At 48.1% G+C, this 128,234-nt stretch overlaps 3 protein-coding genes across 6 annotated transcripts; 1 reads left to right on the plus strand and 2 right to left on the minus strand.

Moving 5' to 3' along the window:
- Positions 1–5,415: 5,415 nt before the first annotated feature.
- Positions 5,416–8,724, minus strand: PTRHD1 (peptidyl-tRNA hydrolase domain containing 1). The gene is made up of 2 exons (XM_068564045.1): positions 8,473–8,724; positions 5,416–6,075 (listed from the first exon to the last, which is right to left on the minus strand). The coding sequence occupies exons 1-2, from the start codon at positions 8,722–8,724 to the stop codon at positions 5,905–5,907; spliced, it is 423 nt and encodes a 140-aa protein (XP_068420146.1). The 3' UTR covers positions 5,416–5,904.
- On the plus strand, positions 8,490–21,462 carry CENPO (centromere protein O). 2 transcript variants are annotated; one of them, XM_068564043.1, is made up of 8 exons: positions 8,490–8,862; positions 9,185–9,293; positions 10,837–11,006; positions 16,853–16,970; positions 17,671–17,930; positions 18,873–19,044; positions 19,799–19,965; positions 21,376–21,462. In XM_068564043.1, the coding sequence occupies exons 2-7, from the start codon at positions 9,248–9,250 to the stop codon at positions 19,933–19,935; spliced, it is 903 nt and encodes a 300-aa protein (XP_068420144.1). In that variant the 5' UTR covers positions 8,490–8,862; positions 9,185–9,247; the 3' UTR covers positions 19,936–19,965; positions 21,376–21,462. The 2 variants fall into 2 exon arrangements, with proteins under 2 accessions (XP_068420144.1, XP_068420145.1); XM_068564044.1 differs by lacking the exon at positions 21,376–21,462 and having other exon boundaries at positions 19,799–19,967.
- A 418-nt stretch (positions 21,463–21,880) lies between these two features.
- ADCY3 (adenylate cyclase 3) lies at positions 21,881–110,906 on the minus strand. 3 transcript variants are annotated; one of them, XM_068564041.1, is made up of 22 exons: positions 109,998–110,906; positions 108,677–109,521; positions 69,746–69,895; positions 43,666–43,796; positions 43,163–43,274; positions 42,859–43,001; positions 41,393–41,551; positions 40,447–40,624; positions 36,379–36,507; positions 34,620–34,762; positions 34,299–34,460; positions 32,925–33,012; positions 31,967–32,083; positions 29,881–30,140; positions 29,521–29,586; positions 27,937–28,018; positions 26,789–26,947; positions 26,117–26,263; positions 25,421–25,540; positions 23,499–23,619; positions 22,735–22,859; positions 21,881–22,148 (listed from the first exon to the last, which is right to left on the minus strand). In XM_068564041.1, the coding sequence occupies exons 2-22, from the start codon at positions 109,349–109,351 to the stop codon at positions 21,966–21,968; spliced, it is 3,450 nt and encodes a 1,149-aa protein (XP_068420142.1). In that variant the 5' UTR covers positions 109,352–109,521; positions 109,998–110,906; the 3' UTR covers positions 21,881–21,965. The 3 variants fall into 3 exon arrangements, with proteins under 3 accessions (XP_068420142.1, XP_068420143.1, XP_068420141.1); XM_068564042.1 differs by having other exon boundaries at positions 42,859–42,986; positions 108,677–109,527; XM_068564040.1 differs by having other exon boundaries at positions 108,677–109,527.
- Between the last annotated feature and the right edge of the window lie 17,328 nt (positions 110,907–128,234).

Below are 128,234 nucleotides of genomic sequence, written 5' to 3' on the forward strand. Positions count from 1 at the left end.
GAGAACACTACTGGAGGAGAGTGGTTGCAGTTTAAAACAGGAAAGTCAGGTCTTCAGAGAAGGGGACATTTGAGTGAAAATATGGAGAAAGAGCTTTCTAGGTGGAGGTGCAAAAGTCTTGAGGCTGGAGCAGAGTGAATGCAGAGAATTGTAGGAGATGAAGTCAAAGAGGTAATGAGGGCCAGGATGGTGTAGGGCCCTGTAGACCAATGTAAGAACTTTGGCTTTTACTCTGAGATGGCGAGCCATTGGAGGATTTTAAGCAGGGGAGTGACCTGAGCTTACTTGGGTTTTGGAAGGATCACTCAGGATTTTTTTGTTGAAAATAGTTGTGGAGAAGGCAAATGCAGAAGCAGGTAGACCTGTAGGAGCCTATTGTAATAGTACAGCCGAGAGAAGATGAGTTGGACCAGAATTGTAGCAGTGGAAATTGTGAGAAGTGGTGAGGTTCTGGATGTATTTTGAAAGTAGATACAACAGTATTTGCCGACATATCAGATGTGGAGTGAGAGAAGAATCAAAAGCAACTCCAAGGTTTTTGGCCTGAGCAACTGGAAGGATGGAATTTCCATTAACAGAGATGGGGAAAAGAGGCAGGTTTAATTTATTTTCTGTCATGATAAGTTTGAGATTCCTATTAGACATCCAAGAGGAGGAGATGTCAAATCTATCGGATACAGAGGTGGCTGAAATTTGGGGCTAAAGACACAAATTTGGAAGTCATCAGTATATAAATTGGCTTTTAAAGCTATGAGACTGAAAGGTAACTGGAACCCAGGTCTCTTAACTAGGCCATCTCCCTCACATTAAATAATCATGCCAAAGTAGGGTTTATTCCAGGAACAAAGATGGTTCAGTATTTGAAGTCTTACACTGCAATTCACCACAGTAACAATGGAGAAAACCCATATGATCATCTCAGTAAATGCAAAAAAAAACATATTAATTTTTTAGATTTAGCAAACCAGTGGCAGAAGGGAGCTTCCTTAATCTGATACAAAGAATTTGCTGAAACTTTCAACAAATTAACATACCTAACAGTGAATATTTAAAAGCATTCCCATTGCAGTCAATAATAGCAAGTCAGGGATACCTATAAACACTGCTAGTATTGTACTACAGGTCCTAGCCAGTGCAAGGACCTGAATTGACATCTCCATAATGCAATAAAATGAGAAAAAACATTGAGTATAATGATTGCATTGAAAGAGACTAAATTGTCTGTGGTGGTGATTGATAGGTATATAGTGCTTTTGTAGGGTACTGTTTAAATTGATCCTTAAATTTGAATTGATTAATTCCTGTTAGGAATTATTCACAGATAAGGAAACTGAAACAAAATTGCTTAGCCATTAAGTAGCAGAGTTCAGCCTTAATCTCAAGTCTTCTGGGAATGTCACCTGCCTTGCTCTTTCTGTTTATACCACAAGGAAGTAACACCATATTTCTTACGGCTCAATTTTCATTTTGTAACCACATCATCAATCTTGTGCCTTGATTATTTCACACAGCTTCCTTACTGATGTCCCAACTTTCCTCCCCATTCCTAGCAAATACATCTTGTACCTGTTGCCAGAACAGTCTTCTTCTTGGATCATTAGTACTTCTTCAGAATTCCTTACATCCAATGCTGGGGAGGAGGTGGAATGCCTTAGCCCCACTTCTTCCTTTACAGAGTGAGTTTAATAAACATAATGCTCCTATGGAGTCTATTGTTCCACCCCTTGTTCTTCTTCATGCAGTTTGAATGAATAGCCTAGTTGGTGGCTGATTGCTTTTGGTCCATGTTTCTCATTTGGGTGGAACTAATCAAAGTTTGATAGATTGAATGTGGGGGATTTATTCTCTCTCTCTCTCTTCTCCATGTGACCAGTAGGAAGGAGCAACTTTCGTGAGTATCAGGACAGGAAATTAGCAAGCCCATTCAGGCTATCACATAAAGCTCTATCATCTAACCTATTGATAATAAAAGTGATATTTTGTTTCATCACCTGCTTTTTATCTTATTTCTCAAAAACCTAGGTTCAGAACTTGGGTGCCACTTTTTTGGCCCTTGCAAAGCCCCCAAAGCTAAAACTTAGGCCAGCTTTTAAGACCTACCATATCTAGATCTCAAAGTAGAGGAGAAGCTGGGGCTGTGCTAACTTGACCTCAGAGGACAGCTAAAACTTGTGAGGTCATGGTAGCCGAGGGCAGTGATTCGTGGTTCTCAGCCATTTTTCCACACTAACACCTTCTCGTCAGTAACAGTGGTTCACCACTGCCATTATTCTCAACCAGGAAGCAGTGCACACCCGTAGGATGGCATCTCAGAACCTGTGGGGAAGATATGTTGATGAAACAACAATAAAATGAAACTTTAACATGCCCCTCTAGGGGAGCCCTCTGCATTCTGCCAGCCCCATGAGAAGCAATGACCTAGGTGTTGATCCTCAGCTTTACAAGTTCAAAAGCTCAATTTTGTCAGCTCATCCACTTATAATTGGTCCCTACGGTATTGAGTCGCACAGCTCATAGTCACAGGAGACTGATTTATAATCCAGAATGTCAATTAACCAATTTAAAATGGAAGATACAGCTTCCCAGCGTTTGAACTACTCGTGACCCCTTTTCAAACCACTCTCTAACTAGTATCTAGATGGCTGAAAATCAGATGAGTAACCAGCTATGAGAGGTTAAGGGAAAATTGGACTGACAAAAGACCTGATTTTCAATCCCAGTCCTGCCACTGACTTTGATCTTGGGCAAGTCAAAGCCTTTCTGAATCAGTAACCTTGAGACAAGTCTGCCTGCATCACAAAACTGTCAGGATTGATTAACACATATGGAAGCACTTTGTTCATAATAAAATATTTTTTCACATGTAAGAAACTTACCAAAGCATAGGAGACTCCTTTTCAAGGATTTGTCACCTATTCTAGGTCTTGCAGCACAGACTTTGCTCCATTGGAGGATCCGTTTTTTTGTAAATTTGGTATACAAGGCCAGATATAGTGTACTTAGTGCCAGATTCTTACTCTCCATCTTGACTCCTTCCTGTAAGCACATCATACGCTATCCTAATGTGTTGATTCTAAATCACACACATTTATGGTACACTTCTTAGGTTGCCTGCCTCCTGGGACCAGGCTGCTTCTAGATAACACCAGAGTTTCCGATTCAGTAGGTCTGGGGTAGGGCCTGAGAATTTATATTTCTAACAAGTACGCAAGTGATGCTGATCTAGGGAACTATGCTTTGAGAACAGCTGATCTAGTTCAGATGATGATGAGCTTAGCTGATTCTAATAAGAAAATCTGCCACTTCCCTGCTACTGTCTTGTTCTCACTTGGGTCAGCACATGAGTGCCTGTCCTTTCCTCACTTGGGTAGAAATTTATGCTATTTGTGCTCCCTGCTTTAGGGATTTACCGGAGCTGTTATTTCCCAGCTGTGTAGACACTCATCTCTCTCTGGCTTTCTCACTGTCTTACTGCAGAATTTGAATTTTAAAAAATACATTTAAAAAAAATACAGTGTCATTTGGAAACGTTTTCCTAATTGTCTTGAATGGAAGTAGCAGGGAGTGGATGGCATCACTCCCTAGCACAAAAGGAATTAGACTGGCTTACGTGACTCATGGCTTTCCCTTAAGGAAAGCTCCTTAAGGGCCATATCTTATATTTTTATGCTCAGGTTCCAGCACCAAGTGCCCCGGCATTGTTCCAAGGGATTTGTACATACTGACACATCTAATCCACATAGCACTCCTGTAAATCCCTGTTGTACAGATGAAGGTCCTGGGGCTCAGGGAACTTGAGTGACTTGCCCAAGTTCACACAGCTGAAATATTCGAGAGTCAGGATTTGGGCTCAGGCAGTTTGCTACCAGAGTCTGAACTTTAACCACTATGTTATGCCATGTAATACAGTGGTCAGTAAGTTTGTTCAGTGTTATGAAAGGCTATGTGCTTCCCGCTTCGTAGAAGAAAATTAAGTCAACAGGTATTTCTTCCACTATAAACTTATGTATATTCATACCTTTTCCCCACTTCCTTTCCTCTCGTCTCAGAAAAGGTTTCTCTCTCTCTCTCTGTTCAAGGCCTGTCCTTCCTTATGCCCTTGACCCTACCTCTTCTCATTTTTTCCTGAACTTCTGTTATCAGTTATTCCATTTAGTAACTTCAATCTCTCTTCTCCTTCTCCTCCTTCTCACCTATTAACTTGCTCAAGCGTCTAAGAAAATTCCCCTTTGGGACCCAGCATTCACCTTTCCAGCCCCCATTGTCCTCTCTCCTCCCATTCAAGCTTCTTAAAATAGTCCCCACCTCTTACCTCCCCTCCCATCCATTCTTGTCGATAGGTTCCAATCTGATTCCCACCTCATATACTATTTAAACTGTTTTCACCAAGTTAATCAACATATTCCCGATTGCTAAATGTTTTCATTTCTTACTTAGTGAAATTCTGTGCTGCCCTTGATTGCTCTCTACCCCTTGAGACTCTATTCACTTGGGTTCCTGGGGTTGGTTCTGCCCTCAGCACTCTACCAATTCTCCCTGGGAGACCCTATCAACTCTCCTAGTTTCAAGTGACCATCTCTTATAAAGGAAAATCTTCCTATCTAGTAGCTTGGCAGTCTTGGTATCTAGAGGGTGGGGGGAAGTGTACCCATTTTACCTTGTGCATTTCTCTCTGTATTAATATCTATATATCTGTCTTCTCACTAGATTCTTAACTACCTGAGGGCAAAAACTTCTATTCATCTTTGCATCCTCAGCTCTTAGTACAGCCTGCCACAGTAGACATGCAACAGATATCTGTTGAACAAATGACCCTTTATAAACTTTGCTTCACAGATGTCCAAACAATTTCAGTAGATGTCTCCAAATGTCTATAGAAATGTTTTAAGCACTCAACAGTGTTATAATACATGTTCAGAGAAGGGAGCTATCATTTTTGGCTGCGTAAGACTTTGTGACAGTGATAGCACTTGAGCCACAAAGTTTCAGTCCAGAGGCAGGAAAGGGAGGGGGAGAGTACTAACATTCGACTCCCAGGCCAGAGACTGGAGGGCAGCGACTGGAGTCTTCATTTATACCTCAAGTTTGGATAAGGGAATAGAAGATTCACCTAAAAAGGTAGGTAGGAAATATAAACGTGGAGGGCCTGAGGGCTAAGCTAAGGAATCTTGACTTTATTCCTGGGCAAGTTGGAGCCTATACTGAAAAGGGTGCTCAGTGATCCTATCAATATACGAAGCTGGTGGCAGAACGTTTGCTGCCTTGTAACCAGGATAACGCTAGGTGAGCAGACCAGTGGGACACTCGTGAGCAAAATGAGAGCCTGATTCAGGGTGGTGGCACTGGAAACTATAAGAAAATAGATGTAGTACTTGACATATTTTATTAAATCAAATAAATAAATTTTAACATCTTTGAAATGAAATTACATGTCTCAACTTAATTAGCAGCATTTCTTCTTTCTTAACAACACGTAAAATAATGGTGTATCTTAAAGTTGATGGTGTCCAAGATTCAATGATTACAATACCTGGATGTGAGTAAGAAATAGGGAATTCAAAGGAAAAGTTTTAAACCTGGGTAATTGGAAGAACTCTATTATTCCTAACAAAAAAGTAAGGGTATTTCCTTGATCCCTACATAGGAGTCTAACCAAATCTTCTATTTGAGCAATGACTCATAGATGATGATAATGCTACTCTACTTTCCCCATCTGAACTTATAATTAAAAATACTTATTAATGACAACTTTAAGATGAACATGTTTTGACCCTCAAGAAACTGTCATAATTTAAAGGGAAGGGAATTGCCACTGAAAGGAGTACACGGTGCTTAGGGATGGACGGTGTGCAGTTTCTGGATCAAGCTGATATTCAAACATATCAAAGCAATTGATAACTTCAGTCATTTGAACAATCGGAACTTCTTCAAATACTGGTTCACTTCTTCCTTGGGGTAGGGACGGAGTGCAATGCAAGTGGGGATGTTCTCTGGCTGCTCCACCCACAGCTTGTGGTCAATGTTCTTCTGTTGCAGCGTCTCTGCCAGCAACTTTAAGGTGGTCTCATCTGGGGCCTACAAGGAGCAGAACACAGACTGAAAAGCCCATTTTGTAAGTGACAAAAGGCAACGGACAAAAAAAAAAGTATGGAGGGGGGCTCCTCTTAACTGAAACTGGAGGAACAGCTCTACCAAAGAAGGAACTGTAGAGCAAGTCTCTAGAAACAACAGCTTCATTGCTCCATTTGCCATTCACTCTCTGAAGGGGTGGGAGTGGGGGTGGGAATGCATTGTCAGTAATTATGCTCTACACATTTTCTAGTTCTGGTGCCTAAACAGCATCCCTAATCCCTCGGCCAGCTCTGACTTTAAGAGCTGACTACTGGAAGGATTTCTAAAATCACATCACCTCCACCTCCCTCCTACTTCCACCCTAGTCCACACAAACCTAGAAGGATTTTCTTTCCACCAGGATAGTTCCCAGTTTTTAACTCAAGGGTGGGCAAACTATTCTCTAGTGTCCTTCTGAAATTGTTTCTCATCATCTTTATCACCCGTGCTGAATCCCATTACAGGAAATAGTATAGCTATCACTCAGAAAATAAAGATACTTAGTGTGTTATGTTGCATAAGGTATATTTTTTTGCCTATGAAGGCAGAAGCCACTAAGATAACCAGAGGTTTGTCTTATCAAATTAGAGGATGCTGGGATTGCCACTCAATCTACTGAGTCCTTTGGGCATGCTGAAGAAGAATGCATTGACTTCCCCTCCCTCCTTCTTCAGCACCAGGAGCAGCACAGTACAAGTTAGAGTGAGTCCAAACCCTTGCTCTACCACTTACTGATTTGTGTGCTCTTTGATAAGTTATGTGACTTAGCTGAACCTTTGTGTCCCCGTTGTAAAATGGGATGATAATGCTTCCTAGTAGTAGTGAGATTCAGTGAAATCAGGCTCAGGTCTGTGCCTGACACACAGCATCCAGTAAATGGAGTTAATCTTGGCACTGTCTTATATTTTATTGGTCTTTATGGCTACAGCACCACCTTTATTTAATCAGTGGTGACTCCTACGTCCCTTTCTTGAGTCATAGCTAACAACAGAATCATGAGATGTCTTTTAAACTCAGAGGAGTCACTTAATCTCTGTGGGCTTCAGATGTCTCATCTGAGAAAAGGGGTAAATATTTTATCTGCCTGAAAGCAAGGGAGTGGGGGATGTCTGAACTACATGATTTCTTGAAGCCTTCCTATAAAGTCCTATAAAAAGAATCTAAAGGAAAAGCTATCTGTTTCTTTTCTGCCTACTTATAGATTCTCAAGACATTTTCCTACAGGTTACAGTTTAATGTTTCATTACCCAACAGCAATTTTTCTCTTGAAAAATGATCTGCTTTTGCCAGCTGGCCAAGAAGGAATTACCCAACCCCTCCACCCCAGGTTTATTTATTAAAATAAATAAATTTTATAATGAGAAGAAAATTGCTTTAAAATGAAAGCAATATTTTTTTCATTATAAAATGTGTGCTTAATGTAGGAAACTAAAAAAAAATAGAGAAGCATTACAAAATAACCAAAATTCCACTACCCACTCACTACTTAATATTTGGATATATTTTCTTAGTTCTTACTTTCAAAATCTGGATCACTTTGTATGTAGAATATATAGTTCAATTAGAATCGCATCATGAGCACTCTTCCATGTCAGGTAAATATGCTCCAAAAACATGATTTATGCTAGTTTTGTAATAATCCATTATAAGAGCATAAGTTTAGACAATTCATCGTACTGGAAATTTAGTGATTTCCACTTTTTTTACTATTATAAAATGCTCCTATCCTTGTACAACGCTCTTTGGGTGCATCTTGCTATTTTCTTAGGATACATTTCTAGAGGCAGAACTGACAGAAGGTAAGGGTAAGATCTGTTTGGCTATCTGTAAAAAGAACCTTACCTCTAATGCTAGGTTCAAATTATACTAGGGTTCACATTTATTTTCAAATAATTTGGCGTCAGAACCAGGTAAATGCTCCAGTTTGGCTTCACTTGCAATAAGGAACCCCGCGTCCTTACCCTTTAGTATCGGTTTTGCTAAAAGGGTTAAGGACAGTACTTTTCTGCGCAGCCATTAGAAGGCCGGCGCAGTGCACAGGTAGAAAGGCGGGTGTCGCTCCACCAGCCTCCGACCTCACAGGCATCTGTTTAAGAGGGACGCAGGTAAGACCGAAGTGGTGCGGGAAGCGTTTATAACGGGCCCGATGTCCACTTGTCACACCGTCAGGCCCCACCCAGTCAAAGTAAGGCTCCCTGGGCAATAGCTCAAGCCCCAGAACCCTTACCAAAACTTAGAAGTCAAACACCCCTCACCACTAATGCCACACCCACTCCATGAAGTTAGGCCCTCCGACTCAAGACCACACCCTCTTCCGGTCTCGATATCCTCAGGGCCCCTCTCCCTCCGCCCGGGCCTCACCTCGAGGACCACCTTGCGCATGCGCCCCAGCTCCCGGAGGTAAGCGGCCGTGTGCGGGTGGTCCTGGTGAATGTGCAAGGCCGCGGTGGCTGCGTGACAAGCCTGTGCTACCAGTGCGCCCGCGGGCCAGGAAAACGGCGCCTGTGATAGATCCTTTCGTAACACCAGGTACTGTACCAAGATCTGCGGCTCTGCGCCAGCGACCGCCATCTTCCCGCTCAACTGAAAGGCCAGGCCTATCCCCCGATGCATGCCGGGATCAGGGAGGGGCCCTGAGCGCTGCCATGTTTTTATACGGTGGGAGTGCAAAGCACGCTGGGACCGGTTGGCTTGGATTTGAAGGCAAGCGGGAACTCTCGGCCCTGGCCTGAGTGAGCCAGAGGAGAGGAGGTAAGGGAAAGTAAGACCCAGTGGCGGAAGGGACCGTGACAGCGTGGAAGGCTGAGCGGCATTTTTACAGCTCCTTCCGTGTGCAAGGAAGCCCGGAGGAACCAGAGGCGCCGCGCCTTGGGAGCGCGCAGGGGCGGGGAGGTAGACATGGACACCGCCGACTCGGACCCGGGCAGCGGACCGGGCGGGTCAGGGAAGGGGAGTCCTAGCGACGACACTTGGGGTGTCCGGGGCGCACGGGTGCGTACCTGCGTTGCGTGTGCCTGCCCTCTAGGTTTGTCTGAATGTGAACCGATTCTTGCCATTTCATTTTGTCCCCAAGGACAGCCCTATTACTGGTGCTTGGACAGCTTTCTAGCAAGTCTCTTGGAAATCTGAGGAGGAGATGGAGCTGGCGAATACTCTAAGTCAAGACGGCGAGTCCAGAAGAGGTATTCCAAGGGTCGCCTTTCCCCCCTTACTACTGCTGCCCAAACAACGCGCAGGTTGAAAGCCCTTTCCTCCTCTAACCGATGTGTGACCTGTCCTGTTTGGGAGCAGGATGGTGAAAGGAACTAACATTGAAGACTTAAAGGGACAGGCAGCTAAGATCATTGGAGCAGGAAAAATTACTTCACATATTCTAGGCTCTTATCCCTTTTTAGACCAATAGGTTGCATTCCCAGTATGCTAAGCGTTCATATTCAGAGCTACAGTTCTAGCCAATGAGCTTTCTTTACTCTTCCCAGGATTTGGGGGGAGCCATTTATGCATTACTCCCGTGGAAGAGGCAGTGACTGGTATTGGTCAGACCTGGGTTGGAGTACTGGCTCTGCCATTATAAATACTGTGGCCTTGGGCAAGTTATTTTACTTTTCTCTGCCTCAGTTTTTTCGTGTGGAAAATGGAGATGAATAATAGCATTGTGGTGGTGGCTGTGGAAATTAGATAAGTAATTCTTTTAATGCTTTTCAAGTGAAGCATTTAGCACATGCCTAATGCATAGGAAATATTAAATGCTTTAATTGTTTGCATGCTTTGCAAGTAAAGGATCTAGCACAAGTGTCTCTTTTTTTAATAAGTTTATTTTATTTATTTAGTTTTGGTTTTCGTTGCTGCACGCGGGCTTTCTCTAGTTGCGGTGAGCGGGCTTCTTATGCGGTGGCTTCTCTTGTTGTGGAGTGTGGGCTCAGTAGTTGTGGCGCACGGGCTTAGTTGCTCTGTGGCATGTGGGATCTTACCGGACCAGGGCTTGAACCCGTGTCCCCTGCATTGGCAGGCGGGTTCTTAACCACTGTGCCACCAAGGAAGCCCCACAAGTGTCTTAATATGTAGGAAATGTGCACAAATGTTTCATTGCTAGAGTTGATTAGCATTATGAAACTATGACCTTTACTATATTGGTCTTTAGTCAGTCTCTTAGGATCTGAGATTGCCTCTGAATTTCTATCTGTTGGTGAGCTTGTTTTCCTGTCTGATACCCAGTAATATTGGTGGACAGTTCCTTTCAGTGTGTGCCTTTATAGTCCTATGCTCCTAATACTTTTCAGAGCTTCAGAGTACTTATTCAAGCCTCTGTGGATGTCTAAATCCAGTTATGCGTTAGCACTTTGGGAAAACATGCGTAAAACCCCAAAAAACAATTCTGCATTAAAAAAAACAATTTCTGAGAGAGTCAGTGAATTTGGTGACCCTGTTTCCTCTGGGTCACTATTATCATAGATAACTGAGATTAGCCATATTCAGATGATGCCCTTTTTGAACAGTGTCTTGGTCAGGGACTGCTTGTAGGTCAGTGTTCGGCCTAAGAGGTTGCTGATCATTGACTTCTGTTGTCAGCTCCTCTTGTTTTATAAATTGTTGGCAGCGTCTCCAGTTTAGCTGACCACAGAGTTCTGGAAAAAGGGTCACCCTCTGTTCTTCCCTGAAGTGCTTCCTGTTCCTGGGGTTAGAAATCCTTAGCTTCTTGTGAAATTCCTTTTTTACTTCCCTCAGGTGTTTTAGCTCACTTGGAAAGACTAGAGACTCAAGTGAGCAGATGCCGTAAAAAACTGGAAGAGCCACAGAGCGCACAGGCAGTGGAAAGTGCTCTTGGAACCAGGATTCATGAATTGAGACGTCTGCGAGATAAGCTGAGGGCTGAAGTGAAACAACATCAAGCTAGAGTGAGTAGAAGGGTGGTTGACGTTGGCAGGCTTTCCTAGAGTGTAAAAAACAAACATGATCTGGGAATTAGCAAATTTGTGTAATATGTTTTACCTGTGGTCTTACTGGATGGCTTTCAGTCCTTGATCCCTCAAGTGATCAAACCTGTAGAGACGGCTAATGTCAATACCAGCTAACAGTTGGCAGACATTACTGATGTGCCAGGCGAATTCTTCCTAATAGTCTCTTAAACCTGCCCTCATAGACATGAGCCTGTTACCTTAATCTCAGCCAGACTTGAGTCATTGGTACTTTTGTCATTAGCACCATCTTTCTATAACCCAACCTGAAACCTCACAGTAAACTTTGACTTTTCCTTCTTTTCAGCTTTCTCTCTGGCCCAGGTTCAGTTAGTAAAACCTGTCAAATTCTTCTTTAGATTGTCTTTGTGCCCCTCCCCCACCCCCTGCTGTAGAGCACGTATTATCCACATGGGTCCTAAATATTTACCAGGTGATATAGATGGCGGGATTATTGCAGCAGTCTGCTAGTTCGTTTTCTTCTGGTATTTATACTTCTCTGATAAATTCCGCACAGCCAAGAAAATCTTCATAAAACACTACATTTTTCATTAAATTACAAGTTTCCTTGCTCAAAGTGTCAGTAATTATTCATTGCTCCTGGGTTAAGGTCAGCCTTCTTTTTCTTGTCTTCCCTCCCTCTCTTCCTTTTCCCCCTTTCCTCCATTTCTTCTCTTCCTCCCTCCCCCCTTCCTTTTTTATTAAAGAAAAAAATATATATATATATGTATACACATACCCATATATGTGTATATATGTTGTGCACAAATCTGAAGATCCTTTTACAGAACGAACACACCCTGGTAAGTACCACACAGATCAAAGTGTAGACTACTACCAGTACCCCAGAAGTCTCCCTTAAATCCTCCTAGTCATTTCCCTCAAGGTAACTGCTATTCTGGTTTCTGTTACTATACATTGGTTTTACTTGTTACTGAGCTTTATATAAATTTAAAAAGTATAAACTCTGTTATGTCGGGCTGCTTTTGCTGAATGTTATCTCTGTGAGGTTCATCCATATTGGTGCATGCTGTGGTCATTCTTTCATATTGCTATATAATTATTCCGTTTAAGAAATATCCCACAATTTATTTACTTATTGTACTTATTGGTGACATTTGGGTTATTTGGGTTGTTTCACTTTGGGGCTATTAAGAATAATGCTGCTGTGAACATTCTTGTTCCTGTCTTTTGATGTAAAAATATATACTTTTCTGTTGAATTGCTGGGTCACAGGGTATGCAGATTATCTTTAGTAAATACTATCAAACAGTATTTGAAAGTTATTGTACCAATTTTACATTCCCAGCAACAGTGTATAAGGTTTCCATTGTTCTGCGTCTTTACCGATACTTGGTGTTGTCAGTTTTAGAAATTTGTCATTCTAGAGTGTGAGAGTAAATCATTGTGGATTAATTCACGTTCACCTAATGACTGATGATTTTAAGTACCTGTTTGGACACTTGAAAATCTTCTCTTGTGAACTTATTAAGATTTTTGCAGAATTTTTATTGGGTTGTATATCTTTTATTGTAGAATTCTTTACACATTTTGGATATGAGTTCTTTGTTGTGTATCTGTATTCCAGATCTTCTTTTAAAGACCTGGCTTGCCTTTTCACTCTCTAATGATGTGGTGAGAAGAAAGTCTTCGTTTTAATGAAGTTTGATTTAGGAATCTAACTTTATGCTTACCGTTCTTGTTTCCTTTTACTCTTTGCCTAACTTTGAGAACATGAAGATATTCTGTGTTATTTTCTAAAAGCTTTATTTTACTTTTTATTTTTAGAATTACAGTCCCTCTGAAATTGATTTTTGTGTATGGTGTGAAATAGACGTCATACTTCTTTTGTTTTTTTCCATATGGATATCCAGTTCATCCAGTACTACTTCTTGAAGACCACTCTTTTCCCATTGTATTGCAGTGGATCTTTGGGTCCACTCTGGGCCCCTTTCTGGGTTCTGTTCTGTGCCATTGGTCTGTTTGTCTTTGTGCTAGTACCAGAGGTTTATTACTGAAAGTTTTGATACCTATAGCTTAGGTCTTCTTCAGAATTATCTTGGCTATTGTTGGCCCCTCGAATTTCGCATAAATTTGGGAATCGGCTATCAATTTCCAAAAAGAAACCTCCTGTAGCTTTGATTGGAATTGCACTGAATCTATATATTGATTTGGAGAGGATTGAAATCTTTATAGTACTGCGTCTTCCAGTCAGTGTACATGGCATATCTTCTAGCTTCTTGGGATGAACACTTATTGTTTTTTAAGTCTTTTTTTCTCCTGTATGTGTTTAAGTTTATAAATTTCCCTCTAAGCATAGAATCTTAGTCCATATGGGCCACAATAACAAAAATACCATAAACTGGATGACTTACAAGCAACAAATATTTATTTTTTACAGTTTTAGATGCTGGGAAGTCCAGGATCATGGCACCAGCAAATTCAGTGTCTGAGGACTTAACTACCTCTTTGATTGTGGTCTCACTGTAACCTCATATGGCGGAAGAGGCATGCTAGCTCTTTGGCATCTCTTTTATAAGGGCACTAATCCCATTCATGAGGGCTCCCGCATCATGACCTAGTCACCTCCTAAAGGCCCCACCTCCAAATACCATCACATTGGGCTTTAGGTTAGGTTTCAACATGAAGTTTGAGGGACACAAACATTCAGTTCATAGCACATGGCTTTAGCTATATCCCACAAGTTTTGGTATATCATGTTTTCATTATCATTTCAATTCAAAATATTTTTGATTTCCATTGTAATATCTTCTTTGTCCCATAGGTTTGTTTTAGAAATATATTGCTTAATTTCCAAAAATTGGGGGATTTGTTAGTAATTTTTTTAGTTACTGATTTATAGCTTAATTCCATTGTGATCAAAGAACATGATCCAGCATGTGGTCAATTTTGATAAATGTTCCATGTGCATTAAATGTGGGTTTTGCATTTTTGGGTACTGTATTCTCTCTATCAAATAGACCAAATATGTTCATCATGATGTTCAGATATTTTATATCCTCACTAATTTACTTGTCACCTTGTTTTATCAGTTACTGGGATAAATGTGTTGAAATCTCCTGCTGTAATTGTGGATTTGTACATTTTTTCCCCTTTCATTCCATTTTGCTGTATAGTAGGTACAAACAAATTTAGGATTGTTATATCTTCCTGGTTGACTTAACTTTTATCATTATGAAATGTTCCCTTTTCTTTTAGTTAAACTTCTTAAAGTCAACTTTGTCAAATATTAGTATCACTACAACAGCTCTTGTTCTTGTAAGTATCAATAGCATATAGTTAGACATTTTTAATCCAGCCTGGCAGTCTTTGTCTTTTAATGAAAGTATTTAGTCCATGAACTTTTAATATGATTACTAACATATCTGGATCTCAGTCTACCATGTTGTTATTTATTATCTTATTTGTTCTTTGTTTCTCTTTTGTCCCTTTCTTTCCACCTTTTGGATTGATCTTTTTTTATTATTCCACTTCTCTAATTATACATACTTTTAGCATTCTTTTAGTGGTTATCCTCCAGAAAACATGCTTTTTTGTCTTACTTTAGATTAGTACTTGTACCACTTTCTGGATAATTACAGAACCTTCTAACATCTTTTCTCTCCCACACATGCAACCTTTCATGTTATTATTGTCATATGTCAATTCTACATACACTTAAAACTGTATGAAACACTTTTGTTTGTATAGTCACTATGCCTTTAGAGTTACATATATATATTTACCTTTTTCAGTGCTCTTTATTACTTGCTGCATTTCCAAATTTTCATCTGGGATTATTTTCCTTCAGTGTAAGTAGTTCCTTTTGGTACTACTTTCAGTGTAAATTTGCTGGAAATAAATTCTCTATTTTTGTTTGTCTGAAAACACCGTATTTCACTATATTTTTCATGTTTAAAGGGGTATTTTTGCTCGGTATAGAATTATAGATTGAAATTTATTTTCTTTCATACTTTAAATACGTTTTTCCATTGTCTTCTAGTTCCATAGTTTCTGTCAGATGTTATTATTTATTATTTGCATGTAGTGTGTCTTTTGTTTGCATGTAGTGTGTATTTTTCCCTCTGGCTGCTTTATGGTTCTGTCTTTGGGTTTTAGCAGTTTTATGTCATAATGTGGCTAGGATTGGTTTTCTTTCTTCATCCAGCTTGGTGTTTGTAGCATTTCTTAATTACTTGCTGTTTTTCATTTATTTGGAAAATTTGGCCAGTATCTTTCAAATAATGCATCTGCCTCATTCTTTCCTTTATTTCTGGGGCTCCCATGTGTGGAGTTTTTGTTTTGTTTTTACTGTGACCTATGTCTTATATCTTTAATCTAGATAAGAAAATATACCTATTTTCTACTTTTTTTATGTGTCCAGTCAGCTTTTAAACCTGTTGAATTCCTGATTTTGGTTATTGTATTTTTTGGATTTAGGATTTTCATCTGACTCTTTTTAATAGATTCCAGCCCTTTGGTGTGAGTTCTCCATCTTTTAATCTATTTTAATGACTATGCCTGATAACTCAAATAGCTGAATCCCTTTGGATCTGCTTCTGTTGTCTTCTTTTTCCTCCTGGTTTTCAGCCATCTGTTCCTCTTCCCTGATACGCTTCATGATTTTTTTTTTTCAGTGATGGGTATTGTATGAAAAAATATAGGGATTCTGAACTATGTTCTCTTCCTCCAGAAAGAATTTCATTTTTTTTCTGACAGGCAGATAGCATATGGGCGTATCACCTTAATCCAGTTGAGGTAGTCTGTTTCTGGTTTGCGCTTACTCCTAGGGTGTAGTCCTTTGGTGGGGGGCAGGGGGACCTCACTTGAAAGCTTGGATGTGTTGGGAACAGATCTGTCAAGATCCCTCTTCTTTGGCAGGCCCTGATCTCCAAAATCTCTGCTTAGCTTTTTAACTTTCAGGAGCTTCTTTCTGTTTTGGTTTCTAAGTACCCAGTCACACGTAGGCAGTTTAGGATTTGGCAAATGCCTGGAGGGCAAGTTGTATGCAGAATGTTGGGTTCCCTTTTCTATAGTTTGACCCACAGCAAGGCTGCTCTGGTAACCTTGATCTCCAGTTTCTGTTTCCCTGGCATGGTGAGACTGCTACAGAATTTAGCCTGCAGCTTTCTATTTGGCCTGCATGCCTTGTGATAAAAATCAGCAAATGCTCTGAGGGGGAAAACCTCAGGAAATCCCAGCTAACTTCAGAGCATTTATCTTTAGTCTTCAATCTGGCTATTTTGGTGATTCTCCAGTGCCTTCGGGCCATTTTCTGTTTGTTTACTTGCATGATTGCTTATTCCTCTTTGGTATTTGATCCAGCTTGTGTAGTTGTCTCAGAGGGAGAGTTAGTCCAATACCTCCTACTGGGCCGTAGCTCACAGCGTGTGGCTTAGGGTCAGTATTTCTCATCCTGGCACTTGAAAACCTGCACAGTCTGACCCAAACCAACTTTCCCAGCCTTGCCTCTTCGCAGCTGTTTTTGCTTACCCTAGACTTTCCTCACATCCTTTTCTTTCTCCTCTCACAGTACTCTCCATGCCAACCAAATTCATTGTTGTCCAGGCCAGCACAATTTCTACTTCTGATTCCTAGCACTGTAACCCACAAGATTCTTCCTCTGCTATGAGTTCATAGCACCAGGTGGCTGGCCACTGTAGCATTTCTTGATTGATTATATAATAAAAAAATATTCTGCATTTAAATTTTTTCCAGGTAGGTGAGGGCATGGGCCTTCTATTATGCCCCTTTGTACCCAGTTTGATCTGCTACATATCTCGCAGGTTAAAGCATCTACTACCAATGTAGAACCGGACCAAACATTAGAGATTACTGAGCAAGAAATTTTGAAGAGAAAACGGGAAAACGTGAAAGCCATTCTGCAGGCATATCGTTTTACAGGTATAGTTTTTTTTCTGACCTGTTTCAGTCTGGGTCTCTTGTCTCTAGTGAGTTAGTTTGCAAGATGTGTTATAAGTCCTGGACTTACTTCATGAACATTGACTTTTGTCCCCTTCAATATACACACACAAAGCTGGCATGCTATTCATAGGCAACTTTACCTACAAGATTGGCCTCTTTGTGCAGCATAAGGTTGATTGGTGGCTAGCTTAGCCTGTTCATTTTTAGCAGTTTGACATGTGCTAGACGGTGTGCTAGAACTTCCTTTACTGCTGGCTTGCTTTTTGCCACTGGTCAAATAGTTTGAACCCCTCAAGTCTCTGTTTCACCATTAACATGAGGATTTATTTACCTATTATCTGTATCATAAGAGGATTGTGGGAAGACGTGGGGACTACCATAAATTATTTGACACTCAGGAAAAAAGGAGCATAGGTAAATTGAAAAGTTCAAAATCTCTTCCTCAGTAATTTAATATTTAGGATGCTTTTTCTTTCCCACCATTCTTCTGTGGTTTTATCAACTCAAACTCAAAGTGAGCCAGAGTCAGTGAGAAGAAAGAGTCTGTTGTCGTTCATTCAACGAGCATTTGAGCCCATGATGTGTGTAACTAGGCAGTGCTGAGGGGACCGGGATGCACAGATGAATAGGATACTGCCTTTGCCTGACATCTCTTAAGGTATCGTCTTATTTGTCTCAGGGATCAGTGGGAAACTGACCAGCCGAGGAGTCTGTGTCTGCATCGGCACTGCTTTTGAGGGGAATCTGCTGGATTCCTATTTTGTGGACCTTGTCATGCAGAAACCACCTCAGATACATCACCATTCGATTCCAGTCTTCATTCCCCTAGAGGAGATATCTGCAAAATACTTACAGACTAATATTCAGCACTTCCTGTTCACTCTCTGCGAGTACCTGAATGCTTACTCTGGGAGGAAGTACCAGGCAGATCGACTTCAGGTATCTGCGATCTTACAAAGCATTTTGTGAGCCCGGATAAGCTTAAAAGGAAAAAAAGGAACATGTTCTTTTGTACTTTCAAATGTTTCATAACTCTGAGCCGGAAGTTTGACCACTGTCCTTCTAATGCTTGTTTCTTATTAATATACAAGCTGTTTTCCACCTTGTCTTCTGTTGAAACTCTGGATGATGTGGAAGCATGCATACCAGTTAAGGGATTATTCACTCATGAATGGTGATTCTCAAGCTTTTGTACCTGACCCTTCCTTCGCCTCACAAAGTGGTAGGGTACAGTTGCTATACTTTTAATTCAACAGGAATTTATAGAGTACCTACTATGTGCCGGGTGTCTTGCTGAACCTTGGGTATAGGTGCAAAGCAGAATAATGGTTTCTTGAAATACCACAGAGGAATACTCTCCATCTTTGCCTAAGCTCTGGCTTACCTTCTATTTAGGGTTGCAGTTGAGCTTAGGTTTGAGGTAAAAAGGAAAAAAAAGGTAGACAGGTAATGAATGCAAAAAGGGAATAAGTGACTCTTAAAGTAAGTGACTCTTATAAGGCATTTCCCTCTTTATGCATTTGGAATGACGCTGAAGCTCCTGGTTGTCAGATAAACTTAAATTGGTACGTGAATGTAGACATGAAGCACCTCAGCCACATGGTTGTCAGTGCAGTTCTTGGCAGAAATAGTATCTCCTCTGTATCCCCAGCCCCTGGCCATTTACTTAGACTCTAGGCTGCTACCAGTTCTTAATTATCTTATAAATCTCTGTCATGTGTCCTTTTTTCAGGCCTTTCTCTGTCCTTCATTTATCTCTCTGAGATTTAATTAATAGGCCCTGTTTTTGGTAGACATGTTTGAAGCGTCATAACCACTCACTGCCTTTGGAGTTGTAATTGTCATATACTTTGTGTCTCTTTTGATCCTCACCCCCATTAGAGTGACTTTGCAGCCTTTCTGGCTGGGCCCTTGCAGAGAAACTCACTGTGCAACTTGCTGTCGTTTACTTACAAAGCAGAGCCGGAAGGCCAGTCCTTCCCATTTTGTGCTAGACTGCTGTATAAGGACCTCACGACAACTCTTCCAACTGATGTCACTGTTACTTATCAAGGTAAGAGGAAGGATACCTCCAGGAAGAAATTATAATATGCCTGGGTTACTTAGGTTGATTGAAACAGGGTGAAATAGCCTACATCAGTTGGGCCTCTTGAGACACTTTCTTCTGTTTATGTACTATGAACAGAAAAATATGAAGACAGATACCAAGAATATCTTCCTTGTTTCTACCAAATCTTCCTCTCCTCTTTGTAAGTAGTAAACATAATTATCCTAGTTTTCCTTTCTCCTTTGCTCCATCCAACTCCACCAGAGTTCTTTCAGCTTATGATTTGTTTTCATTGGAGACCCCTCTTAGAGAGACAGCTAATGAGGCTGTCATAGGGTCACTGTGGTGGAGAGAGCCAAGACTCGTTTCACTGTGAAACCAAGTAGACATGACAAGTCAGCATATACTTAGCTCTCCAGAGACTCTTCTCTAAATGAAAATTTTTCAGGGATGGCTGAGACATTTGCCGTGACTTTGTTTTCGTTAAATGTACCATAGTACATGGGTGATAATGAGAAAAAGGATAAAATGTTTTTAGGAGGCAGAGATTTTGAAGCTGCCACAGGTTTCACATCATAGGCTTTAGATTTCTCTGGGCAGAGTTTCTGGTCTCAAAATTTCATTGGACCAGTAAGGGGCAAGCCTCTCTCAGCTCCAGACCAAATTAAAAAAAAGTTACATGGGTCCAGAATATTAGTGATCCAAGTTCTGATTCCTACAGTTGCACTAAATGAGATTGATAGGTTCTATCTTTTTTTAGGGACGGATGCATTATCCACCACACGGGAAGAACAGCGAGCAGCCCATGAAAATCTGTTTTTCACAAAACCCCTACATCAAGTGTTTACTTCATTTGCAAGCAAAGGAGACAAGTTGGATATGAGCCTGGTCTCCTAGAATATTATTTTCATTGGGAACACATCAGAAGTGAGTAAACTAGTACTGACCACAGTTGCAAGCAAGGTCCTGGGAACTGAAAACTGTTGAAAGGCTCAGACTCCTTGCCTGGGGACCGTCCTTGCAATGAGAACAGACACCCACCTCATCAGCATGGTTAGGGACAAGTTTGAGTCTGTCTAGACCCTGGCATTTTCGGACAGTTCTCCATGATTGCCTGGTCATTTGTTACAGTGCTCAAGAGTATCTCTTGAGGTATTGATTTGATCATACATTTTAGCTGAAAATCAGAGTGGTCTGTGGGGTAATAGAGAGCATTTTGTGAAAAAGGGAGTATGTACCATTCAATTGAAGAGTATTTCTAGCTTTTATGATACCTTCAAGTAATTTTGCCTTACTTTCCTTATCTGTGACTTTTGAAAAGAAAGTTCTTAGAACACCCTAGGTTCATGATACGACGTGAATCATATAGTTAAGAAGGGAAGTGTGTTTAATCTTTGGTTTGGAACGGAATATTCTAGGTCACTGCTTTACAAAGAATATGGCATGAGAAGGTACTATGGATAAAACAGTCGGGGTTCCATGTATCTAATGTCGTTTCCTAGAACATGTTAGTAGAGCACAGAGTGTATTAAGCTCAGCGGTAAAAAAGCATGATCAGAAATCTCCTCATAACTTGATCACTGCAGAGGGAAGCGGACCCCCCCTCCTTTGTCTCTTCCCTCCCCTGCAAGCTCCAGGCCCTGGCTGCACATGTGTCTGTCTTCCTCATCTCCTAGTCCAGGTAGGGTACCACTTCTTGTAACCATGGCCTCTGCTCTGCTGGTGCTTTTTGTTCCTTGTCTTGAGAGTATACGCAGGGCTAGTGCTCGGATGTAAAAACCTGTCATCGTGCCGTTTTAATTCCTGTCCCGTTTCCCGCCCCGCCCCACCCCCCCAGTCACAAGTAGGAGTCATTACCACCTGTACTGCCCAAGGCCAAGACCTGATGGCCACGCAGCAACCTGCAGGTGTGGCAGCCCCAGCTAACTCTGGGAGGAGCGCAGGGGAATGGTCAAGCCAGCTTGGACCACCGTTTAGAAAGAAGCAGCTTAAGAAGAGAGCAAGGTCCTAGTTTAAGCTGTTGCCTTCCAGGCACATGGTGAGGAGGAGTGTGGGAAGGAGCAAAGCACTTCTCAGATGAGGGCTGTTGTTAACAGAATTTTCCCAGTGATCACATTCAAGTTGAATAAAGCTTTTAATAAAACAGTCTTGTTCTTTATCAATACCTGTAAATTCTCTTTTAAAGCAGTAGCAAACGCGACTGTAGCAAGAGCTCAAAAGGCAAGGCAATATCGGAAAGTGTTTTTTAACAGAAAGTTAAAAATATAAATGTAGAAGATCTGTTTATATATTTTTCTTTCAGAAATAAAGTCCCTTTCCCTCCCTCCCTCCCACCAGGTAAAAGGAAATATTGCACTTTCTGCTCTCATGACTAAGGTGACTGGGGTTCCAGAAGAACCTTTCAAGATTATCAGGACGAGGCCCATTTTTCACGTAACTCGGACCACAGAGGCAAGCAGGTCTTCAGAGTGAAAAGTGCTGCTTCCAAGTTCTAGCTGGGGAGCAGAGCAGCTGCCAGCCCTCATGGTAAGCAGAGCTGCGCCACCTGTGCTCCCCCGCCGGGCATGAAGGCAGCAGCCTTGTTCCTCCTCTGGTACATTCCTGCTCACAGCGGCCATGGCCTCTCTGGGGGAAGGAGGGCTGGTCGGAACTAGGGCTCTGGAAGGATTATTCCATACTATGCCTAAGAGCCCTACTCTCTGGGGAAGCTACAGGCACACCAAGGAAGAGTATGGCCCACCCTCAGAGCTCACACATCCATAAACAAATGAAGGCTTGAGATTTTTAAACCTGAAGTCTATGTGAGTGTGCACTTCAACAGCTTGGGAATGTTGGGACTTGGTCATTTGTCCTTTCCCAAGGCCTTTCTTTGATTCCAAAAAATAAACTCTCCCTCCCGTGTGGACTCTCGTGGGGCTCGAGGCCATTCAGGAGTTGTCTACTACCTGGTGGGGCAGTGTAACCGAGGAGCCATTAGGGAACGTGGCTGGCTTCTCTCGCCCCTTCAAGAAGAAGGTTAGCAGCTCCCCCTTCCCTTTCACAAAGATGGGCCCTCTCCTCACAAAGCGGAAGCCGTACTCTCGAAGGATGACTTGAGTTTCTTCCACCACCTGTAGAGGGAGAACCGAGAGCTTGGGCTTAGAGAGTGAACCTGGGCTGAGGGGCCCAGTGGTACCCACGCAGGGTCCCCGTCCACAGGCTTACAGCGCTCTTCCCCTGCCCCTTCCAGCCTGCGTACCGGTTGGGGCGGTGGGGTTTGCCTGGCCCGCCCCTCTCCCAAAGGTAACCTTCGTGCTCACTCTCCTAGGAGGTCAGCCACAGGTCACCATGTTTGGCAACTTGTATGCCTGCTTTTCTGTCCCCTTTGCCCTTCTTGTGGAGCTTTCCTGCCAGAGCCAGTGATACAGGTCAGGGTGGTTTTGGGGGGAGCTGTTGGAGGCCCAGGGTGTCAACTGGTTCACACCAAGAGGCGGGACATCCTTATCTAGAACTTAAACCTACATTTTGCAAATGGGGTTGAAGTATTTTCTCCGTTTTACTGAGGCATCTCTTCCCACCCTTGCCCTTGATCTCAGCATTGCCAACTTTAATGTTCTGGGCCAACAGAAAGGAGGCAGTAGTGCCCTGCAAAACATGCATTATCCCGATTCCACTCCCTGGATCTGAGCACACGGTCAGCTCTGTGGCTGGACGTACCTGAATGTTGCCCATGACCCCTGTGGACTCCATCCTGCTGGCTACGTTGACTGTATTGCCCCAGATGTCATAGTGTGGCTTCCGGGCTCCGATGACGCCAGCCAGTACCCCTCCTTTGTTCATGCCTGAGGTAGAGGCACAAAATTCAGCACAGCCCCATCTCAGAAGCCACCAACTCTTCTCACGGAATTTGCCACCTGGCTCCAACCACAAAGCTCCTAGTTATGTAACATCTCGTCAAGCCTAAGTTACCAGAGGACAGAAATCACGTGTCCTACTCACCCTCCTCACTCTGTGCTCGGTAAATGTCAGCCACCCCAATATACTAACTCATTTAGTACAGAAGTTGCCAGTTTCTCTCTTGACACACCTGGTACTTCAAGTCTCCTGTGACCCTGCCCAGGATCAAGACCCCTTTCCCAGTAGTGGGTGGCAGGTGACATGAATCCTAACAGGCTGGACTGAGGTGAACAAGCGCCTCAGGCACAGAAGAGTCCCTGGAAAGGTAGACAAACTCAAGTCCCAGGCGGATTCAGAAGGAAGGCCATCATCGCAAACAGCATGGGACAGGGATGGCTGACCACTTCATCACACTTTCGGTTTGATCATCAACCTAAAGACCCTTAAGGTCCCTTCCAGCTCAATGAGTATGACCCTCCCCAGCCAAAACGCCTAGGGTCTTTCTAAGCCCCGTCCTCCCTGATTTGCCGAGCCCCCTGCACCAGGGGGAGCACGGCAGGAGTGGGCGAGCCGAGAGGCCTTACCAATGCGCAACATGAAGTTGTTGAAGGACTGGTTGTTGATATTGGTGAGCGTGTCTTTCATGGCGAGCGCGAAGTCGGCCAGATCCGCCAGGTGCTGCCAGCGCTCCTTGTCTGACTTCTCCTGCACGAGAAAGCAACCATGAGCGCCAGGGCCAGCCGGGCACCTGCCTTCCCTTCACCTGCTAGTGACAGGCCTTGTTCTGCACTTCTTCCCACAGGGGAGCCAGGGACCTCTTTAGCTCTGACCTGTCACTGTGACAGCTCACTTGGGTCCCTCTGGGTCCAGCGCAAGGATGGGCAGAGGTGGTGGGGAAGGCAAATCCTTCCCAGCCCAGCTGCTGTCTGCCATGCACCTGGCAGGGTCGTGTCACCACCCTGTCTGAACCTGGCCTTTGAATTTTGTATCGTTGTCCTCATTTTGTTGCTTCAAGTAGACTGTAAGCACTTGAGGGTGATGACCATTCTAGATGTGTTTCTTTAACCTCATCCATAAAGTGGAGATGGCAGTAGGACTTAAACTGTACAGCACAGTTGTGAGATAAACTAGGGTAATGTTTTAAGAACAGCCCTTGGGACCAGGGTCCCCACAGTTCATTTCCTCTCCCTCTGGCGCGAAGCACAGCTGGCCTCACAGGGCTGAGCTAACAGGAGAATAATCTGTCAGCCAGTGAGCGCTGACGACTTCCCTCTCCTAACAAAACCATTTCCCCAGCCCGGGCATCTTCACTGTTACATAACTGTGTAGATAGTTTCTGCTCCCTGGTTCTTAGGAAAGTGTAGAGCATTAAGAGGGCATGGCCACAGGCACATGAAAAGATGCTCAACATTGCTAATTATTAAGAGAAATGCAAATCAAAACTACAATGAGGTATCACCTCACACCAGTCAGAATGGCCATCATTAAAAAGTCTACAAATAACATGCTGGAGAGGGTGTGGAGAAAAGGGAACCCTCCTACACTGTTGGTAGGAATGGAAATTGGTGCAGCCACTATGGAGGGTCCTCAAAAAACTAAAAATAGAGTTGCTATATGATCCTCCAGTCCTATTCCTAGGCAAATATCTGGAGAAAACTTCAATTTGAAAAGATACACGTACCCCAATGTTCACTGTAGCGCTATTCACAATAGCCAAGACATGGAAACTATCTAAATGTCCATCAACAGATGGATAAAGATGTGGTACATATATACAATGGAATATTAGCCATAAAAGAGCGAAATGATGCCATTTGCAGCAACATGAATGGACCTAGAGATTACCATGCTAAGTGAAGTAAGTCAGGAAGACAAATACCATATGATATCACTTATATGTGGAAGCTATATGATACAAATCAACTTATCTATGAAACAGAAACAGACTCATGGACGTAGAGAGCAGACTTGTGGTTGCCAAGGAGGGTGGGGGTGGGGGAGGGAGGGACTGGGAGTTTGGGATTAGCAGATACCAACGATTATATAGAGAATGGTTAAACAAGGTCCTACTGTAGAGCACAGAGAACTATATTCAATATCCTGTAATAAACCATAATGGAAAAGAATATGAAAAAGAATGTATGTATATGTGTGTAACAATCATTTTGCTGTATGGTAGAAATTAACATTGTAAATCAACTATACTTCAATAAAATAAATTAAAAAAAAAAAAGAGGGTATGGCCACAGTTACATAAACCATCTCATGCCCGGCCTAAGCTGTGGAACAGTGGGGGGCCATGTGTGTTCCCCCCTCTCTGCTTATTAAACTCGTAAACCTGGTTTTATATTTGCACCACGTGGTGCTAGTGGGTGTGTGTCTGTGACCCCTTTGCACAACAGTACTCAATGGCAGCTACTTTTATTATGACGTGGTTTCCCACGTGCTACGTGTAGGCTGCCTCTCTCTTGCCCCATCTCTTCTAGACATTGAGCTGGTTAGCTACCTTGTTGGAGCTGGTAAAGCCGTTGGTGTTGACATCTGGGGTGACTCCTGAAGCTGCCATGTAGGTGCTGCCAATGGTTTTGATCTTGGTGATGACCCGAAACTTGGGATTGTCCAGGAGCTGAGGCCAGTAGTAAGGAAGAGAGAACTGTCAGCAGTCAAGGGAGATGAATGAGCCACAACTAAATGACAGATTTGCCCGTTTACAACAAGCCCACGAGACATCTAAGATGTCTTCCTATAACAGCGTCATTCAGCCGACATCTGCCACATGATCCTGGGCCAACGTCCTGATATTCTGAGCCTCAGTTTCTACCACCTTAACACTGGGACTAAAGTGCCAGTCTCCTAGGGTGGGTGAGCATCTATATAAAAGCATTTCCCCTGGTATACAAGTTACCTGATAAATGTCTACTGAATCTGAATTTGAGGGTAGGAGGAATCAGAGGGGCCTCAGGATCCTGTTTTGGCCAGACCTTCTGCGAACTTGCAGGTGATTTCCCAGGCTCTCACCTGGGACCCAACATCTCCAGATGGCTGCAGAAGCCCCTCCGTTAGGCGGAGGGGCTTTTATGGGGAAACACAGCAGCCAGAGTAACTCTCTAACTTCTCTCTGACTTCTGCAGCCTTTCCTGGGCTGCAATCTGGAAGAGCTGGCTCTGTGGCAGGAGGAGGGGGGCGCAGGATGGTCACTCACAGAGTCAAAATCTGAGATGATCTCATTGAGGAAGCGCAGACACTCAATGCCACCGTTATTGATGCTCTCCTCTGTGTAGAAGTCAGCAAAGTTGGGCAGGGAGGCAAACATGACTCCAATCTCGTCATAAGACTGACTGTAGAGCTCCTAAAAAGAGGCGGGGCCAAAGTGCTCAAAAAAAGTCTAAGTGAATAATGTGCTATAGCAATGAATCTGTCTTCCATACCCATGACATGTGCACTCAGCTTTTTGGACACACACGTCTCCCAGACTATCCCAACTTTGAATTATTAGAAGGTAGCTCATCACAACATTTAATAACTAAAAAAGAGCTTCACTAGTCCCTGCAACAGCTCCAGCTCTGAGAAGAGGGTGGGGTGGAGCTGGGAAGTGAGGCATGAGAACCAGTCTGAGATGATCACAGTCGACAGAAAGGTGGGCTCCACCAAGGCCTTGGCTTCTGAAATGGGCCTCCCAGAGGTGTGTGGCCCATGGAAGCAATGTCTATGGCAGTGCCCTTTACCAAAAGCCTGTGAAATTCTTCTTTTGCTTCTAGTATTGTGGTGCTGGGTAGGTCCAGCCCTACCTGGGCCCCCAGGCCATGTCATAAGAAGACAGAAAGCCAGATGACGACACACAGGCTCGTGGCTCCAGCACAGGGCCACCCCTCACCTCGTCTCTCTTCTTGGACCCCAGAAAATGGCGTGCCACGTGCTCAGGCAACATGTTAGTGACCAAGGCCTCGTTCCAGCGTCTCATTTCATAGACACGTTCCTTCTGGTCGTGGACCTCAATCTTCCATAAGAACAGTGTCCGTGCCAGCTTCTCCACCTACGGACACAGACATAGGTAAGGTGTGAGCTCTAAGCTGGCCATCTGAGGGAATTCCCTCCTGGCCCAGTGGTTAGGTCTCGGTGCTTTCACTGCCGTGTCCCGGGTTCAATCCCTGGTTGGGGAACTAAGATCCCACAAGCTGTTCAGCACAGCCAAAAAAAAAAAAAGAAAGAAAAAGCTGGCCATTTGATGGGAAGATGAAAAATGGGAACTTGATAAGTTCCAACATGGAAAAACTGAAAGGAAAACGGCTAGATGGCAAGGGAAACGAGACCCAGAAAGATTCACCTCATCAAAAAGGCCACCCTACAGGTGCAGTGAGGATCCCAGCCCCTGTGGTTACAGGAGGATGTGAGAGGTATTCTGGATGTGTGGGGCGTCCTGGGACCTAATTTTAGCTACAGGTCTGCCCTGTGGGTGGTGGCAGCAGTGGGATCTCCTAGCCCAGGGAGGAGTCGTCCCCATTTCCAGCAGGCTCCATTTGGTCAAGAAGTGGCTGGGGATGGCTGTAGTTCCCCGACAAGCCACTGGGTGGCACCTGAGCTAACAGGGAAGTAAGTCCCTCATGAGGGTACTTCGTTCCCTCTCTTCCTCTTTTTCCTTTTAACCAAAAACTTCATCAGCTTCTTTCCCTTTATTTTCCGGCTCCGTAGTCAGCGTGTTAGTGACCCCCAGAGCCAGCGTGAGTGGAGATCCCTGAGCCCCTGGCCTAGGGAATAGAGATTTTATCCAGGCTTTTGTGCCCCTCCCCCAGGCTTCCTTCAGTTTCCCGCAGGAGGTCAGAAGGAAGAGGTGAGAACTGTTGCTCCTGTACTACTGAGGAAGAAACCAGAAACTGGCAGAGGTGGTGGCCTGACCAGGGTCACATGCCATGTGGGGTAAGGGAACCAGCATTCCCCAGGAGCTTGGGTTTCCTAGGTCCTGTGGCTGCTTCTCCAGAGGCCCCGACAGGTCCGCGCAGAAGAGGAGGGTGTGCAGGCACTCACGTGGCGGGAGAAGTAGTAAAAGCTCAGCATCATGACAAAGATCATCACCGTCATGGAGCATTTAGAAGGCACCAGGGGCAGCCTGTAGGGCCGAGAATAATTCAGCTGAAGGGCACCGTGCTGCCCTCTGACAAGGGAGTTTTATTCCCTCTAATCTGGCTGTGCTGTTTCCTGTCACCCAGAAACTTTTCTCAGCAGCTTAATCGCCTTCGCATCAAGTCCAGATGCCCACTGGGCAGTAAAGCTTTCTGAAATCATTGGGTAATTTTGTCTTAACAGCCAACCAACTCCTGGCTCCTCCCGGCTGCACTTGGAATCCACATCAGGCCTTCGAGGATGCTCCCCAGATGTTGAATAAACACTGCATCACCTGACTGATCACAGAGGTAGCTGCAACCATCTAGGAATCTGGAGACGGGAGAGACTAACATCTCAGTGATGGGATGAGGGCACAGTTCCACCATGCTTTTGTATAACTGTCAGCCATATTTTTGTGTGGAGCTGTACATCATTTCCATTACTGTACAGTATTCTATGAATATACCACGATTTATATATCTGTTCATTGTGGATGTCATTTGGGTCATTCTCATTTGTTTTGGATGTTTGTAGGTGTGTGTGGCTATTGTAAACAGTGCAACTGTGGACATTCTTGTACATGTATCCTGGGACATATATATACGCATTCGTTTCTCTAAGGTGTACACGTAGCTGTGGAATTGCTGGGTCATAGGTCTATTTTCAACTGTACTAAGTAACTCCAAATTGTTTTCTAAAATGGTTGTACCAGTTTATATTCCCACCAGGAATGTATGCAGTACCATTATTATACATGATGTGATCAGACTTCTTAATTTTCGCCAAACTGGTAGGGATGTGATGGTCTTTCACAGTGGTCTTAATTTGCATGACCTCGGTTACCTGAATGCCTTTCATTTATTAGTGCCCATTTAGATTTCTTCTTTTGTGAAACGTTCTTCAAGTCTTCTACCCACCTTCTGTTAGGTAATCTTTTTTTTTTTTTTAAACTTACTTAGAAGTCTAGTCAAGTCACTGAATCATACAATTCTAAAACTTTAGAGCTAGAAGGGACCTTGAAGAACTTCTAGTCTGATACCCTCTTCAAGAGATGAAAACTGAGACTCAGGAAAAGTGGCCTGCCTGAGGCCCCACAGAGAAGCACTGCGGCAGGGTTAGGAATCCAGGTCTCCTAGTTTGCATGCAACAGTGTTCCTTCCTCCTCCTGTTTCTGCTGTCTGTTCTGCCGGCCGGTAAGTGCAGCTATCTTCCATCTGGCTGCTCCTCTTTTCACCTCAGCCCAGCCGGCTCTTTATCCCACCCTCTAAACCATGCTGCTCGCCAGGCCTCGCTCTCTTTGACTCAGGAGAGGCCAGCATGGCCAGATTAGCACTAAAATCTGCTGCAGTCTCCTACAGAAACACACACTCACTTCTCCGGCTTGAATATCCCACGTCACGTGCCTCTGGAAGGATGAGACCATGGGGCTTTGGCCTGTTGTATTCCCTGCCTCTAGAAGAAAGGGGCCGAAAACACAGACCAGGACGGGAAAGTGGTCACCCTTACCTGTCAGTGCCATTGAGCCCAGGGCTGGAAAGTACCTGCATCTTCTCTAAGGCCACCATCGGAAAGCTGTTGGGACAGGTAATAGCACACTCAGGCCCCATCGGGTACAAGAGACTGGTGCCCAGCCAGACACTGAGGTGACCCAGGTCTTCAACTCCTCAAGAAGGGGAAGGATGTGTCCTGGGATCACAGCCAACCAGTGGCCCGTCTGTGAGAAACCACAAACCCTGATTCCCATACAAGCCGTGGATGAGCCCTAGAGACAGACGGCCAGCTCAGTGCAGACCCATGACCTTGAAACGGGGCCTGGGGGGTGGGAGGAAGGAGACTATGCAGATCCCCAAACAGGCTTCATCTTACTCGTGTTCCTGGAAGCGTCTGCGGTCGTATTCGTCAAAGATGGGGCGCCAGGCGTAGATGTTGATGACGGCCACAGCCCCTGCGATGAGCAGCATGAGTGTCAGCTTGACCATGTGGCTGACCTGCACCAGCATGATGGTGGCGATGAGGGACAGCACAGCGACATAGTTGTAATACTTGGGGTTCTCCACGCAGCCGTCCTCTATCTGCACCCCTGAGGTGCTGTTGGTAGGTCCCATGTAGTACTGGAGACAGCTAAGCTGGAGGCCAGGACCGTAGGGGAGAGCGCGGGGTGCAAGGGGACAGCAGACACTGGTCAGAGAAGGCGGGGCTGTGGCACCTGCCACTTCCCACGGCTCCCTCAGAAACACCGAGAAAGAAGAAAAATTTACCAGGGGACAGTAATACAGAAGTCAGTTAATTCCTGCTAAGAGCTTTACATCATCTCCTCTGAGGATCATGAAAATTCTCTTGAGTATTTTAGTGCTGCCACCATCATAGGGAAAATTCGGAGAGGCCGCCCTTGCCCAAAGTGGTGCAATTAGCAAGCAGCAAAGCCAGAACCAGGAGTCCGCGCGTTAGGTTTCAAACCCAATGTGCACTTGCCCACAGCACTCTGTTGCTTCCGGAGGGGCCGTGAGCCAGCCAGGCAGCCCCACATGGCTTCACTGCAATGGCAGCCAGACTCCACTCAGACCCTTCATTTCTGGAGTCTGGTCGCTGGTCCCACTACTGGGCAGATGTGGTCAATGGAAAGTGCATCCATAAACCGAATCAAACCTACTTTTCTTCATTTTCACCCACTGGCGCTTGTCTGGCTTTGGGGAGGCTCTCAGCATGTGAGTCTAGCACGTGGAAAGTTTCACACCTCCCTAGTTTTTCTCCCCTCCACAGGACTTCCAGATGTCCTGCCAGTGTCCATGACCCTGTCAAACAGTGGCCCCGAGACCTCGGCACCAGGCTCCAGGGGGGTGTCCTGACACGCAAGGGGCCCAAGCCTTTTCTTCCCTGCCCTGTGGCCACCAGCAACCCCTGGGCGTGTCAGGTTCTGGAGCTCCTAACTCCATTCCTGTTGGACTTTGGATCAATTGGCCCTAGGGCTTCTCAGGTATACTACTACCAGAGTAAGTCTCCATGTTGACTTTTCTCCCATGCTTCAATTGTTAAAGATAATAAAGCAAATAATATAACATTATATTTGCAAAAAGCAGGACTCTAAGAGAGTGTACCTAGTGCAGTACTACCAACATTGGAGGGAGCTGGGAGGCCTGACCAGAGAGCACCGGTGACAGCTCCAAGTGCCCAGTGCTCAGGAACTGGCTGGTGGCTTCCCTCTGCCATCCCTCCTCCCCAAGAAAGCCTCTGCTGCCCCCTCACGGGACCCGCATGAACTGAGGGCAGCAGAGCAGAGGATTTCGTCTACCGCTAGCCATCTGGGCGCAGTGAAACTGCCGTCCCAGTGACCCACCTCTGGAAGGTGCGGCCTTGTTCAAATGGATGAAGGCCAAACAGGAGCGCTCCTCTGGTGGAGCCGGTTTACCTCCCTCGTCCTGATGGACGCCTGATGCTAGCCCCACTGCAGGGAATACTTAAGATACACAGAAAGCCTAGGAGTACTGGGGCCCCTGAACAGTGAGACACGGAGAGAGAAAACACAGGACGGGGATTTAGAACTGCTTCAATTCTCCACTCTGTTACTTACTGGCGCTGTGTGACCTAAAACAAGTGATTTAACCTCTCTGAGCATCATATTTTCACATGAAACTACAGATGATACCAACCTCTCGGGATTGTTATAGAGATTAAATGAGACAACGTATGTAAACCACCCAGAAAGGAGCTGGTGGCTGGCGCTGGGCTCCTGGACCCGGGGAGAGTGAGGAACTGGGCAAGACAAGGCAGTCTCAGAGGCATCCTGGGGAGAAGACCCCGCCGTTTGGCCAGGATGATCGTTTAGGAACCTAAGTGCCACTCCAAACCTGTGTCTATTGGGGGTGGGGAAATGGGCTGGCAACTGCTCATGCAGGCTAATCCAGAAGCCTCCTCTGAGAGTGGGCGTCCCTTCAACAGGACAGCAGGGGCTCACCATGTCCACGACGTTCGCCATGACCAGAATGAAGATGGCCAGCATGGCCCAGGTGTTCCTGGCCCAGCGCGTCCGGTCGATCCAAGTCGAGAAGGCCACGATCTTCTTAGGAAAGGCCTAGAAGGATGGAATTTCCAGGGCCTCGTGTCTTGACAGCCTTCCCCCCTGTAAACATGAATGCTAACCACTCTGCTTGCCCCCATACTTCCCAGGAACCTGGAAGGTAGTGCCGCGTGTGTGCGTCAACCAAAGCCTGGCTGCGGCAGAACTGAGAAGGCGCGCGGATCCCGGCTCTGTCTGTCAGTCCTGCTCGATGTGCAGGTGACACACCATGGCTGCCGGATATCAGAGCCCTTCCCAGAGCTGCTCGGCGACCGGCCTGAGCCTGTGGTCAGCACCACCAGCAGAAGTCCACTCACTGTCTCTGGGCGGCAAAGCCACGTTAGGGGAGAATTTTCAGGGCCGGCCATCTTTGCCTGGCTACTCCTGCTTTCCCTGGGTCAGTGTACCTAAATCCCCCAAGTTACTCACAAGCCACCTGCCAGATTAATTTTCCTAAAATGCTGCTTTTCCCTTTTTTTTTTCTGATCAAAAACTCTGCCTGGCACCCAGTGCTTATAGGAGAAAGTCTCAATCCCTGTGTGTGCCTTTCAGGGTCCTTCACAACTGGAGCCATTCCACCTTCTAGCTGGGCCTCCACTGCTTTTCTACACAGGTTCCCATTTACGTAGACTCTGGCTCACTCACCCACGTGCGCCCCGCGGCCTGGCCCAAAGTGGGTGCAGGGCCGATGATGAAGAAGTGTGTAATGAATGCATGGATAAGTGCCTGAGCCACCCCAGCGGAAGTCCTCTACTTGTCAGGATCTGACAGGACACAACTCCATCAATACCCACTTTCACAGGGAGTGATGCTCACTTCCAGACGGCTCTGAGCCAAAAGGAAAAGTGCTTCTTACCCGAGGAAAGATGGCAGCCAGCGAGCAGACGGTCAGGAGCAGGAGCAGGACCTCGCCAACCACAAAGGTCACGTAGTTTGTCATCAGCCTGTAAGAGAGAGGAAACAACTCGGGAGAGGACCAGAGGGAGCAGTGGGCTGGGTCAGGGGCCGGAGAGGAAAGGAAGGGAGGCAGAGGGCAGGCCCCCTAAGCAAGGCACAAGCCTCTACCCGAAAAGTTCCACGTGATGCCAGGGAGGTGCTGCCGGCTGTGTGCAGGGCCTGGGGACGTGGGACCCCACCCCCAGCTGTAACTGTTCTTTGGGACATTTCTTAAAGAAGGACAGACTCACAGATGCCCTGGGCAGAGCCCAGTAAAACCTGGGAAGGGATTCTTAGGAACAAGCATTCTGCCGTGTCGCAGTGATGAAAGGGGAGAGCGCAGAACAGAGCCGCTTATTGCCGAGGGCTGCTGAGGGTTACAGCGTTCACCGCTGTATCCCTAGACCTTAGCCCCAGGCACAAAGTAGGCAGCAACTATTTGTGAAGTGAATGAATGAATTTGGGCCTCACAACAATTCTGAGTTAGTGAGGGCAGGTTTTATTATCTTCAGATCATCATCATCCTCATCTTTCACTTTACAGATGAGTAAACTGATGCTCCAGGAACCCTTGGTGACGTGCCCAAGGCCACAGAAGAAACAAGTGAGCAAGCCGAGTCCAGAACCTAGGACCTTGTGACCAGTCCAAGGCTCTTTAAGTTCCCCAAACTGTGATCAGAAGAGGGCTCCACACCCCCTCCTTTCTGGCGGGGAATCCCTGAGCTGGAGGGAGAGGCTGATCGGCCACGGGGAGAAACGGAGGGAGGGAGGGAGGGGGCAGCTGTCCTTCAGCTGGGCTTCAGCAGATGGGGCAAGGATTCCAGAACACCCTGCCTCGCCCCAGAGGACCTGCTGCTGCGAGAGAGACCAGTCTGCACCCAGAGCCTGAAATCTGTCTTTTATAACAAGAGCCAAGAAAGGGAGCCGACGGGCCGTGGTGACCGAGATTGAGGAGCGTCCCCATCCTGTCCCCTTGTCCCAGAGCCACTCAGACCCATCCAGCCAAGGTCTCCATCCCCCCGGACCCTTCCTCCCTCAGCTTTCTCAACCCTGGTGTGACCCCCACTTTGACGCTAGTGCTATTCTAGGACCCAGGAGCAGAGAGAAGGAAGGGGGTCCAGGACGCAGTCCCAGCATTCCCAGGGGCTGCTCTGGGGGATGGGGGGCAAGGAACAGAGCCTGCACCCCTGCGTCAGGCTCCAGCTGAGGCCCACACCCCGCAGGCCTCTGGCCTAGGAAGCGCGTCACCTTCCGCCCTCCCCTGGCTGTCAGGGCCTGCCCTGCCCCTCCCTCACCAGGGGTCGATGAGAATCTCAACCAGGGCCGTACAGAGCAGGACGACGCAGGAGCAGCTGAAGGCGGCCCCGCTCTGCTTCTCCTTCTCCACCGAGTAGCGCGTTTCCATCTCGCGGTCCATGAACCGCATGGACAGGAGGAAGGTGTTTCTCTTCTTCACTCTGCAGTGCAAACAAGCCCTATGAGACGCAAACGTCACATCTGTCTCTGCCTGCCAGGAAGGGGCCGTATTCAAGATGACTGACTTCCTGGACCCCCCGCTGGGGCCAGACAAGGCACGTGCCACGGGCAAGGGGCCAGCTGCCTGAGGGGCCACTTACACCTGGGCGGACTCCCGCTCCAGCAGGGCCTCGTTGAGCAGCTGGTTGAGCTCGTGCTCGTCCTCGGAGGCGTCCACCACGCGATCGGCCAGGTCCTGAAGCCGCAGCCTCCGGCGAGGGTTGGGGAATGAGGGGTTGTCAGCCTGCAAGGCAGTGTGGCAGAGTTGGGGGGCAGGTGGGATGGAGGGGGGAGAAGTTGGGGAAAGACAGGGTGGTGTTGGGGGAAGGGGAACTAAAGGGATCACACGAGCACCAGCCCCTTGACTCTCAAGATCATTTTTCGGGAAAAGTCTTCCCAGTGCTCTCGCGTGGCTCCGTCCCGCTTGGGTGTGGACCCAAAGCCACAGTCCTTCCTGGCTGCCCCGGGACTCCAGGTCCCAGGCCCTGTGGCCCCTAACAGAAGCTCTGCAGTGATCGCCCACTAATGGCAGCGTGGGGAGCAGCCACTGGGGGCCTGAGTGGGAGACCTGGAATTTGAGATTGCTGCTGGGTCAGCGCAGTCCTGGCACCTCCTGCTACAAGGATGGGGGTGTCACACAGCCATACCCTTCGGCATCCTTGGGGATGTAAAAGACCCCCAACCCTACACTTAAGGGCGCTCTTAAAGGAGCTCAGATCTGGCTCATTTGGGGGAGGAAGACCTGAGGGGGAAAGCTATGGAGAGAAAATAACATCCTTATTGCTAGTGGGGTGGTAGGACTGGGGTACCCCCTACCATTTTTATTCCTGGTCACAAAGGAAAAGCCTCCGCTCCAAACACATGAATCCAGACTATGATTACACAGCCATCAGCCCAATTGGGATGGGCTGATTAGAGCTGTCTGAATGGGTCTAAGAGTGTATCTGGAAGCCAGAATCAAGATACCCCAGGCTTAAGCTCAGGCGTGCTGCTGGTTGAGTCTGACCCCGTATAATCCATGTCCCCCCAGCCCCAGTTTTCTTCTCTGTAGCATGATGTGGATGTTCTGTTCCAGCACCAGAACCTCCGTCCCTGAAGCATATCGGGAGCAGTGCGACACTGGCTAATTGTGAGGACAGAAAGAAATCACAGGCTGCTAAGCCTCTGGTCCTTCTTGTTAGTGAGTTACACTGAGTCTGTATTAATACTTTCGATCAAGAAACTCACAATAGGGAAAAGTTACTGAGTGCTGTGGTGCTCAAGGAAAACCCAGTTTATCTTCAGCCCTCTCCCCTCTTGTCTTCCAGCACCTGATCTACAGGCACGGGGCGCCTCTGTCTCCCCTGCAGCGAGACTAGCGGTGTGGCCGACCAGCTCACGGCAGCCTCCGCGAGGCCGAGACCCGTCTCAGCACTGGCCTCTGTCGGTGGATATACTCAGGAAGCTCTTTAGTAATGGACGGATCCTGGACGCTCTCCCAAGGTGCACCCCATCCTCAGGGGGCCAGCCTGTTCATTCCTCTGGAAACCCCTCATCTGTGCACAGGACTTGTGGGGTTTGGACTTAGCCAGAGAGGTGAGCCCAGCCCTTTAGTGTCACTTCTGAAACAGCCCTGGATCCTAGAGAAATTTCCGTGGGTGTCCTCACTGCCCTCAGAGCTCTAGGATTCTGGGACATGGGAGCCAGACAAGGCCTCGGAGGTGAGCACCTCTTCTGACCTCAGCCACCTCCACCCCCCCATGTAACTGACGAGGAGACAGTGAGGCCAGGGGGCGGGGCGGTGACCAGCCCAAGTTACAGCCACCAAAGACAGAGGCCAGGCTAGGAGCCAGGCCACCCCGGGCCTCGCCCCGCACATACCTGGGCATCAGGCTCCTCGGGCCCCTCGGACGTGGAGCCGCTGGTGTGGATGCTCCCGTTGGTCTCCTTGGTCTCAACGAGCGCAGGGGAGCCGGGCTTCGAGGAAGGTGGCGCTCCGTTCGGCAGAGCCTGCAGCAGAAGGGAGTGGCCATCAGGAGCCCCCAGGCGCTGCCAGATGCCCACCCAGCGTGGGGTTGGTCTACTCTCAGTCTGGAATCTTCCACAGGAGTTCAGAGGCCTTGTGACCTTAGAAATCTCACTATTCAGTTCCTTCTCTAGACCATCAATTTTAAAACGCTGTTAATTTTCTAGTATCCATTTCTAGTATTAAAACTTTTCTAAGCAGAGAAAGACCCTATTGTTCCAACTCCTATTTTTAAAACAGTAACTCAGTGACACAGTGATTCACAGAGATCTTTTCTGGGGTCGAGCCCTGTCAAATGCCTTCCAAAAGTCTGAATAAATTCCATAAACCAATTTCCCCAATGGTTATTTAATTTACTCCATCAAGGAAAAATACTACTTTATCCAGGGAAACAGTTCATTCATTCATTTACCAAGCATTTACTGGGTACCTACTGTGTGACAGGAACTGTTTTAACTCCTGGGGACACAGAACGTCCTAACCTCAGAGCCCACCTTCTAGTGAGTACGGGCGGACATTAGCGAAGTAAAGAAGTAAATGATTACAGAAGGTCAGAGAGCAGTGCTCTGGAGGGGTGGAGTAGGCAAGGGACAGAGGCATTGCTGGGGAGTGTGACTGTAAGGGGGGCAGGGGAGGTGTCACCGTGAAGATGGCATTTCCGTGAAGACCTGGAGCATACCACGCGGCTCTCAGGCACGGGTTCCAGCAGGCGGAAGCCAGGGGCGGGCTGGAGGCCCGGGGTATCTGAGCAGCAGCCAGGAGGGCGGCGCTGCCCGCGCCCAGCGAGTGAAAGGGGTGGGGCGGTGAGGACCTGCTGGATGGGGTTCCTGACCTCAGGGGACTTTAGCTCTTCCTCTGAGTGAGATGGGGACCAAAGGAGGGTGTTGAGCGGGTGGGGCGGGGGGTGGGTGTGTGTGTGACATGATTTCACCTAACATCCCAGCAGGATCACTCTGGCTGCTGTGTGGAGACAGAGGGGGGCGGAGCAGGGCGACAGATTGGGAGACCACTGCGCTGACCCAGGCATGAGGTGGCTCGAACGGGACGGCGGCTGCCAGGGTGTGAGGAGAGCGGGGCTAGAGCTACAGCTTGCAGGAAGGGGCTCATGGATTGTAGAGGGGGGGGTCAGGATGTCTCCAAAGGTTTGGGGCTGAGTAGTTAAAAGAACAGAGTTGCCACTGATTGAGACGGGGAAGACTGAGGAAGAGTGGGCTTTAGGGTGGAGAGAAGATCAGGAGCTCAGCTTTGGACCTGTCATATACACAGATGGAGATGCACACGTGGCTGTAAGTTTAGTGCAGCGATGCCGGTTGGGGCTGAGATCTCAATTTGGGAGTTGTCGGAGATGGCATTTAAAACAACTGAATGAGACTAACGGCAAGGTTAGTATAGATGGGAGATGTCTTTTTAACACTTTGGAAAGGGTCCACTGTGACAATTCTCCTCACACTCTCCTCCTTATCACTTTGTTCAACTAAACCACGGGGAGAGGCTTCTGCAGATGGAATGGTATTTGCTCCTATGAGGCCCAGAGAAGCCACCGTCACCACTTTTCCTACTGCTTCCCATCATCACTCACACATCATTCACGCGTTATCTCTGTGCTTGACTACTTCTGACTGACTGCTGAGCAGGTTTGGTGATTTGCTGACATGGCCTTCTCGGCACACATCTTGAGTTGGAGACATCTTAAACAATTATTGAGCTAATCACATGGGCTCATGATAATGGTGTTAAGTTGTTCACTTAACGCACACTGGGGGCTGACAGTTGCTGCAGCGCCTTGTAGGGAAGACAACTGGTATAATCTACAGCAGCTCAACTTCTAAGTTCCCTGAGACAGATGTATCACAGTGCTGGGCACGAAGCGGATGCTTGATACGTAGCTGATGAGCAACGTATGACAGAAGGCTCAGCTCTCTAATAAACAAAAAGCGTCTACAAACCAGAGGTGGAAAAAGCCCTCAAAGGTTAGATATGAATATGCAATTCACAGAAGAAAATCACCAGGCTGACAACCATGTTAAAAGTGTCCAGGGGCTTCCCTGGTGGCACAGTGGTTGAGAATCTGCCTGCCAATGCAGGGGACACGGGTTCGAGCCCTGGTCTGGGAAGATCCCACATGCCGTGGAGCAACTAGGCCCGTTAACCACAACTACTGAGCCTGCGCGTCTGGGGCCTGTGCTCCGCAACAAGAGAGGCCGCGAGAGTGAGAGGCCCGTGCATCGCGATGAAGAGTGGCCCCCGTTTGCCGCAACTAGAGAAAACCCTCACACAGAAACGAAGACCCAACACAGCCAAAAATAAATAATAAATAAATAATAAAATTTTTTAAAAAAAGTGTCCAGTCTTACTAATAACTGAAGAAATGCGATTAAAACAATAAGATACCCTGGGTTCATCTTTCAAATGAACGAAGAAAAAAAGTGAGGAAAGAGCCAGCAAAGGCACGGGGAGGGCGGCAGGAGGTGAGTAGCAGGCACATTGGTTAAACTTTCAATGTACAGAACCTTTAATCCAGCTTTTCCACTTCGCAACATCTATGTTTTTTAGGTAGGGGCACTAAGAAACAGTTAAAAGTCAACTTTACAACACACTGAAAACCTGGATTGCCCCAAAACAAAAATTGGTTTTGAAGGGAACAGAGCCCATGTTTCCATGAGAAATGGGCCGCCTCATTTGTCTGATGGAGCATTTACGAAGAAGTCTATCTCCCGTTCACTGGAAGCTGTCGCCTGTGCTCCTGTCCTGTGTGGCAGCACCCAGGCCACGGGGCCCAACGGCCCACAGCCCGGACCCCACCGCTACACACCCAGAGCCTCTGTGCTAGTGTTTTAAGCTACATGTCCACGAACTCACTTTTCTCTAATTGGAAATCTGAATAATGACTCCTGCACACCAGCTTCATAAAGACACTGCTGCCAGGGCCCCGTCCGTAACCCTCCCAGGGGTGTCAGGTGCCAAGAACAACTCCTGAGTCAAATGACGCACCATGCAAGGGTTGATTAAATGAGAAAATGCAAGATTAGAACGAACAGGAATGAGTGTGGTTGTCACAAAGATACATTTGACTGCTGCCCTGTGACTTCAAGGTGGTCCCCAGTACAACCAAATTTGTGCGTAATTTTTTAAAGGAACAGCATTTTAAAATGTACTAAAAACGTTTTTTGCCAGAAATTGTAAATGTTCCGTCACTTCACAAAGGCAGCTGATTTCTCAAATTGTTGTCAATTACCATCTTGCAGAATAGCTTAGAAGATGCATTGTTCATTTGTTCCAGTGAATATATTGAAGTTGTGCATGTAGCACTCTTTTTTTAAAAAATAAACTTATTTATTTATTTTTGGCTGCGTTGGGTCTTCATTGCTGTGCATGGGCTTTCTCTAGTTGCAGTGAGCGGGGGCTACTCCTCGCTGTGCTGCATGGGCTTCTCTTGTTGCAGAGCACGGGCTCTAGGCGCACAGACTTCAGTAGTTGTGGCCCGCGGGCTCAGTAGTTGTGGCTCTCGGGCTTAGTTGCTCCGTGGCATGTGGGATCTTCCCGGACCAGGGCTCAAACCCATGTCCCCTGCACTGGCGGGCGGATTCTTAACCACTGCGCCACCAGGGAAGTCCCCTAGCACTCCTAAAATATGAAGACTCAATAATTTTGTGACAAGGTCAAGTCTCATTTCATGGGGCTCCACTTTCCACCGTGACATTTCCTAATTTTCTGCAGGACAGCTTCCTACTTTTCTGAGTTCTTTGGAGCATTTACTGTAGCTCAGCCTTCACACTAGGCACGAAATATTTACCTCGTACTACCCTTTGCTCTAACACTCAGCAGCTAGCGGGACCTCTCATAGTCCTGCCAACTCTTCTACAATCTCGCCTCTAATCCCTTCCTTTCCCTCCCCCACCCCAGGGGGTGGGTGGAGGACTCACCGAGCCACTGAGGCCATTTTGGGCGGCTGTCCTCTTCACCTCTGGCTTGGAAGCAATGATGAGGTAGGTTTCGATGCCCTTCTCATCCAGGTAATCACAGCGGCTGCCCCCGTCGCCTGGCTCCACGTCGAACTCACCTTTCAGGCAGTCCATGGTGCTCTGGGAGATGTGCACGCGCCTGCGTTCCGGCGAGAGGGGCCCTGAGCACAGGCCCTGAGGCAGCCCCCGCCCCACCCCCGGGGACAGAGGCAGAGACATGATGGGCAAGTCCTGGCACTAAGTGGCGGTGTAGGCAGCCCGGCACCTCCCCTTCTCTGAGCCTCAATCCATGAGACAGTTTGTCCTCACAGGCTGCTGAGGGTATCAAATGAGATAAGGAATTGAAGTCTGCTCTGAACACTAAGGTCAGAAGGCCTGGTTGTCATCCACCTGGTGTGATTCTCCGCTGCAACACCTGCTGTCAGGGGGTAATAACCCATTTCTGGGGAGTCACCACTAGGGAGAGAACTGCCACTGCCTCCAAGGGAAGCCCCCTGACCCAGGCGGGGAAGGTTTCACCGCATCCTTGGTCCACCCTGAGGGTGGAGCTTGCCCCACCTGGCTGGCCGAGTCTGTAGAGAACTCAGGAAAGACATGCAGGTGCCTTAGAGCCTGTTGGGAGACTCTCACTGCTAACACTGCCCTTCGGGGTGACCTGCGCACTGAAGGAGCTCCAGCCCTGACCTCAGAGCCCCGAGGCCCCGCAGTGGGTAAAGGGGGCAGGAGGACAGACTCCTGCAGAGCCCCAGGCAGGAAAGGCCCAGGAGGCAGGCCCTGGAAGAAGAACACTGCTCCTGGGTGGGAAGGGCTGCTTCTTCGAGGCCCCTTGTCCCTCGTTTGGGCCACAGCCCTGAGGGATGGATGGGCCGGTCCCCTCCCCTGGCCCCAGGAAGGAACGCGTGCTCACCCGGGGATGCCGCCGGCCTCCATCTTGTTGGCCACGGTGACATCGGTGGACCACACGTCATACTGCCAGCGCTTCTGGCCCAGGACACCCCCCAGCACGGTGCCCGTGTGCACCCCGACTCGCATGTCCACCCCAGTCTTCGTCTTCTCCCGTACATACCTGCCAGGTACACACAGAAAGGAGGAGGGGTCAGGCCTGCCCACAGCCAGGTGGTCAGCCCCCTCCCCAGCCCCCCAGCGGGAGGAATTCTGCACAGCCTCCCTCCCCTCCAGGCTGCAGGGCCTACAGAATGCCCCCATTGCTTTCTGCCCACATCTGAGTCACCCACAGCTGGGGCTACAGCAGGCAGTGGCCAAGGCGAGATTCAGCAACCAGAGGCCAGTGTGATTCTGGGTGGGGATGGAGGCGCAGGAAACAGCAGAGACCCTCTGCCCCTGAGGGACCTCCAACTGTTCTCTTCCAACCATCCGTTTACTCATTTGTGCAGCTGACCTTCACTGAGCGCCTACTATGTGCCAGGCCCTGCACTACGTGCTGTGTGTGCAGAGGGGAAGAGCTCCTTGCTTGAGATCTCCAGGAAGAGACAAACACGAATTTCAGCACTTTGCCCAACAATGATGGGAGTAGAGGTAAGAGTCTCTAAATCCTGAACTATGGCCCCTGGGGAAAGGCAGCATTTGCTTCTTTCCAGCCAATCCTAGAGGGGGCTTTAACCTGGAAGACAGTAAAAATGCAAAACCACCCCCTTGGAGATGGTGGCGAAGCACACGCCCAATTCCTGGACTCAGCAAGGGGCTTGGGGCAGCTGGTACCACCCAGGGCCCACCAGAGGCCTTGAGTCGATGGCAGGGAGCACCTCCCCGCCCCCCCCCCCCAGGGATCTCCAAGCCCACAGGCGCAGTGACAGCAGTGGGGAAGAGCCGGGGAGGCAGAGTTCACCACCCTAGAGGCTCACAGTGGTGCAGGCAGGAGCCTTGGCCGGAGCTCAGAAGCCAGGGTTCCAGTCCCATCTCTGTTGCCCAAACATCTCGTGACCTCAGCAGTCCCTTCACTGCTGTACTCGGGCTTCCTGATCCAGGAGATGGGCATGGAGATCTCTGAACCTATCTGTCCTGGGGGGTCATGATGAGAAAACACGGAGAGAAGAGATGGGGTGGGGGGGACACTTGGGAGGAAAAGAAAGCAAATGGAAAGTGGCAGAATTTCATGATGACTGCACCTTCCAGCAGAAAAAACTAGTGTGGACTAAAGCTAGAAAAGCATCCCTTGGAGGCTACAGTTTCCCTCAGCTGTGAGGAAGGTAAGCCTAGCCCGACTTCCCAGAGCCTGGGACTGACCATGCCGCACCCACCTTATCCCCTGACGAGCCCGGCTCGGGGGCCTCGGGATGCACAGGGCCCACCAAGACAGAGCAGCGCGGAAGGCGTGCTGGTGCCAGAGCCGGGAGCCACGCTCCCCCCACTTACGAGATGGCCTCCACCATGGCGAGCCCCATGAGGATGGAGCAGACGGCGTGGTCCTCCCGGTAGTCAGGCAGCCCACAGATGCAGTAGTAACAGTCGCCCAGAATCTTAATCCGCAGCTGGTGGTATTTCTGAAAGGGCACGTCCTGAGTCCCTCCTCGGCAAGGAGGGGAGAGGGGCAAAGAAAGCAGAGGACGGATGGGTGGGTGGAAGTCCTGGGAGCCGGAGGAGGAGGGGCAGGGCCAGGTCATGAGGATGGCGCCCCCCACCCCTCCCCGGAAAGCTGGGCAAGGGTCAGGGTACTTACGGCCGCCAGCTTGTCGAAGCGGGCAAAGAGCTCGTTGAGGAGCTTCACGAGCTCTTGGGCGCTGCAGGCTGAAGACAGCTGGGTGAAGCCCACGATGTCGGCAAAGAGAATGCTGCGGAGGGGGAGGCAGGCCCCGGTGGTGAGGACCCGGACGGCACGCCGGGCTCCTCGCTGCCCACCGCCAGCTCCCGCCCCAGCCCTCAGGCGGCCAGGTCCCTGCTCGAGCCCCGAAGCGGTGAGACCCTGGCACGTCCAGGGCACACTCAGGGCTCCGGCGTTTAGCTTATCTCGCGGGTGGCATCTGTACAATGACAGGCCTGGACCACGGGACCCATCTCGGCCCCAACATCTGGCAGCAAGGCAGCCCCCGCGGGGGCTGAGGCTCACACTGTGGGGTGGCCGTGTTTCCGGTGCCCAGGAAGACTCTCGAACCCCGCAGTGCTCAGCCGACCCCCCCAAAGCCTCCGTCCTGCGCTCGGAGCCCAGGCCTGCAGCCGGCGCACCTAACGTTCTCGTGGCGGTACATGTACATGGTGTTGAACTGCTGCTGGTCCTTCTGGCTCTCGTCCTTCTTCATGTCCTTCAGCATCTCATCTGCCACGTGCTTGGGCAGGATGGAAAGCATAAGGTTCTCCTGTGGGGGAGGAGAGAGTGAGTGGGGAGGGCAGGGGCAGGCGCGGACACTCTGGGAAGAAACGCCCTTATCCTGGTGACAGGTGTCAGCCAGGAGCCAGGTGACCCTCCGCAGAGACCGTGCAGTGCACGCCCCTCACTGCGAAGCAGCCGGAGGCCCAGGACCGGCCGCTTCCTGCCCTGAGCAGGCTCAGCATCGCGACCTGAGCACCTTCAGAGCACGGACAGAGCTCAGAAACCCGTGAAGAACCCCAGGCTTGGCTCTGTGCCTCCAAGGCATCCCCAGTACCACAGGAAGGGTGACAGCGCCTACGTGTGCCCTTGAGGGCAGGGCTTCTGTGTGACCCACCCCCACCTTGCACAGGGCTATCACTCAAGAATCCGGATTCAATGTGACGTGCCAGGTACCACCGCTAGGTGCCAGGCTACAAAGACGAGTGAGTCCCTCCCTCCGAGGGCTGCGGGTCTCGTGGGGGAGACGCTAACACACCCATCACAGGGCGGTGAGATCCGCGCTAGGATGAGCGACAGAGGGCAGAGCACTGAGAAAGAAGGAAGGAAGGATGTGGGGGGCCATCAAGGAGGCCTGCCTAGGAGCGAGGCTTGAGGACTGAGAACACCCTGTCAGAGCAGCCGCGGGGCCAGCAGGTGTGGGCGGAGGCGGAAACAGCACGTGGCGCGGCCGGAGAGCGCGGCTGGGTCAGGGCCAGCAGGCCGCCACCTGGGGCCTCACCCGGCTGCTGCCCGGTTCACAAATCAAGTCGTGCCGGCCCCCAGCCCCGCTCGCCCATTTACACATTGTCTGCGGCCGTCCTCTCGGCGGAACAGCAGAGTTGGGTGGTTGTGACAGAGACCGTATGGCCCACAAAGCCGAAAAAACGTACTACCTGGCCCTATTCAGAAAGCGCCTGCCGACCCCTGGCTCAGACGCCGAAGGGCCTCTCGAGCCGGGCCGGGCATCGGAAGTCCTTCCCGAGGGCTGGGGAAGCGACGGGCCCAGGCAGAGGGCGTGGGGCAGAGACGGAAGCAGGGAGGCCAGTTAGGAGCCCCCGCCGTTCTCCAGGCAGAGCCGGGCCCGAATGAGGGCGGCCGGCTGGGCAGGACGGGCGGCCTAAGACCCCGGGCCGGCAGGATCCGCGACTTGGTGCCGCCTGCACCTGGGGTGATGGGCCACGGCCTGGGCGTCCGGGCGGGAGGTGCCAGTCTCTGAAATACGGGCGAAAGGAGGAGGGAGAGGTGGGGAGGTAAGATGGGAGTCTGGTCTAGGAGGTGCCTTGGAGGCTCCCCGTGCAGGGACGCCCTGCAGGCAGATGCTCAGTGACTAGCAGGCTGAGCCTGCAGCTCAGAAGCCGCGGGTTAGACCGAGCGCAGGAACAGGAGAGAGGAGACACGTGGCAGCGGGGGTGCTGGAGGCTGGGTCAGAGGAGGGGGAAACGCAGGCAGCGGCAACTGGTCGGGAAGGAACCGCCCCGTGCCCCCGGGAGGGGAGGGAGGTGACGGTGGTGCCCGCTGGAGGACGGTGGGAGAGGCTGGAGGGAGAACCTCAGGTGCAGGTCTGCAGGATGGAAACGGTAAGGGAGCAAGAGAACTGCACTAATGGCGAGGAGGCGACTAAACTGAGGCCCGCGGGATGAGGCAGCGGGAAGTTGAGGTCAGCCTGGGAGAAGTGTGGGTGCAGAAGGAGGCAGAGAGGGCTGGGGGAACAAGAGACGTGGCTGGAGGGCGCAGCCTTTGACCCCGGGGTGGAGCAGTTCCGGGGGACCAGGCCAGTGCTGCAGGGTCAGCCGCTGAAAGGGGAGGAGGGGACGGGCGGGGCGCGCGGATCCGGGAGTGCTGTGTGCAGTTACCTGGGGCCAGGAGCTACCTGGGGCAGGAGGGGTGGCCAGAAAACCAAGACCCGTGTCCTCAGCACCTGGGGTCTGACCAGGGGTCAGGGGCCACAGTGAAACTCCGGCTGCAGGTCCCAGGCCTCGGCAGCGATGCCAGCCCCGCGGTACAGGAGAGGGGACACGCCTCCGCCACGGGCCTGGACGGGGGGGGCGGGCCCTGCCCGCTCCTGCTCTGTGCCGTGTTCAGTGGGCCCTGAGGCCAGAAAACCCCGCTCTACCTGCCTTTCAGACGCACCTGCTCTGGGGTAGGAGCCTGAGGTGTAGAGGTCGACTCCTCTCCTCCGGTGGGCGCAGCCAAGAGGCCCCCAAGAGTCTGGTGTCGTACCTGGGCCTCTGTCCCCACTGAGCCAGAGGGCTGGGGCCTCAGCTCCCCTGGAGAAGACGGCTCAGCTGTAGGGGCGGCCCCTCCCTCTCCTCCCAGGAAGGCCTGCAGGCCAGGAGCCCCCCACCTGCTCGCCATCACACAGGGAGGTAGGTCCCTGTGCCTTATCTCTGTTCTCACAGGGAGAATCAATCCTCCTTCTTGCGGTGAATACCACCGTAACAAGGTGAGCCCGCTCTGCTCAGCATGCCTGGCACTGGCTCTAGCCTGAAGCACGGACAGTGGTTATTCCTATTACCCTCCCATTTCCACAGCAATGTCTCTTCCACTGTTAAGAACCTCGCGAATGGCACCATTACAGCTCAGGAATGAGAAGCCAAGATAACCCCAGTGCACCCTGCCTGGCTCCACCTGAGCCCAGGAAGCAGCACCCGAGCCTCCCGGGGCCCAGCAGCCCAAGCAGAGCAGGTGGCAAAGCTGCTGCCATGGCAAAGCTCTCAGCTTGGGAAGAAGATGAGCCTGCAGGAGGATTTTCAAGAAAAGCCAGAGACACGAGGCCCTGCCTGCTCTCGAGGGTGGCCTGTGGAGAGAGCTGCTGGGGTCCTGAGTGGGAGAAGGAGTCGGGGCTGGGGGGCAGCAGTGAGGGCTGGGGCAGGAATCCCAGGGGTCCCAGCCCACCCCACGTGTGGCCCTGCCCGTGCCAGGCTGGCAGGGACAGGGTCCGACCGCCTGGCTCAGACCCGAGCCCTGCCACTCGCTGTGCGATGCCAAGCCACCAGTAAACTTCCCCGTGCCCTGGTGTCCTCGCCCGTAAAACAGGAGGGCTGAGCGACTCGTTGCCATAAAGCACTTAAAACGGTGTCTGCACATGGCAAGTGCTCCATATACTTTAGCTGTTCTTGTGTCACTTGGTGTGAAGTGTCACTGAGGCACTGAGACAGAAGGTGTCTCAGAAAGACAAGGTCTAAACTTCCCCTGGGGCTTCCAAGCTGGCCACAGATTTATCAATGAAGAGCTCCAGCGGGATGTCAGGGTCAGCAGGAAACCTTTTGGTCCCTCGGCCAGGCCCTGTGAGCTCTGTCTGGTCCAGGCAGGATGATAAGGGGACACCAAGAAGGATCCTGTCTTCCACGCGCATCTCAGCCTTTCTCCCCTCAACGTGCATGCGGGATACAGGCCAACGCAGGAAAGAGGCAGACATGTGAGGGGCGTGGGCAGGGCCTGCCAGGCTGGGAAGAGCAGAGGGGGACCACGGGACACCGAGGATCAGGAAGGTCACAGCGTGGTGCGGCCTGCCTCAGCAGCCACCCCCGACACAGGCAGGCCTTTCCCACGCCCCCCTCAGGCTCTCCCACAGAACTCTGTCCTCCCAGAAAAGCCACTCTGGGCTCCCTGGGAACCTTGGGGACATCAGAATGCAATCCAACCCTGTGAAGTGCCCGTGGCCCAATTTCCCTGGAAACAAGCCAGGCCTCCCCGGAGGCGACACGCACTGCCCTATCCTAGCACGACCTGGGCTCCAGTACTGTCAACCAGGGCAGGATAAAGGCAGCAGCGGAAGCACAAAGGAGGGCAGCCCTGACGCCCAAAACCCAGGTGCCTTGGAGGTCCACAGAGCGAGGAGGCTGTGAGCTTATCTCTGGGGGGTGCCACGTGGGGAATTTTCACTTTTTGCATCACATGATTCTGTAACTTTCTGCAAGAGAAGAGATGAGTTCTGGGACTTCCCTGGTGGTCCAGTGGTTAAGACTCTGCACTCCCAATGCAGGGGGCCCGAGTGATCCCTGGTCAGGGAACTAGAACCCGCATGCATGCCACAACTAAGGAGCCCGGGTGCCGCAACTAAGGAGCTGGCGAGCTGCAACTAAAAAGCCTGCGTGCCGCAACTAAGACCTGGCGCAGCCAAATAAATAAATAAATGCTTTTTTTAAAAAAAGAGAATAGACGAGTTCTGAAAGCAGATAACCCTTAAATGTCAAATTTTCAAATATCAAGAAAGCAGCTGTGGTTGTAAATGAAGGCTACCAATTGACCCGTGTGGTGTACGGCAACCCTATGGTCAACCTCAAAAGGTTAGCAGGCAGAGTCCACCTTAAGTCACTCTGATAAGACGAGTCTTAAATAAGAAGTAGGCGTACACAGAAAAAAGAACAAACAATTTGTCAGATGAGAAAAAATGCAACAGGCAGCTGCCACGGGACTGGACAGGAAAGAACATTCTAGTAGGTGGAGGGCAGGGGCAAGAAAGTGGCCGAGTGGGCAGAGAAGGAGGGGCCGGGCCCACGTCGCAACCCCAGGACTTCTGTGACAGCCAGGCTCTGCTCCCCTCCCCCTGCCACCCTCCACGTCTGAACTTCACACCCGTGGATGGCTCCCCACCCGCGTGCTTCTCCGCGGCACCGAGGCCTCCTCCCTGTGACACCCACCTGCCTTCCTGGCCCCAGCTCCCCCCTGATCTCCTCGGTGGCCCCTCCTGGGTAGACAAGCTGGACGATTTGCTTTTCTCTGCTCTGGCGTCACTCTCTCTGGAACGCCCCCTCCTCACCCACCTGCCACCTCTCCAGAGCCCCCGGGCCCCTGCCCAAGTGTGCTCATCCCCTTCCTTACCTACACCCACTTTATACCAGTGTCTCTACTGATGCTGACCTTGCTTGCCCTTACATTTCAGAGATTCTAAACCCATTCCTGGATCCTGGCCTCTTTTAAGAGTGTATGATGCTAATGATGGATCTTCTAGAAAAATCCTCACACACACATAGAGGATCCTTGACATCCATTCTCAGCATCCAGGCTGAAGACCCCAACACCTCCCTCATCCGTGTCCTTGGAGAAGGAAGGAGGCTGGGATCCAAGTGCACTTGCCTGGTGGGTCCCACAGAGGGCACAGGGGTGGACAGGACAGGAGCCACCCAGGGTGTCCTCGGGGCCCAGAGCTGGGGGATGTGTCTTGGTCTCCCCAGCAGAGAGGCAGAGCCTGCTCTCCCCAAAATAGCAGTTGCTATATGTTTGGGGAGTCATAAGAATGTTCTAAGCCTCTGACCCATTAATGGTGCTTCTGGGAATTTATCCAACAGAAATAATCCAAAAGAAGTAAGAAGATTTATGTGTAAGAACTTTAATGCCGCATCACTTACACTTGTGGAAAAAAACTATAAGCAGCCCAAATGCCCAGAAAATGGCTAATTAGATTGTGACACATCCTCTGGATGGAAGATTATGCAACCTTAAAAATGATATTGGTGAAAACTGTTACAAGAAAATGATGAGAGAGAAAAGCAAGACGTGAAATTGTGTTCTGTGAAGGTGACGCGGGATGCACATGCATCGAAATAATGGCAGAAGGATATATACAAGAGAGAAAAGGGTAACAGTGTGAGAGATGGAATTAAGAGAAAACTTTACATGTTTTTCAAAATTGCTGTATGGTTGTTATACTGCTGCTGCTTCTTTTTTAAAGTATGTTTTAAACTGGAAATAAACACAAAACTTCCTGTTGCCTCCAGCTGTGACCCTGACCCCAGCTTGTCTGTAACTACCAGTTTTCTTAGAAATGGACCGTCCCTGCAAGGCCACTGAGCTGCCTCCAGACTCCCACATCTGCTTGGTTATAACCTGAGAAAGGAGACTGACGGCCAGGTGCGAAGCAAGCAGGAGACCACGGCCCCCCAGTGAAACGGGAAGGAGGCAGTGGCCCTCTCTTAGGGAGCCGTGCGACAGAACCGGCGCCCTGGGCTGGCTTCTTTCTGCAGTTCTTAGAAGCACAGCAAGTCGCCAGGCAAATGGACACTAACGACCAGTATCAAGATCGTCCCTCTTCTTCCCTAAAACTTTCTCACCTACCCAATATTTTCACAAACACGTCATATTGCCTCCATCTTGCAGGTGCCCAAATCGAGGCGTGGAGGGGTTAGGTGGATTGTCCCGGTTCCTCAGCCGTAGTGGCAGACCCGGAACGTGGACCCAGGGCTCCCTGACCGATGGAACTGGTGGCTTTTACTCCACCAAAAGACGTACTTTTCACACTCTAACTCTCTCACCTGCACCGGACGTTGTTCTGCTATGAATGTGAAGAAAAATAAGTGCCCAAATCTTATCTAGTAAGGACCTGACAACACGGCTGCCCTGGGGATGAGCTCACCAGAACATTCTGTGGGCCCCGGTCCCTGTGCTGTTGTGTGGGAGGGTGGGTCCTCTGTGGGTGCCTCAGCATTCTGGCCCAGGCTCACCAGACCACATCGGGGCACCAGGGAGAGCGGGCCGGGCCAGGGCAGCTGCTAGGACTCTTCCTGACGGTCAGCAGAGAAGGAGGGGGAGGGTACTGCTGGGGCAGAAGCAGGGGAGGCCTGGGCTCAGTGCTGGGCAGGCCAGGAGACTGCCCTGAGCCCCACCCCCCACCCTTTCCCCACGGGCCGAGGGGAGGAGAAAGGGGCTGATGCTGAGAGCTCTGCCTCAGTGACTGACAGTGGGCTCTGGATGTGACCAACGGTGAGGGCCCTGAGATGCTGGGTCACCCCAAAGCTGCAAGAGAAGCCAACTGCGGCACCTCCAGAGGGGCTCACCTAGACGGGGGTGCCACCAGGTCTCCCCTATGGTCCAGTGAGCTGCCACTGGACTGACCGCAAAGGGCCCAGAGGTGCGTGGTTCCTGTGCGAAGCCTGGCATCACTTGACGCTGCTACTGGAGGAGCAGAAACTTCTGACGAGTCCCTGGACGTCTAGGCGCTGGGAGGTCCCCTGGTACAGCTGAGCCCATCCCACGGGACCAAGGCCTCATGACCCCAAGTCTGGCCTGCAGAGGGGAAGCCTCAGCATCACCTGGGGCTCACCCAGCAAGGCCCAAGGATCCTCAGGTCACTGGGGACCACACTGAAGTTTGGAAGCACCACTTTATGAACATTTGAGAAGGATTTGAAGGAAAGGAAACCAAGGGGAAAGGCACAGTCATGGTCCTGAAGTGGAGAGGAGCTGATCGGTACACCCAGAGAAAGATCCTGCTGCCAAGGTCACTGCTGGAGACCCCCGCCTCCAAGGCCATGTCCGAGCAGCAGGCAAAAACTTCAACCAGGACTTGTGGATTAGAAAGAAGCAGGACGGGGACTTCCCTGGTGGTCCAGTGGTAAAGAATCCTCCTTCCAATGCAGGGGATGCGGGTTCGATCCCTGGTCAGGGAACTAAGATCCCCCATGCTGCTGCGGGGGAACTAAACCCGCGTGCCACAACTACTGAGCTCACGCACCTCAATGAGAGAGCCTGCATGCCGCAAACTACAGAGCCCATGCGCTCTGGACCCCATGCACCACAACTAGAGAGAGAAAACCCACATGCCACAACTACAGAGAAACCCGTGCACCACAAAAGATCCCACATGCCTCACTGTAGACCCGACACAGCCAAAAAAAAAAAGAAAAAGAAAATAAATAAAATATAAAATAAATATTAAAAAGAAGGAAGATACTAAAAAAAAAAAAAAAGGAAAGAAAGAAGCAGAACACTTGAAACCCAGAGGATAGGACAGCAGTGTGATTCATGTCAAGGTGGAAATGGCAACACACCTCCAGAAACTTGGACTCATACGGTCAAAGATGCAGAGTTCCAACACTCACCCAGGCTCCCCCAGGAAAGCCAAAAACCACTGATGACCACAGTCCCAAAGAACTGGGAGTAAAGAGGAAGATGTGATCAAAGTTTATCAGGAACTAATAGAGTGGGCAGGGGGAGGATGTTCAATAATTTGGATAATCTTTTCATTTAGTTTTTCTTCTCCCTTAACCCTTTATTTTTTAAATTAGTTGTTTTGTAATATTTTCAAAACTGAATTGAAACTGTCACCCCCCCACCTCTTTAAAACTCCTGGTATTTTGAATTCTAACGCTCAGCATTCATTATCATGTGAATTCTTGTGATCAACTCCAGGCCCCTTCCTATCATCTCTCCTTTATAAAAATGACATGAGCACAGAGGCCACTGTTTTCAGGACTGTGCCTTTTCAGGCTTGTGGTGCCCTGAAGTTCTGGTATGTGCTTGCTTCACTCTTGGACCATGACTTTAAGTGACACAGTGGAAGTTTGCCAGAAAACTGGACTGTGGGAAAATGACATTTCCTTACCTTGAAGCTACTTTTAAAATCTGATGGTCTGGACCAAAAGAAGGAAAGGAAGTTGGAGGCTGAAGAGACAGATGTGAAGATAATAATGACTAACTCCAAAGCAGACTTTGCTGAAGAGACAAAGCATTTTAAAGATTTAAAAATCTTGTCAGAAGGAAGAGGAGTAGCTTTGGGGGGTAGAGCAAAAAATCACTGAGCTGGGGTCAGGCCGCTAAGGCCCCTGTGACCTGGGGCATACACTTTGCCCCTTCGGCCTTGGTTGCTCATGTGTAAAATGGGTTCTCTCTTAAGTATCTCTTTCTTTGTTCAAAGTGGAAATTTTTTCAGAAGGAACACTTGAGAAGATACAGACCATGTATCTATAAAATGTGTGGATAGCCTGTCACTAGGACAACTGGTTACTATGGACTTTACTCCAGAGCAATCTGGTAAAATGTAGACGATCAACTTCAGAAGGGGTAAATGTAATAACCTCTACCTGAGTCCCCAAAACCAACTGCAAGAGAATAGAATGGGGGCGGGACACAGTGTATCAACCCTGGGGGAAAAGTCTGGCCATTTGAGATGTTATTAGATTTTAAATGAATTCACAGCATAAAATGATGCCTACACAAGCCCCTTGGCCCTTAACAGAAGTTAAGGTCCAGAAAGAGGAGGTGGTGGTGCTTCTGGGTCCTCCCCCCAACAAAGAAACAGATCTCCTGGGCCTTGGTCAGCGAGTGACCCTGAGGTGAGGGAGCCGGAGTCCGGTCACCTGAGGGTGGGTGGGAATCAGCCCAGAGAAGAGGGGGATCTGCGGCCTCACGGAGAATTCAAGTCTGAGGAACGCTGTTGTGCGGAAAAGGAATGAGCTTGCTCTGAAGGCCCCACGAGGGAAGACTGCGGGGAACAGATTGCTGCTTCCCATGGAGGGAGAATTCTCTAAAAGTCAAAACAGTGCAAACAAAGAATGTGCTGCCCCAGAGGTGGCGACCTCCCATCCCCAGATACCGCGTGAGAAGGCGGCAGGAGGGGGCAGCCGCGGATGGAACCACCGGCAGAGGACAGGGACTCAGGGGCTCGGGGGCTGAGACCCGGCTCCACACGGAGAAAGAAGGAGGGTGAGGGGCCTCACGCAGCCTCTCCCCAGCCCTCAAGGCTCATCCTAAAAACACACGGCAATGGAAGGCAAGGCCCTGGCCCTCTAGGAAAAGAATCAGATGCGGTCCAGAAAGAGACAGGAAGTTTCTAGTAGGCTTCATGGGTAGAGCAGAAAACTGCCCAGATCCTGGGGAGAAGGACCCAGGCCCGCCCCAGGCAGGTAAGCAGACCGGGTGGGGCAGGGGGTCCTGGTCCCTGGGAGAAGAGACCACAGGGGCCCGGGGCAGGACGCTCGGCCTCCTGGGCTGGGGTCTCCTCATCTGTAAACGGTTACGTGCCGAGCTGCTCAGGTGAGCCGTGAGCCCGGCCAGGGCTCTGTCAGCATGGTCTCGGCCAGGCTCCGGGCAGGGACGGATCAAACACGCCAGGCCTCGCCTTCCTGCTACCCCAGGACTGAGACAGAGGAGGAGGCCAGCACCACTCCCAGGGGCCCCGAGTTGTTACGGCTGATACTCTGATGAGGCATATTCAGGAGTTAATTACAGCAGGGTGGCCGCCAGGGATTTGGATAAACGAGCTTGGCTGATGAGAAGCTAAGTTTCTACAACATCCTTGTGAAAGGGGCAGAGGGAGGAAGACAGATTTAAGTGGAGAGACCTACAGTGCCCAGGTGGCCGGTACGTGTGCATGTACGTCTGTGTGTGTGTACAGTGTCTGTACAAAGTAAGCCTGTTAAGTCTGCCTGTCTACTTAAAGAATGTGTGTGTCCTACTGGGTACACATACACACACACACACAAATACATGTCACTACAACAGGCTGTGAGCAGACCCACAGCTGTCTGCAAACCTGTCTGTTCTGGTCCTGATCTGTCCACATTCTTGGAGTTTCCAGGCCACTTAGAAGCCAAAAGGTCACTGGACCCCCCCCAGGTGCCCATCCTGGCCTGAGCACCTGTGCAGAGGAGGCAGCAGGAGGAAGGAAATGCAGGATAGGACCTGGCCTTTAGCCCAGGGAGGTCAGGGCCCAAACAACTCCTCTCTCCCTGATGAGAGGACACCGCATCATGTGAAATCTGGTCGCCCCAGTGCTGCCGCTTCTATGTGAGCAGACAGCCGCCCTGTAGACTAGGGGCCCACACGTGCTGCCCCATCTAAAAGACATGGTCATGACCTCGGTCACTTAAAGTCATCAAAGAACAATCACGGGTCATCTAGGCAAGTCCCCTAGCTACATGCTGTGAAGCTCAAAGGTAAACAGTACTCCCAAGAGCTTGGATGAGCAGGGCAGTCAAGTCACTTGCCGACTGGCTGGTCTCACAGGACAGGAGTGCTTTGCTGTCTTCAGCCAAAGGCCATGAGAGTTCAGAGGAGGGAGAGGCTGTGTAACTCAAAGACCAGCATATCTTTCAACAAGACTTTCCACTGCAAAACAGGCTCCAAGCCAGCAGCCCAGAGTCTCCCAGGTAGACGGGCTCCAAGACGGAAGCAGGACCACATTCAATCTCAGTGTTGGGAGAACAGCCCAGAAACCACACAGACCCAGGGTCAGCCCAGAACCCTTACCCTGCTAGAGTGGGAGAGGGGAGGCTGAGCAAGTGCAGCTGCTGGTCATCTGCCTGGCTCCTGCGCAGTCCCCAGAGATGGGCCACTGTGGGCCCACGTGACCACCATCTCAGGAGGCTGCCCTTTGGGCCCAAAGATAGCCCACACGTGTGGCATCTGGCGCCCTCACCAAGAGAGCCTGGCACAAAGAGGGTGCTCCTTAGAGGTCTGACGAGTTAATGAGCTGTCAACTAGGAGGCGTGGCCCAAGAGGCGAGCCATCACCCTCTAGAACAGCACTTTCTACAGTCATGGAAACGCTCTGTAATTTGTGCTCTCCAATACGGTAGCCACGAACCAGCCACACGGAGCTACTGAGCACATGAAATGTGGCCAGTGCAACGGAGGAACTGACTCTTTTTGGTTTTTGTTTTTTAGTATTTATTTACTTAGCTGCACCAGGTCTTTGTTTCAGCACGTAGGATCTTCAGTTGCGGCGTGCAGGATCTTTAGTTGTGGCATGCAGGATCTAGTTCCCTGTCCAGGGATCAAACCTGGGACCCCTACATTGGGAGCGTAGAGTCTTAACCACTGGACCACCAGGGAAGTCCTGAGGAACTGACTTTTAATTTTAAAATTTTAACTAATTTTAATTTAAATAGCCACAAATGGCTACGCAGCTCTAGAACACTACCGCAGCAATTAAGTCCAACTCGGAGGGACAGAGAGCAGCTGCCTGGAGCGCTGTGTTGAGAAGGAGGCCGAGGTCACGTCTGTGATCGGTGGAAAAGATTGCTACAATGTCTGCCATGGAAGCACACACCACCTGCTTCTGTCCTGGACCCAAAGCAGCAGCTCACCTGCAGGCTAAAACCCGTAGAGCCATCATTGACTTCCCACTCTCTCATCTCCCGTTCTACCAAGCAGTAAGTCCCGATGGCTCTGCCTTCAAAACATACCCAGAATCCTCTGTCCTCCTCATCATCTCCATCCTGGTCTGGGCCATTATCCTCTCTCACCAAAATTACTGCAATGCTTCTAACTGGTCTCCCTGTTTCCACCGCTATCTCTTCTCCACCATAAGCCAGACTGATCCATTTAAAACCTACAACCCTCCAATGTCTCCCATTTCCCTCAAGGGAAAAACCAAGGTCCTAACGAGGCCCTGTAGAATCTGGCCCCCATCATCTCTCTGCCTCACCTCCCACCTCTCATCCCCTCACTTCTGCTCCATCTGCACTGACCACCTTGACATCCTATGAACATACCACAGGGCCTTTGCACTTGCTGCTCATTTCTCTGATCACTGCATGGCTCACACCCTCACTGCCTTCAGGTCTCTGCTCCAATCTCATCTTATCGGAAAGCCTCCTCTGGCCACACGATATTAAACAGCAACCTCCCTTCAATTCTGGCAGGCTCTATGCTCCTTCCCCTGCTTTGTTTTTCTCCACTGCCTGTCCTACTTCCTAACACAGCATTTGTTTAATGACCGTCTCCCCCCACTAGAATCTGTTCTGTTCACAACTGTACCTCCAGTGTCTAGAAGCGTGCCTCAAATATTTGTGGGATGAATCCTCTCTTTTAGACAGTCTGACAATCCTATTCTGTTCCCATTTCACAGACAAAGAAATGGGGGCTCAAAGGACATAAGTAACTGGCTCAAGGTCATGGGGCAAGTAAGCGGCCTGGCTCGGATGTGAATGCAAGCTTCACTCTGCACCCTGTGTTGTCAGACATTTCCATTTCTCAAGGCAGTCAGAAATACAAGTTTTTATATAGAATGTCTAAATTTTTAAGTATTGGAAATTTTTGAAGCTCTGGGCAGGTCAAACAAAACAGAAACTGATAGCCCAGATGTAGTCTGGGGACTACTCACCTAATTCTCCTCATCAGTAGATCTCCCAAATAGAGGCCCTCACCGGGAGGGAGGGCCAACTCCCCTTCTGGGTTTTGTCGTGATGATTAAATGAGATAATTCAGTAAAAACTCAGCTCAAGACTGGGCAGAAGTAATTGTTAAAAAAAAACAAAACAAAAACTACTCTGATTACTAAACAAAACTTCATCTTTACAGCCAGATAAAGGTGGGGACGCACCACAACCCGGACCAGACTGGACCCCGACCGTAGACTCTACGACTGTGTGGAGAGAAGAACCCTGCTGGTGGACGTCTCTGGGCCCAGGACCCTCCAGAGCCCGGCAGGGCCCCAGCACGGAGGCCACAGCCCAGACACGGGGCCATGCGCTAGCAGCACCACCAGCGCCCAGGCCCCCCGACCCAGCAAATGTCCCCCCACCGGCAGCGGCCCTCCACAGCCTTCGAACAGCCTGTCCTCTGTGGACTCATCATGTGTATCACCTAACATGGCCTTGTTCTGCTAAATCCTGGAATGTCAGAATGAAGAACATTCTGTGAAATCCAAGAGGTGAGAGCTGGAACCAACAGAAGCACTAATGCCTACTTCATACCATGGGAAATTCACCTTCTGGCTTTTCTCAAACCAAGAGGCCTTCAAGGCTAAACTAAAAACTAAAAAATACTCATGAGTGGTTCTGTGAAGCAGTTAAGACAGCAAGTATCTTTGGAGGCTGCTGTCAGGGGGTTTCCTCCATGGTTCCTGTCAAGTAAACGATGGGTTTGCCCCGCCTCCATCAGCTGCGTCCTAGTGCAGTGACACAGGAGGCAGGTCCCCAGCCCCAACCCCACTGTTGCCAGGACAACAGCAGTGCTTTGAGGGCTGACACTAGAAACCCACCCCCAGGCTAGGCGGCAGTGGCTCCTCCTCACCTCTCTGTCTCTCTCTGTCACTCTAACTCCCCTCTCCCCACCAACTGAGGCTGAGGTCACTCTACACCTTATCCTCACAGCTAAAGGTCTTAAAGGGAACAGTGAGGCAGGCTTGGCCAGAGGTCAGAGACCTTCAGAAAGACCAGAAACTGAGCTTTTGAAATGGCAGCAGTCCCAGTCCCAAGCTTCTCTTACCAGAGAAGTCTGAGTCTCGCGATAAAGGGGTGACCTGCTCAAGGGCAGAAGGTCACCCACCCAGGGAAACACTCCTGCACAAAGAAGAAACACCACCCCTAGTCAAAGGTGCTCTGGGCTTTGGGTTGGAGTAGCAGGGGAGGCAGAAGCGACTGCTCTGTCTGCATCCCCCCAGAGGTGAGGGCCCCCAGCGCTCACCCACACCGAGTTCCCCAGGGCACCACGGAAGAAGGTGATCTGACCCCTGGCCCTAGGTGGGTACGGGTGGCAGTGGATGGTTTTCTGGCCTAGAACCCCGCACAGGCAGCCTTGGGCTCTCCCCTAGACGCCCGGCCGCAGCTTCCTCCCCCAGGCGGGTGGGGACCAAGGGCAGCTCTCCTCCCCAGGTGAGGACCAGGTTGGTTTCCTAACTGAACATGATCCGAAGGAAGTGCAAGCCTGCGGTGTCCCCATCATCCCTCCATCCTCCCCCACATCCTCCTCCACCCACCTCCCACTCTCTGGGAAGTAATTCCGAGTATGTGCTTCAGAAAGGCTCAGAAGTCTAGAGTTTGTACCTGGCGACGGGTGTGTACTGGGTGGATTTCCTGGGTGCCTGCAGTTGTCAGGTGGCAGTCGGGGCGCTTAGCAACCCTCAAGGTCCCCAACTAAACCCTCGAGTTATGGTCACATGGGAATAAAGAAAAACAACTCCAGCGCCTTCCTCTGGGCCTCCTGCTCGACCCTAACAGGCCCGTGGATCTGAGGAGAAGCTGGAGACAGGCCTGAAGTCCACCCAGAGCACCCTGTGGTTAATGCCACTGGACGACCTAAAGCTCCAGATACGCGCTCGGCAATGCAACGAGAGCCCTCGCTTGCCAGGGCCACACTCACGGAGCCTCAACTCCACGAGGTCCCACCCCTCCCGGCAGGGGAGACAAGCTGAGCACCTGCCAGGGACAAGGCCGGCGGCCCACCCACCAGGCGTCACCCGCCGTCAGCAGGAGGCTGGTCATCTTAGCAAAGGAGAGCCCAACCTCCCAGGTGACAGCAGCAAAGAGGACAGAACTAGAGGATCCGGGGTGGGCTCCTAATGCCAGAGAGGAGAGTGATGGCTGGAGGCCACACACGGTGCCTCCTCCCAAAGCAGTTTAGAAGACAAGATAAACACTCGCCGATAAAAGAAAAAGTGAGACACAGACCCTGAGAACTAAATTCTGAAAGGAGGTCTCCCCTGCAAATTGGGAACTTTTAAAAAAGGCATTTAAACAAATGTGAGTACATAGGTGGCCAAACCAACTTCTGTTTCCTCTCCCACTAGGACTTTCTGCAGCCCTTTCCAAAGCGTTTTCACATCTATTATCTCATTTTTATTCTCACGAGGGGCTTTCACAGGAGGAAAGTGAAATGGGAGTGTGCAACCTCTCCAGTGGCCTGCACTCAGCTCCAAAGACACATCAGCTGACATTCCTGGGATGTAAAATCAGCCCAGAGCCCACACCACTCGCCACATCAGCCCCGACGCCTGGGGAGGGAGCAAGCTCTGTCCCGAGTGGAGCCATGGACGAGGGTGCACCAGCCCCAGGCGGCTCCCATCCTGCCTCTTGGCTCCTCCTTAGCCAGCGTCCCCTGGGCTGGGGTCATTGTCATGTACTAAATTGTACAATATGGTTAATTTTATGTTAGATGTTGTTCACCTCAACAAAAAGGAAAAAAAAAAATCCAGCAAACCTGAAAGCCTTTTCTAGCCGAGAACCCAATTTAACACACTATTTTTTAAAAATTATTTTTAAATGTAACCCCTGGACTATGGGAGGTTTTATTCTACTTCTCTGTATCTTCAAAATGTATCCAACAACAATAATATGATGGTAGACAGTTCACTGCCTACTCTTCAGCACTGTGCTAAAAAACCCTTTACATTGAGCTTCCATAATAACCATATGAGACGGGCGTAAGACTTGAATATCTGGTTCTGAACTGCTACATCTGAGAATAAGATGTTACTTTTATAATCAGGGTTAACACTCTTTCAAACATAGAAGAAGGAAAAGCGACTTGAAGGAATATGCCTCTATCAGTATTTTTTCTTTATACTTGTCTATTTTGATCAAATATCATACAACGTACACTGAAAAAGAAAAGAAACTCTTCCAAACCTGTGTTTACCTCGCTGTGACTTGAGCCAAATAAGGAAACAGCAGGCAACAGCTCACAGGATGTTACCACTGCCTTGGGGCCTGTTCCCTGCAGCTGGGGTTTTCAAATAGGCATCCCTGGGGGGAGCTGCAGGGTTCCAAAAGCAAAGAAGTCTTTTCTAGATAAACAAGGAAAACTTAAGTGCCTAAGTCCACTCTCATTCATTCCTGGGAAGAGTGTAAATTGTTTGAACCTCTATGAGACAATTTGGTAATATTTATCAACATTAAAAATGCACATGCCTGGTTCCTCAAGAAGTTAAATACAGAACCGCCGTATGACCCAGCAATTCCACTTGGGTTTATACCCCAAAAACTTGGAAAGCTGGGACTCAAACAGATACTTGTACACCAACAGTGCATGGCAGCGTCATTCACAAGAGCTAAAAGGTGGAGCCCATCAACAAATGAATGGATAAACAAAACATGTTACATACACACAATGGCATATTATTCAACCTTAAAAAGGAATGAAATTCTGATACATACTACAACATGGATGAACCTTGAAGACATTATTCTAAGTGAAATAAACCAGTCACAAAAGGGCAAATATTGTAGGATTCTACTTACATGAGGTACCTAGAACAGTCAAATTCATAAAGACAAAGTAGAATAGTGGTTGTCAGGGGCTGGTGGAGAGGAGGATGAGGAGTTAATATTTAATGGGTATAGAGTTTCTGTTTGGGATGATGAAAAGGCTCTGAAAACCAACAGTGCTGATGGCGGCACAATGTTGTGGATGTACTTAATGTCACTGAACTTATACACTTCAAAATGATTAAAATGGTAAATTTTATCTTCTGTATATTTTACCACAGCAAATATGCATATATATATATATATATACACACACACACACACATATATGTATACACATACACACACATATATACACATATACATATATATGTATACTTTTTAAAATGCACATGCCCTTTGATCCAGCAATTCCACTTCTAGGTTTTGAGTTTTCAGATATATTTGTACACGTATAATATGGTGTCCCTATAAAGATGTCTATTACAGCAATGTTTGCAGTAGCAAAAAATTGGAAATAACCTAAATGTTTACCTACAGGAGCCCTTTTAAATAAATGATGGTACCTCTATACAATGGAATACAGCACCGTCACAAAAAGCATGAGGCAATTGCAATATGGACTTAGAACCTTCTCTAAGGGATTAGGTGAATAGATGGAGTGCAGAAGAGTGAACATACTACCATTTGTGTGTGAAAAGTCTGTACAGGCACACCTCAGAGATACTGCGGTTTCAGTTCCTGAATACTGCAATAAACCGAACATCGAAATAAAGCGAATACTGCAATAAAGCGAATATGTGAATTTTTTTGGTTTCCCAGTGCATATAAATGTTCGCACTATACTGTAGTCTATTAAGTGTGCAATAGCATATCAAAGAAAAAAGTACGTATCTTAATTTTAAAAAATACTTCATTGCTAAAAATCGTTAACAAACACCTAATCCTTCAGCGAGCCGTGATCTTTTTGCTGGTGGAGGGTCTTGCCTTGATGTTGATGCTGCTGACTGATCAGTGGTAGCTGCTGAAGGTGGCGGGAGCTGTGGCGATGTCTTAGAATTAGACGGCAATGAAGTCTGCAGCGTCAACGGACGCTTCCTTTCACGAATGGTTTCTCTGTAGCATGTAATGCTGTTTGATGGCATTTTACCAACAGTAAAACTTCTTTCAGAACTGGAGTCAATCCTCTCAAACCCTGCCGCTGTTTTATCACTAAATTTAGGTAATATTCTAAATTCTTTGATGTCATTTCAACAATCTTCACAGCATCTTTATCAGGAGTAGAATCTACCTCAAGAAACCATCTTCTTTGCTCATTCGTAAGAAGCAACACTTCATCCATTAGTTTCATCAGCAATTCAGTCACATCTTCAGCCTCCACTTCTTTTTTTTTTAAATAAATTGATTTATTTTATTTATTTATTGTTTGGCTGCGTTGGGTCTTTGTTGCTGCGCGCAGGCTTTCTCTAGTTGTGGCGAGCGGGGGCTGCTCTTTGTTGTGGTGCGCGGTCTTCTCATTGCGGTGGCTTCTCTTGTTGCGGAGCACGGGCTCTAGGTGCGTGGGCTTCAGTAGTTGTGGCACACGGGCTCAGTAGTGTAGTTGTGGCTCATGGGCTCTAGAACACAGGCTCAGTAGTTGTGGCGCAGAGGCTTAGTTGCTCCGCGGCATGTGGGATCTTCCCAGACCAGGGCTCTAAACTGTGTCCCCTGCATTGGCAGGTGGATTCTTAACCACTGCGCCACCAGGGAAGTCCCAGCCTCCACTTCTAATTCTAGTTCTCTTGCTATTTCCACCACGTCTGCAGTTACTTCCTCCACTGAAGTCTTGAACCCCTCAGTCATTCACAAAGGTTAAAATCAGCTTCTTCCAATCTCCTGTTAATGTTGATAGTTTGACCTCTTCACATGAATCACGAATGTTCTTAATGGCATCTAGAATAAAGAATCCTTTCCGGAAGGTTCTCTATTTACTTTGCCCAGATCTATCAGAGGAATCACTCTCTATGGCAGCTATAGCCTTACAAAATGTATTTCTTAAATAATGAAACCTGCAAGTTGAAATTATTCCTTGATCCATGGGCTGCAGAATGGATGTTATGTTGGCAGGCATGAAAACAACAGTAATCTCCTTAACCATCTCCATCAGAGTTCTTGGGTGACCAGGTGCACTGTCATTGAGCAGTGATATTTTGAAAGGAATCTTTTCTTCTGAGCATTAGGTCTCAACAGGTCTTAGCATAATTCTTAAGGGCCCTAGGATTTTCAGAACGGTAAACAAGCATTGGTTTCAATTTCAAGTCACCAGCTGCATTAGCCCCCAGTAAGAAAGTCAGCTCATTCTTTGAAGCTTTGGAGCCAGGCATTGACTTTTCCTCTCTAGCTATGAAAGTCCTAGATGACATCTTCTTCTAATAGAAGGCTGTTGCATCTACATTGAAAAACCACTGTTTAGTGTAGCCACCTTCATTAATGATCTTAGCTAGATCTTCTAGATAACTTGCTATAGCTTCTACATCAGCACTTGCTGCTTCATCTTGCATTTTCATGTTATGGAGATGGCTTCTTCCTTAGAACTCAGACCTCAGGAACCAACCTCTGCTGGCTTCAGTCTTTTCTTCTGCAGCTTCCTCACCTCTCTCAGCCTTCACAGAACCGAAGAGAGTTAGGGCCTTGCTCTGGATTAGGCTTTGGCTTAAGGGAACGTTGTGGCTGGTTTGTTCTTCTATCCAGACCATTAAAACTTTCTCCATATCAGCAATAAGACTCTTTTGCTTTCTCATCATTCTTGTGTTTACTGAAGTAGCACTTTTAATTTCCTTCAAGAACTTTTCCTTTGCGTTTACAACTTGGCTAACTGGTGCAAGAGGCCTAGCTTCTGGCCTATCTTGGCTTTTGACATGCCTTCCTCACTAAAGCTAATCATTTCTAGCTTTTGATTTAAAGTGAGAAATACGTGACTCTTCCTTTCACTTGAACACTTAGAGGTCACTGTAGGGTTATTAATTGGCCTGATTTCAATACTGTTGTATCTCAGAAAATAGGGCGCCCGAGGAGAGGGAGAGAGATGGGGGAAAGGCCGGTCAGCGGAGCAGTCAGAACACACATTTATTGTTTGCCGTATCATATGGGCGCAGTTCGTGGCCCCCCAAAACAATTACAAGAGTAATATCAAAGATCACTGATCACAGATCACCACAACAAATATAATAATAAAGAAAAAGTTTGAAATACTGTGAAAATTACCAAAATGTGACCCAGACACATGAAATGAGCAAATGCTGTTGGAAAAATATGGTGCTGATAGACTTGCTTGATTCAGGGTTGCCACAAACTTTCTTTTCCTTTTCTTTTTTTTTTTGGCCACGCCATGGCTTGTGGGATCTTAGTTCCTGAACCAGCGATTGAACCCGGGACCTCAGCAGTGAAAGCACAGAGTCCTAACCACTGGACTGCCAGGGAATTCCTGCCACAAACTTTCAACTTGTTAAAAAAAAAAAAAAAATTCAGTATCTGCACAGCACAATTAATAAAGTGAAGTGCAATAAAGCAAGGTGTGCCTATATACAAAGATTTGGAAATAGAATACCTCTGAAACACGACAGAGACGACAGTGGTTGTCTGAGGGATGGGGAAGTGGATGATATATAGAGGGAAACTTACTTTCCATGGTACAATTTTTTTCATACCTTTGTAATTTTATAATATGTACACTTTTAGCTACTTTGAAATAAACTTTAAAATATTTTAAATAACGTCCAACTCTTGCTTCTTATAGAGGAGTTTATATCAGACCAACCCTTTAGCCAAGAACAACTATAAAAGCTGGATAAAACACAAAAGAACAGCTATCTGAAGGCAACGGGAAACAACCAAGACAGCTAGGACTTCAGGGCACAAGCTCTCTGAAGGAAGAGAGACACGTTTAAGTGAGCCCAACACACTCTGCCATTTTTTCCCTTGAGACCAGGGTTGAGAATCTGAACAGAGAGCAATGGCTAGAGCTTCCGAGGGGTTGGAGAAACAAGAACTGGTGAACAAGGATTCCAACACAGAGTAGAGGGGTGAGATCCTGGACAGAAGAGAACCATAGAAAAGTAAGCCTGACTTTCTCTACAACTACTCCCCTTGAGGCATTTGCCAATCCCTAAGCTGTATGGGGCAAGAGACCGAAAATCCAAGCAGAAAGTGACAGACAGGAGGCTAAAAATCAAAGGATAGTTTTGGCAGTCTCTTAATGCTGAGGAATTCAGGGTCCCTCAAGAGGAGGACACCCTTTCAGTTAAGACCCCTGAAGGGATATTTCGTAAGAGTAGGCACAGAACAGAAACAGACCAGCTCTCAAGCTAAACCCAGCTTTAAATCTTCTCACCCCCACATGGGATCAATCTGAGCTAACCCTACCATAACCATCTGCTGCAAGAAAAGTAATCCCGTCTGGAGAGACACAACATCATTCAGAGCTGCTATTATTTTCCATACACAATATCCAGTGTTAATTAAAAGTCCAGGATGCCATAAGACAGGATCAAAAATCAAGAGAGAAAAGCAGACCCATCAGTATTCCAATACCATGGTTGTCAAAGACTTTAAAATAAATGTTTAATATGGTTCTAAAAATAGATGACAAAACGGAGAACTTAACCAGAGAACTCAAAACTATTTTTTAAAATCAAATGGAAATTCTTTTTAAATAAAATAAAATAAAATGGAAATTCTAGAACTGAAAAAAGTACAATACTGAAGTTAAGGATTCCAGAGATGAGCTCAACCATTGAGTTGACAAAGCAGAAGAGAGGATTAGTAAACTGAAAGTTAGGTCAGTAAAAATATTCAGTCTGAGGCACAGAAAGAAAGAAAGGAAGATCCAGAAATTTATGGAACATGGTAGAAATGCCTAATAAAGATATCTAGAGTCATAGAAGGAAAGGACAGAATGAGGGAGAAGCTACAAAAAGATACTGGCAAAAAATTTTCATCAAGCCATCAATGCAAGAAGCTCTTTGAGTACAAAACAGGGTAACTTCAAAAGAAAACTCCTAGGCAAAACTAAAACTGAAGACAAAAAGAAAACAGTAAAAGCAACCAGAGGAAGATAATATGCATTAGTTTAAAAGGAGCAACAGTATTATTGTACAACACGGGGAATACAGCCAATATTTTATAATAACTATAAATGGAGTATAATCTTTAAAAATTGTGAATCACTATATTGTACATCTGTAACTTATATAATATTATACAGCAACTATACTTCAAAAACTAAATAACAAAAGGAGCAACACTATGTCCTACAGCTGGAAGCCCGAGGATAATAGAAAGACACCTTCAAAGGGCAGAAAGTAAAAATCCAGAAACCTTAAATTCTATATCTGATAAAAAATGACTTTCAAAATTGAAATCAAAATAAACACACTTCTAGCAATTAGAAATGGAGAGAATTTAGTGCCAACAGACCGACTTGAAAAGCAATATTAAAAGGAATTCCTCAAGAAGATGGAAGCACAGCAATGAAGAAGAAATGGAGGGTAACTGAGAGGGTAAAATACGGGCAAACGTAGGTAATGAATATTAACTGTAGAAGACTATAATGTAACTTTATGAGACTGTTTTGTGGGGCTTAAAACATATGTTGAATTAAAATACATTACAATCGAATCACAATGTTGTACATGTGAAACTAACAAAATATTGTAAATCATCTATACCCCAATTTTTTAAAAACCTGAAACAAATAAATAATAAAATACAATATATTACAGTGGCCAGAAAGTATTGGGGAGGGGGAATTAAGTGTTGTGAGGTCTTTGCATTGTGACCAAAGAGGCAAAAAATACTTTGGGGTAGATGCAAATGAATCATAATTGACACTTATTGACCTTACTTCATTTTTGAAAGACATTTTGATACGTTTTGTAGAATATACATTATTCTTAAGTGCATCAAAACCAATCACACGCTAGGTCAAAAATCAAGTTTCAACAAATTTCAAAGGGCTAAAAGCATACAGAGCATAGTCTTTGACCGCAGTCAAACGAAGCTAAAAATCAGTACTAAAAAGATAACTTTTAAACATTCCCCAGATATTTGGAAATTAATGTACTCCTAAATAGCTCATGGATCAAAGGCATCTCAATGGATTTAGAAAATATAAATTTCAGAATTTAGAAAATGGAACTAAATGACAACAGGAATATGACATATCAAAACTTGCGGGATAGGGCTTCCCTGGTGGCGCAGTGGTTGAGAATCTGCCTGCCAACGCAGGGGACACGGGTTCGAGCCCTGGTCTGGGAAGATCCCACATGCCGTGGAGCAACTGGCCCCGTGAGCCACGATTGCTGAGCCTGCGCGTCTGGAGCCTGTGCTCCGCAACAAGAGAGGCCGCGATAGTGAGAGGCCCGCGCACCGCGATGAAGAGTGGCCCCCACTTGCCACAACTAGAGAAAGCCCTCGCACAGAAACGAAGACCCAACACAGCCATAAATAAATAAATAAAATTTAAAAAAAAAACCAAAAACTTGCGGGATAAAGCTAAAGCACTGTAATGAGGGAAATCTATAGCATAAGTACATGTTTTAGAAAAGAAATGTTGGAAATTAGCTATATCAGTTCCATTTCAAGAAGGTAAAAAAGAACACTAAATTAATCCCAAAGAAAGGAAATACAAAGTTAGAAGCATAAATTAATGAATTACAGAAATGCACAAAGAACCAAAAAGGTGTTTCACTGAAAAGGCTAAAACATTAATAAACCTTAGTAAGACAAATTAAGAAAAAATTTAAAAACAGAAGGCACAAATTACCAATATCAGTAATGAAAAAAGGAATACAAATCCCATACACAATGACACATAAAAAGAAAATATAATGAACATTATGTCAAAAATTTGAAAACTTAGATGAAATGGACAAGTTCTTGAAAAAACAAAAACTTTCCAAAACTCATGCAAAAAGAAATGTACAACGTTATATCTTTAGATGAAACAACCTTCTCATAAAGAAACCTCCAGACCCAATAGGGCTCCACTAGTGAATTCTTCTAAACATTAAAGGAATAACCTAAATCTTCCTTAAACTTTTCCAGGGATTAGAAAGAGGGAACATTTCTCCAATTAATAAGTCTGGCATAACCATGATACCCAAACCAGTCAAGGACACGGAAAGAAAGTTAAAATGGCAAGCAGCTCTCATGTCCATAGCCACAAAAGTCCTAAGGGAAATACAGCAAATTGAAACTCACAGGTGGCAGAATTCCAGCCCTCCTGATGGTGATAATGCTTTTCTCACTCACAAAGGAACTGACACAGATTCTCCCATGTTACCGCCAAATTTATTATCATCTACTATTTACATATAGGGAAACTGAGGCCCAAAGAGGGGAAGGAACTAGCCCAAGGTCACATTCAGGCTAGAGTCCACTTGATGGCCATTTACAGCCACCTGCTGTAGCCCAGCAAGGCCTGGGGATGAGGTCTGTGCCCCTCCTCCCCCTGCACCTCCCTTCTGCCTCCCTGGACCCCTCACTCCTGGGCTAGTGTCTGAGCAGGTAACGCACAGGAGCAGCAGCATGGCCTGGGCAGGCTGCCAGTGCCCCCTGGCCGCTCCATGGTGTCCAGGAGGCCTGGAGCACACAGGCGTGGTTCTCTCAGCCAGACCCCAGGCTCCCCGCACTGATCCTGCCCAAAAGGGCATTAGAAAGTGGGCCTTGTGGCCTAGGTACCTCAGCCTGACCATCACTGTTTCCAGCTTTACTGGTTACAAAGCACTTCTGTGTTTCCCATCTGACCCTCAGCAAGATGAGTATCAACATCTCTACTTTGGAGTATCAATACCCCCACTTTGCAGATGAGGGAAGTGAGGCTCTATGGGGTGGATAACTTGTCTAAATCATCCACCCAGAGACTAACAGATCCAGGGTGAGACTCAGGGCCTTCCTCACCACACCAGGAGGCCCCCACCAAGCACTACTGAACGTAACTGAAGATGTCCTGGATTATACATTATGAGACAGACAAGATGAACACAGATGGGTATACTGAAAACTGCACAGACTGCATAAAAAAGAACTCCCCAGTCTAGCTCAGTGGTGACACATGCATTTTTTTAAAATGTAGAGAACCCAGAGGGCTGCCTCCACATTATGAGAGATCAAATGCAAACAAGAACCAAGACAGCATAAAAAGCAGAAATTAAAGAATGCTTTTGAAGGAACTCAATAAAGCCAGTAAAGCTTTACTGACGATTCTTTAAATATGTTCAAGCCACAGCAGCTCCCCGGTAACCACAGGATACAGGGCCGAGGAGAAGGGGACGAATATGACGGGCCCTTTATCACAACGGAGGTAGGAAGGTTCCCCTTCTAAAGCCTGTCTTCTGAAAGAGATGAGTCCGAGGCCCAGCTCAGAAGCTTCTAGATCTCATTGGTAAACAGAGAGAGAAAGAACCTCCCAGGAGAGACAAAGCTAGGACACATCAGCTAAATGACTCACTGTGTGCCTTCAAATAGCACTGTCTAGAGAACATGAGGCCCACCAGTGGGGCCCCCCGAAACTAAGGCCTCACCCACCTGGGCGGCAGGGTCTATGAAAACAGCAATTTCAGTGAACTCACTGAACCCAGAGCAAACAGCACCACCTGAACACAAAATGACATGGTTCCCAGAGCAGAGAAATCATATGTTTTCAACCTATTGAGTTTGTTTGTTCAGGGCAAGTCAACCGATGGATAACAGGAAACTGGTGGATGTCATTTCTGAAATCCTTCAAAAAGCATGTGAGATGAATCCAGACCAAAAACTATTTAAAAGACTGAGTCACACGAGAGCGGGGAGTTTCTGCAGTGGATCAGGCTGGAGTCAAGCTAGTAAACAAAGAGAGGGGATAGCAGGCAGGCACTTCTCTTGATGGAAAAATGTAAACAGTGGGCTCCCCAGGGGTTGGGCTCAGTTTTAGGTCTTCACAAATGACTTAGTGGGAGAAGGCAGTGGGGAGATTGCCCTGAGCCTGTGGGAGGAGGGGTGAGGGGCTGATAGACTTCACACACAAGGGCCCCCGAGGCCAGGGGATGGGTCTCCCACTCCCACCCCACCGCAGGGAGAGGAGCCCTGAGAACAAAGCAGGTGAGCGATCTGCCCAGGGGGGTGTGGCAGAGGGAGCGGGGAGAGGAATAACACAGAGTGATGCCTCCAGAGAAAAAGAATTCACACGGAGCCCTGGGGTACCCACAGCAACTGGGTTCATGCCCTTCCGACAGGCCCCAAACCCAGGCTCCAGGCCGGCACCGCCCCAAGGCCACCCCCAGAGAGCCTCACCTGCTGCTGGCTCTGCTCCTCCAGGTTCATCTTCACCTCCAGCGACTGGCGGGCCTCCAGGAAGGCCTTGCGGTGCTTGCGGTCCGCCATGTAGTAGGACATGATGCCCACGACGATGGCGCACAGGTAGAGGAAGACATTGGCCAGAATCTGTATCCACAGGAGGAAGAGAGGAAAGGACAATGGTCAAGGCATGTCTTCAGGAGAAGGATGGAGGAGGTGGGCAGGTGGTGACCCAAATCCAACTGCAAGTTGCCCACTGTCCAGGGAGGTCCCCAGCAAAGCTTCTGACCTCGAGGGGATATTCAGATCCCTGAAGTAGACCCTGCCCCACCGCCATGGATGAGTGAGGGGACTGCTGTTCTCCCTTCCACCTTTTCATGGTAGGGAAGCTGGCCAATCCTGCCCACCTGTGACGCCTGAGCAGTCCTTCTGCTACTCATCCATTCACTCACTCACTTGTTCAACCACCACTTACTGCACCCTTACTTCGTAGGCGCATTTAGGTACTGTGCTGATTAGCGGGGGGGGGGGGCGGAAGTGAACCCAGATCTACTGGCCAGGGGTGTATAACCTAACAGCTGCAGATCATATGGAATGTCACAGGAGACCAGAAGAGGTCCTGGGCTGATTTAGTTGTCACGATGCCACCTAACACGTGTGCCGCAGGCTACAGGCTTCTGGGATTCACATGCATCCTCTGAGCCAACCCCACCTGCCAGCAGGTAAGAAGGTGGCCAGTACCAACATCCAGGTCTCATGAAGAACTGAAGCTACAGGAAGGGGAAGAGGGGGGTGGGATCTGACATCTGTCCGGTGAGCTCAGTGCATTGGCACCAAGGGCTTCTTTGGGCATCGAGAACCTGTTCCCCCACCCCTGGCACCCTGCAGGCTGGCCTAGGTGTCCTTGGTCCCCAGCCTGCTCCCACAGGCCGCCAGAGGTAACCTTGGCTATGGACCTGACATTCAAACCACACCTGATTTCCTGGCGCTGTCTGCTGCCGGCTCCGATCCTTGACCTGACTGGGCCCCGTGTGGGGCTGGACCAGGTTCTAATTCCTCCCACCTCTCCAAGACCACTGGCCATGAAGCTTCTCCAACAAGGCCTGTTCCCAGGTCTGGTGCCTCCCACTCCCCTGAGGCTGCCCCACGCTCCCTGCCTTGATTCCCTGAGGTCCTGCCAGAGGCGGACAGACCCCTCCTCCCAAGGGTGTGGTTTCTGGAGCAGAAGTTGGAAGTTGAGAGGCAGGAAGGGAGACAGAAGTTCTTAAGTTTCTGACCCTAGGGAAAGAAAAGATTGGCCCAGCGGAACATAATAAATTCTGGGGTAGGTGAAAAATGCAGGGAAGTCAATTTTAGATGTTGAAACAAGATAGTTTGATAGACAATAAGGCAAGTTCATTCTAACATCAATTTCCTGGGGACTCTTGGTTATGCTGTATCCCTCTGACTGTTTTTATGTTTCATCAGGGCTGCCGGTCGAAACTAAACAGGAGGACCTATCACCCCCAGCAGAAGCTTCCTGAAGAGTCTGTACTTGGGCACCAGTCTAAGCCCAGGGGGCACTCAACAAAGGTCTGCTGAGCAATGAATTAATTAGTAGGTGAGGTGTGTCTTGGTGCTGGTCATCAAATCACTGGGTGACGATTTCACGAGCTTCCTAGATGGCTGGTTCTAGCAACTAACAACCAGCTGTGTTCTTGGGCCTGGGCAGCCTGATCGCCTACACTGTCTGCGGGGCAAGCAGGGGGTTTCAAAGTCCTGTAGGACGTCTCCTGCACCTTCTTCTGGACCATGACAACCCATTCCCATCTGAGTGGTCAGTATGAGTATGCCCTCAGGCCACTTACTAAACATCTGATGATCGGAAAAGCTGCCAATTGATAATTTATGTTCAGTGAGTCAAAGCAAATCACACAGATCATTGGGTCTCAAAGCCAGTCTAGCCTGAGGTCCAGGAACCTCCACCAGCCCAGAAGCCACCCTCCTGTGGGGTCCGTGTGGCCTTAGAAACCTGCCCAACTCCAAGTTCATGGCGCAGGAAGCTGGTCAAGGTCAGGCTGCACCCCGTGCATCCTCACCAAGCAGTGGCACTCGACCGAAGCCCATGCGGGGTCCAGATACAGCAGCCACCGGGCCGAGGGTCTCCAGGCTGACAGGGCTTGGGGTCCTGGAGGGCGAGGGAGGAGCCACACGTTTGCACCCCACACCTGCCAGTGTCAGCAACTGAACCAGGGGCTCCAGACAAGGCAGGCTGACCTGGGGCCACAGGCCTGTCTCTGCCCTGGCCACAACCAGCCTGGGCTGTCACACGGCTGGGGACAGAGCTCCTCACCCAGGGGTCTTCCTGACCACCTCATGAGGATGCACGAGGCGGGCTCTGTAAAATGTACAGTGCTGAGCTACTGTCATTACCCATAGGGCGTCCACCTAAGAAAACCAAACCTGCAGACAGGCTGTCAGAGAGCAACTCTAGCGGAAAAGTTTCAAACCAAAGATTATAATACAAATAATAAGAGGATTCAGGGACTCCCCTGGTGGCACAGTGGTTAAGAATCCACCTGCCAATGCGGGGGACATGGGTTTGAGCCCTGGTCCGGGAAGATGCCTCATGTCACGGAGCAACTAAGCCCGTGCGCCACAACTACTGAGCCTGCGCTCTAGAGCCTGCGAGCCAGAACTACTGAGCCCGTGTGCCACAACTACTGAAGCCCGCGCACCTAGAGCCCGTGCTCCACAAGAGAAGCCAGCGCAATGAGAAGCCTGCGCACCGCAACGAAGAGTAGCCCCCACTTGCTGCAACTAGAGAAAGCCCCCGCGCAGCAACAAAGACCCAACACAGCCAAAAATAATTAATTAATTAATTAATTTTTTAAAAAAAGAGGATTCAGGTTGGGTTCATGCCTAGGGAATGTCTAGGCAGGACAGCATTCCTTTCATTGAAGTGCACATTTTAAAATAAAATCTACTTTTGCACTCACTTGTAGGTACAGATGATCTAGAAAGTGAATTTAAGAGGAGCGCTGGACTCTGGCACTGCCCCTTGCTAGCCCGGTGGCCGCCAGGTCAAATAACCTCCCTGAGCTCACTTCGTCACCTATGAGCGAGGGAGGGACTGACTCATCTGGAAGACCCCCCGGTCCTGACACTGGTCCTCATCAGACCTCACTTCTGAGGGCCAAGGTTGGGATTGGCGATGACCTGGTCCTGAGAGGCCAGGGGAAGGAGAGCAGGTCAGTTCCAAGTTGGCCAGAGAGCCACGCTGCCTCCCGGGCCCTGGGTATCCCCGGACCCAGAGGCCTCATCCCCTTCCTGACCTGCACTCTCGGCTGCAGGGATGCAGAGGGAAACGGCCACATCTGGACCACGCGCTGCAGAGTCAGGTGGGTCCTGCAGGTGCCATCCATGCCAGGGAACTCCCTCCCGCCTTCCAGTGAGCACATCTGTTTCCAGACAATTCTCCTGACAGTCCCAGGCCTTGGGTCTCCTGGAGCTCCCCCAATTCTCTAAACTTGCCTCAACTGAAGAAAGGGCCCTCAGGGCGCTGCTGCTCTGGTCCACCCAACCTCTCTCTCCAGGGCTACGAGGCCCAGAAGGAGTGCGGCAACCCCCCGGTGCCAGGCAGGGGGGGGCGAGAGGCTCAGCCTCCAACTCCAGGGCACAAATCCACTAAGCCAAGGAGACCTCCAGCCGAGGACGCGGGGGTTCGCTCTGGGGAGGAGGGCTGGGGAGGGAGCAGGAACTGCACTGCAACACGGTCCCCTGGGGTGATGGGGGTCCAGAGGTGCACAGGTGACCAGCGGGGTGGGTGAGGGTGTGGACAGCAGTCCCCACGTGCAGCCAGGGCCAGGAGCCCCTGATCCTGGCCTGTTTCCTCGCCTGTAACATCCTCTCACATCACAACCTTACGTTCTAGACACAGTCACACACCTCACCCACCTCATCTTGTTTAATCTTCACAAGGCAGGTGATATTATTCCAATTTTACAGGAGAAGGAATTGAGATTAAACAAGGGCTCAAAACTAGAGGATAAGGTCTCTTCCTGCACTCATCTCTTTTCTCTGATGCAAAACCCCACCCTACAAGCACCCCTCAGCTAATTTACATATTTATAACCCCACCTTTCCCCAGAAAGGCTATTAGATATTTTTTAAAACTAAAATTAAAATTTCCACCAAAATACCAGCCCTAAAGCACTTATTGTGAGCTGCTTGCATTTTTAATCTGAAACAAAGTAGTACATCTACAGATTTCCACAACTTCCCTACACATGGGTGGTCATTAGCTCTAGGCTCAGAAATCCCTAAATTATGCCTGTGTGTCTCACTTAGCAAAAGGGATGTGCTCCTACCAACACGCCTGGAAAAAATGAGTTGTGCTCCTTCGGCAGTGGGCCCCGAACAGCGCCAGCACCGAGGAATCGACGGTGACCAGGACGCCACCGCGGAGCACGGGAGCCCAGCGCTGCCGGAGACGGTCCAGGTCAGGCCACGATGATGGGTAAGTGGGGCGGTTGTCATCTCTCTAACACATCCGTTAGTATGGCCTCTCGCTACAGTTTAAGAGCTGCAGACCCAGGAAAATCTTTGGCCACCAGGAAAGGTTGAACTCTAGAGAGAATCCGAAATGTGTCTCTCACGTGACTATGACAAATGGGCTCCTCCCAGCTGAGCCTTGACCTCTGCAGGCCTGGTATGAATTTTCTGGTGCTCCCACCCCGGTGAGGGGCGAAGGGCTTCCTTGTCAGAACTCGTCTCTCCTCCCTCCAGGACTGCCTTCCCTCCACCCACTGCTGCACAAATACCCACCAACCCTCAACACTCCAGCCACAGCCGGCCCACCTGGCAGCCCCTCTTCCTGCTCAGCCTCCCATCTCCCTTCCTCCCTCTCCATCCCTTCCCCATCCTCCTCACACACGTCTGCCCCTCTCTAACCACACGGGGCACCTGCTAAGGCAGGCACTGCTGTCCTCCTCACCCCTGTGTCCCCAGAGCCCAGCCCAGGCCTCATCCAGCACCTGGTGCTCAGGAACCCAGAGCTATTGGGCTGGATGGACCAGGTAATGGAACCACATCACAGACTCACCCCTCACCTGACCCCTTCAGCCTCTGGCCAGCAGACAAGAAGCCAGCATAAAGCCCACCTCTGGCCCCCACCATCTCCCCGGGACCCAGCCTTCTAATTAATACCCCATCTGCTGCACCCCACCCTAAGAGCAGAGAGGAATGGGGCTCGGTCACTCCCCCAGGACAGCAGGTGGGGGACAGTCCAGGAAATATCCAGAGTATAAGGTAGAGCATACAAAGCGGTGAGAGAAGGGTGGGGATGGGTGGCGGGGTCTCATTCATTCAGGAAGAGGTTAGATGGCTTCACATATGTGCCAGAGAGAGATGGGGTCTTGGAAACATGACGACGGGGCTCTGATACCACGGCCAGTGAACAAGCGTGGCCCGAAGGCTTCTGCCCTCTATAGTCATCCAAACGACGTATTTGGACAGCTCCAGCTCCACTTTCCAGTTCTGAAAGTCAGCAGGAGCCCCGATGCACAGACCCTCACTCCTGGCTCTTCTGAGTGGTCCGGGGCCAGCGAAGGCAGCACCTCGACCTGGCCGTCCACACTAGGCGGGCGGTGCCCCCCACATCTCCAAGGCTGAGAAGCCCTGCTCTGGGGTGCCGTCGAGGTTACCTCTTCGTGTCCCAGTGGCCTCCTTTAGACTGGGCAGCAGTCTTATTTCAAACAAATTGTTCTTTTTTTCTTTTAAACACAAGATTTTAAAAATAATGAATAAAATGAATGCATCTCCCAAGTGGGTAAACATTCAGCCTAAAGCTTCATCTAACCCATGGCAGCTAGATAATGTGTTTATAATACACCCCCAGCTCAGAAATGCAACCGTGAGAAAATTCCTTTACAAGATCCTTCCTCTTGGAATCTGATGAGTCACAATGTCCCGCACGTTTTCTAACAGCCCACGGGGACAGGGACTGCTCTTAGTGGGGCTTTAAAATGGAAGTCACCCCATCAGAGGCAGGCTGGTGGCTCAAATGCCTAGGCTGACCTCTCCCTATAAACTCATTCCGGCCCGCAGATTCCAGAACATTCCCGAACAGGGGAGAAGAGACCGAGGGAGATACAGCAGCTCTGGGGTGTCAGTGTCCTTGTCAGCTGCCCTCGGGGACCTTGTGATTCTCTGCTGCTGGGGAAAGGCCCCTGTTCATTACAGCTAACTTAGATGTTTTCGAAAAAAACTCTCCAAGGAGCTGCAGGGCAGGAAGGAGCGGGGAGAAGGCACCTCTGAAGGCAACCAGCCTCCCCAACCTAAGGAAGACTGGCCGGAGCCTGTGGTGGCAGCCCCAAAGTGCCCGTGGGGTCCCCACCTGTGGAGCCATGCTCCCTGCAGACACTTGGAGGGGCCTACTAGCGGGTGAACGCATGGCAAAGAGGTTGGGCCACGCCGTCACAGAGACCTTCCACACCACCAGCAGGCTGTGTGACCTGGAGCAAGTCACTTAACCTCTCTGAGACTTGGCTTCCTCATCCTCACTGTAACCCTGAAGGCTGTTCCACTAAGATTAAAAGAGAGATTCTAGGCAACACCACCTAACAGAGGGCTTGGCGTAAAATATGTTCTAAATGACTTTTTTTTCCTTTTCTTCCAGAGAGGAGAAAGAAAACTGGGACCTAATAATAATACTTTAATGAAGTTTTACAAGAGACTTCACATTCATTATCTTATTTGTTTGTCACAACAGCAAAGTTTTCTTATTCTCATTTTGTAGAAGAGACTTGAAGCCCAGAGAAATTGGGTTATGAGCCCACTGTCTCCCAGCAATGCTGAAACTGGAACCCAGATCTCCTTCCTCTTTTTTTCCCCCTACATACACAATTTAAATTTCAAGACATTAAAAAAAGCTCTGTCCCAGCCCAGAGGACGGAATATCAGAAGCCAGCCTGACCAGGCACATGTGGCCTGGGGGCAGATCCACCACTGCTTTCTTGCCCAGCAAGCACACCACCCAAACATGAGTCCAGGGCCCCTTTCCCTATGTTACTGTCTCCTTAGCTGAGTTGTGATGAGGGTCGGCAGAGGCTCGGCGAAGTCCTAGGTGCTGGAGGTCCCCAGGGAGCACAGAACCCAGTGAGGACCTGGAGCATCTCTGTGGTTGGGAGGTCCGTAGACAGTGGGGTGACACTCCCGTGCTGCCCCGGAGCAAACTCCAGCATCTCTCTGCCACGAGGTGACTGGGGTCGCCAGTAAATACAACCCTGCTTGACACAATGCAAGGTTCAAGCCTTGGGGCACTGTGACATGTACTGTGACATGCCCTTCCAAGCCAGACATTTGTCAAGTTTCCACCACGTGCCTCAAAAGGACTTCCAGAAGCTTCCTACTTGTTTAATAGCTGGGACATGCCTCTGCTAAAAGATATGCAATGTTCACCCTCTTCCAAAACAAAGATGACTTCCAGATAGGCATCCAGCCATCTCGACATGTGACACAAGGTCCCTCATGACCTGCTGGGTGGCCAGAACAGCTTCCCAGGTTGTGTACTGCACACCCCTAGGGGCACCACTCCAGACTCAGACACGATGGCTCCCCCAGAGACGTGGAACAGGGAAGTCCTGACCATTGGGCTCCAGTGTCACTCTTATGTCTTGTATCTGCCTGCTGCCCACCAGGCTCCCCTCACTCCAGCCACACTGGGCACCTCTCCAATCCTCTAACAAGATGTGCTATTTCAGGGCTCTACAGCTCTAACCAGAACATCCTGCCCCTGCTGCCCACACGCCCCCGCCCCGGCCAATGGAGGGCTACACATTGTAATGATGCCTTGATTTAACCAGGTCAAGCACAAGCACACAGCACACACCTGGCCCTTAGTCATCCCTCAGGAACTGTTAGTTGTTGTTACTATTTCAAGATTATCTCCAACACCCCTCCCTGATTCCCCAAACGGAACCATCCAGCCAACCATCCATCCATCCATCTATTCATTCACAGATTTACTGAATGCCCACCCTGTGCCAGGTTGGTACTTGGTATTTAGCAGTGAATGAGGCAGAAAAAGTCCCTGCTATCATGGGGCTGATGATCTGGTAACAAGAGACAAATAAGAAATAAGTAATTCAACAATAAGAGTACCAAAATTCAGCAGACAATAAAAATGATAAAGTGACTGGGTGGCTGCTTTAGACTGAGTGAGGGAGACTGCTGGCCCCGTTTCTTCACTCCCCTGTAAAGTACTGTTCAGCCACAGCTTTGCCATAGCCTCAGGGAGAGTGATGTGTTCCTCCCTCCTGCTGACTCGGACTGTGTGACTTGCTTTGGCCAAATGGATGTCAGTGCATGTGACATGAGCAGATTTTTGAAATACACTTGCTTTCCCCTTTGTGCTTTTGCTGGCACCATGAGAACAACATGCACCAAAAGTTCAAAGGTCCAGCAGAATGAGGGGCTCATGGAGCAGAACTAAACTCAAGCTGCAGCTTGTAGCCAAACCCAGCTGAGCCCAGCCTAGATCAGCCACGCCCCAGCCAACCCACACACGTGTGAGTGAGAAATACGTGGTTGTGAGCCATTGAGTTCTGAGCTGTTTGTTACAGAGCATTAGGTGAAAACAGCTGACTCTGGTTAGGTGGTTAGGACTGGTCTCCCTGAAGTAGTGTCACTTAAACTAGAATATGAATAACAAAAAAGTCCCAGTCACAGGAAAAATCAGGAGAAAGCCTTCTGGATGGAGAATATACTGGTGCAAAGGCCCTCTTTCCCATGAGACACTCACCCACCTCCTGATGCATCTGCATGTATCGCCCCGACAAGCACACAAGGAGCACCTGAGGTCAGGGTGTGTCTTTTACATTTGCAGCCGCAGGGCCTGGCACAGCTACTGGCACAGAGCAAAAGTTAGCTGCACGAATGACTATGGTAGAAAGAAGCTGAAAGAACAGTCCATTCTCCACTGAGGTGTCCCCTTTAATAAGAGAGCCAAAATCCAGGTACAGAAAGGCTGAGCAGCAGTTCTTAACTGGGGTGGGGGGTGATCTGGGCCCCCTGAGGAACATTGTGTGTCTGGGGACATTTTTGATTGTCACGACTAAGGGGGAGAATTCTCCTGGCATCTACTGGGCGGCGGCCAGGGATGCTGCTGAACAGGGCACAGGGCACAGGGCAGCCCCCCACAATGAGGAGCTGTCCGGCCCCAAATGTCAACAGATCTGAGGTCGAGAAACCCCGGCCCAGGCAATGCCTTCTTCCTTTTTGATTCCTGAGTCTTCACTTGAAACTTTCTTAAGCTTTTGGATTGAAGAACAAGGAACGCTGAGGACAAAGACGGCACAAGAAGATTTATTTTTATATCAATCATAGACCTCGTGGGCTAAGAGGAAAACACTACTGATACTTGTTGAACATAAGGACACAGTAGCTCGATAAATGCACCCACGATGGAAGGCAGGCCCAAATCACAGGGTTAGAGACGTTTAAGACCGGAGAAGAGCACCTGGTCTGTCTCCCTGGAGGGATAGCTGCAGGAATGAACATCTCACAGTTGGCATTTGATACCAAGGAATTATTCGCCTGAAGTCTGTGGACCAGGTTAGGGGGAGTCAGTGAACCCCTAAAATTAGGGGCAAAGTGTTCCACCCTTTTCTGGGGAGCAAAGTCCATTGCTTTCACCAGATTCTCCAAAAGGTCTGTTAGCCCAGATGATTAAGAACCACAAAACGAATCAAAAGCTCCCCATCTCCTCTTGTAGCTTCTTGGCAGAAACAGAAAACATCAGGTCACAGCCCTTTGTGTCTTTTCTTACACATGTGACCCCATTAGTCGACTACCTTGGTCTTTTTCTGCAGGGCAAATAACTCCCCTTCTACTTAAAGGAATCTATCTTAAAATGTTTAATCACGTTTGGCTTCAGATTTTTTTTTTTTTAACTCCTGAGTTCTTGCTGAGTGGGGACCTCATGTTGGGTCCTGGAAAGTAAAAAAGAACCTCAAGAGCTCAAATCTACTAGGGGTAAAGAAGCTACAGGAGGGACTTCCCTGGTGGTCCAGCGGTTAAGTCTCTGTCCTCCCAATGCAGGGGGCCCAGGTTTGATCCCTGGTCAGGGAATTAGATCCTGCATGCTGCAACTAAGAACGTGCATGCCGCAACTAAAGATCCTGCACGCTGCAATGAAGATCCCACGTGAGGCAGGCAACTAAGGCCCGGCCCAGCCAAATAATCAATCAATCAACCAATATAAAAAAAAGAAGCTACAGGAAAGGGAGGAAGCATAGATTGTTTCTGAGGTAGAGGAGGACAGGTCGACAAAGGTGTTATTTTCTACTGTACAGCAAAGTTATTCAGTTATACATATATATATACTCTTTTTTATATTCTTTTCCATTATAGTTTATCATAGGACATTGAATATAGTTCCCTGTGCTATACAGTAGGCCCCACGAGGGAGTAAAACGGGCTGGACACACTCAATTGTGGGTTTTCACAAATACTGACAACACGGAGCTTTCACATACATATTAATATATGGATGCTGGATGGTGAAAGCAATTTAAACCAATTTCTCACTGAGGACCACTGTTAAATAAAGGAAAGGCAAGAAGTAATAAACTATATGCTTATGCGAGTTACCAGAACAATGAAAGGGTTCCACGCTGCCTGCTCTGGTCTTCTCACCTCTAAGTAATCCTACTTGCATTTAGTGCAGAGATCCTGACTTTCTGGAATTGTCTTTGAGTGAACTTGAGAAGAAATGTACCAGCCCAGAGGAACATATAATCTGGAGACAGAAGAAGAGTTCTAGAATCCCAGCAGTATGATCATCACACAAACTTAGCAAAATGAGAAAGGGAACCCCAATTTCACAAGCACACTGAAGCCCCTGCATATATGGCACAGAGCAAACTCGGGATTCCGAGGACTTCGTACCTCTCAATTCAAGATGACTCACATCTTGAGAGTAAAACTTTTTGCAGAGTCTCCGCTGCAGAAACCAGCGTCACAGCTTTCTCCTTGGGGATTCAATTGCCTCTCTTGTCTCCCTGGGTGCTTTCTGAGGGATTACTCAGCATCCCTCAGCCCTGCAGCCTCTCAGAGCCTGCCTGGAGACATCTGGGATGTGGTTTTTTAGTCACTGGTTCTGACTTGACCCTTCAGTGCTTATTCCTTACTTGCTATTTCTCTAGTTTCTGATCCTGGTGTGTTGGCATCCAAAGGGTAAATGATTAAGACTCAGGAATCTAAATGTCACACTCCCCCAGGTGATTCTCTTTTATTCATTGTTCTAGGTGGTGCAGTAAATAGCAAAACAAAGCCAAGATCCTCCAACCTTCCTGGTTCTTTAAACCAAACTATAAACATATGCGATCACTTTACGTTATCTCCCTATGCCTATTGCCTATTTTTCTTCCATTTGTTTTTTCTCTTTCCTTTTCTAACAATCTTCTGATCCTTGGTGCACCCTCACCCAGAGTTACTGCACTTCCTTACCGTCCTTCCCTGTCGGACCAGCATCTCTTCCATACGTTCAAAGCCACATCCACTGAGATGTTTTCCATCTGTTCACCCTGTTTCATGTGTCCTACACATTTAATTCAGTTCCCTGGTTTTCAATTCAGATCTTAAGTCATTTTCCAAGTTTCCTTCTGACTGTCCCAACCCTGTCTCCCCCTGCCCCCCATCTCCCTGCTCTTGGTAGAGCTAGTACACACTCACATCAGAGACTTCACAGCCCGGTCCTCTCCATGCACCGTCTTGGTCACATAACAAACAAAAACTTTCAAATTCCACAATCTGAGCCTAAAGCCCTGGCAAACTATCACCACTCCTAAATTTCTTCAGCCTCAAGTGTCTTGAATTAGCGCCACCTGAGTGCGCTCCCTCCCCCTCCCTCAGTGGCTCCCAACCCTGCAGCACCTGAGAATCACCTGGGGGCCATGCCCGGGCATCGTCCCAAAACAGTGAAACCTGAGGCCCAGACATGGCGCTGTTAAAAACCTCCCAGGTGACTATATATGTGTAGCCCATGGCCAGTGGGAACACCCAAGTCTGTCACAGTCTCCCCAACCATCCTCGAGCTGAAGGTCCCATTTCTGCCAGCCAAGGGTTGGGACCAGAGCTCACCCGGCTGTGCACCTCAGATAATTAGCACCCAGCCTTGAGTATGTCTGAAGTAACCCTTTGTTGACTGACTGTTCTCCCTGTCGCTGGTGCTCCTTTCTGCACCTCCAGTGGGTCATTCATTCCATCTGGTCTTTCTGGGTCTTCCTCATCGTCCTCCTCTTGCCATCACCCAGCCCAAACCCTCACCTCCCACAAGGCTGGGCACAGACTCATTTCCCTGGCCCCTCTCTGGTCCTGCTAACCCACCCCCTGGTATCAGGTTAATCTTCCAAACTTACCTTTTTGCAAGTTCCACCGCCTGCTCAAAACACCTCAAGAGCGGACAATTTTCCAAAAGGTAAAGTTCAAAATCCTCATTCTGGCACTCGAGGTCCTCCATACTCTGGCCCCTGTGACCTTTTCTAAATATCGCCCACAGTCCCCTGATGTAAACCATCTGCTTTAGCCAAGGTGATGTCCCCAACGTTGTCACCTGGCAGGCACTCCTGACCTCAGCACATGTTGCAGCCCACACTCGGAGGGCCCTCAAACTTTTCCACTGAAGTGGAGAGGAAGCTTCACCTCTTCTCTTGCTGGGGCATGTGGCTTTTGCATTCTATTCCGTAAAAATCCATGTTTGTATTACTATTTTTTTTTTTTTTGGTCGCGCCGTGTGGCATGTGGGATCTTAGTTCCCCGACCAGGGATCGAACCCACACACCCGGCAGTGGAAGCTCGGAGTCCTAACCACTGGACTGCCAGGGAAGTCCCTGTATTACTATTTTTAAACGTCTTAAAATGTTTGCCTTTGAGTAAAACACATGTGTCTGTCTGTTATATTACACGCTCCACTAGGGTGGGGACAAGATCTGTTCCAATCACCACTGTGTAGCCAGCACTGGACAAACACCTGGCACACAGGAAGTGCCCAGTGACTACTGAGCGAAGGAATGAATAGTGGGGGAAGGAGGGAGAGAATGAAGGAAGAGAGGGGGAAAAGGAAAAAGGTGAGGAGAGAAGGGCAGAGGGAGGGCAGATGTTAACACTGATGCCATAGTTATCCTGAGGGCTCAAGTACACCGTAGGCAAGCACACCCCTGCATCCTCCAACGTGAGAAGCACCCCGCCTGAACTGGCCCCCGACTGTATCCCCCATCACCTTCAGCCCTTCCCTCAAGATCCAGCTAAACCCTGCCTGCTCCGCAAAGCCTTTCCGGATGGCCCCGCCCCTGAGCTATCACACTCTCCTCGTGTTTCTCCTCTAGTTTCTTAACGAGGAAATAAGTGCAAGATAAGTCATTAAGAGAAAAAAAAAAAAAGTTTAAATACACAGCCACACTCTGCTCTCATTTTCAGAGTAGAAATGAAACAGGGCAGGAGCAGAAACACCAAAACATCAACAGTGGTTATCGTGTAAGGGAGGGAGATTTAGGACGATTTCTGATTTCTTCTTTTTGCCTCATCATCTTTCTGCAGCTAATCTCTCTGCACAGACAAGAAAGACAAGGGGCACATCTGAAGTTTCTATTGTTCCTTCAACTCGCTTGGAACACCCTGACTGCCAGCAGACCCGGGGACCCTTAACATCTTTTTTTTTTTTTAAATTAATTAATTTATTTATTTTGGCTGCATTGGGTCTTCGTTGCTGCGTGCGGGCTTTCTCTAGTTGCAGCGAGTGGGGGCTACTCTTCGTTGTGGTGCACGGGCTTCTCGTTGCGGTGGCTTCTCTTGTTGCAGAGCGTGGGCTCTAGGCGGGCGGGCTTCGGTAGCTGTGGCACGCGGGCTTCAGTAGTTGTGGCACGCGGGCTCAGTAGTTGTGGCGCACGGGCTTAGTTGCTCCGTGGCATGTGGGATCTTCCCAGACCAGGGCTCGAACCTGTGTCCCCTGAATTGGCAGGTGGATTCTTAACCGCTGCGCCACCAGGGAGGCCCCCAGGGACCCTTAGAAACAGAGGTTCCTCTTCATGGAAACTCCCTCCTTGCACTCAGAGGCCCTCAGTAAACACCTCGTGGTGGGGAGCCCCACCCCAGGGCCACTGAGAACCTCCCCCGGGCACCTGTTTCTACGGGACACACCTCGCCTCCTGCCAGACTTCTCAAAGGGCCAGCTGGGAAGGTAAACCTTCCGACAGCCTTCAAACAAGATCCGGGCGCAGCACCGGAGGGCCTCGCTCTCTGCCCTCCCGCTCTGCTCGGTGAAGGGCGGGAATTCGGAACCACAGGCTCACAGCCACCAGCAGTGAAGGGAGACGCCCCCGCCCCGCGCTGCCCAGCCAATCGTCTGTCACTCATCGTTCAGTGCCAACACGTGCAAAGGAGGCACCCTCTCATCAACTGGAGCTGGTTCGGGTTATCCCCACAGAATCACCACCTCCTCTCGCTAATGAGCCTTCCCAGGGGAAAGGCAGGGGCTCGCCCCGCCGGCAAGGTGGCTGCAGTCAGTCGCGATGGTTCCACACAGAGTAATCGCTGCTGGCATAGAGGGCCTCTCGCCATCGACCTCGAGGTCCCTTACAAACAATGCCACACGGCTCACTTGGTCTAAGTTCTCCTTTGGACCTCGTTTTCTTCCTCTTCCCTCAAATGCTTTGTCCATCCGTGAGTGCCACCCCCCTCCCCCGTCCTTTCCCTCAGAGACCGGCCACCCAGCTGGCAGGGACTTTCTCACCCTGGGAACACACATAACCCAGGTTTCCAAAAGAGCTCTAAAACCATCCCCTGGCTTCCTGAGAAGTTCCCGACTTTAAAAATATTTCCCTTTGGTTTTCGCCTAATTTTCCCACTTATCGGCCTTACACTTTTGACACATAAGAGACCAGATCTTCTCCCCACCCGAGTGGAGGACTGAGGCCCATCATCAGCATCGCCAGTGGTCCGTCCACAAGGGCATCCGAGTCTCTCCCAGCTCACGGCCGGCACCACACTTCCTGTGGCATCCTTCCTCTATGGGCCCCCGAGGACCATCTGTCCCTACCCCTCCCAAATACATTAACACACACACACACACACACACACACACACACTCACACACGCCATCTCTCAGTAAGGTAAACACTCGGGGACAGTAAAACACAGCAGTTAGAAACTGGGCTTGAATTCCAACTCCACCACCACTGGCTGTGGCCTTGGGAGGTGTAACCACTGCTCTAAGCTTGCTCCCTCCTCTATGAAATGAGAATAACATGATTCCTACCTCGGGGTGGGTTTGAGAATTTGTGAAGACGATGCATGTAACGCACCTGGCACAGTACTGTGCTGGGCACACAGCAAGTCTTAATAAGTGTTAGCTATCATGATTAGGTGTATTATAAATTCCCAGTATCACTGCAAAACTTTGTTCCCAATTCTCCAGCTTTCTTCATCTCCTTTAATACGTCTTGTCAACACCTGGGAAGGCGGTTAAGTACCAATGGCTCCCAAACCTGTTCTAAGGTTCTACCCTCAGACATTCTGCTTTAGTATATTTGGAGGAGGGCCAGGAATCTGCATTCTGAAAAGCGCTCCTCCCCCACCCAGGAGATTCCAATGCCACCAGTCCTGTAACCTGATTGCTGCATTTTACTATTTAAATACGATTCTGTGTCCCTTGGCGTTGTCCTTTAAGGTTCATCCTGATGTGAACCCACGTTGTCCCCCCATAGGGCTCTCAACTGTTTTCCTGCTGCCACGGTCCTCCCCCATCGCCCGTCAGCTCTCCCCGAGCCCACCGCGTGCCGGCTGGGCTGCAAGGCTGGTAATGTGGCTCCATCCCAGGACTCTGCTCCCAGCTGAAGGGCTCAGTCCCTCTCCTGTCCCTCTGCCCAATCCCTACTGGGAAGCCCTTTGTGGCAATGCCAGCAGCTGCCAGAGCCAACTGCCCAGACCATACTTATCAAGTACTTCCCTAGCCCACAGTGCTGCCTGCTGTCTGGGGACACCAGTAAACCTCGAGCCATTCGTCAACAAGTCCTCCTCCAGCCCCTACCCAGGAGGCAGAGTGACACCATGCGATGAACAACAGCTTTGGAGCCAGACAAGTTCCTAATTTATCATTCCTTAGCAAGTCCCCTAAAACTTCCCTCTTCGATCTCCACACGTGGAAAATAAGGCCAACAGCTTCAACTTACTTCCATTTAAGAAATCTTTGCCCATCCCAAGAAAATCACAATGATTTTCTCCTATGCTTTATTCTAGAAGTTTTATAGTTTAAATCTTACTATGATCTAGTTCAAGTTAATTTTTATATGTGGGGTAAGGTATGGATTACGTTTTTTTCCCCCATATGGATACCTGATTATTCCAGCATCATTTGTTGAAAAATTATCCTTTTTCCACTGAATTACCTTGACACTTTTGTTGAACATTACTTGATCACAGATGTCTGTGTTAATTTCCGGACTTTATTCAGATTAATTGATCTAAGTGTCTACCCTTACGCTGATACTACACTGTCTTGATTACTATAAATTTATATCTCATAATCAGGTGGTGTAAATCCTCTAATTAAAAAAACGTTTTTCTAGTTTATATATCCTAATAAATTTTATAATCATATTTTCAAGTTCTAAAATAAGACTGATGGGGTTTTGGGGTTTTTTAATAATTAAATTAAGTTAATTAATTTTTTTTTTTGGCTGCATTGGGTCTTCGTTGCTGCGTGCAGGCTTTTCTCTCTAGTTGCAGCGAGCGGGGGCTACTCTTCATTGCGGTGCGTGGGCTTCTCATTGCGGTAGCTTCTCTTGTTGCAGAGCATGGGCTCTAGGCACGCAGGCTTCAGGAGTTGTGGCACACGGGCTTAGTTTCTCCGCGGCATGTGGGATCTTCCCAGACCAGGGATCGAACCTGTGTCCCCTGCATTGGCAGGAGGATTCTTAACCACTGCACCACCAGGTAAGTCCTGGGGTTTTGATTTTGATTGAATTGAATCTATAACAATTTAGGGAGGATTGACATCTTAACAATATTAATTGTTATCTGTGATCTCTCCACTAATTTAGGTCTTCATTTACTTCTTTCAGCAATGTGTTATAGTTTTTACATCTTGCATATATTTTATTAAATTTAGCTTTAAGTATTTCATGGTTTTGCATGGTACTTAAAAGGGATTTTTTGTCAATTTCCAATTGTTTGTCGCTAGCATATAAAAATACAATAGGTCTTTTAACATTAATCATGTAACTTTCAAACTTGTTAAACTCACTTCTAGCAGCTTTTTGTGGATTCTTCAGGATTTTTTTTACATAGATGATCATATCATCTGAGAATAAAGACCGTTTCATTTCTTTCTTTCCTATTTGTATGATCCTTTTTTTCTTGCTTTATTGCACTGGCTAGGACCTCTAGTTTAAAAAAGGTGAAAGAAGTAGTAAGAATGAAATTTGTTTCTTGCCTTGTTCCTGATTTTAGGGACAGGGCCAGCTACATAATGTAGAGGCCTACTGCAAAGTGAAAATTAAGGTCCCCTTATTCAAAAAGAAAAAAAAAAGAGCCAAAAAATATACTGAAATATAAAGCTTCATCCTTTCCTTTGAGGTCTTTCTTTCAACTTATGGTAATTTTTATCTGTTATTCGATGTTGTTCTAAGAAAAGTTAAATTTAAAAATTATTAGCATGAATTTTACCATCAATCTATATTGTACAATCCCAGTTTTAAATGCAAATGTAAGCCCATTTAACTCGTATGAAGAATCACTGCAATGAAACAATTAGTATATTGTGGCTTATATGTACATATGTGTATGTACAGTAGAAACTGCAGAAAACTAACTCAACTGTTTTTATTCACTTCTTGATATGCACACATTCTACTGACACTGTCTACATTCAGCTTACTAATGAAGAAGGACTAAAAAGAAAAAGAACTAGGATTTCTCTTATATTTTCCTTTCTTTCTGCATTAAGTGGGTGGCTAATACAGGAAAGCAACACGTGTAAGAAAGCAGTGATGGAGTTCCTCGGACAGTCACGTTCCTTAAAATGCCACTACTTTCTTTCTGCATTAGAAGCAAGATCTAGTTTGAACAAAAGCATGTCCTCTCACAGCCTTCAGGACATCCATTGAGTCATAGATACAGTATGGTACTTTGTATTTGCTTTGCATCTTGCTGAACTCCCAGACATTGTGAGTTCACCAGAATTCCAAGCTGTTAGGGCACTGCAAACTCTATATGAAAATGAGACAGCAAGGAGGAATGGAAGACACACACATTGTGCATATTTCCTCTGCGCACCTGCATGTTCCATTATCCCAGTAGACTCTAATTACAAAACACAAGGTCAAAGATAACATTAAGAATTTCAGGGCTTCCCTGGTGGTGCAGTGGTTGAGAATCTGCCTGCCAATGCAGGGAACATGGGTTCGAGCCCTGGTCTGGGAAGATCCCACATGCCGCGGAGCAACTAGACCCGTGAGCCACAATTACTGAGCCTGCACGTCTGGAGCCTGTGCCCCGCAACAAGAGAGGCCGCGACAGTGAAAGGCCCGCGCACTGCAATGAAGAGTCGTCCCCACTTGCCGCAATTAAAGAAAGCCCTCGCACAGAAACGAAGACCCAACACAGCCAAAAATAAATAAATTAATTAATTTTTTAAAAATTATGCCTTAACATTTAAAAAAAAAATTCAAATCTGCACAAGTAACATTCCTATAAAGCTAACCCTGCTTAGGAGGACAGCGTTCAGATTTTCACTATTAAATACGATGTAGGGTTTTCACAGATGCCTTTTCTCAGGTTGAAGACATTTTCTTCTATTCCTAGTTTGCTAAGAGTTTTTATCATGAATAGGTGTTGAATTTTGTCAAGTGCTTTTTTCCATATTTATTGAGAAGATCATATGGGTTTTTCTTTTAGTCTGCTAATATGTGGAATTATACCAATTGATTTTAACATGGCATTCCTTTGAAAATCCCCACCTGGTCATTATGTGTTATTATTTTTTATATATTGCTGGGGTTTGTTTGCTAATGTTATATTAAAGAATTTTTGGTGTACACAACAGGGTTATTCATCTGTAGTTTGGGTTTTTTTCTTATAATGTCTTTTTCTGCTTTTGATATCAGGGCAATGCTGACCTCATAAAATGAGCTGGGAAATGTTCCCTCCTCTTCTATTTTCTGGCAGTTTGTATAGAATTGGTATCTTTTCACTCTTAAATATTTGGTGGAATTCAGTACTGAAGCCATCAGGGGCTGGAGTTTCTTTGGGGAAGGTTTTTAACTGCAAACTCAGTTTCTTTAATGGAGATAGGGCTATTCAACTTTGGTAGTTTATGTCTCTCAAGTAATTTGTCTAATTTATCTAAATTGTCCAATTCGTGGACATATAGTAGTTTATAACATTACTTTATTGTTATCTTAATGTTTACAGGATCTGTAATAATGTTCCCATTTCCCTTCCTGGTATTTGTAATTTGTATCCTCTCTCATTTCCCTGATCATCTAACCAGAGGTTTATCAATTTTATTGCCTTTTTCAAAGAATCAAGCTTTGGATTCACTGATTTTTCTTTATTGTTTGCCCACTATTTTCTGTGCTTTTTTTTTTTTTTTTTTTACTTTCTACTTCTTACTCTGGATTTAATTTTCTACTTCACTTGAGGTGGAAGCATAGATCATTTATTTTAGACCTTTCTTTATTAACACAAGCATTTAATGCTATACATTTCCCTCTTGGTACTGCTTTGCCTGCATTCCACAAAATTGGTATGTTGTGTTTTCACATTAATTCAACACATTTTCTAATGTCACTTGTGATTTCTGTCTTTATCCATGGGTTATTCATGCATGTGTTGTTTAATTTTCCAAATATATTCTGGAATTTTTAAGATATATTTCTGTTATTTCTACTTTAATCCATCATTTTTGTCAGAGAACATTATACTTTGTATGATTTTAATCAGTTTTTAATGTATTGAATCTTGTGTTGCGGCCCAGCAGACTGGGTGTCTTCATGAACATTTCAGTGCATTTGAAGAGTATATGTATTCTGTAGTTGTTGAGTAGAGGGTTCTATAAATATCACTTTGGTCCAGCTCGTTGTTACAATCTATATCCTTCTAATTTGTCAAGTATTCTATATACTTCTAATTTGTCTACTTACTATACCAATAACTGAGAGAGGTGTGTTGCAATCTTCAAATATAAATATGGATTTGCCTAGTCCTCCTTTTAGTTCTATCATTTTTTGTTTTGTGTATTTTAAAGCTTTGTTATTAGGTACATACATATTTAGGATCATAATGTCTTTTTGATGAATTGACTCCTTTATCATTATGAAGGAGTGGATACCTCTTTATCCCTTGTAATATTCCTTATTCCAAAGTCTACACTGCCTGTTACTAACATAGCCAGACACTCCAGCTTTCTTTTGATTAATGTATACATGGAATATCTTTTACCATCCTTTTAATCTGTGTCTTTATATTAAAAATGGGCTTCTTTATGATAGCTTATAGTTGATTCTTGCTTTATTATCCATCTGATATCTGCCTATTAGAGTCATTATATCACATACATTTAATATTATTATCAATATGGTTGAATCTAAAACTATTTTTGTCTTCTATTGGTCTCACTTGTTCTTTGTTACTTTTCCTGCCATCTTTTGATTTTATCATTCCACTTTATCTCCATTATAGGCTATGTGCCATGCTTCTTTGTTATGCTTTTTTAATGGTTGCTTTGAGATTTACAATACAGGCATACCTCGGAGATGTTACAGGTTTGGTTCCAGACCACCACAATAAAAGAGAATATTGAAATAAAGCAAGTCACACAATTTTTTTGTTTCCAAGTGCACATAAAATTATGGTTACACTATACTGTAGTCTATTAAGTGTGCAATAGCATGTCTAAAAAAACAACATACATACCTTAATTAAAAAATACTTTATTGCTAAAAAATGCTAACAATCATCTGAGCCTTCAGAAAATCATAATCTTTTTGCTGGTGCTTTGATATATTGCAAAAGTTACCAAAATGTGACACAGAGACATAAAGTGAGCAAATGCTGTCAGGAAAATTGTGCCAATAGACTTGCTTAATGTAGGGTTGCCACAAACCTTCAATCTGTAAAAAACACAATGTCTGAGAAGTGCAATAAAGCAAAGCACAATAAAATGAGGTATGCCTATATGCGTCTTCAACTTAATATAGTCTACTTCAAATATTATTATTTTACATATAGTATAACAGTATATTTTCTTTTCTTGCCTTCTGTCTTTTGTTCTATTGTTGTCATACATTATTTGTCTATGTTATAAACTCCACAGTACATTGTTTATATTTTTGCTTTAGATAGTCTTTTAAAAAGAGATTAAAAATGAGAAAAAATAACTTTCATTTTTCCATAGATTTACTATTTAGAGGCCTCTTCATTCTTTTGTGCAGTCCAAATTTCTATTTAGTATCATTTTTCTTCTGCTTGGAAAACTTTAATACTTTTTGTGGTGCAGGTCAGCTGGTGATGAATTCTCTCAACTTTAATTTGTCTACAAAAAAGGCTTCACTTCACTTTCATTTTTTGAAGGACATTTTATTGGGTATAGAATTATAGATTGACCTATTTTTCAGTTCTATTGTCTTCTGCCCTGAATAACTTCTGGCTAGACATCTACAATCATTCTTATCTCTGTTCCTCTAAGTAATGTGTCTTTTTTTTCTTTCTTTCTGGTTGTTTTTATGAGTTTCTCCTTAACTACTAGTATTAAGCAACTTGATTATGATATGCCTTGGTATGATTCTCTTTATTTTTACACTTTATATTTATTTGAATTATTTTGAGCTTCTTGAACTGTGGATTTATAGTTTTCATCAAATTTGGATATTTTTTCACTATTACAAAAATGCTTTCTCTGTCCTTCTTCTGGGACTCTGCTGCTCGCACTGCCTACAGAATGTAGTCAAAGCAATCTCAAATAGCTTTCTAGGTCATCCATTTGAGATCCCAAACTGCCTTCCAGCCTTCTCTTTTACTATCTCATACACCCAATTCTGCAGTCAAAAGTTGTGTGTGTGTGTGTGTGTGTATGTGTGTGTGTGTGTGTGTGTGTGTGTGTGTATGCATCCCCACACCACTGCCCACCAGCAACTGTCTCTGCCCCTTACCAATCCAAGGCTCAAAATCTAATTTCCCCTTCATGGCACACCTCAGTACTGCCTCCTCCGTGAGAACTTTCCCAACCAAGGTAGAATGATGCCTTTTCTCTGTACTCTCACAGGTCTCGTCTGTCATAGTGGCTCCTTGAGAGCTTGCAGACATCCTGTCAAGTCATTTTGGGATGAGTCCCACGCTCAGACCCAAAAAAAAGCAAGCTACTGGACCCTGTGATGGGAGTAAGAGCGACGTTATGCCAAAATGCGCCTATGCAAGACTTTCCTGAGGAAGAAGTTGAGCACACAGTATTTTAGGAAAGAGTGAGTCAGGCAGCATCTCTCCTTTTTCCAAAGGGAAAAAATGAGACACACAGCAGATTAAGTCAATTATACTGAGCTAGAGGAAATATCCTCCAAGGGTCTTCACTCTCAGACCAGTCTCTCAATGTAGCCTCTCAAGAGTTGGAAAAAAACCATTCCAGCTTCCGACTTCCTTCTTATAAAACCAGGGGAGCAGGAGGAGGCAATCATGTTCCAGGAAGCTACTCAGCTCTGGGATCCAGGTCTCTGGGGAGAGAACCCTGGCCTGGTAAGGTGTGAGAGGCCCCAAGAAAGCAAACAGAATTCCCAAAATTAGAAGAACAAAAGCAAAATGAACCATGCAACCAAGAGCAGCTCACCAGCAGAAGACATGAAGCCTGAGGCCATCCCAGTTTTACACTGGAAAGTCTTTCAATGGCCCAGAACTCCACACCATCCCTTCAAACACGCCCACACCAGGTGGCCTGCGCTCCTTCCATCTCTACCTCTCATTCTCCCCACACAACCACATGCTCAACAGCCTCCTACCTGAACAACTTCCTCCTACCACCCTAATGGCCCCTCACTCACTCTTTTCACTCCATTACCCCAATGTCACCTGCCTGCAATGCCCACCTACCCCTCCCAGCCACCCCCTTTTGAAGCTCCCATCTCCACATAAGTTCCCGAAGCAGAGCCACACTGGCTGCTCATGAACAGACTCTCCATCTCCTTCCTGTTTCCTGTTCCTGTCACAGGTCCCTACCCCACCACACGGTGGGGCACAGTGGAGCACAAAGTTCCCTCTTTGAGGGGTCAGAAGAGTACTCGCCTAGGGGCCAGGAGACCAAGGCTACAGACAGAGGCCCTGAGACTGTCTCTCCGTGGGGCCTCAGGCAAGTCCCTTCCCCTCTGGGCCTCAGCATCCCCTCTGGAAACGCTCAGTAGTATCTCCGAGGCCACCCCTCCTGGCATAAGCAGTGTGGGCAGCAGGGGCAGCAAGCAGCAGGAACAAGATCCTCTTAGGTGCAAACCCCAACTCCTCCAGATCTGTAGATACCACTCAAGCACAATGCAGTTTGGCACCTCCCAACAGGGATACAGTTTGGGGTTTTACATAGTGACAGATAAGCATATAATCATAGTAACACCTGCATCTGAATGGAGCCTTGTGGTTTACAAAGGGCTTCCACTCATCCTCTCATTACAGCCTCCGCCACAACCCTGGAGGAGCTGGCGGGTCGTCATCACCAGCGTGGCAAGAAGATCATGAGGTGATCACCATTCTAAGAGCTTTATTAGCTCACGGAGAGATTTAGTAACGAAGGCCCAGAGAGGACTCAGCAAGGTGACCAAGATCTCAGAGCTGGAGGAGGCAGATCCAGCCGCTGGAACCCAGCATCCGGCCCGGCGGCTGGCTCGTGCTCACTGGGCTCCCACCCTCTATTCCCCTCGCTTACTGAGGAGGAAACCAAGCTCAGCAACATCGAATGGTTTTCCTGAGACCTGCGCCCACAGAGGGGCAGAGTTTGAACTCAACTCCTGTTCACTGAAAGGTTGGCGATAAAACGGGCAAAGTCACAAACACAAAGGATGTCAGCACTCGGCGGGTACGTGTATACTACGGCGCTTCCTCAGCTAGAGGAGCGGCTGCAGGTGCACGCGAGGGGCCACCAGAGTGGACCCCATGTGGGGGCCCCTGGCGGAAGGAGGGAAGGGAGGCAGTTCATGGGGACACGTCACCACCTCGAGGGGGACACCAGCTACCGGAGAGGAATGTGTGGACGTTGGCGCTGACAGGTTTGCTTCGCTGATGTGCCGAAACTTACATACATAACGTCTCAGTCCTAAATGTACATACATCACATAAAAATGCAAATTCATAGAATGCTCTCTGGAAGTATACCCACCACACACTTGGCAACGGTTGCCTATGGCGGGGTGGGGGGGGGGCGGCAGAGGAAAGGGGGGCTTTCACTTTTATGCTTCGTACTTCTGCCTCGGTTGAATTATTTCTTAAAATAAGCACAACACGTGATATAGAAGAAAAATCAATCATCACATCTATCTATCTGTAAAAAGGGACCCTATGTTAACAGTAGGTATCCTTGAAAGATAATATTATGGGTAATATTTTCTCGTACTATTTAGTATTTCCATAATGAGCACATCTGTTACTTTTATATTAAATAGAACCATATGAAATGAAATTGCCATTGTTTGCACGTTGAAAGTGGTTGGATATTGGCCATTTCATGTGATTCAGCTTACTAATAATTCATGCATCAACATTCAACAACTATTTATGGAGGGACTGCTCTGTGCCAGGCCCATATCCAGAAAACGATTCTTTTTTATTTTTTATTTTTTTTTAAAGAAAGTAAATAAACCGGGACTTCCCTGGTGGCACAGTAATTAAGAATCCGCCTGCCAAAAAAACAAAAAAAGAATCAGCCTGCCAGTGCAGGGGACACGGGTTCGAGCCCTGGTCCAGGAAGATCCCACATGCCGCGGAGCAACTAAGCCTGTGCACCACAACTACTGAGCCTGCGCTCTAGAGCCCATGAGCCACAACTACTGAGCCTGCGTGCCACAACTACAGAAGCCCACACGCCTAGAGCCCGTGCTCTGCAACAAGAGAAGCCACCACAATGAGAAGCCTGCGCACGGCAACGAAGAGTAGCCCTGGCTCACCGCACCTAGAGAAAGCCTGTGCGCAGCAGCGAAGACCCAATGCAGCCAAAAATAAATAAATAAATTTATTTAAAAAAAAAAAACGTAAATAAACCAAGCTGGGCCTCCCTTGTAGGCAGGACCCGAGGTTACTGTCTCTATATCCCCAGGAACTTGTGTAAACATGTGTCCAGACCATACATGTTTGGCTGAGTGAAAAGATAAATTTGTAGACAGAAGGACAATAGATGCCCATCAATAGGCACACACATGCAATTATACATCCTAAGTAATCAACAACAAACACAGTACCCCTGTAGGAAAAGAAGAGGGCAGACAAAGAAGAGGATGGGTCAGACTCTGGGTGACTTGATAATCGTGCTGATCTTTATTGCTCTGGCAGGGTGACAGGAACAGAGAAGCAGTGGGAAAGGGAGAGGCATAGGGGGCGTGCAGGCTGCAGAGGGACACGGCCGTGGGCAGAGGGCAGCCCAAGGAGGCAAACACACCTCCAGCCCCGAGCAGCAGTTCCAGCGGAACGGTCCCTGGGAACAGCTCCTCAGCCGCCCCCACTCCCTTACACAGCACATCCTGCCAGGCCGGGAACGTTCCGTCAGTCTCTGGAGAGCTGTCCTGCCATCGAAGCAGCGGTGGGCTTCTCTATATTAACTTCAATTTTCATATGGACTATAATTCTTTTATTAAGACCTGATGTCTAAATTTTCCAGGAGTGGAGACCACCCTCTCCACCAAACCTCAAATTACAGCTGTAGAATTTTACCTCTAGCGTTTGTGTCCTGCAGCAAGGCAGGATGGGCAGGCTTCTTAGAGCAGGCAGGGGGAAATGCGTGTAAAACGGGGAAGGCACCCCGAGCACCACGTTTCAGTTTGCAGCCAAAGAGAAGCGCTAGGATGATGTAAGGTCCGGAAATGTCACCTGAGGACTTCTTGAAAAAGTTCAGTGGGTTAGGCTGAAGGGGAGACAGAGAGAGAGCAAGATTGCTGAACTCAAATACTAGGAGGGCTGCTGGGTAGAGAACAAGAGGCGGACGTGTTTACTTCCTCTGGATAAACTAGAACCAGGACCAGATGCTAAGAGGGGGCAGGATGGGGCTCCAGTAGGAGGGCCAGGAGCAAAGGACCGCGCTGAAGCTTATCCACCCCCTGTAAAACCTGCTGACCTTACACGCACAGCTGGCAGGATCCTCTCTAAAACTTTCCTGCACATCTGCTCCGGCTTCTGGAGTGTTTCCCAAAAGTCAGTTGTGTTTAGTCCCAAACCTGCTTATGTCAGTTGTTTTTTGGTATTATATTTACATAACTTAATGAAGAACCTAAACAGATAAAATATGAGTATGAAAGACAATTGTTATTTCTAAGAAAAGTAAAGTGAACATTTTGGAAATTTCTGAATAAATGTAAGTAGCTAATAGAAACTGCTGCTGAATTAGATGTGGGCAAGACAACAGTAAAAATTTAGCCAAAAGAAAAAAAGTCATAAAAATCTAGGATTCTGTACCTAGATTATTTCCAAGTGACTTTTAATCCTCCCTCCACTTTAAGGAAACTAGAAATTACAGAGGACACATCTTAGCTACAAAAGGCCACAAGGAACACCAACAAGAGCACCCAGATGCAAAGGAAAGATTTTTCCTTTCCACAAAAGATGAGCAGCTAAATGTTTTCAATTGAAATAAGCTATTTTAAATGCATATAAATGTATACATTTATGTGCAATTTTTTGTGATTGCTGGATTCTACTGACTTTTAAAAATCTACTTTGTTGAGTTTAAATACAATAAAAAGCACCCATGTAAAATGTGTATTTTGGGAATTCCCTGGCGGTCCAGTGGTTAGGACTCTGCACTTCCACCGCAGGGGGCCGGGGTTCAATCCCTGGTTGGGGAACTAAGATCCCCCAAGCCACGTGGCACAGCCTAATAATAAAAATAGTAAATAATAAAATGTATATTTTGACGAGTGTTGACCAATTCACACAGCTGTGTGACTACATCCACAATCACCATAGGGAATGCTTCCTTCACCTCAGAATATTCTTTTGTGCCCCATCCAAACCCCACCTCGCCCCACAGTGTCTAAGGCATCATGGCTCTCACACACAATGTGTCAAGGTCATCCAATGACCACCGGTGCTTACCACCATCTAGCTTTGTTTTTACTCCCTTTTTTTCACATACAGTAAAATTCACTCTCTTTGGTGTATAATTATGTGTTCTGACACACAGCTGTGTGACCACTATCACAATAATTTAACTTCTTGCATTAACTGACCAACCACCTGTCTCAATCTCATCAGATTAGAGGACTTGCACTGCATTTGGACCTAGAAGGCTTGGACTTGACACCAGCCACACTGCATCTTCACTCTCTGATCCTGGGCACTTTACTACCCCTGTAAATTGAACTGTGAGCTCCATGATCTTTTCTACCGCTAAATCCAGTGATAAGTGTCATGAGGTGTGCGTGAAAACGAACAAAATGAGGCTACCCAGGAGTAATGGGGACACCCCACAGCCCTGTGTCCCCTTTATTCACAATAAAGGAAACAAGCTCCACACAGCTCAAGCGTTCAACCTAATGGAAGAACAGGTTTGACACTCCTCCAGTCCAAATCATTCCAGAGACTTCCTTCACTGTGTCACCACCTGCCACTAAATTTTTTTTTTTAAACATCTTTATTGGAGTATAATTGCTTTGCAATGGTGTGTTAGTTTCTGCTTTATAGCAAAGTGAATCAGCTATATGTATTCATATGTATCCCCATATCCCCTCCCTCTTTCGTCTCCCTCCCACCCCTCTAGGTGGTCACAAAGCACCGAGCTGATCTCCCTGTGCTCTGTGGCTGCTTCCCACTAGTTATCTGTTTTACATGTGGTAGTATATATATGTCAGTGCTACTCTCTCACTTCATCCCAGCTTACCCTTCCCCCTCCCCGTGTCCTCAAGTCCATTCTCTACATCTCCTGCTACTAATCTTAACTGATTCCTCCAAAAAGAAGGAATAAAGAAAAAAGATATTAAGTGAAAAGCCACGGCTGTGATGCAAACCAACAACCCTGCATCAAAAGTACAGAATTCTTTGTCCTCATAGGGAACTTCATCTGAAAAGTATGTGTCTCATTTCTAAGACAACAAGAAAAATGGTAGCCCAGCAAAAAAAAAAAAAAAAAAAAAAAAAAAAAATGGGGTGATGAGTGTCTGATGACCCAATCCAGGTGCCCTCCAGACATCCAGAGCATGGAGCTGCTCTTCCCTCCCTTGGGGTTGGCCCCAGCTTTTTAAAAATGCCTCTCCATCAGAGCCAGTAATACTAATGACAGCAACAGCCAGAGCAACAAGCATTTTTCTAGTGCCAGCTGTGTACCCGGCCCTGCACCAACCAAAAGGACATGTTTTCATCGCTAGTGTGTGTTTCATCCCTACACTAACCCAGCGAAGGAGGTGTTATTACGGCACTTCACAGAGCAGAAACTAGACTTAGATTGAATAATGTACACAGGATCCCCCAGCTGGTAAGTGGGGGGAGCCAGGAAGTAAACCAAGTCAATGACTATGAAGCCAGGGCTCTCAGATTCCCGAAGCAGAAAGCCCACCCACGGGTCAGGCTTCCGAGGCCCCTTCATTAGTTTAAAATGTAGAGGTCAGTTGGTCTGAGACAGGACACTGAAGGGACAGGACATGCTCCCTAAAGTAACCACTTACATTAGGCCCTTTACTGAAATAAAGAGGCAATGTCCCAGATCTGTCCCCAGAGATGGGCAATATAACATTAACAACTACAACCCCAATTTAGGGAAGGGGGGGATTAATGTGTTTTCCAGAGTGCTTAATACTGCACAATGAAAGATAAACTGTAATCATGCGTAGGAGTTTAGAAAACAGAGTGCTGACGAGTGAGAAACTGTGGCACTTTTCTGGCAATCTGGGGGAAGCTGTGTCTAGCTGACAGCGTCGCCCGGTGCTGGGAAACGAGCCCGGCGGCGGCAGGGGGCCCCAGCCTGGGAGGATGACCGCCCCCCAGCACCAGGCAATGCCCTTTGCTCAGATTCCCCTCCAGGAAATTACTGATTTGGTTTCTTAGGAATTTGCAGTAAATTTGTGCCAAATAACAGATAGAGTATTCCCCTTCCTGTGAGGATGGGAAAGGCCACCTACCACCAGCAGGTCGGTGACTAAGCCTTGGGCTTATGGGTCAGTCTCTTAAGAATGAGGCCCAGGGGGATCAATTCCCCAGGGCCCGGTCCCCTCGGGTGAAAAACTCAGCCTTCCAGGGGCAGCCGAGGAGCCCACCTGGAGCCAACTCTGGCCTGGATAGGTGGCTGCCCAGCCTGACGCTGCCAGCTCTGACTCAGCCCCAAGTTACATTTCATGGGGACCAGTCCTAAAACGACACGGAACACAACCCACAACCACGGAAATCTCGCAAGGGTTCAAATCCAGTCTGCTTACGCTGGGGTTTTGAATGGGGGTAAAGCGTGGGGTGGGATTTCTTCTGAAACGTGTCATTTTCTTTTCTGTTTACAACAAAGAAAGTGCTCCTGAAGAGAGGAACGGGAAAGGGGAAGACCAGGTTTCATTACTAATCAAAGCAAATTTCTTCGGAACCACAAAGAGGAATTTTGCTGGGAGAAACAGCTGAAAACGTGATCAGAGGGAGGACGGAGCATCAGATATAAAATCACCAGGAGGGGACAGGAGAGAAGCAATGGGCCTGCTAGTATTACATACAAATAATAATAAGTAAATGAAATACAGATGATAAATACATAAAATTAATAAATTAAGAGTAACCAAATGCCCTACAGAAGAGGAACAGTTGAGTTAATTATGGTACATTTAGCCAACATCATATTATGCAGCCATTAAAAATGATGATTGTGAACACTAATTTAAAATAGAAAAAAGTCTGTGCTATAAAGCTAACTAAGAAAAGCAGGAGTAATATACAGCTTTGTAAGAATTTCTAGAAAGGAAGGACTAGAAAGGAACACACGGAAAAATTGGTTATTATAGGATTATAATAAATTTCTCTTGCTTCCAAAGTTTCTGCAACATTGATGGCATTTTATAATTAAAAACATTCTTTAAAATAATCCTTTCACAATGAGAGAAAAAGAGCCAGAAAAGAGATGAGAAAAACGACGATGAATAAACTTGGTCTGATTCATTCATAGATCAAAGATCAGAGATGGTTTGCCAAGATTAAGTGCAATAAAAAAATAACTAACTAGCGTTCACATGGTGCTTTGTAGTTTATGAAGTGCCTCTATATACATAGCCACCCTTCCCACACAAGGTGACAAACGAACACTCCCATGCCCTTGTTCACCAGGTACAGTGACACCCCACCTGACACCCTGGCTCCACCTCACCTTGGCTTGTCTTAAGCTTCCCCAACGCAAAAGAACCAAAGGTGTAAACACCGTCAGACAGGGACTGCCTCCTGCTCCCGAAAGGACCGCCCACCCATCACAGGCCACCTGGGACACACACGTCCCAGGCAGGAAGCAGAGGCTGGGTGGAGCATGGCTCTTCCATGCTGGGGACTGCCCCCCACCAGGCTGCTCCCTAGTGTTGGGTCCTAAGCCTTCTTCCTTTCTGATTCTACACACTCTCCTTGGGCAACCCCTCATCCTCCCTATGGTTTTGGGTGCCACTTAAATGATGATGATTCCCAAATCTAGAACTCAAGACCTCTCTTCTAAGCTCCAGATCTTGAGCACAGGGCCTGGTATACATAAGGTGTTCAATAATTATCCACTGAATAATCTGATAGTTCCACTTGGATATCCCACGGGCACCTCAACCTGAACTCATCCATCCTCTGCTTCCATCCTGGTGGCTGGCCTTAATGGTGTCATGCCTGGACTACTTCAATAGCCTCCTAAACAGTCTCAGCCTTACTCAAGTTCACCAGAAAGATTCTATTAAATGCAAATCAGACCCTGTCTGTCCCCTGCTTAAACTCCTTCAATGGAGCTCCATCACAGAGGAAAAAAGCCCAAATTCCTTAGCCCTTCTGCTACGTAGCTTCTCTATACTTTGTCTCACTAGTTTCTGCCACCCACTCATGCTCCTGTTACACACAGTATTCTCACCAGTCCAAAGCAAGTTAGAATCTCCTATGACTCTGACCGGAAAGCCCTGTTCCCACTGCTCTACCTGGTAAACTCCTAATCATCCTTCAAAACCCAACTCAACAGTGAGCTCTTAGGAAACCTTCCTCTGTTTACTTAGGCAGGCCCTCTTTCACTAATAGGACTTAACACCACAACCTGGGAGCTCCCTGATGGCAGGGGATGAGTTTTACTCATTCTTTGTATACTCTACCTAGAACAATGCTTGGTAAGTGACGCAGGGAATAAAGTTTCTCTTTAGACTAGAGGAACTAGCAGGAAGGTGGGATGGTGAGAGCTCCAACTCTGCTCAGCCATTCTTCTACATGATCTTACGCAAATCATTTTTGCCGAAGGACAAGATTAGAACTAGGCCAACAGGATATCAATGACTCATTTTCTGGGCTCCTAAGAACTGTGCTCTTTTTTCCCTTTATTAACAAGTGGCAAAGGAGTACTGATTAGCACTCTTGAAGAGTTATATAAGTCTTGTTTTAAAAACATCATTCTCAAATCACTTAGGTTAACACCAGAACGTTTCCCTAGCCTGGATCTAACCAAAAATTTATCAAACTGTCAACCAGAGTTGATGAGGAAGGAAGTAAAGATAAAAGCAAAGCAGGAATGTATTTATTCAACAAACATTTATAGAGTGACAGTCAGGACCAAGGCACTGCAAGGGGCTGCAGAGGGCCTGTACTATTGGTCTTACTCTCCTTGAGGCAAACAACAACCTGCTAGGAAGACAAATTCGACATGTTTCTGAAGGATGAACACAAGCAAATTCCCACCTCCTGGGAAAGGAATACAAACGTCAGAGCCAGGCTGCCCATCTAGCTGACACGTGGAGAGAAAGGGCTGGCACTGGTGCTGGGGTCGCGACTAGAGGCAGGTGTGCCTCCCCGTAACCTAGTGCAGTGCCCTGGACAGAGAGGGTATGCGTGTTGGAAAAGTTAAGAGAAAAATTTTTTTCTGAAGGTAAGGTAAGGCAAAGCCCATGCAGGTGAACCACGAGCCATCATCTTTTCAGGTGCAATGCAGTTTCTAACTTTCTGAAAGATCTTAGAAATGATGTATTGGCTCTCATAGAGAACTAATACCTTCAAAATGTTATATACAGTCATCTCTCAGTATCTGCAGAAGACTGGTTCTAGGGGCCTCCATGGGTAACAATGGCATATATAAAATGGCATAGTACAACGAAGACAGTCGGCCCTCCATATCTGTAGGCTTCACATTCACAAATACAGAGGGCTGACTATACAGCCGACTATACAGTGGACCACATTTCTCACTTCTGAAGCATCCTATGGTACCCCACCCAGACTCATGGCTCCCTTCATCTCTTCTCCCCAACATCCACCATGTGCCACCTGGTTTAGTAAATAGCCTCAGAAGACGGCTGCCCTCCATTCCTTCCTTCCCTGTATGTACATAGCACCCTCATGTCAAGGGGTAGAATCAATTTCCCCTCATCTTGCACCAGGGTTACCCTTGCGATGTGCTTTGACCAATAGTGATGGGTCTAGCCTTTAAAACCTCTAATAGTTACCACTGTCTCCCAGACACCACCATGCTGTGAGGAAGCCCAAGCTAACTATTTGGAGGGGTCACTGGAGAAGCTCCATGGCTTTAGACGTGTGAGTAAGGCCTTCTTACAGCTTGCCAACAAAGCTGTCAGCTGAATGCTGGCACTGAATGAAATAGTCCAGGCAGCCAAGTGAGTGACCTCGGCCAGTGCCAAGTGAGGCAGAGCAGCATCCAGCTGAGCCCAGTCAACCCAGAGAATCATGAGATAAACTGTTATTGTTTTAAGCCAATAGCAGTTGTTATTGTTTTAAGTTTTGAGGTTATATGTTATATAACCATGGATAACTGAAACAGGGTAAATGAAGGAATACGTGTGCAGTAATGCCACTGAGAAACGGGCCATCCCACATTAGTGAACTTCCTAGGGAGCCAAAATGTAATCTTTATTTGTCCAAACGTGTTCTTATCCATTTCTGACAAAAATGTTTTTAGAATGCAGTATTAGACCCCACTTTATACTAACTGTAATTTAATATTCTCTTTAAGTGGGCGTCATGATTACACATATTGGTTACTACAATGTCCTGTAATGTAACAATGCCTCCTAAAGGTGTATAAGGAATGTCGGCTGCAACACTGAACCCCCAGACAGTTCTCTGCTCCTTGATCAGCGGCAATACTCCTGCCCCAGGAAACACCTCCTCGACCCCCATGTTGTTCCTTCTGATGGTTGTGGGTGGAGAAACTAAAGACCCAATCCTGTTGGAACTGTATCTCAGCAGACTCTTATGGAAGATCTTTTATGACTGCAGAAGAGAAGGAACTCTGGAATCCCACTGACCTAGATTCGAACCCTGCTCCTCTACCTTCTAGCTATGTGGCTCCGGACAAGCCATTTCACTCATCACACATTTCAGTTTCCTCATCTGTAAAAAGAAGATACTTTCTACCTCTTGCTGGAAAATACTTGACTGAAATACAGCAAGAGTTCAGTAAACTGAGTACCTTGTCCATCCCCATGTTCGCTGGGTTTCCACCTAGGGGTAATCTCTGAGCTCACACGTCTGAGTGTCGGTCAGGACTGTACCCACGGTAAAGTAGATCATCACGAGTGCGTATGTTCATGAGGGGACAGCTGGGGGTGGGCTGAAGGTTTATTCGGCGTTGGAGCACCCTACTGGGATTCACTGCACATTGATGAAGAAATTGCAGAATAACCTGGAGTCCTAGCAATTCTGCCTCTTGGAGATTTCACCAGAACTTGACATGGAGACTGGTGCCTGGACCTGGCCCCACTGACGCGACCCTCTCCAGAAAAACCCAGCTGATGACAAAGTGTTGATTTAAAATAATAAACATGAGGACTCTGATGTTCATGGCAAAATGTCAGTGAAATCATGTGGGCGAAAGGTGGGACCTAAAATGCATTTGCACGAGGATGCCAGACTGGAAACACTCTGTTTACACACAGATAAGGATCAGAAAAGGCCCCAGAGAAATGTGACCAGGGGAAGCACTGAGGGGGGAACTTTCTGCAAAGTTGTTTACATGTTCAATAATTGACTATTCTTCCCCCACGTGCAGCTGGATTCGATGGCCTCCTGGTCCCCTTCTGTGCATTTCCTTATTATTCCGGTTCCTACATGATACCTGTCTGCACGCTTTTTGTAGAGGATGAGCCATCTGTGGGACAGGGGCAGAGCCCAGGGCCAAAGGACCAAGAACTGGGTTGGCTTTGCCCCCTCCCAGCCTGTGTCCTGCACACACGCTTCAGCTGCTCAGAGCCCCAGGCTGCTGCCTCCCCGCCCAGCTCCTGTTCCTGCTTCCCCCACTCACTTCTTTTTTTTTTTTAAATTCACGTTCTTTTATTTATTTATTTATTTATTTATGGCTGTGTTGGGTCTTCGTTTCTGTGCGAGGGCTTTCTCTAGTTGTGGCAAGTGGGGACCACTCTTCATCGCGGTGCGCGGGCCCCCCATCATCGCGGCCCCTCTTGCTGCGGAGCACCCCCACTCACTTCTCATACACTCCTGGCCACGTTCCCACCAGGAACATTCTGTCACAGGCTTCTCCCTGCCCTTGCATCCAGTTCCCAGGGGGAAACAGAGGGGTGCTTCCTATGATATTTTAGGTCCTCCCACCTCTTGGCACTGTTCCTCAACACTGCTTATAGCAAAGGCATCTGGGGGCAGCCAGAGATGCAGGAAGGAGGCCCAGATGCCAGCTTCCAGAGAAAAAGAGGCTTTCAGGGAAGCCCCCTGTCCCTCACACCCACCATCCCACCATCTCACTCACCAGTGATCCCTCCCCAGTTACCCAGCCCCTCTGTCTTCTCCCATCCTCCTGAGTCTCAGTTTCCTCATCTGTAAAATGGAGCCAGTAACACCCAGGATTAATTGAGACGATGTGTATGAACTTTAGCTCCAGCCTACAGACAGGGCATCTGAAGCATGAGCTTCCTCACACCCTCCCCACTGAAGCCCCCCGGAGCCGAACGTTCATTCACTGGGCGAATGATTTGCTCTGTGATTTGTAGGTGTGAAAGGAATCACACATCCACTGCTCTACCATGTTCTAATTTGTGAATAAAGGTCTTAACAGGCTAGTAACTCCATGAGAGAGTTTTGCCCCTAACTAGCCTTTCTGCTGTGAAATAAAGCTATAAAATATTTTTCAGGGGTTCCTCGCCCCTAACTTGCCACAGTCTCATTCCTTTAAGGACCCTGTCAGAAGCTAACAGGTGTCTGTGGGCACATGTGAGGGTCTTGGGAGCAGCCACGGGCCACAGGAATGTTCCCTACCTCGGCTGCATTTTCTCCCCACTCCCATCTCCCCCTTCATCCTCCCCCATCAGCAGCTGCCTGGTCCTGCCCTCGACCCCCTCCTGCTTCATCAGCTCACCCCTTGGGCAGCTCGGGGTGAGTAAAAGGCAAGCTGGGCCAAGAGCCAGGCAAGGGGAGGGATGTGGGAAAGGCCTGCTGGCCGCAGCTTGCTCCTCCCTCCCTCCAACCCCACGCCACGCTCTCCTCCACCGCAGCTTCCGAGGACATTATCTGACGCCCTTCAGTCCCAGACCCCACAGGCTGCAAGGCCCGTACCTGTTGCTCAGTTAGAGCCCCCCATTCACTGATAAACGAAGCCCCAGCATCGCCCCATCCCACAGCCCCGGACTCCACCTGCTCTTCAGGGGGAACCCGGACCTGCCTGCCTCCCAAGAGAAGAACCCAGGCAGGGCAGGCTGTGTGGCTTGTCTCTGACACTTCAGGCTACCCTGAGGCCCCTGTGTCCTTCTGTCTTTCTCCCACAGAGCCAAGTATGGGTTTGAGGGGATGAAGGGTGCAGAAGAAGAAGACTTGGGCATTGGAAAGGTTCCTTCGGTGCTGCCGGAGACAGCAGCACTCACAAACCCCCAGAAATCCAGTGTCTGCTTCTAACTGTGCAACTGGGTTCATCCCCCCGCCGACCCAGAAGGGGGTCCCTGGCTGGAGCCAACAGGTGACGGGAGAAGAGAAAGAAAAAGGGAGTCTATGGGCAGAAGAAAGCAAAGCAAGGAGGCGCTGGGGGCTGGTGTTACTCTGACCGTGGGGGGAGAGGGGGTCTGGTCGCCGGTTCTCACGTCCCTGTCCTCCAGCCCCTGCCCCCTCCTATCCCTGATGGTGCCCCATGCCGGGAGGTAACAGGGGACCAGGGGAGCCGGGAGCCGCAGGCAGGTGAGCGAGCTTCATTCCACGGCCGGGGGGAGGTGTCTAGGTGCTCTCTCCATGGCGACACGGGGCCACAGGGGGCTCAGAGTTCCACCGTATTCTGAGAGACCAATCGCAGGGACACTGTGACTTAAGACTTCGGTGGGTGGGCCTGGGAACCCAGGCACATGATGGGACGTCCCTGGTGATCCAGTGGGTAAGACTCCACGCTCCCAATGCAGGGGGCCCAAGTTTGATCCCTGGTGGGGGAACTAGATCCCACACGCATGCCGCAACTAAAGATCCTGCATGCCGCAACTAAGACCTGGTGCAGCCTAAATAAATAAATATTCTTAAAAATTATTAAAAATAAATAAATACAAAAATATATATATAAAAACTCACATTAGTCCCAAACAAGTGACTCAGAAACTTCTGGAACACAGCCCACTGAAAGCTGGGGCCTCCTGCATTCTATCTTGGGCTCCCAAATGGACCTTGGGAGCCACCTCTCCCTCCCCATCTAGTCCCAAAGCTGCATCCAAGGCACTGCCTCCATGTCAAGGTCACGCTCTCCTGAGATGCTAATATTGCTATTCTTGATTTACTTATTCTTCTACCTTTTTTTTCCGTTTCCTAATCTTTTGGAGTTTTTGTTTCTTAGCAGCGCCCGAAGGACACCAGCAATCAAGGGTTCAGCCTCTTAGGCTCCAGTGGGGAGCATTTCTGATTTGCTCCCTTCATGGGCAGCAAAGCATACGGGAAATTCATGTGGTCCAGGGACCCTGGCAGAGAGGAAAGGGCTAGAAGTGACCATTCAGTAAAAGGAAAGGGTTCAGAGTTTGATCCCAAGCCCCAGAGGCTGCCATGCCCGCCTATCTGCCCCCAAGCTGTGCTTGTCACCAATTCCTGATTGGAATGCCTCTCACCATTCTTGCCCAGACAGCTTCCAGCAGGGCCCTCAGCTGGCAGCGGCACAACCTGAAGTTCAACAACCGGGAAGTCATAAGGGGAATGGCAGGCTGTCACCCTTTACGCATAGGGCATTGGGAGAAAAAGGGACCTTTCGGTGTGCCTGCACCAATCCGTGTGCACCAGCCCAGGGCTGGGCCCCTGCAGCATCAAGACACAAAGCTTCTGTGAGAGAGGACACTGTGTGAGCCAGAATGGGAAAACAGGAAGAATATTGGTCCAAGAACTAGGAAAAAGTTAAAACAGAGGAAAAACCTGTGTTTTAATCTAACTAAGCGGGAGGCAATGGGACGGCCCCACAGGGTCCTTGCATCAACCACCAATGGCACTGCTGCGCCCCTGGACACTCAGCCCCCAATCCCAGGAGACTAATGACTTTGGCCAAGATGGCTGTAGCAGTGTGATGTAGTAGCAAGAGCACTGAAATGGGCATCTAGAAATGGACATTCCAGCCGCTGACTGCCGTAACTAGCTGTGTGGCCTTAGAGAGGTCACTCTCCATCTCTGGGCTCATATATAAAATAAGCAGGTAGCAGGTAGGACGCACAACTGTGGAATTCATTGACTCTAAGCCCTGTGGACCCCCTGCCCCCAGATAGGTTACCAGATAATAAGTGCAGAAGGCCAGGAATCACATCTCCCGATCTCTGTAGCCCCTCAGAACCTACTCAGGGTCTTGGCACCCAGTGGGAGCACAAGACTATCTATTAGTTAGGCTGAGGCCAAAATTTCGCCCCTTCCACAGGAAGGCATCCTCCGGAACCAGCAGACACCCCCTCACTGTGGCCGGCGACCCTGCCCCCAACTGCATCCCCATGACATGCCTTCTGTGGGGAGACCACCACTCCCTACATCATCTAACTGCTCGGGCACCCTGAGCTCCCAGCAGAAGTGGGATTTACGACAATCACGCAGTCCTTCACGTCTCCTTATTTGAGGTTACCCACGACCTTTGATCTTGATAACAACCACTTTAGGCAGGCCAACTCTGTCTCCATTTGATAGAGGGGCACTGAGTCCACACACACAGTCTCTTGCTGAAACCAGTCAATGACAAGCTAGAGACCAGAAGCCAAGGGCGCCCTCTCTCCCCACAAGAGGTCTTCCCGGCAGAGGTCAATGACAAAGACAAGGCTGCCTCGCTCAAGACCAGGCCCAAGCGGGCCTTCCTGCCACCCACGCGGGCTGCGCCCAGGTGACAGAGTGGCCAATGTCCGGAAATCCTCCAACCCCTAAGGCCAACCCCAGACAAGCTCTATTGCAAAGCCAGGGGTTGAGGGAGAGCTGGTCCTTCCTGCACAGGCAGATGAGAACCCCAGACCACGACCTCTCCCCCCCCCGACATTCTGACTCAAGGGCAAAGAAAACAATGCCACCCCCACCTCCAAAACGGGCACCAGCTCAGCTGAGAGCTGCTGGGAAGAGAAGCCGCTGGGTGGGACAAAAGGCCGGACTCACCTCCCTCAGCAACTGCATCGCCTTCAGCCCGTCCCGCTGCTGCTGGGCCACAGTGACCCCCAAGACGAGCGTGTGCACGACGCAGGAGACCACAGAGATGATGACGATGGGGCTGAGGCTGAGGGGCAGCGTGATGAAGAAGGAGAAGACAAAGAAGGCCTGCCAGCCCACCGTGTCGCTGGCTGTATGGGCGCGGGAGAAGTTCAGGCCCAGGTAGGAGAAGACTTGGGCTGTTATCAGCAGCCACAGCAGGTAGGGCACCACTTTCCGGGTGACCCGGTTGGGGAGCAGCCCCTTTTTGCAGAGCACAAAGAGGATGATGTCCAACACCAGCCCGACCCCCGCCACGGCAAGGGGAGCCAGCTTGTCACTGGAGAAGACCACCGCGCACATGACCACCACGTAGCAGTCGAAGAGGGCCGCGAAGACCACCAGCACCAGCAGCGTCTCGTGGCGCTGCCTCTTGAAGTAGGTCTGGTACAGGTTCTCCAAGGACTCCGGCACGAAGGTCAGCCGCATGAAGCGAGGCAGGCACAGGCAGGATCCCGAGTTCCGGACAGAGATCTCATGGGTCCGGCCCACCCCGCGGTCAGGGTCAGAGGGCAGGCTGACGGAGTACTCGGCTGAGTACTCGGCCGAGTACTCAGGATCGGAGAAGCCCTGGGTCCTCGGCATCCTGGCTGGTGTCTGCTTCTACTGGCTCTGGAGAAGCGGACAGGGAACAGAGGAAGGACTCTGGAATGGGCCACCTACCAGGGCTCTCGCGGACCTGGGGCAGGCTGATGGCCGGCCCCCTCAGACAGGAACACAGAGCTGGCTTCCCCGGCACAGGCAGCGCTGACCATCTGGAACTTAAAAGGACATCACTGAGTAGAAGCCCCTCTTCCTTCCTACCTGTGCTTTCTCCACGACCCACCCCAGCCGTCCTCAAAGAATCCTTGCTCCAAGAGGCTCCAGAACCAGGTCCGTTCTCCCGCCACCCCCAAGCTCACGCCACCACCCGACCACACACACTTAGTCCTGTCCGCCCAAACACTCTGTCTCCTGTCTCTGCCTATGGACGGGCCTGGCCACCTCTCCATCCGTCGCACCCTTGGTCATCTCGTCTCTCTCAGTCCCTGACTTCCTCACGTAAATCTCCTCCAGGCCCAAGCCTTAGAAGGTCTAGATAAAACATGCTAGAAAGGAACCAGAGCCATCCTGGGGGTTCCCGAATCTTCCTCTGTTTACTTCGTTTCCCACCCAGCCCCTTGGCCACTCGGGCTCCCCACCTCGGGACACTGTTTGCCCTCCGGAAGGCTGGCCCTGCCCCTCCGTTTACCTGTGCGGAAACTCGGGAGCCGCGTGGTCCGGGCCGGTCCCCTCGCGGGCTGCGAGGCCGAGTCACGCGTGCAGCGGGAGGGGACAGGAGGGCTCAGCGCGCCCGGGGGCTGCTCCCCGCGGAGCCGCGCCGCCTCGCCGGGGCGCGACTCTCCCGCCGTCAGGCCGGGAATCCGGCCGGGAGAGGCGCAGGGCTGCCCCTCAGCATCCACAGGCGCCCGGCCGCAGGAGGAAGGAGGAGGAGGAGGCGGCGGCGACGGAGGCTGGAAAATTCGGGGGCGCCCGCCCCTAGCGCTGCGGCTCGCGGGGCCGGCATGCGCGGCCGGCCCCCTCCCTCTGGCCCCGCAGTGGTCGCGACGGCGCGGCTAGGGGCGCACCCGGGGCCGTCCGCGGCGGGAGCGAGGGCCGAAGCCGGGGAAGCCCGCCAGCATCCTCTGGCCCGCCCGCGCGCCGAGCGGAGCCAGCCGAGTCGGGGCGCTGCGCGCTGCACAGTGAGTCCCCGCGCGGCGCTGGCGGCTCCGGGGCCACGCGCGCTCCAGGCCCCGGGAGGCGGGCGGCGCCCCTCCCTCCCCGCAGTCGCCGCCCTCTCGGCGAGCGCGTCCGGAGTAGGGGTGGGTGCGGGGGTAAGGCGCCAGGCTCCAGACCCGGGCCGACGGGGGAAAGGAGGAGAAGCGTGAGGAGGAGCGCGGAGGCGACTTGCAGGGGCCCTGGCGGCCCCACGCTCCGACACCGGGCGGCGAGCTGGCGGCGACGGCTGCGTGGAAGCTCGGGGTGGGCGGCGGCAGGAAGGATGGGCTAATCAAAGCCTTCCCCCCGCAGGCCCGCCTCAGAAGATAAAAGCCCGGGACGTGCCCTCCCGCAGGTGAGGCGCGCTAGGGGCATCCCGGGCGCCCCCTCCTCTGCCGCAGCTTCCTTCCGGGCTCGGAGAGGCGGGGGCTGAGGTTTGGGGACGGCTCCCCCCGCGGGTGCGCCGGGCCTGTGTCCCCGCCCACCCTGGCAGCTTTCCGCAGAAGGGCCCCATAGCTGAGCCCGGTTCTTGAAGGAAGGGGGTAGGAGTGGCCCAGGAGGCACGTGGAATTGGGAGGGACCCTGCTTCAGAAAGATCTCTTGTGCACATTCCACCTGTTTGAGGCGTTTTTGAATTTACAAACTGTTAAAAACTCAAATGCTCCTTTGAATGGCTAAGTCGTTCAGTCTCTTACACCGTAGTATAAATTACTTTCCTTGGATTTGACAGAATATCTTGCCAAGATCAACCACGGGCTTTAGGAATTTAGATAAAGGGAGAGGAGGGAGATAGGTTGTTTTGGAGCGAAAGTAAGAATGTGGGGGAAAGAGTTGCGCAGGACAGCCAGCAGCGTCAGAGGGTGGGCTCCCTGGGGAGAGCAGAAGATGTAGGGAAGAGAAGAGAGAAACTCAGCCATCCGGGCCCTGGATGAAGATGCCTCCTGGACCTCTTGAGATCATCCATGAGGGCCCTTTCCAGAACCTCAGGTGTCAACTCACAAACCTCAGGGAATAGATTCATCAGCGAATTGATCCTATCACAGCTGTTTCTGTCCGACCCTCATACTAATTCAGAAAAGTTGCCAGCCTCAGCCCAAACTTGTTGGGGCTTTGCTTCCAAAGGTGGGGAATATAACATCAGATTTAGGAGGAGGGGAATTTCAATAAAGCAGCATTTCTCCCCGTTGTTTCAGTTTGTTTGGAATCCAAACATTTATTTTGAATTGTTATACAGTGTTAAAGGAGGCATGATTTTTATGTTTAACAAAGGGACATGTGTTAATAAAGGGGGAAAAAAGCTGATGAATACTGTTTGGGCCTGCTTGGGCACAAGCGACACCCACATTGTGTCTTCTGTGAGTCCCTCCCCTTTTCCTGGCACACATGCCAACCCTTGGGGTTCTGGGGGGCTCCCCACTCGGCAAGGCCACGCCCAGCTCCTGGGCTCTGTGGGTTTTCTGCTGGGCCTTCTGCCACCACCCATGCCCCAGCCTCTCCCCCACACGCATCCCATGAAGGAAGAGGGTTCCACACAGAGATACCCCTGGTGAAAACCCCGATCTCCTGCCCCTCCTGCCCTGACTGCTGAACTCACTGCTCCACTCCCTGCCCTTCCACAGTCCTCCTCTCCTGGCCGTGGGCCCCTGTTCAGCAGACCTGTGCTGGGAGCACACAGGATGCCCAGCCGGGCCAGGCATCAGGAAAGACCAGAGAAAACACCCCACCCCTGCCCTCAAGATGCTTGCCAGCTCTGCCGGGGCACCACGTCCACAAAGACAGACCCTCAGCTGAGCACAGGTAACCTGAAGCAGGGCCTTTCAGGACCAGAGGGGAGCATCTGGTTGGCTGGAGCCTCTGCAAAGGCTCAGCAGCAGGACAGTACCCACAGCACACTCCCGTCCCTGCTCCGCATTCTGGGTTATGCGCACAGCCCTTCCCTATGGATGTGGGAAGCCCAGCAGGGCAGCTGCAGCCCCTCTCTGGGCCTCCCTGGAAGCCAGGGGCAACTGAGTGAATATTCCAGAGCAAGAGAGGTGATTGGGGAAAACGCAACTAGTCAGAGACAGGCAGTGAGGCCACAAGTCTCATCCGTCTCCCTCACAGCTGCTTCTCCAGTACATGGCACCTAGTAGATACTCAAAGCAGCCGTTGAATGAATGGATGGTTTCCTTAGGAAGAAGTGGCACTTTATTATAAGTGTCCCTGAGCAGACCAACAGGACTTATTCATTGATGCTGAACATGTCCTGGTCCAGGAGAAATTAAAAATAACCACACTCAAGTGAAAACGGAGGGAGGTGCCTTCAGTTTCTAAGCTATACATTTTGCATTGTAATCTGGAGAGCTGTCATGCATTGCTTTTGCAATCAAAAGATACAGTAAATCTATCTTTAAAACACATACCCACACACACATGCACACACCCACACAACCGAAGACCATGAATGGCTCTGTGAGCGACTTGCCTATGGCACGTGTCCTAAAGTGAAGACAGAATCACGGGCTTGGGGAGAAGCTTGGAGGGCACCCCAACCCTAGCCCAGGATCCCCTCGGACAGGATACCTCTTTGCAGAAGGCACCTTTTGTTTGTATAGTTTGAGACTAGAGATGATTGCTGAGAATTAATTGTTATTGGATAAACAAGAGTGGTTTGGCACCCTGGGGAAATGTGGTGGCTCCTGAATCCAGCAAACAAGAGATCAGAGCAGGACCCTGGTGTCCTGGGGAAAGAGAAGCGGCAGGAGAGACAGTCATCAGCTCCCCTGGTGCTGGGCCCTGGGAGAGCCCTGGTTGGGGCCTTACCTGCAAGCAAAGCCTGCATGCAGGTGGTTTAATTGGGAGAGTGATTCCTGGGGAGAGAAGTCAGGAAAGCCAGTAAATACAGGGGGGCGTGCCAGAGCGGTCACTGCCGTGGGCAGTGGGGCTTGATCCCTCTGGGACCCTCGGAGGAGCCTCGCATTAAACACCTCAGCCTGTTTGGCTGGGTGGCTGGAAGTGGGGAGTATTTATCCAGCTGCTTCCCTCACGCGTTGGTTAAGGGTCACGGGTCGGTGGGTTTCCCTTCGAGTACTTCCAGGTGCATGCAAGCCTCAGGGAGGCTGAGCGGTGGGCACCTGGGCAGGAAACAGGACACTCGTGCAGTGAGGCAAGGTGCCTGCAGGGTGTACCCGCAGCAGTTGAGGAATAGATGGAGGGGCCACGAGGATGACCTGTACAGCGTCCAGACCTTCATCAACTCCTGCCAGCTCAGAGGTTTGGAGCCTTCACCTGGGGGACAGGAGCCCTCAGTCGTCAGCAAGCTCAGCCTCGGACCCTGGCCTTGGTGCTGCAGGGGACCTCAGACAAATGATTCCACCTTCCCAATTCTCAGTGTCCTTGTGGTGGGGTGACACAGACTGACCCTAGGAACAGGGGCTAATGGGCATCAGAATGGTTGGCAAATCTCCGCAGAACAAGTCAGACGGGTGTTACTGTCCATCTCCTGGCCAGATGGCCCAGCTGCTCTGGCACTGCTGTTCCAGCGTGACCCGCTCAAGGCCTGGCTGGGCTGTCATCGCCCTTGGGCTCTCCCTGTGGTTACACCTGGGTCCCTCTCTTGATTCCACTGCAGTTTTCCTCTCTGACAGCATCGGCCTGAGTGCCACTTCTTTGTCTCTTTCCTTCTCTGTGTCTCTTGGTGCTTCTGCCTCCATGTCAGGGTCTCCCTGGCTCTGCCCCTGCCTCTGGGTCACTCCTTGGACCACTGTGGATGTGTACAAGTGTATGAGTGTGCATTTGTGAGTGTATGCATACGTGTTTTGTGTTAGTGTATGACCGTGAGTTATGTGTGATGAGTGATGAGTGTGATGGGTGAGCGTGAGCACATGTGCACACTCCCGGCAGAGTTGCACTGCCCCGCCCTAGCAGGTGGGCTCCGGCCTCCCCCCCTCCTCCCCCATCTGACACCCCGGTGCCCTGCTCCCTTCCTCGGGCCTCTCCTCTGGCCTGTGGGCGGGCAGGGGGAAGTGGAGCCCAGAGAGACAGTGAAGACCACATCCACTTTCCTGGGCTGGGGTGTTTCTGGGTCTGTCCCATCCTGGGTGTGAGCATCTCCTCAGGAGCCAGACCAGCTCTCCTGGTCCCTCCAGCCCAGCATCTGAAACAGAGTAGCTACTACATAACCTGTGGTTGAAATAACTTCAGTTTAACACTACCCATTCATCCCCTTTCACTCACTGATCCGTGCTTCCCAAAGAGCGGTGATCTTGCTTCCTGTGGGATCCTGCCTTCAGGCACTGGGGGCTGTGTGCTCTCCTTTAGCTCTACGACAGAGGTACTACTAACGTCCCCGTTCTACAGGTGAGGAACAAGAGTTGACTTGCTCCTGAGCCCACAGCTAGGAAGGGGCGAGTGAGGGCTGGAATCCAGGTGCTCCAGACGGCGCACGAGTGCGGCTCCAGCAGGAATCCTCAGGAAGCTTGCGCCAGGCAGGACACTGTGATCTCAGACTCGGAGCCTAATATATGGCCAGGGGCAGCCCGCAGAATCGCGGCTCCCTGGATGTCAGGAGCTGAAAAAGACTCGAAACATTGTTCTGCTCCAGCCTGGATGGGCAAGTTGAGGCCCAGACAGGTTAAATTTGGGGCGAGCAAGACACATGCCCATGGAGTGCGAAGCAACGTGTGAATGCTGAGTAATCCCGAGGCCTCTACGGAAATGTCACGTTTCCAAAAGCACTCAAGCCCGGGCTCCTCCGAGAAGAGGCACCATAGAAATATGTGCTAACAAACCTCTCCCGGCTGCTGGGGATTAGGAGGAGCAGAAAAAGATTTTGAACAAGAGGTGGCTAGACAAGGCCCAAGCCGGCAGGAGATGGAGGCCTCCACCTCCGCGGTGCCTCTCCCTCCCTCTGGTCCCAATACCCAGAAATGCTGAGTCCTGGGGCGGGTGTTGGGGGGAGGGTGGTGAGCAGGCTGGAGGCTTAGAGAAGGGCTGGCTCAACGCCCTGGTTGCAGATGTTAAAACCTAAACCATCCCAGCAGCTGTTTCCCCGCCCAGCACCCCATCTCAGGACTTGGTAAGCAACTTTGACCCTGCTCTTCCTCTCCCCTCCCCCCACCCATTCTCTACACCCCAACCAGGGCAATCGATCGGTCCAAATCCGTATCTGATCTTGTCGCCATCTTCTTTAAAAATCGGGTCACCAGCTGTCCCTGCCCCAGGATAAGAAGACTGCCCACCTCTGCACGTGCTAGGGGATCAAATATGATAATACTTGTAAAGTGCTCAGATGTCACTTTCCTTTGAAGTTGTCCTCAAGGAACATTGGTCATTTTTGCCTGGAGATCTGTAGTGGGTTGGATGGTTCCCCCCACCCTCCCCCCTCCCCAGAAGATATGTACACATCCAATTCCCTGGAACCTATGAATGTGATCTTATTTGCAAAAAGTGTCTTTGCAAATGTAATCAAGAGATGAGATCACCCTGGATTACCCAGGCGGCCCTAAATCTAATGACAAGCGCCCTTAGGAGAGACACACAGAGGAGAAGACAGGCACAGAGGAGAAGACAGGCACAGAGGAGGAGGTGCTGTGAAGATGCAGGCAGAGGTTGGAGGGATGTGGCCACAAGCCCAGGAACACCTGGAGCCCCCAGAGGCTGGAGGAGGCGAGGAGGGATTCTCCCCTACGGCCTCCAGAAGGAGTGCGGCCCTGCTGACCACCTTGATTTTGGACTTCTGGCCCCCAGAACTGCGAGAGAATAAATTTCTGTTGTTTTATGCCATCCAGGCTGTGGTAATTTGTTTTGACAGCCACAGGAAACTAAGACAGGATCCACATTTCCATACCTATACTTAACACTTTCTACGATTTATTGTAATTTTACATGACTGTCACCCCAATCACTAGACTTTGAACCCAGGGTCAAAGCCTTTATTCACCTTCGTACCAGGAATGCCAGCCTCCCAATAAACCTTGCTGAATTTTAAAAAGTCAGTTGGACCCTCTTCTCCAAGTAGGGGACACGTGCCCCCCTGATACTCCGAGACAGGCCAGGAAGTGGCATTTCATTGGAACAAATGACATGTCCTAACCAGCTATGTTCTTTCAGAGGGCTGATGTGGGATAAAAGGTGGTTCAGAAAAGGATGAGATCATCAAGGGAAAACTGACAAGAAGGCACGAAATAACTACCAGAAGACAGTGGTCCAGATTTAAGTAACACTCTCTAGGATTCATTCCACAAAGTTCTCAGGCCCCACGCAAAAGATGTCGGGCTGACTTACACTCAAATTAGACACGCGCAGGTTTGTGGTTAAGCATATCCATGTGTTTCTGCAGATAGTGATTTTTATAACTATTAAATAACTCATGCTGGCATTGTTTTCCCTCTTGCATTCTTTAAAAAGATGCTGTTTACTGCTCAAGGGGTGACGGAAATAAATTAGCTACTCGCTTTGCCATCCCTCTTCCAATCTTGCTGTGCCACATGGGGGATGCCAGGCACAGGCAGGCACCTTTCTGAAAGTGTTATATTCAGTGGGATAGGTGCTAAGCTTTTTCAAAACCAGACAAGAACTTGGTCCTTTTTTTAAAAAAAATTATAGCTTTTTATTTTAAAATTTTCATTTTTCACTCTATTAAAACTCATTTCAGTGAAATGAATTCAGGGTGGGTTTAAGCAATTCTCTCACCCTTCCTCCCCTCCTTGATGCCTCTGGCTTTACATGCAACCAGCCCTGCCAAGTGGGAAGCAGGTGATGGCTCTGCTCATAGCTGAGCGAGGACCCAGAACCCCCAGTGTAAGGCTCTCTGGTCGAGATGGCTCTAACCCTTCCATTCATGAATAGCCCCACACTACCTGCCAGCTTTGCGATCTGTTTGGACAGGAGAGCGTATAACTCTGCTCTGCTATTTTTAGCAGCTGCTAGCATTGAGTCAGTCTTTCTGCTGGCTTGGAGCCCTCTGCTCTTTCTCGTGCTGTCAGAGACTTGCTCACATCTCAGGGCAGTGAGCTCCCATGTCCCTTGCCCGCACTCCTCTCTTTATCACTTTCTTAGGGCAGGGCAGATTTTTAGGGGTCTGTATTTCTGTGCTTCTCTTAATAAAAGCTGCCCCACAAGTCATTTACATTAATCTGGATGGAGCTGGAGACTTTCCATCTTGTTCACAATTTTGCATTAATGTAGCTAAATGGGAATTCTTTTTAAGTCAAGTCTAAGTTCAAATATGCCTTTAAACAAAAATGAAAAATTTACATTTAAATAACTTTAGAGAGAATAATATAAAGGAGGATTTGACTGTTAGCTACAAATTGATACTCATTGTTCATTGTTTTTTTTTTAATCCCAGAGTCTAGCAGAGTGCCTGGCATTGAAAAGACACTTAATAAGTGCTTGATGGAGGAAGGAATGCTTAGGAATAAATGGATAAATTCTAAGGTGCTTAATCGCTCTCAAGGGTAAAACTTATAATTTAACACACAGAACTTTTCTTTAATAAATTGCAAATGGTGGAGTTCTCAGGCATCTCTCCTGGGGTGTGGTCAGAGATGTTTTTGGGCAGTTGGGTTGTATTATAATTGTTGGGATGATTTCTGTCCTAAGTAACCCCAAACTTAACTCACAATGGCTTAACAGTGGAGAAAATGTATCACTTCTATAACAAGTCTTTGGATAGAACAGGTCTAAGGTTAGTTTTTCGGTGGCTCAAAACGATCTTTAAGGTGCATGTCACTTTCCATCTTCTGCCCTGCCATCCTTAGGGTATCAGTTTTGCCATCACAGGCTAACTCTCCCCATGTTTGCAAGATGGCACCACAATCTAGCATCATATGCAGATACATTATTCCACAGAAGAAGAGAAACAGTTTCCTCCCACGCCCCTCTTTTTGGGAGTATGAAATTGTTTCCCGGAGGCTCCCTAGAAGAATGTCCATTATGTCTTTTTGGCTAGAGCAGGGTCGCGTGCCCACTTCCAAACCAGTCACTAGCAATAGAACTGGTACCACCTTAAACGGCTTCAATCACTCATGATTTACCCTGAGCCACACAGTGGAGGGAGAGACACCTGGACAACATTAGGACTCGGCCAACAAGGAAGAAGGGGGGAATGGCCAGTACTGACTCTGGTGGGCCTCAAGGGTCAGACCTGATTCCCGGCAAAGCCAACTCTCTTATCATTTTTCCAAGGAACTTCTATAAACCTGGGAAATACTTAAATTTCACCGAAGAAATTATGCCAAGCTTTTGGTTAATGAGCAACATATTTGGGCGTGAAGGGCATCCACAGTTTTCTTATTTTCTTACTCTCCACTAGGCCCCTTTTAATCAACATTCAGTTGTGTTCTGTGACTTTTTTCATAATCAGTTGGGAAACATGTGGTTTCAGTTTAGCAATTGATTCATTTATCAAACATTTACTATGCTTTTATTAGGCACCAAGGACACAAAGGTAGAAAAGATAAGGTCTTCGTCTGCCAAGAAGTAATACATTGGAGAGCCCCCTGTCCTGCTGAGGAGAAAATCTATGAAATGTGCCTGGGCAGCAGAGGTGAGTCTAGAGAAATTTCAGAGGAAGAGGCATTTGAGTTGGATATAAAAGTTCAGTAAGAGTTTGCCAGGCAAAGAGGAGAGAGGAGCGAGGGCATGTGCCTTAGTCTGCTCAGACTGCTATAACAAAATACCACAGCCTGGCGGACTCAAACAACAGACATTTATTTCTCACAGTTCTGGAGGCTAGACGTCCAAGATCAAGGTACTGGCAGATCCAGTTCTTGGTGAGGGCTCTCTTCCTGGCTTGCAGACAGCCACCTTCTTGCTGTGACTTCACATGGTGGAGAGGAAGCTCTGGTGTCTCTTCCTCTCCTTATAAGGACACTAATCCCATCATGGGGCCTCCACCCTCATGACCTCATGTAAACCTAATTACCTCCAAATACCCCCAACTCCAAATACTATCACACTGGGGGTTAAGGCTTTAATGCATTTGGAGGGGACACAAACATTCAGTCTATAACAGCGTGTCTGGTCGAGGGGGGCAGCAAGTACAAAAGCACAAGGCTATGAACAGCAGACTGTGTTCAGAGAACACCAAGAAGTTCATTGAGCCTAGAGCAGGGAGGGCAGGGGCGGTAAGGAGATGGACGCTTGGAGACAGAGGACGGGAGGAGGCTGGGTTATGCCAGGCCAAGGCAGTGTGGTGCTACAGCAAAGAGCGGGGGTGCTGAAGTCAGGCCCCAGTCTGAACCCAGGTTCTACTCTTACAATAGATCAATGTTTGTTTTGGTTTCCTGGGGCTGCCATAACACATTTCTACAAACTGGGTGGTTTAAAACAGCAGAAATACATGTTTTCACAGTTCTGAAGGCCACAAGTCCAAATGAAGGTGTTGTCAAGGCTGGAGGCTCTGAGGGAGAATCCATTCTCTGCCCCTCTCCTAGCTTCTGGTAGCTGCCAGCAACTATTGGCATTCCTTGGCTTGGGTCTTTATAGCTCCAATCTCTGCCTCTGTCTTCACATAGCCTCCTTTTCTCTGGTGTCTCATTTTTTTCCCCCTTCTCTTCTAAGGGCTTGTCATTGGGTTTAGGGTCCACCCTCACCTAGGATGAGCTCATCTCAAGATCCTTACCCTAATTATATCTGCAAAGACTCTATTCCAAATAAGGTCACATTCTGAGGTTCTGGGTGGACATATCTTTTGGGGACCATAAGGCAACACTACAGTGTTGTAATATTAGACAGTTTACTTAACCTCTTTCAGCACATTTCCTTATCCATACTATGGGGATAGAATATTTATCCTGAGGGATCATTTTAGAGTCAAATAAAATGCTTTTAAGTTGCTGAGGAAGTACTTGGTCTATAGTTAAGTGCTCAAGAAGTTCCGGGAACTTGGATTTTATCCTATAGGCAAAAGAAGGCTTGAAAAGTCAGTGTCTGAGCAGGGTGGGGGAAAGGGTGTTACTTCCCAAATTTTTCCTCTTTTCGAAGGCACAGGGGAACCGGGCTGGGCCCGCTGTAATGTTGGACTCCGTCAGAGGCTTCCAAGGCAAGAACACTGCAGAGTTACAGCTGTCCCAGAAAGGTAGTGGTGGAGACAGTGAGAGTTTCAGGGTGAAATGGACACATGAAGATGGTGGGGGGTGGAAGCTGCCCAGTGCCGCCGAGCCTGTGTGAGCTGTACATCTACCCGAAAACCCAGGGTTACTTAAACAGAGTGCCTCTCTGTCGTCCTGGAGGTACTAAGGCTGCCCCAGCAGTAGAGGCATAGCCGAGGGCTGGGAGAAGTAAGGGAAATGAGTGAAATGAGAGAAGCCTGTAGACTTGCAGAAATGCTAGAGATGGGAGCAGAGGGACCTTTAAGAGACTCACTGATAAGGCAACAGAAGCCTGGAGAAGTCAGATGGTTGCCCAGGGTCACTGAGCTTTGACTGACAGACCCAGATTTTGAACCCACAATGTTCTCACTACGTGACGTGTTCTTTCCTACCACTCTGGTCAACTTAAGCAGGAAAGATTTAGTGGAAGGATGTCAGGGGACAATAAACTCTATGTTCTTTTAGAGCAGCCTGTCCTATATGAGTGGTTCTCAAACATTATAGTGCATCAGAATCCTCTTGTGGGCTTGTCCCAGTACAGACTTCTGTGCCCCCAAGAATCTGGTACATAAGTCTGGGATGCGGCTCAAGAATTATCGGCATTTCTAACAAGCTCCCAGGTGATGCCCACGCTGCTGGTCCCAGATCCCACTTTAAGAATCACTGTCCTACACATTTCCTCAGTTCCTGAAGCACCCACTATGCTTTGCAAATATCAGGTGCTCAATTCGTCCTTGCTGCTATGAATCACATGCTTTGGATTTAAAATACTATCAAAGACTTAATACCCACTGATGATGCTGACTGGAGGCTGCTAGTGAGTTACATCAGGTCTTCCTACCTAGTAATTTACACCATGATATAAGTGAGTTTGATTTCAACCGAACCCATCCCACTGAACACATCTTACAGAACCCCAAGCCCTGCTGTATTAAAATTCCCTGGCAATATGGTGGGTATGCGCTCTAAGACAGGAGTAAAAAGCTTTGGGGCATTGGATTAATTTCATCTGGTCTATAGGGAAAATCACAGGAAGTGAGTCACCTTTATGCCTCTAATGGAGTGAGGTTTTAAAAGTCTTTAACAGTGATACAGCAATCAGAGAAGAAAAAGAAATAAAAGGAATACAAATTGGAAAAGAAGAAATAAAACTGTCACTGTTTGCAGATGACATGATACCATACATAGGTAATCCTAAAGATGCCATCAGAAAACTACTAGAGCTAATCAGTGAATTCGGTAAAGTTGCAGGATACAAAATTAATGCACAGAAATCTCTTGCATTCCTAAACACTAACAATGAAAGATCAGAAAGAGAAATTAAGGAAACAATCCCATTCACCACTGCAACAAAAAGAATAAAATACCTAGGAATAAACCTACCCAAGGAGGTAAAAGACCTGTACTCAGAAAACTAAAAGACATTGATGAAAGAAATCAAAGATGACACAAACAGATGGAGAGATATATCATGTTCTTGGATTGGAAGAACCAATATTGTGAAAATGACTATACTGCCCAAAGCAATCTACAGATTCGATGCAATCCCTATCAAATTACCAATGGCATTTTTTACAGAACTAGAACAAAAAATCTTAAAATTTGTATGGAGACAAAAAAGACCCCGAATAGCCAAAGCAATCTTGAGGGAAAAAAATGGAGCTGGAAGAATCAGACTCCCTGACTTCAGACTATACTACAAAGCTACAGTAATCAAGACAATATGGTACTGGCAAAAAAAACAGAAATATAGATCAATGGAAGAGGATAGAAAGCCCAGAGATAAACCCACACACCTATGGTCAACTAATCAATCTATGACAAAGGAGGCAAGGATATACAATGGAGAAAAGACAGTCTCTTCAATAAGTGCTGCTGGGAAAACTGGACAGCTACATGTAAAAGAATGAAATTAGAACATTCCCTAACACCATACACAAAAATAAAATCAAAATGGATTAAAGACCTAAATGTAAGACCAGACACTATGAAACTCTTAAGAGGAAAACACAGGAAGAATACTCTTTGACATAAATCACAGCAAGATCTTTTTTGATCCACCTCCTAGAGTAATGGAAATTAAAAAAATAAACAAATGGGACTTAATGAAACCTAAAAGCTTTTGCACAGCAAAGGAAACTATAAACAAGACGAAAAGACAACCCTCAGAATGAGAGAAAATATTTGCAAATGAATCAACAAAGGATTAATCTCCAAAATATATAAACAGCTCATGCAGCTCAATATTAAAAAAACAAATAACCCAATCAAAACATGGGCAGAAGACCTAAATAGACATTTCTCCAAAGAAGACGTACAGATGGCCAAGAGGCACATGAAAAGCTGCTCAACATCACTAATTATTAGAGAAATGCAAATCAAAACTACAATGAGGTATCACCTCACACCAGTTAGAATGGGCAGCATCAGAAAATCTACAAACAACAAATGCTGGAGAGGGTGTGGAGAAAAGGGAACCCTCTTTCACTGTTGGTGGGAATGTAAATTGATACAGCCACTATGGAGAACAGTATGGAGATTCCTTAAAAAACTAAAAATAGAATTACCATATGACTCAGCAATCCCACTACTGGGCATATACCTAGAGAAAACCATAATTCAAAAAGACACATGCACCCCAATATTCATTGCAGCACTATTTACAATAGCCAGGTCATGGAAGCAACCTAAATGCCCATCAACAGATGAATGGATAAAGAAGATGTGGTACATATATACAATGGAATATTACTCAGCCATAAAAAGGAACGAAATTGGGTCATTTGTAGAGACATGGACGGATCTGGAGACTGTCATACAGAGTGAAGTAAGTCAGAAAGAGAAAAACAAATATCGTATATTAATGCATATATGTGGAATCTAGAAAAATGGTACAGATGAACTGGTTTGCAAGGCAGAAACAGAGACACAGATGTAGAGAACAAATATATGGACACCAACAGGGGAAAGCAGGGGGTGGGGGTGATAGTGGTGGGATGTATTGGGAAATTGGGGTTGACATATATACACCAATATGGATAAAATAGATAACTAATAAGAACCTGCTGTATAAAAAAAAAAGTAAATGAAAATGAAACAAGATAAAAAAAAGTCTTTAATGGTGATATTGTTAAAGATTGTAATCAGTCAACAGAATTAATGAGTGCCTCCTGCAGGTCACTGTGACAAGTGCTATGAGAGATGAGGCTGAGACCTAAGCCCTGCCCCAAAGGGTTAACCGTCTGGTTGAGGGGATGAGATAAAAGGAAAGGATCTTGAGGGGCATGAGGAGAGCTTATATATTGGAGGATGCATAAAAGCCCTGCCCACTCCCATGCTTTCCTGGGGTAAACCCAGAGCCAAGCTGGAGTTCGCTGTATCACGGCTCATGAGAGCTATTGGTGCATCTCTTCCCAACTTGGAATCAACCATGAAGAGTATTTATACCATGAAAATTGGGCAAAAGCCACAAATCAGGGCTTCCTCGCCCCCCTCTTGGAGGGTCAGTTTACCAGCACACCAGGAACTCCTAGGGCCTGATAAAGAAGTTCAAGGTGGCTTCCAAGGTGTAGTCTGGGAGGCTGCAATTTACCAGGGAAGCTTGGCATAGAGCAGCGATGGCTGAAAGAGGGGCCCTTGGGCCTCACTGCTGGGCTGAGGGAAAGTGGCCTGTGTTACAGACTGCCCAGGTGGGCAGGGCGCAGAGGTTCTAAGAGGACCAGGGAGCAGAAGAGGCTGAGGGCCTGGACAACTAGGAGGATGAGTGCTTGGACCTTGTGTCTGGAAGCCATGGCGGGACCATGACAACAGCAGCAGATGGCAGACCAACTGGAGCCAGTGAGGCCACTGGGGTGAAAGATGGCAAGAGTACCAAAAATATGAGAGGTAAGGCACCCTCGCCCCAACTCTAGATCTCCCCTAGGAAAAGGAGGGTAGTGGAAGTATGAGGGGGAGGTGGGGACCTTGCATTTACTGCGTTTTAATCTTGAACTGATCATGTTTAAAACCAGAAGTGACTAACCTACCTTAAGAGGCAAATTTTAAGTTTTCCTGTCCTTGGTGAAAAAAGTGAGCTTGGGAGCCAAGATAGCTTCCGTTTTACAAGAATAAAGATTATCTTTGAATATCTGAGTCTTGTTGACTTATTACTAAAAATTTCAGACCTGTGACACCATTTGCCTTTGTAAAATGAGATGCCATATCACAATTTCAAGCAGTAAGAATTTAAGGTTTTCTTTATTAAAAGAAATGAGAGGGTTCAACAATGCCTATTATTGCTAACTTTAGGAAAAACTTAATTCACTAACTTTTCTAAATTAATTTTTCTTTTTCTTTCTCTTCTTTTTTTGGGGGTATGAGTGTTGCACTAGAATTATATACGAGAGGTCTGGGGGTCTGGTATTTATTGCCTTTGTAAAATTCCATAAAATAATGATCTTTAGAAAGGACCATAGGTGTTATCTAACCAACAGCCTCATCTAATAATGGAGGAACCAAACCTCAGAAGGGGCCCCTGGCCCAAGGCTACTCTATTAATTAACAGATAAGCCTCTGTCTCAGGACTTCTCATTTCAATTCTACTGCTTCTGTGTTATCTGAGAGAGTGTGTTTGCGCATATGTACCTACATTAAGTGAATCTGAAATTCCAGCCATAGAGCACTGATTGCTATGTTAGCTTTTCAAAAAACTTTTGAGTGACTAAAAGTTTTTTTCCATTTCAGTCTGAAGTTTCTACTAATGTAAAGAAGTAAGACTTAATTATAGCCCAGAGCGCCCCTACTATAGAGTCCCCACACAAGCTTCAGAGTGAGTCTCCCTCTCTTTTTTAATCTGGTGCTATATTTAGTTTTTGGTTTCACATAACATTTTAAATGATTAAAGTAGTTGACATTCACTGGGAAAACTCAAATAATACAGACAAGCATAAGGCAGAAAGTCAAACCATCCTGACCCCATCCCCTGAAACCCACTCCCCAGACAATCACTCTTTACAGTTTGGTAAATATAAAGCAACTTTTCTTCCTGCAGTGCTAGCGATTCTAATACAAAATGCCACACTAAGCTTTGGGGTGGAGGGAGGGAGGGAGACAGCCCTCTAATAGCTTCTTCAGTTGTAACTATGACAAAAGAATAAGTTAGGGATGTGAAAATCACCCAGAAACAAAATCCTTAGGCTGACATATGCTGTAAAGGGATCCTTCCGTCCCTGCCCACCAGTTATATCTTAGACTCTCAGGGTGGATGTCCCTTAAGACACGATTTCCAAGTAAGTGGTTCTGGAGGCATCATCAGGTTCTGCAAGAGTTAGTGCAAAATTTCACCTAAAAAACCCTGTTAATAAAAATATCCAGATGTATTATATTCCATATTTTAATTCACTGTTAACTTAAGTTGTCATGTTAACTCCCTCTTGGCTCGGGCACACCTCAGAAAGAAGTTTCTTTCATTCCTAAGCACATATATAGGATTTGAACTTGGGCCATTAATGAGGAAAATTGTAGCTTTATGGTCTTTTTAAAAATGCAGGCCTAAAAAAAAAAAAAAAAAAAAAAAAAATGCAGGCCTATCATCAAAAAATCTACAAACAATAAATGCTGGAGAGGGTGTGGAGAAAAGGGAACCCTCTTGCACTGTTGGTGGGAATGTAAATTGATACAGCCACTACGGAGAACAGTATGGACGTTCCTTAAAAAACTAAAAATAGAACTACCATACAACCCAGCAATCCCACTACTGGGCATATACCCTGAGAAAACCATAATTCAAAAAGAGACATGTACCACAATGTTCACTGCAGCACTATTTACAATAGCCAGGACATGGAAACAACCTAAATATCCACTGACAGATGAATGGATAAAGATGTCGTACATATATACAATGGAATATTACTCAGCCATAAAAAGAAACGAAATTGAGTTATTTGTAGTGAGGTGGATGGACCTAGAGTCTGTCATACAGAGTGAAGTAAGTCAGAAAGAGAAAAACAAATACTGTATGCTAACACACATATATGGAATGAAAAAAAAAAAAAGTTCTGAAGAACCTAGGGGCAAGATGGGAATAAAGACACAGACCTACTAGAGAATGGACTTGAGGATACGGGGAGGGGGAAGGGTAAGCTGGGATGAAGTGAGAGAGTGGCATGGACATATATACACTACCAAACGTAAAATAGATAGCTAGTGGGAAGCAGCCGCATAGCACAGGGAGATCAGCTCGGTGCTTTGTGACCACCTAGAGGGGTGGGACAGGGATGGTGGGAGGGAGGGAGACGCAAGAGGGAAGAGATATGGGGACATATGTATATGTATAACTAATTCACTTTGTTATAAAGCAGAAACTAACACACCATTGTAAAGCAATTATACTCCAATAAAGATGTTAAAGAAAAAAAGAAAAAGAGGGGGCTTCCCTGGTGGCGCAGTGGTTGAGGGTCTGCCTGCCAACGCAGGGGACACAGGTTCGAGCCCTGGCCTGGGAAGATCCCACATGCCGTGGAGCAACTAAGCCCGTGAGCCACAACTACTGAGCCTGCGCGTCTGGAGCCTGTGCTCCGCAACGGGAGAGGCCGCGACAATGAGAGGCCCGCGCACCGCGATGAAGAGTGGCCCTTGCACAGAAACAAAGACCCAACACAGCCAAAAATAAATAAATAAATAAATAAATTTATAAAAAAAAAAAAAAGAAAAAAGAAAAAGAAATCCAAGCTCCACTGCTCACTAACTGTCTGAATGTAGGCAATCTTCCCCTCCCCAAAAAAAAAAATGCAGGCCTATTCACAGGGAACTACATTCAATATCTTGTAATAACCTATAATGGAAAAGAATCTGAAAAAGAACATATATATATATACACACATATATAACTGAATCACTTTGCTGTATACCTGAAACTAACACGTTATAAATTAACTACACTTCAATATTAAAAAAAAAGGTTAATAAAAAAACCCTGCTAGTTCATAAAAACACACATACATGGATAATATTGCAGCATTTTTTGTAGTGACAAAAAGCTGGAAACAAAGCCCGTGGCTGAATAACTTATGGCATAACAACACCATTATTATTATTCAGCCACTAAAAAGACTGAATTAAATCTAAACCAACTGACTTAAGATTTTTATGAGGTACTGTTGAATAAGAGAAAGATGCAGAAAAGTGTACATAATATGATCTCACTTTTGTAAAGCCAAAAAAAAAAAAAAAAGGCAAACCCCCCCCCCAAAAAAGCAGCCCTATTTATATCCATGTAAGTAACATGGTACAAGCAGGAACAACATTATTTATGAGTGTGGAGCAGAGTATTTAAAAATTTGGAACTTTAGGCTGATAGTGTACACTGAGAGCCTGGGTTCTGAAGTTGGGCAAGCTTGGGTTTGAATAGCTTTCTATTTGGCCTTGAGCAGGTCACTTAACCTCTCTGAGCCTCAGTTTTCTCATCTGTAAAATAGGGATGACGTTATTAAAGACATTCATGTTCTTAAAAGTCCTTTGACTGTTTCTGTCACTGGGAACTTCTCTTTGGCTATCTTTCTAAAATTATCTAATAATTTTTAGTATCTAATAACTTTCTAATAATCCTTTTTTGGACCCCAGCCTCCTGTCCCATCTCATCAAATCTTTCATTTTTTTTTTTTTTAATCATATAC

This window comes from Eschrichtius robustus, chromosome 15, assembly GCF_028021215.1.
Source record: "Eschrichtius robustus isolate mEscRob2 chromosome 15, mEscRob2.pri, whole genome shotgun sequence".
In the NCBI taxonomy this organism is placed as follows: domain Eukaryota; kingdom Metazoa; phylum Chordata; class Mammalia; order Artiodactyla; family Eschrichtiidae; genus Eschrichtius; species Eschrichtius robustus.

Bases quoted from the DNA above. Each gene is read 5' to 3' on its own strand.
- PTRHD1 (XM_068564045.1), bottom strand. From the start codon at position 8,724: ATGCATCGGGGGATAGGCCTGGCCTTTCAGTTGAGCGGGAAGATGGCG. The intron at 6,076-8,472 runs GTGAGGCCCGGG...TGCTCCTTGTAG, and splicing joins TGCGCAAGGTGGTCCTCGAG to GCCCCAGATGAGACCACCTT.
- CENPO (XM_068564043.1), top strand. From the start codon at position 9,248: ATGGAGCTGGCGAATACTCTAAGTCAAGACGGCGAGTCCAGAAGAG. The intron at 11,007-16,852 runs GTGAGTAGAAGG...CATATCTCGCAG, and splicing joins TGAAACAACATCAAGCTAGA to GTTAAAGCATCTACTACCAA. The intron at 16,971-17,670 runs GTATAGTTTTTT...TATTTGTCTCAG, and splicing joins GCAGGCATATCGTTTTACAG to GGATCAGTGGGAAACTGACC.
- ADCY3 (XM_068564041.1), bottom strand. From the start codon at position 109,351: ATGCCGAGGACCCAGGGCTTCTCCGATCCTGAGTACTCGGCCGAGTAC. The intron at 33,013-34,298 runs GTGAGGGAGGGG...TCTCTCTTACAG, and splicing joins GAGATTCTCATCGACCCCTG to GCTGATGACAAACTACGTGA. The intron at 30,141-31,966 runs GTGAGCCCCTGC...CCTGGCCTCCAG, and splicing joins TGGCGAACGTCGTGGACATG to CTTAGCTGTCTCCAGTACTA.